The following is a 137,500-nucleotide window of genomic DNA, read 5'->3' on the forward strand; positions in this document are numbered from 1 at the left end:
AAATCGTAAAATCGTGCAAATTTTTGATTTTAAAGGAGCCTTCAGAGATACGTACCATTAAATAGTGTCATACCAAGCTTCGTGGGTTTTATTGTAGTTATATTGAGATAGCATTCTCTGGTATTCCTTTCTTTTCTTTTTTTCCCCTCCATTTTTCCGAAGAAACTTTCGCTTCCCGCCGAAGAAAAAATTTAGCTTAGCGACACCTGGGGCGATCGTTTTCCATACAAGGTCAAACTACGGTATACAGCGTTATATGAGCTGGAAACCGGGATTTAGTGAGTCAATCAGAACGCTAGGATGCATTATCCGGGGCTGAAAATTTAATAATTCTGAATTTTCCACACTTGAAGAAAACATACGATTCTGATGGGCATAAATTGGTTTCATTCTTGCTTTTGCCTGCTTTTTTCTACCTTAAGCATCAGGTTGTTCTTGAATGTCTGTTACAATGTAATTTACAACGTTTCCGAATTATGCCGAGTCAAACCTTGAATAATTTAATAATGTGATATTAGCTTTTGAGCCGATGAAATCCCACATTGTGACCTTTCAAATGAAAACTACTGAATAGTACTTTTCTATGGTCCTGTTTATTAAGCTGTACAATGTGGTTCTATGAAAGTTTAGGATATGTAGACAAAATTCCAAATTGTACCGATTCAAATAAAAGCGATTTTGAAACACTTTTCTTTCGCACTCTTTATTATGCTATATTTGTTCCAAAACCTGTTGGGTCTACGGACATCCTATTAAAATTGTGATCATTCACATGAAACCTATCGAGCAGTACATTCCTGTGCGGGGCGCTGTTTGCTTTGCAGTCTTGGTAGTTCTGTTAAGCTTTTGACTCGATGTAGATGTGGTACTGGACATTTTGCAGTAACGGGACATCCAACTCAGTTTGGGAAGCATCACAACCCTTAATTTCAGAGTAATCGCGAAACAAGCCATAAGGTGTTAACGCCACCTGTGCTTTCGAATATGAAATGAGCTTCAGTTTATAAAGGTGCGAAAAGCAATTTCCTCCATTAGCTAAGCTAGCCTATTTTAAAGTGGTGTGTTTAGCAACCTACAATCAAGGACAAACCTTTAGCGAAATTTACGGTGTTTCCCTCCCTACGAGAGAGAACGATGGTACACGCGAACAAAAAGTCTTCGTTTCCCGTCCCCCCTTACAATGTTCACCCGTATAAAAAAAATGCCTTGTGTGAAGGGGTTAATCCCGTATCTATAGATCTCACTGCAGAATTGGAAACGTGAAAATGATTAGGAAGGGGTGGGGTGAGTAAGATGCGTTTTAAAAGGATAACATGAATGCTCTTGCTAGTTTCGACCTCTGCACGGCTCTTAATTATCCGAGATGAATCTAGTAGAACATCTACTTGGATCACAAGTTTAATAGATTCATAGTAAAATAGAATAAAGGAAGTTACCTAAAGTAGGACGAAGTGGCTTTCGAAATTAAATTTCAAAGTTGACGAAGATTCTTCAGCGTCTACGACCCAGCCTCCAGCAAATTGCTAGGGTTTATTCGATACAGGACGAAGAGTTTTTCCTCATGTACTTTTCTCCGGTGTTTTACTCCACCATATGGGAAATCATTAGAGATTTACTGCGGCGAAAACCATGAAGAGAAGGCAGGAAAACTTCCCTTTACGGAGCAATATTTTGCTGTTCGCAGAAACGGTCACCGGATCAGTCGAAGGTGGGAGAGAGATTTTTGCATATAATTTGCAATGCAGACCAACATTTCATAAAAGTGCGGAAAGGTACAAATGGAAAAATTTTTTATACCACACGATAAATTATATTTGCAGTAAATTAAGCCTGTCTCAACTGCGAGCAGCTGAATAAAATTCCCTGGGTTAAAAACAGTTCAATGTTTAAAATGTCAAATGAAAGGTCTTCTTACTGAGAAAAAGCCATTGTTGCGAATATCATACTCACAAAATTATTCCTGTTTGCTTTCATGTTTCTTGGAACACAACAATGTAGAGTATCAAGGCTTTTTGCTCACGAGCGTCCAGTAAACAGTTTCCGAAACATTGAAGTTCACGAGGCCTTATTTAAATTTCCCGCCGATGTTCTCAAAGCAATGACTGTCAGAATTTGTCAGTCCATGCAGGATATTCGAGAATATAAAAGTACTATTTAATCAGTCCCTCTAATCATCTGTGGGAGACGTCTGAAGGCCTAATTAAAAAAATTTAATTTTAAAACAGTGAGCGTCTTTTAGTATCACAATTAATTTACTGAAACATGCCTTTTCCAATTTGTCAGCAGGAGTTTGTAACGTTAGTTTGCCGCCCACTGGCACTTTAACATCATCTGTTATCTTTACTGTAGTCCACTAAAAATGGCTAAAAAGCAACTTGAGTTCGACATACCTTTAAACTTCCAATTTCTTCTTCTCTTTCCCTTAAAAGAATAGAAGACGCTTCTCTTCTCGATTTATTTAGCAAACTTCTTTCTCTCTTCGGCGAAGCTGGGAATTTTTGTTTCCGAACTGCAGCCTTCCTTTGTGACGTAACAGGGGAGGAGAAACGCTCGCCAGTAAATCAGCCAATCAGATTCTTTTGTAGCCATGTGATGTGAACGCCGCGCTGTCATTTGTGTTTGGGCCCAGGTTTTTTGAACCTGTTTACCACGTTTGCACAACAAATTGTATTTGCGACCAGGCGCTTGCAAACTGGAAGAAGATGTAAAACGGAATGACTTTGATGCAGCATTGTTACATAGCACGCGGTAAACTTTTAACGAAGCAGTTTATTCCGGTAACACATTGCAAGTTTTAACTCGTTGCAGCAATAAAATCTTAAGTGAAAAGTAATCCGCGTGCTATGTTGTGTTTAAAATGTTCTCTGTAACATAACTTTAAGTTTGTTGTGTAATGGCGCGTTAGAGGAACGATCACATTGAAAACCCAAGTTTTTAAACTCGTGTAAAATTATTTTGTTCTACGTGTTAGGAAGCTACTCGAATATAATGTACAAACCGTTGTTGACAGTCAAACCTTTCTGTTTTCGGACAATATTACGTTAAAGGAGTCTGAAATACCTGAGGTCTTTTATCTTTCTATTGTAATTTGAAAGAAATCAAAGTGACTTTCAATTTTTCCCGTAAAACCGCCGCCAAAGCAAGTGATTTTCGATTTCCAACTTTTCTTTGTGACGTAACAAAGGAGGAAAAACGAGCGCGCAAATTTCCAGCCAATTAGATTCGTCTTAGCTCACGCGAAGCAAGCACACGCAGCGGCTTCAAATAAGCGCCGGCGTTGTTCTTTCAAAATAATAAACTCTTTATTGTTCCCCATCATGATCAAAAATTCAAGTTATTGGAACATCTCAAGGCGATCCATTTGGTAAGGTTTTGTCTATACCGCCCTTTTACAAACAGCGAGAGCCCTGGAGATGAGTTTAGGATCGCTGCCGGATGTTGAAATGGATGAAGTCGATCCCAGGGTCTTTGCCAAGTTGGGATGATGTCATCCGCCGCTGGAAAATCTGCTGGGATGTCAGATACGCGTTCCAAGATCCATTCCCTGGTCGATCGACTGTCCCTTACAATACCAATTACCCTAGCTACGTGTCTTTCTGTTTAGTATGTTAGCCAGCTGTCGTTCGAGTCCTCACGCGCGTTTGACGAAGTCGGTAAAAGGAACCCGGCAAACGAGTCATCTCGACGATAAGAATGGGACGACAGAAGGGAAAATTGAGTCTCTTAAATTTTCGTTTTCCCGCCTCAAGTGCTTTGGACCCCATTGTCAACCTACTCGAAGGGCCACGTTTTCACTCTGGCAAACTTAATTCCGCGCAAATAAAATAAAACTAAACAAACTACAACACTGGCATCATCAAACATCGGAGATTCAACTCTTATTGGTAGCACCTCGTTTTTTCTTCTATTCATTCATATTTATCCGCATTTATTCGTAGCTACTGATTTTGGGAGTTTGAGAAAGTAATGTGTTCTGAATTGTAATTTCAAGTTGTGATTTCTTAAACAATCTTTTCTTAATTTCAGAGTGAGTTTCAGCTATCCGAGTTTTCTAAAGAAATGATTTATTTTAATTTAGCAATTTGCGTAAGATAGCAAGCTTCCTAAACAAGCAATTTTCTTTCAATAAAATTCTAACGAACTATTTACTTTTAGCCGCGAAACACTCGCACTCCTCCAGGAAAATACGCATACTAATACATTTTCTGTATACTATTAAAAGCTTAAAAGCTAGCTTTCCTCCAGGTTTTCAACACCTTCAAAATTCGTGAACTCAAGGCCTTACATTGGTGCCTTTCATAATTCAGAACTTAACTGTCTTTCGATTGCAACTTGGGAAAAGTTGACATCTTCTTATAGTTCCGTTTACTTTACTGTCTAAGAATTACTTATTTGAGTTATTTCTTGAAATACAGAATTTTGCACAAATAAACATAACTAGCATTATTTAAGATTCTTTTATTTCTGAGACCACGAACAGCTGAAACTACCTCATAAGATCTAAATTATATTATTTATCTTTGGTGTTAGCCATCGAATTTTATGAATATGCAATGTAAGCATAAATAGAAACGACCTTCGTGAATAAGGAGACTTGAGAATTGTACTCACAGCAGACCCATTAAAAACTTCAAGTCCAGTCGAAAGTTGCGGTGAATTTTACTTTCGTTGCTGATAAATCTGTTTGGTGACATATTTATTGTAAGGTTCTTATATAACAGGTGTCTAAACTCTAAAATGACGAATTTCAGCATGCATGGAGGTTTTTAATCCACTTCAGTGTTCTTTTATGCGTGTGTTCACTGTACTAGCAAACTTAATAAAATGTAATGTTTTTCCTCCATATCACTTTAATTTGGAACCATTAGTGGCCTATTAGGCTAACTAACACCATAGGCGGAGAAGGTAATGATCAGTTTCATGAAGGCAGCTGGTGGCACCTTTTAGTGTGGTTAAAAAATTGGTGAAGCAAAACAGCAGCAGTAGCAAAGGACATTAATAATGGCGAGTAACAAGTCTGCGATGGGGGAGGAGGAAGGAAAGCAAATGTGCAGCCTTAAGAGCTGCCTAAACGGAACAAACCTAAATTATACTTCAGAATGTTGTAGTGATCAACACAAGCCGGCGTTTATAGCGGAGCGGACGAAAATTATCCTTATCAGTATTCATGTGTTTCTGATAATCGTTTCAGTTTTCGGCAACTCTTTGGTGCTTAAAGCTTTACACAAATTTTCAAGCCTGCGAACGGCGTCCAATGTGATTCTGGTGAGTTTGTGTGCCGCGGACAGTTTGATCACGATCACTTACATACCTCGCATTATCCTCATCATCACTCTTCGTGACGAACCTTGGAGTCGGAGTAGTGTTCTTTGCATGGCAAGTGCATGGTTCAGTTTCTTACTCTTATCGGTTATCATTCTTCATCTCGCGTTGATCAGCTTTGAGCGTTTGATCGCCGTCAAGTTTCCCTTGAGGTACAAAAGCATAGTGACTAATCGCCGAGCGCTGATCGCTGCCATTGCCGTGTGGCTGTGGGTTTTGGCCGTAACAATCTTCATGCCACAAGTCTTACGACTGAACAGCAAGGAAACATACACTCTCCTTCGACAATCTTTGCATCCATGTTCCGAAACCAAAGAAGGCCGTCCGGACGAACTACCACCGTCAACCAAAGGATATCTGATCTTCTTGGTCACGTCAATGCTTGTCATCCCTCTGGTGATCATTCTATGTTCATACAGCTACATCTTCATTGTATCCCACAAGCACAGAAAACAGATCAGAGAACAAGGCAACACCCAAGAGATTATCACCGCCATCAAGTATGAAATGAGAGGTGCTCGTACTCTCGCCATTGTGGTAGTAGTGTGTCTTCTCAGTATCTTCCCTTTGATGGTGGTGTGGGGCCTCCGTTTTTCCCACGCGCTTCGTGTAAGTCAACAGCCAGAACTTAAGTATATAAAATACATTGTTTACGACGTTGCGTTTGGCTTGAACGCCATCTGTAATCCCCTCATCTACGCCTGGAGAAATGAGAAATTCAGAAGCTCATTTCGAAAACTACTGAAGTGCGTTTAGCAAGTCAAACGGCATTTTGCAGTTCTGGGTGAGGTCAGCTAAAAGCTGTGTTTTATAAAATCCAGAAAAAATGGTCTGTTAAATATAAGGATAGCCTGCGCGCGTTCTTCCCCACGGATTCTCGAGCAAGGGAAAGACTGCTCACAGTCTAATATAAGGAGGGAAAACGAGCCATTGAATTCTCGCTGTAAAGAAGAAATTTTCGAAGTTTTATATGAGACAACATGGTTAAAACTTGCGCTTTACGCGCAGTAAGCTACAAACACTCTTACGGATCAAAGATGAACTGTTATATTTACCGTCTTGTGCGCAAATGTGCACTTCCGATATTCAAAAGATGAAGGTTTAGTAATGACAGCTTTCGAAACGAACAGTTTATGTAATCATTAGCTCTAAGATTGTGTTTAAGGCAACTGTTTTGCCAAATATCAATTATTTGAGGCTTATTTACGTTTGAAAATATACACCGTAACCGTCTAGTATTCATTTTAGTTATCATGTGTAAGGTTGACTTCCAAAAGAAGTAAGCGATCTTTATTTAATATGTAAATATGAAACCAGTCTCTTAAAAAGGTCGCTTTGTAGTATTACTGAAGAAAATGAGCAGAAGTTATCTTAATGCAACTGTCTTCTGTCTGTCACTATAATTTATATTAAAAAAAGTGAACAAAAGCCAAGGCTTGAAATCCTTATTTCTTAGAGGACTGAAGGGCTCTGAGGTTATTGTCGACCATCCAATGACCGGTTAAAGTTGTGAATAATTTTTTTTTAATATATTGCTGTATTATAAAATGGATTTTGCAACTTTGCAATATATATTTTTTCGATTGAAAGCAATGTCTAGAAGTGTCACTTGAAGGTGCCTATATGAATCGCAGATCTCCTCACGCCTACCAACACTGGTAGATCTTTTGCCTCATCTCTACATAGTCTTGTTATTTCCCTTGTAAGAGCTTTCCTGGTTTCTCTCTCTCTTTTTCATCGAAAGGGGAGTTCGATGTTACTAGTCGGGGAGCTAGGCCCAGAAAAAAATCGTTCAGTTCAACCCACTCCACAGTAGAGGTTTGACAACGGATTCTGATAGATTGAACGCTCCTGATTAACGCTAGGTACGTTGTAGAGTCGGATTGTGGTATCAGTTTTGAGTTAAGAGGGTGTTTTAAAAGATGACCAGAAGTGCGGCATAAAAACGCGGCTGAACGCAAATTTTGAAATAGCCATTGTTTTGGAACTCAAAACCCCTCACAACTTCACAAAATATACTACATTACTTAAATTATATTTAATTGGGCACAACTAGTGTCAATAAAATGTCACGTGACTGATCACATTATTGTTCCAGTGCCATCACTCTGAGGTCTTGTCACTAGCTCTAGAAGAGCCGTTACTCTCATCAGAGGATTGAATCTCGGCAATTTCGATTTTTTTTAAAAACATTATGTACATTAATGCATTTCTTAGACTATCCTGCGTGTTTCTTGTAATTCCTTTTCATAGCGACAGCTCGAAACTCATACTTAAAACTTATTAACTGAAAGTTATTGACCAAACATATATCTATAAACAAGTTTGAAAGATTGAATGGAAAAATATGTTATACTTTTATCGTGTCTAATAATCTAATAATCGACTAGCAGATCATCGTAGTCGTCTGAATAGTAATCACAGGCCTTGTTGGGGTTATGGCAGTTGTCATCAGCTATGCACTTACACGCTTCGGTCCAGGCCAGTCCATTATTACTGCAGGAACATTTCTGCAAGCGCGAACACTTTGAGCACTGGCAATTAACGAGCTCCGAGATACTCTCTGGGGCTGGTTGCTTTTTCATCAATTGAGGGAACAGGGCATTACCTTGGATCGTCCAGCCGTTACCTGCAGGAGTGGGAAGATCCTGTCGTGGCACCAGTGCCTTTCTCCACACGTAGGCTTAATAATTCGCTCTTTTGATGTGCTGCAGAAGACTGTCTGACGTTGGAGGAAGTTGAAGGTTGATCTGTGCTTTTTGACAAAAGAGTAGATAGCGAGCCTCGTCAGCACTAGTTGAGATTCTATTGGAAACGTTGTACAAACTGCAGATGAAGGCTTCGGCTTTGCTTGCTGTTACTGAATCCACATCAGGGGATTGTCCCACACAAACTAAATGCTGCTGATGCACTTTGTTGTTGACAATAATCTTCCATGCCTTCTCCTTTCCTACTCTAGACAGAGCACTTGTCGAATCACACCCAGTTAACGCGTGAAAGGCAGGTAGGACTTTGCACATCAGTGGTCCAACACCAGCTGCAATCTTGTGGGCTGGGACGTAACGTAAGCGATCCTTCACCGCAGTGCGAAACCACAGCTTTTCACATTCGATCTCGTCATTGTGGGTGAAACAGAGCAGTAGCACATCAGTATTAGGGGATTGAATGACAGCCCTCTGTGCATCTCGACTGGCATGTTTGGCGTGCAGTAGCATTCTGGTGTCAGCTTCTTCGTGATTACAATACAATGCTGTAACTTCGGTGCACTCCCCGTTCTTGATCGATAATGCTAGCTGCCCGTCCGTCGCTCCTCCTACGATGACGAGTTCTTTGTGTGCCGGCAGACGTTGTTTCGCTATTTCAATCCAAGCCTCTGTGAGAAAAGTAGATAGGCTGACTTTGTTCGCAGCATTACTATTGTACTTTGGAAACTGCTTGGGGACTGGCGTGGATGCCCCATGGATCCGCACTTCTAACGAGTTTGCCTCGCCTCGTTTTGGCCGTTCACCGGCCTTGATGGAAAGCTGCCAGTAGCGATCAAATACTACATCCAATCCATGGCACCTTTGTTGATAGTGAGCTGTGAAGACTTCAAAGTACTCAGTTGCCATTTCTCTGAAGGTCGTTGCTCCAGCAAATCTTAGGCTTTGCACTAGTGCCATAGCATCTAAGATTTGAACTGTTAGCATGGCCAGCCGTGGTTCTACGGTCACATAAGTTTCCAGAATATGGAGTAGATGGCTTTTGGTGGTCTTCCTGAGAGTACTGTCGGTGTGCACCAGAGAATATGGAACTGTTTAAAGCTCATAACAAAGGATCTCTCTCACGTCGACCTGCCGGAAATTTGCAACGATCAGCACTCTTCCAAATAGATCCCCGTCTTCAGTCAACGTCACAAGTTTCTCGTTGGTTGATTTGATTGTTGTCTTCTTTGTCATGGACGACAATGTGTTGATCTTTAGGTTTGGAATAGCATCCCGGAAACTGACAGTGTTGGCATTGAACCGTTGTTCTATGAAACTATTCATCTGTGCCTTGCCCTTTTCTTCACTTGCCAACCAACAGCCGTTCAGCTTCATCGGCAGGCAAAACAACACCAGTTGCGATGTTACTCACAGAGTCGCTCTCTTCAGCAAACGGGTCTTTCATCAATCCTGACTTGAAACAGGCAACTATCTTCTGAACATCGTTCTCGTCACGCTCCACTCTCTTAAGCACTGCTTCCTTGTGGGTGCCAATTCGGTGCGGATCGTCGGTTCCACACATCCGCCTAACTGCCGAGGTGATTACCGCTCTCTCGTGGCAAGTCACAACCACCTGTGGAGCACATCTGCGTTCAAGCTGATCCCAACAATACCTCCTTTAGATTTCGAATCTAAATTGATTGACTGTTCTAGTGCCATGTCGGTCCATACACTAGAGAAAGGTTGGCTTGAGCGGTTTATGACATGGTCGCCTTCCATGAACCTCTGGTAGACTGTAGGGTGCTTCTGCTGCAGTTGTTCCATGTCTGCTAAGTAAACGGGAAGCCAACGGGAATAGTTATAACGGTCATGTGCGAAGAAATACGGAGTCATTGAAGAGGCTGCTGCGAGATGAAGGCACCAATTTCCTGTTCGTTCTGCCTTTACAAACTGCAGAAGCATCATGTCCATGCGTATGGGCTTGTCCCAAAACGAAAACATCGGCGATCGAGCTCTTTCTTGTTCTCGGAAGGTTTCAAATAGCTCCATCACGGTCTTCAACTCAACTGTGATACTCGTAGATCTCTGAGGGACATCCTCTTTACTCTTTATTGCCAGGTGGAATGATTGCATACTGCTTACAAGGCCCTTCTGCTCCAGATTCGCCTAATGAGGGTGTTGACACTCAGTGTTTAGCCATCGAATGAATTCTGCCACATTAAACGAAATAGCGCCTCCATGGTTAGCTTGTGTTCCCTGACTCCTCGATTGTATGACTTCCCCTTCATCAGGGAGGTCACAGGCATAGGCACCGGACTCAACTAAGGCTTCTTCAATACCCGAGCTCTGATATCGTTTCCCTAAGACCACTAGGAAATTCAGAGCAATGTGAAAACCGCCTAGTCGAATGAGGGTGTCGGGAAATTCGTCTGGATATTTCTGTATGATTTTTGGAGTAGATCGCCAGACCAAAGGAGACAACCACGTCTTTCTGATCAAAACTAGTGCATATGTTCTGTGCTTTCTTCATGACTGTTTTGATAGTGCTGAACTCGGTGGATGACGCATGTATCATTGCGAAGTGCCCGATAACAGTCGGCCGTGTGGTATCTGGAAATACCAAAGAGTTATACCCACTCCAACCTGGTATAGTCTGCTTGGTGGTTTTCTCTTCATCTTCTCGCGCAGGGTCTTCTGCAGAGAACAAATTGGTCGGAGAAAGACGTGTTACTGCCTACGTCAGATCCATCGCGCATGTATTCATCTGTTGTGGTGAAGACTGCCCCTCCTGGTTTTAATTTTCCGACGAAATCTTTTGCGGCGGGTCGTTTGCCATGGGCCCGAACATAGCTTTCGACACCACCCGATTTGCATTTTAGTTTTGCATGTGGAAGTACCTTTCAGATTAAAAATATTTGCCGTAGACCAAAATTTTCCAATTTCAAATACCATAGACGCTAAATAAAATAACATTACACACCGAATGTGAATGTACTGATGAAATAATCATATATGTGAACTGCGGATGAAGGGTCACTGTAAGAAGTTTCTGAGGGAAATGTTTTGAATTTCGCGGATACGTTGTCAGCGTTGTCAGAAATATAATTCATAGTGTACACTAATGCACGTTGTGGTGATACTTAGTTCAAACTGTTTGTATTCGATAGCTCGCTACTTCTTGTATAAAGTTTGTACAGACATAATTTTAGCACTTACCTGTCAAAGCTTTCGAGAAATAGCGAGCCAACACGCAGCCAATTTTGAATCTTGGCTCGGTATGGAAATGAGGCTGACTGATGTGGTCTTGGAAATCGCGCCTCAAAGCAGAAACAAACCTGGCAATATTGCCAAAATAGGTGTAGAAAGCTGCGATAAGGGGTAACAAAACTCCGAAATCGAAAAAAAAATCAATATAGTCTTTTAGAAATACTTTTAAAAAATATTACAAGTAGGTGGTATTTTTTTCACTAACAATTTAAGCAGTAATCTCTAAATGTCTTTCATGAAAAAAAGAACTTAAATAGATAATTAAAAATCCATACTAATTTCTAATGATTATTCTGTGCTTTCTTTTGATTTTTAGCAATTCTCTCTTGTTTGGATTCAGATTAGACCTAAACTTTTAATATTTGCGTTCAGCCTTGTTTTCATGCTGCACCCTTTTAACTCGAAACTGATACCACAATCCGACTCTACAACCTACCAAGCGTTAATCAAGAGGGTTTAATCTATCAGAATCCGTTGTCAAACCTCTACTGTGGAGTGGGTTGAACCAACTCCTTAACTAGAGGCTTTTTGGACCCCCGGCTCCACGACTATACCATCAGCAGGAACCGCAGTGGCTATGATAAGAACTCTGTTTTGTTTTTGTTTTGTTTTTTTTTTCTGGAAAGTGAATATCAGGCATACGGTGATGCATCTCAGCATGTTTGTAAAGTAAAACGCCATGAACATTTCACCTCCTCTCATTACGATGATCATTTCAAAGGGTCATTGGGAGGTGGTCGCTTACGGGAAAGATCAACAAAATAAGCCTAATACTGGATTGATTAGTTAATTACATAAAAATTTTACCTTAGCAGCTAAAATTAGGCAATTAGAAACTAATTTATTTGATTTTTTCACATCTATTCATTCTTCTGAGGAAACTTTGTATAACATTTCGGAACAGATCTGTCCCGTTTACCTACAGATCTAATTATAGCCATCTTCTCTGTCTGTAAACTGTTATTATCTGTCAGCAGTCCGGGGTAGCGTCATTAAAAATTGAACTTTTGTCACTTCTAAGTAATGATTTACTAACGATCATAGGTGATTATGTTGGGTGGTCGTTTACCAGAAACAGAAAACAAAAGAATATGTGTAATTTCTGGCCTAAAAAGTGGTCGCGGTCTCTTAAGAAATTTGAGTGGAGGTCGCTTACGAGAGAGCTCTTGAAACAGTATTTAACTGAGAAACAAAACGGTTGTTTACGAATTAGAAGTGGTCGCTGACGGGAGGTGGTCGCTTACGAGAAGTGGTCGCTACGAGAGAGTTGACTGTTGTTGATTCTATAAGGATGCTATAGCGCTGAATTTTTCTGCTTTGCGTTTGCCATCTCGTTATCTCTTGCTTCCAGACGCTGCAGCAAAATTAGTCTGTGCATGCGTGTCTTAGCCATATTTTCTGTACCAGCCGTACCAAGAATCCTAGCTTCAGAATTCAGCTTCAAGATCAGCTATTACTATTTATAAAACTGAATATATCACAGAATAGCTGCTTCTTTGAAAATTTCGTCGAAGAAGGGATTGGAAATACATAACCAGTGTTCAGCGTCCTTGCGTGAATCAAAAGGAATACGTAACAACGTGTTGAAAGAGACTGGAAATGAAACAGCCGCGCCAAAATGTCTCAGGCTGCAAACGCCATACACTTTATAATGAATACGAGTTGTGATGGGCATTCTTTTTTTCTATAGTCACGTAGGACTGAAAAAAATAAAAACATAATTAGTAGCCCTGCCTGAGCCGAATAAATATTTGAATGAGGAAGACAAACGTTTTGGACAAAAATTGAGACAGCTGCACGAAGAGGGGAGATTAGTTGAGTTTAGATGACAGGAGCGAAGGCGTCTGCTAAGAATATTCGCTTGATAGCTTGTCTGAATAATATATAGCTTGCTAACTTGCAAAACAGGACGGCGAATCCAAACGATCCACATTGGCAACAACAGTTGTATGATTCACACCAAGTCAACGTTCAGTTGTAGTTTTGCATGTAGTAGCAAGATAAAAACTGAACTCACTAAGAAAAACGTGTTTATTATAAAAAATAGAAGGCATTCATCCGATAGCAATCGTTTTCTCCCGGACAATGTTAATGACTGTCCAGTAAAATAAATCCAAAAATGAATAATATTTTTTTTACAGAGTTTTCACCAACCAGGAAGCCTTTTCATCCTTTTTGCTCCCTTAATTTTGCATGAACTAAAAGTCAGAGATGACTTACCCCTTATTGTTTTGGCCGAAAAACGAACGATAGGCAACTTCGCTTGGAAGTATGTATCCCGGAAATTTGTAAATAAAAGATGAAAACACAAGGGTATTTTAAACAAAAGAATGGTTTCTCAGTTCTCTGTTTTCCGCCATAATTTAGCTATTGTTTTTCGTTGTTTTTTTTCTAGACGACAGTATTTTAACAATGTAACTTGTAAATTAAAGACTTGCGTGCCTCAAGCTTATTTTTGTTGACGTAAAACACTAAAACTGTAGCTGGGCCCCCTAAATTTTGCTTAGTCACAAGCTCTAGCATCCAAAGTCATCTTTCAATTTAACTTAGCGGCTATAACAGTTTGCCAGAGATCCAGTCTGTCTTTATAAAATTGCCCCTCGAACACAATACCACAGTCGGTGGAGTTACTCCCTGTTGTTTTGGATGACAAATGAATAAAAAGCATCTTTACTAACATACGAAATGCAAACATGACGAATTTTAAAAAAAAATGCAAAGAAAAGAAAATTGTTCTCAATTCTACATTTTTCATCGTTTTGACGTTTTTGGCCATTTTTTTTGAGGTTTTATTAAAACTTCTACAAATAAAACGTGTCTGTGATGTTTAATCTGTCCATTGCACAAGTAAGCTAACTGAACCAGGCGACAGGTGACTAAGTATAAGTCATCGTTCAGTCGATTCAGACAAACAAGATCGCTAGCCCCCCAGTTTGGGATCTAACGTCGCAAACTTTGACGGCTGATGGCTATGGCATTGTTGATTATATTAAAATTCAGTTCTCAATTCCATTTTTGAACTTGTTCTGCCTTTGCCAGTCATCTTTTAATTGTTATTGAAAAAGAAGGCTTTATTATAACGGCATGATTCATATAACTCCATTTTTTTATGCAAGGGTTAATTGCTTTTTATAAAAAATCAATATTTACTTTTTAAAATGCGAATTATTTTGAATGGATATAAATTGAAAATGGAAGCTAACCAATGAGATGTCACTCTCTCGAAGTGGAGCATTTGTATGACAAAGTTTCACTGTTCACTGGAATCACTCGACAGTAACAACGAACTTCGATATACTGAAATTACAAAGTCGACATATACTAAAAAGTATAAATGGGAAACTTCATCTTTCCTGTGTAATCAAGGGAAGAAAAGCCAAGGCAGCTTTGTTATCCTTTACGACTTCTTTGCTTTCATAAATTTAAAACAACTGTCCCCACGTACTTGATCATTGCCGCGATATCAAGGAAGGAAGCTAGACTGATTCAGCAAACAATTTCAAAGTTTGAAGCTACCTTGACGAGCTTTCCAAAGCAACTCTCCCGTGAAGCATGAATTCAACTGGTCTCTTAGATGGTCGCCTTAAACACGATATTCTGACCGGAATGAAAGTTGGCTTCGTTTTCATGTACGCTGTCCTCATACTTGGCACTTTTTTCGGCAACTGTCTCGTCATAAGAGCGTTCAGCAAATTTAGAAACCTGCGAACGGCGTCTAACAGCATCGTGGTAAGCTTGGCAATGGTGGATCTTTTGATGGTGGTTGTCTTTATTTTGCAGGTCATAAACATCCTTCTCCCGAAGGCTCTTCACAAACCATGCATCCTAAGGTCGACTCTAGCCTTTTCCTTCAATTCCATCATCATTCTTCATCTCGCGTTGATCAGCGTTGAACGTTTCATCGCCGTCAAGTTCGCCTTGAGGTACCGCGCCATAGTGACCAATCGGCGAGCACTGATCGCTTCCATGGCGGTGTGGCTGTGGGGAATTCTTTTTTCGTATGTTTTCCCCGAGCCATTGAAGGAAAGCGGATTTAAAACGTTCGATGAATTTCGTGTAGCCTTGACGCCTTGCTTCTTCCGCCTTTATAATAGAAAAAAACCTTTCATTTTGCATTCAGAAGCCGTCAAAGCCTACCTAATTTTCTTGCTGTTGACATTGTTGGTGTTGCCTATAGGGATCATCGTGATATCGTACAGTTACATCTTTACTGTTGCTCGCAGGCAGCGAAGACAAGTCATGCAAGAAGAGCGCAACTTCCAAGTGGTGACAATGAAGCGTGAGATGAAAGCTGCCCGTACTGTGGCCATTGTTGTGGGCCTGTGTCTCGCTAGTTTCGTACCGTTGTTGGTGATTTTGTGGCTCCATGTCTTCACCTCAGTAACAATTAGCCCACGTCAGTTGCATGTCGCTTACACTGTCGCAAGTATGAACGCTTGTTGGAATCCTCTCATATACTGCTGGAAAAACCAGGATTTCAGGAGAGGTTTTAAGCGGCTTTTAAAATGCAATCCATAATTTTTATGTTGTTTTGCTAGCTGTAGCAGCGTCAATTTTCCTGTGTCCTGCGGGTGAAACAAGCTTCACTGGAAAAGGCGTCTGCTCTTGCAGCCTAATTCTCCTGTGCTTGACGTTTATGTGAAGGTGTCAGTGCGTACATCTTTGAAATAACAACGCAAAACCAGGGATTTTCGCGACTTGCTACACTTTTTGTAACAATCTCTACCGCACAGCTTCCGGCATTGTAAATAAGTGTTAGCTTTATGAATTCTGTGCCTAATAAATTATCTATCTATCTACCATACTTGAAGGTGGTCCTCCATCTGAATAAGCATTCAGATAATCAAGGATCTCTTTCTTTTGTCGAAATTATTATCATTGCTATTTCTTCGTGTTTAAGTTTAAATGTAGTTAAAGTCAAAACGCGCGCAACAATAATTTCGGTATGCAGGAAGTTTGTCTCCTGTAGCTCAGTGGTAGAGCATCCGAACTAGTAATCGGAAGGTTTTAGGTTCGACTCTTGATAGGAGCACTCGGATTTCCTCGGTTTCTCCGAGATGCCTGTGTTATTCATTGAATCATGGCGCATTCTCAATAATTTTAGGTATGTAGTCCTGCTCTCTCTATAAAGCCTTGAAACATTCGTTACCTCAACATATGGCCGCAACTAAAGTTTTTTTCGCAGTCACTCTATATGAACGCGTTTTTGCTCGCAAGTGTTGTGTGTTTGTAATTAAGCCATAAATCTAAACTATGTAGGTAACCGAAGACAATTCTGAATATTCTACACTTGGACAAGAAAACGTCAATTCTGTTGGGCATAAAATGGTTTTGTTCGTTTGATATTGACTGCTTTTCTCGACCTTAAGCATCAGGTTGTTCTTGAATGTCTGTTAAAATGTAACTTACAACACGTTTCCGAATTATGCCGAGTCAAACCTTGAATAATGTAATGATGTGATTTTAGCTGTTGAGCTAAAGCCTCTGAATAGTACTTTTCTATGGTCCTGTTTATTACGCCGTACAATGTGGTTCTAATTTTTGGGTAGGTAGACGAAATTTCCAAATTTTACTGATTCAAATAATAGCAACTACGAAACACTTGTCTTTCGTACTCTTTATTATGCTATATTTGTTCTAAAATCTTTTGAGTCTTGACGTCGACATCCTATTAAAATTGTGACCATTCACATAAAACCTATCGAGCAGTACATTCCTGTGGCGCTGTTTGCTTTCCAGCACTGGGAAGTTCTGTTAAGCTTTTGACTCGATGTGGATGTGGTACTGGACATTTTGCAGTAATAGTACATCCAACTCACTTTGGGAAACATCACAACCCTTAATTTGTGAGTAGTCGTGAAACAAGCCATAAAGGTGTTAACGCCACATGTTCTTTCGAATATAAAACGAGCTTCAGTTTGTCAAGGTGCGAAAACTAATTTCCTGCATGAGCTAAGGTAGCTTATTTTAAAGTGGTGTGCTTAGCAACCAACAATCAAGGACAAAAATTTACGATGTTTCCCTGACTACGGGAGAGAATCACGATACGCGCGAACGAAAAGTCTTCGTTCCCCGTCCCCTACAATGTTGAGCCCGTGTAAGAAAAATGTCTTGTGGACTTCAACATTGTTTTGTGGGAAGGGGTGGGGTCAGTAAGATGTGTTTTATACGGATAACATGCATGGCTTCCTAAGTCAGTCACTTTAAATATAAGCAGTAAATAGCATGCTTTGTAGCAATTGTCCCAAGCCCTTTTTGTCCACCAAAAAAAAAACACACTTAAGCATAGCTTTTCCCGCTAGAATTTGAAGGGATGAAAAACAATTTCGACAAAACATGGAAAGATATCTCGTCGATCAAATAACGGTACCTTTCTAGTAAGAATTTTAATGACTTGGCATCAATTCCAATTTGAGCCAGTGCCAGTAGCGATTACTGTCGGATATACTGAGGGTAGAAGTAGGGTAAATTGAAGAGCTCAGTTAGGAGTACAGAGCCTGCTCGGCAAAGCAAGCGCCGCCTTTGTGATGCTAATGCAGGTCTGAAAGTCAGGTCAATGGGCGGTACGATCACCAAAATTGAGATCAACAAAAATCTATTCAGCGGGTCCGAGTACTGAACGATGACCAAGACATAGACAAGTTATCCAGGTTCCACAAAACTTCCCCACCTACAATTCTTTGTATGTTCTCGCCCAGTACTATTTCAAACGAAGACGTTCTCCAGTTGACAAATCAGGATGGCATGACTACAATTTTCATGGAGCGATGTTGGAGATGGATCGGGCATGCATAGTGCATTCAGTAAGGATGTAATGTCGACCTCCTAAGTTGCAGTGCACTGGACTCCAGAAACTGAAAGAGGGTAAGGAAAGAAGGATCATCCTAAAACACTTCTTGGCGCAAGGCAGTTGAAGAAGAATTCCAGTCCAGCAGTACCATCACAGCTGGAGTTCAGTTGAGAAGACGCCAAAATGGAGCGACTTCGTTGACACCCTGTAGCGCTTGAGAAGCAGAAAGAGGCCTTGTAGAATAAAGGTTCTTAGGTGCCAAACCTGGAAAACCGACTCTCCGATCAAACGCCCATCCGAAGTTGCAATGAGCTAGCCATTACACCACCACGCCTCCACAGAAAATGTTTAGCCTGATAAAGGGCCAGGGTTACAGGTCTGGGCCCCACAAGGACATCCCACACCCGTCCTCGCGTTTGTGTTCTAAAACAGGCATGTAAACATCTCTGACTGTTAAACCCTGAGTTGGACCAGTTTTGTCCACCAGTCTATTCTTATGTTCTTTGAAGTACTCCCTTATATTCTTAATTCCAGAGGTTTGCCTATTGTTTTCAGGATCAAACTTCCTAACCAATTGGTTCCTTCAATCAGCTGCCAAATAATTCTAGAATGACAAGAGGAAAAAATTAACTCAATTCTCGAAAGGAACAACTCCTGGTCTGTTCTAGCGCATTTTGGAAACAAAGATGCGAGAACTTGAAAGAAATTAACCTAACATTTTTCAAGTTTCAATCCATACCGGCCTACTGTCTCTGGCCAGAGGCGCTAATCAACAGCTTTATTGCACTGGGGTGATAATTTATTACAAACTTGACAATTATTTCTTTGTTTCTGCTGACAGAGAAACATTTTTGGGTTTTGAAATGACAGCAAATTTGCGTGATACTTCCCCTTTAACTCAGATTCAGATGGTGCACGCAGTTTTTCCAGCATACTAACGAGGTCGCCTATAGAGGCCCAGTAGTAGCCATGTACTAGGCGATCCTGTTAATATTCTGAACGCGCATGTTTTCAGTGAATGAGATCACTTTACTACTTACCGTGTAGCATGAAAATTTTGCGGGTTCTAATTTTTGCGGATTTTGCGGATTGACCTCGATCCGCAAAAATTAGTTCCCGCAGAAAAAAACACCCGCAAAATAAAACGCCGCGAAAATTAACTCCTTTCAGTCAAATTAAAAACTCCACTTTTAATAGATCTGCGCCACTGAGGCGATACATTGGACTTAAACAGACCAACCATGCTCTAGTGACGCTTCTGCGAAGGCCTGCACAGACGTTATTTCACTGTCTTGAAACTTCAACTGAACAAGAGTGTTATTGTCATCGGCTGAGTCTGCTTCATTGCGTTACAATAGGGCAAAGTTTTGCATTTTAGGAGGCCACTCCCAGTTAGGTCTAAAAGTTGTATACTTGCTACATCTTTCACTCAAAAGCCCCTCTGTATGCCTAGAAAGGTTTCAGCTACGGTAATTCAAACATACATACTGCTTTCATGTAATATAATATAGTGTTTGGTTGTGCATAGTAAGCCAGGTAGGCTTTTTGTTTTGTTTCGTTGTTGTTCAGTCCCTTTACGCAGCAAGGTATTACAGTGATATGTCTCTAATATGTAAGTACAGTAAACTGTGACTCAACAAACCGTATAATAAACTGAAGTTAAAAATATTAAGGTTTCTTCCACGTAAATGTTCTGTTGCTTGAACAGAGCATCGCAAAAATTAGTTCCCAGCGGAAATTTCAGTCATCTCGAGCCGCAAAAATTTGTTCCCGCAAAACACAAAATATCGCCAATCCGCAAAATAAAACTCCCGCAAAATTTTCGTGCTACACGGTAGGTGAGATCATTGCCCATTTTAGACCCATTACTCTTTTTTCAAAACAGACAGAGCTTATGACTAAAGACATTTAACGAGAGATGTGCGCGGGTCTATGACTGGGTCCTGAATGCTAAAATGGCATCCCCATAGACAACACAATGAATAAAATCTAAATGTTATTTATTCAAATGCGGCTCATTACACCTGTTTTAGGTGTATGTATGAGCACAGCTTACAAACATAAACTCCGTTAAAATATGGACACCCCTGGCAACATCTCTTTATTTAATCACGCATCCCGTGTATGCTTCTGAGCAAAACAGCCATGTTCTTTTAAAGTGATTGCAAGTCCCATACTCAGAGCCCTCGATTTTTAACCTTGAGGACTTCCATAAAAGAGATGAGCTCTAATCTATGTTGAGAGATGCCTTCAAAACATCGTGTGTCGTGTCTACATGGCTAAATTTCAGATATCAAGTTAATAAGTAATGCAACTTAGCTAAAATAATGACACAGACCGTGAAAAATACGTCCTGTTTTCAAACGCCCCTTTCTACGAATTCTCAGCCGTAAATCTGCTAGTAATGGACATGGATACTAAGTTAAAAACTAAAAATGAGCTCGCCGACGGTAATTTACTTTCAAGAGAGACTCCCGTTAAATCTAGTAGGATGAGCACGTTTTTAAACTCGCGCTGCTTAAGTCTTCACGGGGTCACACTTGTTTGTGGCCTAACATCAAGTAAAGCGTACTCCGTTCAATGTGTCATCGAGAGAAGAAATCGACGCTATTCCGTGAATTTTGAAAGTGCAATAGATTCTCAAAGTACGCGATTACCTCCTATTTACAGAATACCTATTCTCGGAAACAGTTCCAAAAGAACACCAGTACTGTCTGACTCTTCTTTTTTGAAGGCTATCCCCAAAAATGCGTCCACAGGAAACCATACCGCCCGAGTTAAAGTGTCAATACCCTCATAAAGCTAGTGTGAGACAGTAAATGATACAAGTGAAAGTTCAGGTAGAGGCGGTAAAAAAATTTTCTTTCTCCGCGTCTCGTGCCATTGTTGGGCTACTCCCCTCCTCACTGGACGAACTCCCTTTTGACCCTCGTTCCTTCTTTGCAGCCTCACCGCTCTCGTTTTTGTTAGACAGCGGAGCTTTCCTTTCCTTGCAGCTACACTTTTGGGTTTCCTTGATCAACTTGTTGACTTGCTAATTTTAAAGAAACCAAAACAGCAGTTGTTGTAAGAAACACATAAACGACCACAGAAATTTTGCAATCTTCTTAGTAGACGTGAAGCTTTATCACACAGGCACAGAGATGTCCTTTGTAGGAATTTTGTCGGCGTTTCGTGGGTACAAACAAGGTTCGAAAACATTTTACCATATTACCAAGGCTTTTTTTGGCGGTTAAGAAACTATCCTGATAAAACACATTGTAAAGGTCTTAAAAAGACACCTAAAGTAACTTACCTCCTTTAGGGCATTATTTTCCTTCTTTATCGCCAACAAATGTTGTAGTTTCTGTGCGGGGTTTTGGTGTCCCTTGAGTCTCGCGTTTTCCTCTTCGATCTTTTGCATGGCCTGTGAATAGAAAATTAATACACAGCTCGTGAAAGATAAACAAATGAATTTCACTAACACATGGAGAGAGAGGAAGAGAACTACAGGGGATGGTTGATTTTTCCCAACCGCAATTTATTTTAATTCTAGGCACACCGAATCGAACATTCAGTACTCGAATCAAACGATCAGTTTAACTCCAAGAGATTCGACAAACGAACGTAATTGAACTCAGGAACGAATTTGCAACTACAGCAAGATCAAACGGTCAAGCAGAAGAAAAGAAAATTCCTGTGTTCGACCGTGACGATCGATGGCCAAACAAAATCTTGATCCACACAGGGTGTTGAGTGAAGAAACTTCATACCCGCTCCCGCTACCATCAAGTCTCTCCTCATGCTATGAACAACTAATGAAGACCAGCTATGAGTGATAGAGAAAGATCTTATACCTTGTCTAGTTTGAATTTCTCCTCCATTGCGGTTTCCAGTTTAGATTTCAGCTCTTCTTTTTCGTCAAATACTTGCTTCTCCACCAATCTAGTTCTGAAAATGAGCATTGGCATCAGTAGTGGTATAAATAATGGTAATTGAACTGAGTGGAGTGCAATTTGGTCTGAAATCATACGTGTGATTTCAAAATCGAACGAGCGCGCAGCGCGAGTTCGATTTGAAATCACAAGTATGATTTCAGACCAAAATTGCACGACACGAAGTTCAATTACCACTTTATTACACCCACTTTGAAATATTTATTACACCCATTTTGTCAATATTAATAAATTTTTGGAAAAGGGGAAATTTGGGGAACAGAAATTGCAAAATTTCCCCCAAAATGACCTTTTTGCCCTTTATTTTTATGCAATCTGATTAGCTATAGCAGGTAAGCCATGAAATTTGATTGGTTGTCATTATTTCATATTCATTTTCAAGGGGCTAAAAAAAAGGATGCAATTTAGAGGGAAAATGGTGCGATTCGTGAATAAATCGCACTGTTTAGAACCAATCAGATTGCAAGGATCACCAGTTATTTCAAAATGGGTGTAATAAAGTCGAGTATTACACGTACATAAAATTGATATTGGTTTCGCTTTATTCGAGCACGCTTCTTTCAAGGGACAGTGAGAAACAAAATAAGACTTTTGATGGGGTATCGAACCAAAGGCAGTGTTCATGTGACTGGCGAAGAGTGCTCTAACTCTATGTTTTTTGTTTTTTGGTTTTTTTTTTTCTTGGGGGGGGGGGGGGGAAGGGAGGGGGGTCTGCAGTATAAAGATCTGTTTCATGCTCTAGGACGAAATACCTTTTTTAAAAAAATTACAAGAGTGAAACGCTTTCGAGATCTGCTAAAGGAGCCCCGTTTCGCAGAAGCAGAAGCAACAGCCCGTGTCCTCCGATCATGGGCAAGAAATTTGACAGAAATTACATGATGTACAGTGTTTATGTCCGATTTTTATATTCCTTCTTGCCCAGACCGGTTTTAGATATTTCCTTTACTTATGACGGCCCTGTGTGCCTCTTTCTGCAATGAGTTTATAGTGCGGCTACTGTTACCGGGGTCACTTAAACAAAACTGGCCAATCAGATTGCAGGACAAGAACAATGAATTTCAACCAAAGCCGATTGAACCAATCACGAGTAGACGGAAAACAAGAGTTAAAATCCAAAATGTTGGAATTATTCCCTGTTCGTATCATACTGTGATCTGAATGGTCAGTTTTAAGTGACCCCGGTAATAGTAGTCGCACTGTAAACTGGTTTGAGTCCTTCGAGAGGGCGTTTGCGGATAGCAGTTTAAGAAAAGCGAAGAAGGAAGCTTTTGTGGAATTTCTCACAGGTGAGTTTAGATCGAGATGCAACTTTCTATACCTCTCGAGTTCTTCCGTCATGTATTCAGCGTCTTCTAAGGCTGTCTCCATATTCAACTTGGCTGCAGCCAACCTACAAAAGAGTGAAAAATCTCTTGTTGGAGCGGACGACCATTTAACACAGTAACTCAGCTGGAACACTTGGGGTGTCCTTCTTAAAACCAGGTCAATACTTTAAACAACGGTGAACAACAGTCAAGAAAACTGATCATCGTTTTGTTACTTACTCAGACTCAATGGTTTGCTTCTCCATCAGAAGTTGGTCCTGTCAATAAAACAACGATGCAGTTGATTTTGCATGGGAAATGGCATGACTTCGAGCGCTTTCGGGTAAACTTTGTAGCATTCAACCAGTTTCCTATTCTCAAAGCTTCTCGTCTTTCTTGTCAGAAAATATCTTCTCATAACTGAGCGTTAATCACCCAAAAATTACCGCAGATAACAGAAACCCTGCGGAACGTAGCTCGGTGTATTCCGAAGAATTACGATCTTCAATCAAAATTCTTTCAAATTTCATTGACCGAAAGGCTCAAGTAAGTGAAAATCCCTCCAACAACAAGCCCTCCACTAACAGAAGCCCCCACCCCCACCCCTCTGAAAACAAGCACCAAAAAAGCCCTTTAAACGAACAAGTGTTCGAACTTTGAAGATATTTCTCTAGCCTGTGAGAAGGCTCTCTAATAGGATGCGTTTTAGCCTCGCCCGACTAATAAGTTTTCGTAATAAGTTTTCGTAAGTTTCTCCAGATATGTAGCCACTTTGCTCTTCCCGTGAATAGAAACAAAATTTCGTTGTTGTCACTAACCTTAATTGCTGTGGCAGTCCGTTGTTTCTCATCTGCACTTTCTAATTCCTTTCTTAAATTTTCAGCCTCGTCTTTGAACTTTTCTTCTCTGTAATTGTAAATATACCGAGTATATGAGTAAGAAAGACCAAACTTGTTTGAAAAGAAGATGTTCCGCCGAGGAGGTCTCTATTGTGCTGATGTATACAGAGAACCAAGTTAAGGGCCAGAGGAAAGTACGGCCAAGTAGCCTTCACTTTAATGGTTACGTACCCTAACGGATTTTAGTCACAGCCTCTTAAAGACAGAAAGTACTACACAGTAGCTTTCGTTTGAGTGTTTTCGTTTACAAAATCAAAAGTTTGAGCCTTCTTGTACAACATAATCGACAACACAAGAGGACGGAACTGTTCAACAGCTCTCACTTGAACGGTCACAGTAAAGACATTTTATCCATAGACTCGAAGTTAGAACTTTATCGCAACATCATGGTTCGGTTCTATTCTGGTCTCAGTTATTCAAAGTGCGGATAACTTTATCCAGTGGATAAATCGCTATCCAGCGGACAAAATATATTGTTTGGAGTACATTTTATCCGCCGGATAGCGATTTATACATTGGGTAGTTGCCTTCTCTTTGAACAACCGGGGCCTGGTACTAAAGGAAGGAAAGAATTCCACATTGTTTTAAACCCCGACAGAATCACGAAATTGCGTGTTTGATTCAAATTCCAACATTTTAAATGCCCTTTAAATACGAACATGCACAAAAATGTTAACTTGGCCATATTGCAAACATCATTGTTCTCGCAGTTTACCGTGAGAACCATTTTATACTGAGCCATTATCTTCATTCAAAACCAATCTTTTTACCGCTCTTAAAGTGGGCGAGTTTGTTGTGGGCGAATCAACCGCCATTCCACTAGAAGATAATGATTATCCCGGGTGTTATTCACCTTGTTCTAGCGGCATCCATCTCTGCTTCAAGCTGGCAGCTGAGAGTTTTACAATGTGTTTCCAGCAGGTCGTTGTTCCGTCTTAGTTCATCCATTTCCTCCACCTTACATCTAAGTAACTCCATCTCCTCGTTCTTCTCTTGACGATGTGCCTCCAAGTTGTCAATCACTTTCGTCATGGTAACCTACAGTCAAATAGATATCAATCACATCCATCGTCCTGTCTGATCAAAGGCAGCAGCAATTGAAGCGGGAATGTTAGAGCGCATGCCAGCCACATGGCTGCGTTTTCACAACATTGCATTTTCGTCGAAAACGACGAGTGTTAAGGATTTGATTAAGAGGAACCCAGGGACCACATGGTAGATTTGCTCTCATCCTTTTGTATGCAGCGAAATGTAGCCAGGACGAAGCATATAGTAGGCAATTAATGGACCCTGTGTCCCTGCTCTAACAAAAACCCTGGCCTTGAGCAATTCACATGAGCAGTTTTCTTAAAACATTGCGTTTTCATGATATGCCACTATGCACATTAAAAAAAAAAATAGACTACTCGCGTGAACGAAATATGAAACGGAAAGAAAAGAATAGATTTCAAACGGAAATGAATCAGTGTGGATGAGACCTAAGATAGACGATGACAAAGAGGTATTCCAGCGTGCCCTCGTTATCTCCTCCGTCACTGATTAAGGGGACTGTGTCAGCTCCTTCTTCCGGTAATCAACCCTCCCAAATATATGCTCGTGGGCGGGTTTTACGCTGTTAGCGTAGTGTGCTTTTCACTTGTCAGAATTGACCAAGAGGAACGGTCAGGTTGTAAGGGTTTGTTTTATAACTTTTCCGACATGGCACATTTTGAAAAGAATATGCATCATTTTGAATTAATCTGAAGGTCTGGGCCCAGTTGTTCATAGCCCGATTAAGCTAATCCTGGATTAATGTGAACTTTGCTTCAAGTTAATTACTAATCGGTGAAGATGCTTCCAAAGGATTGTTGACCCTCAGTTTTGACTCAGACTTTTCCTTACCTTTAGCTTGAAATTAGCCTTTAAAACCACTTTTAAAGAGCGAGATGAAAAGCTCGATTAACTTTTAATCGTAGATTAGCGTTAATCGGCTTTCGAACAACCCAGCCCTGGCTTATAAACTCCTACACTTCGTCCTCCAAATTGGTGGTACCGACATTCCGGCTCTGGTCGGCCAGTAAAGCGCCCTTAGTTGTGTTTCAAGCTGTTTTTCTCAAGCCCAACTCATGCTTTTACATTATCTGTCCAAATTCCAGCGCGCTGATTGGCTCGTAGCTACTGTCCATAAGACTACAGACAATAAAAATGACGTCAGATGTAACGCGCTTGCTTTCTTAACGGAAAATAGAGCCAATTCCGCTCGTACTTTTTTCCATGCTGGTGTAAAAAACAAATCGAAGGCAGTTTTCTATGGTCTATACTCTTATATACCATAAAATGACGCCATAAAATGTCCAAAACTTGGCAGTGAAACCACTCGAATGCAGCTCGTGGTTCCACTTGAGTTTTGAACATTCAATGACGTCATATAAGGGTATAGACCATAGAAAATTGCCGTCGATTTGTTAATTGAAACGCGCAATTCACTCTAATAACCAGTAAGCTCCACCCAAAATATGCCCTCCGTGAATACTGATAAGCCCCTAAAAAGTCCTTCAAACGAATATTCGGAATTCAACGGTACACGAGTGGCTACCTGGTTGGTGCGCAGTTTGTCCAGCTCAGCTTCTTGCGATTCAAACATTCCAGACGTGTCATGTGATTCATTCAGCTGTTGCAATTGGCTGAGGCGATTCTCGTACCGAGATTCTAACGCGACCTTGGCCTCTTCCATTTCAGTAAGCTGTCAATCAAATTTCGCATGCGACAACACAATGAAGTATCCCAGTGCCTTTTATTTTCACTTTAAAATCTTACGAAAATTAAAACCCCGAAAATTGTCCTGATGTAAAGGTATTACTCCTTGACTTGGCCATAACAAATTCGGGGGGGGGGGGGGGGGGGCTGTGCTGAACCCTTCCCTACTTTTGCTCATTTCGCTCGATACAGCAAGACATCCGGCGGTAGAAGGCGCCAAAACAGATTTTTTGTGCATACAAGGCAGTTCATCAGGCGCTTGAGAGACCAAACCCCATATAAACTCTCTATCTAACAACGACCCCACCCCCATAATACAGACAAGCAGCTGTCCCCTTGATATCCTAACAAGTTCAGTTGATCTCTTCCTCTATCAGCCACACCCCGCCTACGCAGTATAGAAATGTAAACAGCTTTATTGAATAATAATAATAATAATAAAAATAATAATAATAATAATGATAATGATAATGATAATGATAATGATAATGATAATGATAATGATAATGATAATGATAATGATAATGATAATGATAATGATAATAATAATAATAATAATAATAATAATAATAATAATAATAATAATAATAATGATGATAATAAAAACATCATTTTAACATTTTAACCTTACCTTCTGTTCCAAGGAGCTCACCACAGACGCCTTGTCTTTCAGGTCAGACTGTGTCCAAGGAATGAATAATTTCAGCGATTTGAGAGCAAAAAAACAAGTTTATTTTTTCATGTCGCCCTCCCGCCCTCCCACACCTAGGCTTATCCATAAATTGCTCGGCAACTTTTGACCTTTCGGGCAACTTTTTACTGAGAGATCAGCTTTTCGTGTATTTTTCTACTACTATATCGAGAGATATTTTGTTTTAAAAAAGTTTTTATTTTTCCGAAACTATTGGGGTGGAATTAACTAGGTTTTTTATTCTCTGGCCACAAAGGACTAAGCACCATAACTTGGGTGCTCAGCGGTCGCATAGACCACATTTAAAAATGGCGGAAACAGATGGTAACCTGGTACAGTAGATTTCCCATACATAACGTACCTACAACACGGACCAGTACAAGCGCTGTATTGTGTGGTTATTGAGAAGCTGTTTTTTGACGTTATAGACCTTTTCATGTTTGTACAGTATTAAAATTGCAAATTGTGAGTGGTTTTTATCTTTGAAACCAAAACAACCATACTCTCTCAAAAATACGAGCAACTTCGGGACAACTTTTGGCCTTCTGGGGGGCAACTTTCGAGTTTATTTGGAGCAACTTGAGACTTTCCATAATATCATTACACCAATATGTTACTTCCGGGTGCCATTTAAAAACCTTGTTTTGAGATTTCAGTAACTAAATAACGCGACGCGTTCTTTTCGCAGACTATCACTGAGCTAAAGAAGGGACCGAGCGTGCCTAGTTCCTGTACAACTTTCTTATGCGCCTTGCGCGTACATCAATAGGCAAAAGAACCACGTGAGTTAAAAACACGGTAGCGGCGACAAGACTGAGGCCTACAAATCAGGATTTTTAGCATTTTTAGAGCTTGCATCTTTTACTCTGCCTTATTTTTAACAGTAACTGATAGATTTTTCTTCCGTCAGTCGCACAGACATACTCAGAAAAAGAAAATCCAGGGCCGTACCTAGAAATTGTTCGCCTGGGAGGGGGGGGGGGGGGCAAACTCCGAAACTCCGCACACCCTTATACAGACAGGGTTTCTAGTTGGACGTTTTTGTTTTCACCCTTACACAGAAAGTTGCCTCTAAGACCTTTAAAGAAAACAAACCACACTGAATTCACATCGAAGGAAGATTTTTTAGTCAATTAGTCGATTTTCTTGTGATTTCGGACCAATATAGCCACAAGCAATAGCTCAGCCCACTCAAACACTATGTTAGAAAGAAAAATTCAGTTTTCAGGGGGCATCCCTGCCCCCTCACTATGTACGGCCCTGAAATCCCAGTTCTCCCAACAGTACTCGAACATATGGCCCTTCCGATTTACAATTTCAAAGAAGGTTTGTAAGGGCGGGAACGAGGAGGGCAGGTAATTTTTCATCAGTTTGAAGAACATAAAAGACAACATAAAACACAATCGCATTGTAATGTGATGATCCCCGCATTTATTATATACAAACAAGTACGACTTACAAGACTTATTTTAAAAGCACATTCCTGCGATCTATGACCACGATGGCCGTTCTAAACATGATGCAGTTCAAGTCCTACGGTATGTTTGCAATTAGGCGAGGTTTGTATCGAGCAAAGCTGATAAATGCAACTTCTCCAAGTCAAAACTAGATCGATATTCATGAAAAAGGGTCAACGATTCAAACGCCTTGAAACGCTTTTTTGTTATTCACAGACAAGTAATGACTCAACGCAGATGAAGAATGTTTATTACGTGGTACACAAAAACTTCCAGCTCTGCTCGATTTTCGAAGACTTCAAACGTTGATATGAATGGTTTATTTGAAATGAAATTTAAATGTGTTATTCTTCTATTACAGATGCATTTTCTTGGCCACTATTTTCGGTGAGGCCGACTCTTGACTACAAGCCACACCGTTTGTATTACAGTTCATGTGATCGTCGAGGCAAAATGATGTTTAAAAATTGCTGCTATAAAATATCAGTACACCTGTACTGCACTGCATTTAAAAACGTTATATGTTGTATGCATGCATGCTCGTGACAAAAAGTTTATAAATACTAGCCTGCCGCATAAAAAGCGTGACGACTTTACAGCAGTCACACAAGGTACTTATTACCTTAGCATTTTCAAAGGCAAGCTTATATGTACAATCGAGTAAATATGAAACCACTTGTAAGTTGAAAAACTAACACAGTTGTCACAGTCTAAGTAAAATATTCTTACTTATACATATATACAAGTTGCTCGAATCAATATATTAAATATTGTATAAAAATACCTCCAGTTTTTTGTATAATATTATAACTTTGGCCGACGAATAAGACGGGTGTATAGTTATTGAACAGTGTACGACGCGAAAACGTTGAACTAACAATTTAGCCCTTACTGGTATAGGAAAAGGGAGAACGTATACAGACTAAAATTCACACAAGACTTCACGAGTTTTGATAATTTGTGAAAATGTACAGAAAAAGTAAAATATACTTCTTTCATAGGTTTTCAGGAAGTATACGAGTTTAAGAAACTTAAGTAAGACGAGGTTAAAAACTCGGGCTCAGCTTAATAAGAAAATAAAAGTCTGACAATAAACAGAAATTAAAATAACATTGATACATAAAAACAAGGTAAATAGAAGAGCGTCCATAAACTTAATTGTAGTGGATGAAATTGCACAGTATCTAGCGTGCGCTCGTGGGCTCAATTCTCTCAGTTGCGTTGCGCAGGTGTCATATCCGGGAACTCCAGGGGGCTGAGCCACGTGATGTTCGTTGCATCAATGCGAATGGCGAGTTGGTTGTTGGGTAAAGCATATATCCGGGATATTCGTCAGTTGATGGCCTTGAAGCGAAAGAACAGAGCGGAAAGAAGATTAGAGAAAAAGTTGCTTAAGTGAAGCAAGTATAACGGCCCAACTCAAAGAAGCATTGCAAAGGGCATCCTTTCGGCAAAGCGCCAAAGTAGAACTCTGTCATTTTTTGTTTAATTTGGAAAAATTGAGAAAGTTGAAACGTAGAAACCCGAAAGTTTTGATTTGAACAGTCACACTTGTGGATTTCCTCCACAAACCAAAACTCCGTACACGCCTCAAGGTTTGAAGTGAATTGAAGGGGTTAAAAATGTTTAAAAACTCGTGTTCGCTTATACCGGCAACGAACACGTCGTGTTAAAAAAAATAAAACCAATGTAAAAAACAAGTTTCAAGCGACAATATACAATTGCCAAAAATGATAAAAAAAAGGTTAAAAACCACGAGTAGTGGCGAGAAAATTGATGCCTGCAAAACCAGCGCCTAAAAGCGCTCTCCTTCGAGTTGGGCCATTGATTCACTCACGGCGTCCAGATAGCGCCTATAAACACTCGCCGTGAAAAAGCATGTACACTCTTTAAGAATAAAACGTTCTGACAGTCAGGTTAAAAATACTTCGTCTTCACATTAAAAAATAAAAAGACCTGTAAAATCCTCTAAAGGAGGGAAACAGCCAGAAGAAAGGGAAAATTCCTCGACATGGGGTGACAAATTAGTGCCTAAAAAGCACTCCCTTGCCGGAATCAACTATTATTAAAACAAGATATTATCTGGACTGACTGTTCACTAGGAACAGACACCACAGGTTGGCATATATTTTCAGTGGATAAAATTTGCGAACAGGGTTGGTAAAGTAGCGCTTAAAAGCACTCCCTGTCGCAATCAACAATCACAGGCAAATATTTTCTGTACTGTAAAACAGGGGTTTTACAGTAGCGCTTAAAAAGCGCTTCCCTGTTGGAATCAACTGTCATTAAAACAAGATTTATACTATTTACATTTTATTGCACTGACTATTGAGTGAGAGAAGAACATAGTTTATAATAAATTAAATCGAGCAGGGGTACCACAAAGAGCGCTCAAAAGCACTCCCCTGTCGGAATCAGTAACGTTAAAACAGGTTCAGCTAGTCCAAGGAATGGTGTAGACAAACACAACTAAAACGACGTCTTTCAAGAAAGGGTAAAACGGCGTTTAAGGGCAGTTCGTTCTTTTCCATCAGTATGACAGTATTATTGCACCGCACTTGGACTGCAGGTAATGATGTGACGTCGCTGGCAATCCACACCACACGATCTCTTCGTTCGTCAATGCGTGAATCTTGGCACCAGTTTATCTGAACAACATTGCTCTGGTGTTTTTCTTTAAGGTAGCTCAAACATTTCCAAGAAATTAGTCTCTTCGATTTACTCTTATTAACAGTCGCCACGTTCATGACACGTGACACCTCAAGTTCCTCAGCAAACTCCAACAACTTGAACGTCTCGATGACTCCTCTACTTCACTTATTCCAGTAACTAAAAAAGCCGATAACTTGAACTTCCATAACCTCGACAGTCCATAATTCATTTTCACTATTTTTGAGCGGTCATTTAACAATTATCCTGCGAAATCGCGGGGAATGTCGCCTGATACTCATATTCCCTCGAGTTTTAAGTTCTCTACGAAACTTCACACCTTTGTGAAATTCAGGACTGCGAGTTCATTCATGAACTCGTTTTTCAACAAAATCTATAATTTACAAATGTCGCGCTAACCGCGAATTGTGCTATTGAAACAAATGAACTTTACTTTATCTTGAATCTTACTCACCTGTAAGGATGTCATCTGTTGCTGTTGTTGAGCGAGAGCCTGGTTAAGTTCTCTATACTGCTCTGTAGTGCGACGGAGATCATCTCTTAATTGACCCATCTATAATAACAAAATGAACAAGTGAACAAATATTCCAGCCTGAATTTTTTCACGCTTTCTTTCCGCGCACGTAAACTGCGATGGTCTCTCACTTATTCATTCTTTCATCCACAGTTCAAATATACGAACTTCACGTATTACACTTCTAGAAGTAACAGTGGCTTTCTTATGAGTGCCATAAATACATTGGTAACAGAACCTCATATAGCCAATGATAATCTTCTGAATTACAAATCAAGCAAATATGGACCAGGTGCTAAACGATTAAAATTTATTTACCAGTAGAAGGTAATTAAAAGTTTGGTGCATTCGCCACAACGATTACAATGATAATAAGAGATAATAACAAAATTGAACAAATTAACTAATAGCAAATATAAATCGAAAGTAAGTGGGGGAGGTTGGGGGGAAAGGGTGGCAGGAGAAAGGAACAGAACTTTCGTCGTTCGAAGGATAACTTACTTCAATTTCACGATCCATTCTTTCCTTATTGAATTTCTCCGTTTCACGATCAAGCTTGTCCTTTACTTTTTCGATGGTTCGTTTCTGTTGAAAAAAAAAAAATATCGAAGCTAAAGTTAAGAAATTTCAGGTGGTGACAATATGACAAAGAAGGGAAAGCGCCACGTGGATTTTTGACCATTGTGGTGAAAATGTCCAACAATACCTCCACTTAGTTACAAAATAATTCCAGAACACCAAGAGAAAAAAAATCAGCTGAACTCTTGAAGGAACAACTCGTGATCTGTTCTAGCGCATTTTGACATAAAAATGCGAGAACTTGACAAAAATTAGCATAACTCAGTTTTTTTCAAGTTTCAACACTCAGCGACATTTACAGTACACTGGAGTGGTAATTCAGTTGTAGCAAAACTGGACCATTTTTTTTTTTAGGTTTCTGTTGATAGGAAAACGTTTTTGGCTTTTCAAATCATTTGAAAAGCCAAAAACGTGGGGGATTTCAGTGAAATCTCCGGGATACTTCCCCTTTAAATCGCGTACATAACACCAAGTTGATGAGGGGATTAAATAGGGTATATATATATCATACCATGATGATGTTTATAAAGTCACAAATTTCACTTCTTTTCTAAACGGTGTGCAAACGTCGGTTTTCACATCAGTTTGTTTAAGACTTTGCATCTCACCTTTTCTTCGATGCTATCAGTCAGCTCTTGTTGTTGGATTTTGCTTTCCTCTAGCTGGTTTCTAGCGAACGACAATTCGCTCTGTAAAGAGTGGTAAAAATAGTAACTTGAATAAGCGGTTGTTCTCAAGCTCACCCAGTGGTCATAAATGTTATGACAAACAGTGAACCAAGATAAAATGGCAAGTGAAAAGAATGACACAACTCACATCTTTTTCACCCAGGTTCTTTTTCAAGTCTTTCACGGTTTCCATCATATTGTTTATACAATCCTGAAGAAAAAAAACAAGTAATAAGTCTTTTTTACTACTCAATTAAACAGCAAAAGCATCATCATTAAAATTTAAAATAAGCATTAGCTTTTTAAAGGTTAAAAACGATCGCTTACAAGATCGGATTCCTTTCGCTTGTTCAGCGTTCTTATAGTGGTCTTTGCTTCTTCGAGTTCGTCTGACAAAGAATGTATTTTTTGAGCCTGTTGAACGACAAAAAATAACGTTAGTTTTACCGACCAAATCTATTAAGACTGACAAACCGTCTTTCAGGAAGACACTGTACGGCTTCTTAAATTTCGGGAATCTAAGAAGTAGAGTCGGTTTCTCTTTCTTGAATTAACCCTACACAACTTGCGGTTCCATTAGCCTCCAGGCTCCAATTAACAATTTATTTCTCTCTTTGCTATTTTTTTTTCTTGTCTACTTGTAATGGATATAAATAGTTCTGCTGTAATTTATCAAAAGTGTGAGTCAATAAAGATTACCACTACAAGAGTGACAGCAAAGAATTGCAAACGAAGCGCGCACGCGCAATATTCTCGCTTTTTTTGGTCACGCTCTTGTTTCACGAACTTCCAGGAGAGCAGTTAATGATGTTTGACAGTTAAATTCGACCACACTGACCTGTTGCTCGCATGTTGAGTTACTCTCTTGCAGTTCTGTTCTAAGAGCCACGAGTTGTTCCAGCGCTCGCACCATATCCTGAAACACAATGAAGTCACTCAACATTAACCAATGCTGGAATTCAAACTGCGCTTACATACCGAATACCGCCGGGCACAACTTTCAAACCAGAAAGAGCCGGAGTTCATGCCGGTTCTCTCTTGAAGCTCAGAACCCGGTTGTTCGATAACCGCGGTTTTAACGTCGCTCGTTAAAAACGTTTTTAAATGCCAATTTTTAGCTAATGGTAAAAGAAAGTCTTAATCAAAACTGAGAGACAAAAATCTTTTTGAAGGATCAAATTTACGTTAACTCAGGATTAGCTTAACCGGGCATTGAACAATTCGGCCCTGTATTCATTTATATGATGCCTGTCCCACCCCACGCCCCCCCCCCCCCCCCCCAAAAAAAAAAAAAGAAACAGAAACCGTTTATACTGAAACGCTATATAAAGGTTCATCTGGAACCGGAGAAAAGTCACACCAGTATCATGGAAAAGGCCCTTGATTAAAGAAGTACAATTTGATGCAGAATGTTTCGACGTTCGCTTTGCCGTATAAATCGGTTTGATTCATAAAAGGGTTATCTTTGCTCGTCTTTTTAAACAAAATAGGTAACTTTACGAGACCTGACACTCACCAAAAAAGGACTGCGATTTTTTAAAGGAAGTAAGATTAGCAGAAATGGGAAAAACGCTAGTGGGGAACGAAAAGATTGCGTGACAAGCCAAAAGAGCGTCTGCAAAACCATGAATGTGCAGTTAAGTTTTCCTCACCTGTTGTTTGTCTTGCTGAGCCAGCAACTTGTTATTGGTCTCCGTTTGTATGTCTAATTTCTCCAAGGTTGCCTGAAAACAGGTCAAACAATGACAATAAATACAAGGCAAAGAGAGGCTAAAGAATTCCAAAGAATTCCAAAGGATACTTTGGAAATTCCTCATATAATTCCTTGTAAAGTACCGTCATGGCCGTCCTCACAAAAGTACGTTTGCCTACTGTAACCTTTGTCTTTCTTGTGACATACGTGAACAATCTGCTAGGAGAGGTTCGACTGGATTGAAGTTATCTTATGTTACAAATTCCAGTAAACTGTAGCTTTAATATAACGGTCGAATCCCTCCATTCTCCCTTCCCTCTCCCCTCACCCCCCCCCCCTCCAATTCGCCTGATAAATCCCTTAAGTTTCCTGTCCCTCCCCACCCTCAAACAATGTGCCTCTACCTGTAGTTCTTGTCCCAAGTCCTTCAGGCGCTGTCTTTCAGCCTGCAGCATACTTTCATATTCCTCGATTTTATGGTTCTTGAACTCTAGCTCATCCCGTAGAGTTTCTACGTCCGCCTAAAATGAAACCAACTCATTCGTTCATAGAGTGCAAACCTTGAGGCATGAAACTCGTCACTAAAAACACGAAGGCGCAAATATGGAAACATCGAATAGAAAAATCCTGGGATCAATTCAAAAAAACTTTAATGCACTTGTAGTTTACAAGCTCAGTTCTTGTTTTCACGAGTGCACGAAAAAAGAATTCAATAAACATCGTTTAGTAAAGACTTGTAAACAATGCTTACTGAACTTTAAATTTCACAGGTAATACCAAGGGCCTAGCGTGTAAGTTACAAGTGTAAAAACTTCAATGAACTGGCCCCTAGTGCAATTCCACCATCCCCCATATTTAAAGGAACCGATTTCCAAACGTCTAAGGGTGAGTTCGATTGACCCTATTCCGGAGAAGGAATATATACAACGATGACAAGAAACCTCTAATAAGAGGTTTTGAGGTTACAGGAGTAGACAATTGCTCTTAAATTATCACGTGTCAGCGAACGTTTGCAGGAATGTCTTGCGAAATTTACTTAAAGGGAGAAATCTAACAGCACATTCCGCTTTTTCTTATTCCGGAATACGGTAAATCGAACGCAGCCTAAGATATACAAAGCTTTTTTTAATTAAAACCCGGCCCAGCCCCAATTTTACTTTATTATATTATTCAAGGACAAATATTATCTACGACATTAACAATATTAACCCGAGGAAATGTGAATGAATACCACCTGAACAATAATTGCTACATAAATCAACCGGGCTGATACTGAACTATAAATGAAGCAGATAGAAAGAGGCAACTGATTCTTCTCTCACCTGTAAGTGCTGGTTCATTTCTATAGTGCTTTCCATTTCTGTCTGTTGGTTGTAATTCTCTATTTCAAACCTTGTTAACTGAAAGGAAAAGACGTATGCAACGGTGAATCAAAAAACGCGACACGCGCGAAGTTCTAACGCTAAGGGAAGTATTGTACCGTAAACCTCAATCATACACGCTGCCATTTTGAAGGTGACAATGCGACCGAAATGAGTTTACGAAAAAGCAGTATTAATATTACACGGTTTTCCCGACGAACAAATAGGATTCTTTGGCGCACAAATGAGTTGGTCAAGAAATATGAATGTCATGCATCACAAAAGCAAAATGAGCAAGTCGTGTTCTCATACCTTACTCTCCAAAGACGCGAGCTTCCTGCCGGACTCAATACTCTCCATGTCTCTTTCTTTTTTCAGTGAGTCCACTTGTCTTTCCGCAGCTTGTAACGAGCACTTCAAGTCTTCTACTTCGCTTCGAAGGACTGAGTAGAAAAAAAGTAATATAGTCAAGATTTGGAGAAGAACTTGATATCACCTCAAAATAACATATTACGGATACCTACTAATGACCGTAGTCTGGGATTTAGTGATCACTTCCCCGGCGCTGGCCCTCTTTGGGCGGGCTAACCTAGCACCTGTCTTTCAATCTCCACATAATAGGCGGGGTGAGAAAGAACCCCAAAACGTCTGAATAGGAGGTTAGGATACTTCGAACTTTCAAGGAATTATTCCCTAGGGTATGCGTTTGCCTGGACCCCCCTCTCCCTCCCAGGAGGGGGGTCACTTGACTCATGTTTGAACATAGGGGTGCCGCTGACTGTTTAGAGCAACAAAAAAAAAGATACCTACTCTATGAAGGACAATACCTATGATTTTATGATTAATGCTGAAAACAATATTGTACAAGGACAATCGTGGTAGACCGGATGAAACACTGTCTAAGACAGACTCGCATAAAATTATATACCCTGTTCAGGACAGAGCGGCCAAAAATAAGCAGCACGTCCCCGGGCTGGACGTAGTCAAATTCACTTGAAATCATGGAAAACGTCGACTTCAGTTGTGAGAGCAAAGGCCGCGACATACCTGTTAACTCGCCCCGGGCCTCTTTCAGTTTATCAGCTAGACCCAGGTTTTTCATGTTCAGCTCGGTCTCTGTAGCAGCGTGTTTTTCCCGTTCACTACTTAAAACCTGCAAAATGAAGGACACACATATTCACTTTCTTTTTCGTGAAAAAAAAAAAAAAAGAAAAAAACAACTCTTCAGTTGTGGTAAGAATGGCGTTAGTTTGAGTTTGCCGAGAATCTGGGAAACACTTTCATTTCCCTGGGGGAGGGGGGGGGGGTTGGCCGGGTCATCATAGCTACATGTAAAAGTGAAAACAAAACAGAAGACTGGACGACTAGGAACAGAACTGACCGTTGTTAGGTGCTGCACTTGGTGTTCCAGTTTATTAATGTTTTGATTCATTCGTATTCTGGACGCCTCTTCTGTCTGAAGCTGTGTCAGCTGGACATTGTTCATTTCCTGAGAAATAACAATAAATATATAATAAGTGTCAAGGGCCTGGTCTCAGTAAACTACTGTTAGCTAATTGCAATAAGAATGAAAGCCAACAGTGATTCGATGTAGAGCTGATGATAAAAGCGTTTTTACGGGATCTAGTCTGTCTTCTTGCTCATGCCAGGTGCTGAAATAGAGACGAATGTTTGGTTTATCAGCAGAGTTGATCACGAAAGGTAAATTGGCCACCGTGAAGAGATTCGAGTGCTGACGTTTCAAACGTTAGCCCTTCGTCAGAGCAAATCCTGACGAAGGGCTAACGTTTGAAACGTCAGCACTCGAATCTCTTCACGGTGGCCAATTTACCTTTCGTGATCAACTCTGTGGATAAACCAACCATTCTTTCCTACCCCCCACCGACGCAGCACCACAGTTTCTTTAGAAACGAACCCCCTTATCCAGCTGAAATAGAGAGAGTTCGAATAGCTTGAATGTGTGCTTGTAGCCGGCGATTTTCCAATTTACCTACGGCCGACAATTTGCCTCTTACTTCATTACTTTACCGGGCCCCGGCTGGATTGTTAGAAGTTAATTAAACTCAAAGTGATTCAGCCATCATTATAGCAGAGAGAGCGGAATACGGTTCACCAGGAATAAACCGAATTTTGTTCTTTTAGAAAGTGATTTCGTTTTTTCGCACACTCCGTATTTCCGAAGCAAGAATACGTGTCTTCGTCACTGGATAGTATTTCGGAAATCTTTCGACTGAAATATTGTCTTTGGTCCATCGAAAGTATTAAGGAAATCTTTCCACTGGAATAAAACTCCTCGTCACACCTGTTGTTTCTTAAGTTCCTCTAACAGCGATTCACAGTAAAGCTCCTCGTCGTCCATATCCTCAGAGTCGAAATTGAAGAACGGCTCATCTGTGTCACTGTCCGAACCAAGATCATGGTAGCTATCCCTCCTGATCAGCCCGTTCGGCGGCTTCGGCTTCTCGTCGGGCGTTCCGATGACAGGCGAGGAAGATAGCTTGGATATCCGACTTGTGGCCGGAGTCCGTTTCGGAGTACTAGTTGCAGTGTGAGGGCTGAGTCGATTGGGTTGTATCAACTTGCGAGGTGATGTAAGGCTCTGTAAGAAGAACATACAGTACAATTGTAAAACCAGGGCAACTATCAATCGGCTGACGATCTCAGTTCTAAATTATTCACCAATGGAACCTTGTCCTCAAATCTGAGTATTATGGGCTAATGCCAATTTTTGGTTTTAAGAATTTCTGACCAAAGATGAGGTCGCCGTTTAGCTACTAAAAATGATTACACGATCATTCCGGCTGAGAATTCCTGACACGTTTTGTATTTGCGCTTCCGTGAATCGAAGTCTCTTCAACACATTAGGACCTAAGGAAAGCTCAACGAAAATTTGCTAGTAGATTTTGCTTTGGCTCGCATACGCAAGAAATGTCCCATTTTCGAGGTTGGGAACGTTATATCTAGCCCTGTAATACGAGAAACTACACAATCAATTAGGCATTGAGCCGTCAAAGTTAATAGACTGAAAAAGTGTCCTTGGAGGCATCTTCCACTGGTTCAAACAATTTAAATACAAAGTTTAAGTACACTGCACATTCAGCATGATTTAACAGCCTTACCTTAATCGTTTGCATGTGGATGTCATTTAGCGTCGTCCTTTCCACTGCTGTTTTCAGCTGGTGAGCTTCAAGAGCTCTCTACCAAAAATCAACAAAAAGAAAATTAAAGCCCGGAAAATTTTAGATCTACCATCTTTCTCTATACACACATTTTTTTTTGTAAGAAACCTTTCGATAAGATCGTCGAGGATGAGATTGGCCAAAATTCTGAGAACGTGCCCAAACCGAAATTTAGTATCGTAAAACCAAAACCAAAGTAATTACTCTGACCAATCACAACAGACCCAAACCGCGCAATTCGGAGCAAATACAGGCAACCGACGCCAAGCGCGGGAAAATACGTGCGAGCGAGTCACGATTGGTTTGGGTTTTGCTTCTCATTGGTTGAGAAAGTGGTATGAGTTTTGCTAACCAATCACGGGCGTAGTACACTGTACAGTGTATAGGCGCTCTATCTGTCCACTTGACAGTTTGTTCTGAGTAAATGTATAGTCTAAGAACCCAGAATGCTAGGAAACTGCACATGTACGTACATGTAATTTAACGTACGCGGTAGTAAACGTTGTGGTTTGCTTTTTATCATTTGCAGCGTACACTAAATTCGCCATGTCCACATTGATTTACCGAAATACTGATACAAGCTTAAGAACAGATTTAAGAACATTTTCAGGTTCACACTACAGCCAATTAAATTAGAACCTTCAGTTCAGGCCCAGCATTCGTCAGCCCAAATATTAGTGTTCTTGTAACAAAAAAGAGAATCAAATCATAGTTGTTACCTCAAGTTCAGCGTTGGCTTTCCTGAGCGATAACACTTCAGCGTCAAAGTCGATGCCTTTCTTTCTAAAACTCTCTTCCTGTCCCACCAGTTTTTCTTTCATCTGCTGCAAGCCTTCACGAGTCTCGGTGAGTTCTTCACGAGTCTTTGAGAAGAAAAAAAACACAATAAACTCTGTGAAAGTCTTGAGTCGCTGACAGTCACGCAGTTTTCACTTCGAGTTTGTGGATGAAATCCTAACGTGTAACCGTTCAAGGTTATCAACAGTATTTATGGTTTAAAATGGTCTTCCCGTAGGGAAGGTAATACCAGCACTTACCGACTCAAGTTGGGCCTGCAGCTGCGCTCGTTCGAGCTTGAATTTTTCCAGCTCGGCGTTTGAAGCTTCTAAGTTCAGCAATGAGTTGGATAAACTTCTCTCAAGTTCTGTAGGACAAAGAGTGTCGAAGAATTTTCCTCAATAAATGAACTTCAACATTACTACCACGCTTTAGCTCTCCAAGACGTGTGGGCGTCGCGCGCGAGAATACACGCTTTCACGAGTTCGCGCTTTAGGTGATTCGCGTCTCCTTAAGTGAATTTCAAGAGAAAAATACACGACTGTCTTGCAGCCTACTCACCGCTTCCTTGAGGTGACTGTAGCAGCTCTCGCAGTTGTCTCTCTAACTGTAGCGAGTATCTGTGACTCTTTGCAAGGTCTTGAGCGTAACTCATTCCGTCGTCCTCCTTGGAGCGAATGCACTTCAGCTCAGCTAAATGATTCAAAGAAAAAGGAGATTTCTTAATCATGTCTGTCCGAAATGCTAAACCCAATGTTAAATTAATGGGCAAGGTTTCATGCAACCTGCTCCGCATGAAAGGTCCCAAAAAAGTAGTATGAAAAAAAAAACTGTAAAATACAACATTCTGCAACGGACAAAAGATCGCTTCTTTTCCGTAGCCGCTGTAGAGCTGTAGTTGTGAATAAGAGAACCGAGTTCTATTTCTCGCCACGATTACGGCAAGGGAAACAAACTGCAAAGAAGTCGGTGGTACGCTACCCTCTCCAATTTTTTCTTAGATGTGTCATGACTTTGATGCAAGACAAAGTGGAGAAAACGTTGCTAACTAGCGTAACATTGGCTAAATTAAGTTGGATGTTGCAGTAAAGTTGTCCTTAGTAAAAGTATGTACCGTGAAACAAAGCAAGGACTGGGAGTAACCTCTTCGAAAAGGCTATTTAATAGTTACCTCTAAGCTCCAGATTTTCCATTGCGAACCTTGTGACATCAGGGTGGTGTTCGATTTTGTCTTTCATGACAGTAATTTCCTCTTTAAGAATTTGCTTCAAAGAAAAAGACAAACAGTTATATTGAAGAAGTTTGTTAACACAAACACCTTTTCGATAAAACTTGTAAAGAGCTAAGAAGTACATCGGATTCCCTTTGACTTGGCCATTTGTCCGTCAAGGAACGGTCAGTAAGAAAACTTTATGGCGTGACAATAGTATCGTGATAATGTCAGTGATAATGTCAGTCTGACAGAAGGCAGAAAGATGAAGCAATGTTACAGAACAACGATCAAGTAGCGTAACGTCAGCCTACATTTTCAAGCTATTCGCAGCTAACGATACAAGCCAAAATGTACACCATACACTGGGAAACAAGCACAACCTTTCCTACTTACAATTTCCCTATCTTTTTCGTCTCCTTGAGTATCAGAACCTTCCTTTTCTCGTTGACGTAGTCTCTCTAATCTTGAAATGGTACTTTCTCGAAACTTTAGGATCATCTTCGTCGACTGTTAAAAAAAAAAAAAGAATTAAGAAACCAATTTTCAAATAAAACCGTTCTTAATTGACTCTCAGCCTGGGGCATGTTCTTAAAACTGTACTAAATCTTAGCCTCGACGTTCTTACAAGAAAGGTTCTTATATATAAAAGAGAGTATAAACCATACCAACCTGTAAAAACTTCTCTTTTTTACTGCATAGCTCTTCGAGCTTTTGAACTTTTTCAACCAAGCACTGTAAGAATACAGTTAAGGATAAATGAGTTTAAAGATAGGCACACATACTGCTACCTTCTACAAATAGGAACAAGCAGAATCTGGCTGGTCGCCGGGGAGTATGAAAGCTTTAATACTGTCAACAGAGAGATTTAGAGTTACGTGAACGGCAAACGGCAAAAACGACTACGTGACCATGTTTATCCTATATTTGCCACTCGCTGTTTAAAGTTCCTCAGTAAAATTGAGTAGTTTTGCGTTAGCATCAAAGGCCAGAATTATTTTGCACTAGTCTTATCTATATGTAGGCATTTAAAAAAAAACATAAACACGAATTTCACTTTTGCCGTAACCGCGATTCTAAGGCAGCGTTTACACGAACGCGGTTTCAAATCGTCACGGTTTCATGCCCTTGAAACTGCATCGAAAACGATACCGTTTCAAAGCGTTCACACGGTGCCAATCTTACAGTTTTCAAGTACTTACGTTATGCCGAACTCATTATTGAGGAAGGGGATCTGGGTTCAATTATTACGCCGCCATTTTGTTTTTGACAGCATGGCGAAAAAAAGCGCACAATTTACATGGACTGACGACGAAGTAGAACTCCTGTTGACTTAAGCCAGAAAATAAAGTGGTGATCTTATAAGCCAGCGCTGCACTCCGTGCGAGGTTCACCATTTTGAATCTTCGTGCCCAATTGAAATTTCGCGCCAAAATAGTAACCGTTTTCAAATCGATGCGGTTTCGCCGTTTTCAAAACAGATGAAACCGTATCATTTTGAAAACGCTCCACTCTTGTCAGCGTTTTCAAATCGACCCGGTTTCGGTAACGGTCTTGACCGAAGTCGTGTAAACGGAAGGTGTCACCGCATCGCTTGAAACTGCGTTCGTGTAAACGCTGCCTAAATCTCTTTAATAACGTTTGAAGAAGCCAGTTCCATGGTAAAGACAGCCCTACATGGCTTCGATTTCCGTCGTCTAATATGTTTGACTTGACTCACGCCGGCTCCTGGCATGGAGTCGAATATTGCATCTTTGTACATTTTTTTTCCTGGAGGGCGTTAAGACAGATTAGGTGCATTGTTTTGACAAAATCAACTCTGGAGAAGACTATCAAAAAGATTTTTTAAAAAATTGTCCTCGAAAATGAACAGTATGCAATCTTAAACCAGCCTCAATTTCTCCGTCCCCTTAGCTCTTACACGTACATGCCCATGTCCCAGCAGGTTTGTCCAGTTTGTTACCTGTTTTTCCTGTTCTGCCCGGTCCCTGGCAGCAGTTGCTGCCACCATCATCTCTCTCCACTCACGGTACTGTTGATTGAGGTCCACCCCTGAATTATTATTGTTGTTGTTATCATTGGTACTGTCAGTGCACACTTCGCCATGGGCTGCTGAAGTCTTGCGGACTGCTTCAGTGGATTCTATAACAAATCACACATAACGGAGGTTCAATAAGAGGAGGGTTCACCATCAGCCATCAAAAGGCTTCAAAATATTTTGACAATTACCTTGTCTAGTGACCTGCTTGTGAATACCAGCTGAAAACCAAACACAAAACAAAGTTAACTGAGTAGCAAGGCCTTTGCTGCTGCGTACTGCATTTCTTTATCAATCTACCGATACTTAAATAAATTTGAAAAAATACAGGTCTTTAATACCAGAAATTCTTAACAACTGAATCTATAGTTGTGCACCCAATTATGTGTAAATTTGTTGCCTCACCAACGAAAAATACTATTTATACCAATGGCATTTAACTAATGGCATATAAACCAATGACCGTTCTCAACATAGTTCAAATATTACTACATGTATGCACGTGTGAGTTGTCTCACCTCTGGCTTGTTCCAGTTCCTCTCTGAGTCTTCTTATCTCAGCTTGAAGAGCTGTTATGCTTCCTGTAGCATCCTCATTCACCACCGCCTAGCAATCAGCAAGATTCAATAAGTTTTTCTGAAGTTTGTCAATCTGTTACCTCTTAACTTGTAGACCCAACAGGGAAGAGAATCAAATATAACAACATACAAGTACTATCTGTACTGTACCTTGTTCTTAATCATCTTCGCTCTCTTTGCAAAGTTGAGAGTGGATAATGTTTCACCAAAACACCTGAAATTAATAAATTAAAATAATTTTAAAATTAATAACATGTCACTCAAAACTTAGTCTCCTACGCAGCCGTTATAATGGTCATCGCGCAACACTTCTAACCAGGAGAAGCGTTGCGTGATAACTCTAATAACAGCTGCTTAGGACTACTCAGAACTATGATTTTCAGCACCAAAGGAGCCTTCTAGACTTCCTTGGCAGTTCCTCATCCTGTTCTTGATTCTTCATGTGCAATTCTTTTTGAAAATCAAATTTCTACAGCAATGCACAATATTTAATAACAATGCACATTCAGCAGCTTTGAAACTTACTTTGCAGAAGGATGGACATTAGCAATGAGGTACGTCTTGGCATTGCCACCCAAAGAATCCTGTCACAAATTAACAACAACAGTAAAACGTAATAATTATCCACTGGAAGTCTAGAAACCGACAACATGTACAGAGTGATTTGTAAACACTGTTTAACGAATATGAAGATATTGGTGATAAACACGTTTTACGTAATTATGTTTCTTGGAATTTATCATCAACTACTAACATGTACAAGTACATCCTCTTTACATGGCCTTTTCAAGTTTCATGTACTGTCAAGGCTGCTGCCTAAGAAGTTTTAGAAGGAGCGAGCCAACAATGCCAATTAATTTAAGCCCAGAAGCTAGGAACCCAACCTCTGAAACTGTAGGTATTGCTGCAAAAAATTAAGGTGCCCAGAGCAATTCCTTGGGTGCCCCAGGCTACTTTGCGTCCCCTTGGCAACAGCCTTGACTGTAATTTTATTAATTAAGTTATGTCAGGTTGACTGATGATCCAAATGTTGATAGGAACCAAAAAGAAGTTGAGGAAAATTGTGTTCACATCCTGGCACACACCTTACAATGAAAATTCTGAAAAGAAATAATGAGGAATTCCTTTTGCCACAAGCACTGTACTGAAATGAGAAACGACTTACCCTGAGAAGAAAAGTGAGTTTGGAATCTCTGTAGTGAACATGTCTGGTTTTTCCATGTGTGATGTCAACAAGTGCCATAATCACATTACCAAGAGCAGATAATGACTTGTTTATACTACTCGCTTCCTACAATAGGAATAGCACAAATAAGCAGTTGTCAGTAACCTTTATTACAGAGCATGTACAGGAATCATCGTTACATGGTCCCACAGTGCACTGAGGATTTAAATGCTAAAAATAATCATTATGATAAATTACTTGGAGTTCTATTTTGTTTTGGTTTGACCTGTAGATCCAGAGGCTTCCTTTGAAAATATCAACATCCCTTGGCTACAAAGCAGGGAAACATGTCATCAGCTTCTTCCATTTTTTTACAACATCAAAAATCTGATTGCACCCTGGAAGAGTTTCAGAAATTGCCAGATGTAGTCCTGAGACTACAGACTGGCATTCGGATAATTTCATAATATGGGATATGCTGTGAAAAGAGACTTCAAATCTCTCTTGGTACTGGTAGCACATTTGACAACAACATTTTGTATGACCAACAGTTGGCCATTTCCTCTTACGACAATTGAGTGGAGACTCTATCCCTACAGCAGACCTGGCCCTTTCTGCCTTCTGCTTATGTTATGTAGATTGCCACAAATCATTTTCCGAAGCCTGTATTTGGGTCATCTTTAATAAATAAATCAAAATCGTTGCAAAGAAGTATTACAGTCAAACCTCGATTATCCGGACCTTGATTATCCGGACTATTCGATTATCCGGACTTTTTTCTCTGGTCCTAATTTTTTCATGAATATTAATAAGTTGTGATCTTGAAAACTAAAAGTCAAGAAAAGCCCAATAATCTTTTCAAAAGACTGTTGAAACAGCATATTATCCTGTGTGCTTTTCAAAATTCACAAGTGCGACGAGACAATACCTAAACTAAAAGTTTTTATTTGTAAATATATACAGGCAGTGTAGATTTCACAATTAAAATGATGTTTTCTTTGCTGTAACCTTTTGTTTACTTTTCTATCTCATTAATATTCATATTTTCGATTATCCGGACCCTTGATTATCCGGACTATTTACTGAGGTCCCGACGAGTCTGGATAATCGAGGTTCGACTGTATTGGCATGCTAACCTTTAGTCTGAGGCCCTCTGCGTGAGTATCTTTCTGCCTCTCAGATCCGGCCAGATCCACAAGGTGAAGGCGAGACACCTTGATGCTAGCCATACCAGCTTTACGTTCCTTGGATTCCAATGCCACAGTAAAAACAGCATGGCTTCTGCTACTCTCTCTGTTCATTGATGTAGAAGCCACTCTTCTGTTTAGCCATCCTGAGTTGAGAACCTAAAAGACAAATATACGCAACAACGCAGTGAGAGGCCAAATAAACTTGCAATAAAATCTCACATTCAACGTTTTCAGGTCTGAAGATGTTAAGTAGTTATGTACAGCCCCAGCTATATTTCCTTAAAACACCCAGCTTCCCCATTCAATGTTGATCAAATGTACAATGTCAAGTTGCACAGAAATTGTATCACATGCACACCACACTGAATGGGGGAGTGGGTTAGTAGCGTACTAAATTTGTGGCAAAACTTTCTCAGGGTTTTAGTGAAAGAATTGGTTTTCTGCAATTCCACAGCTCTAGAATAAACCCTACATCATTTGTTTCCTATTCATTATCATAATTAATTTTGATAAAATCCTACCAAGTCCTATAAATAGTATTACATAAGATCCTTTTCCTGGTATGTTTATAAATAATTGTTTAATTAATTAATCAATCAATTAATTAATCAAAACATAATTTATCACTCAGTGTGCGGCTATTGTTATTATTTTAGGATCCTGTACATAGGATTTCACAGGATCATGGGTAAAAATACATTTTAAGTGCATTTTTCCTTTCACAAACTTTTAAAAAGCCTGTTTCAACATTACCAACCCTTGACTTATACATGAATCATTCAAAAGCCTCGTATTTTCAATTGACTATGATGACATACCCTATATGCATCTCTAGCACTGGCAACATCTCTCTCAAGTAGCCCATCCACAAACACGCCTTTCTTGATGTCTTCCCTTAATGAAAGTCCAGTTGATGCAGGATCTAACAGGTCAAATATCTGTTCATTGTAGATCTCAAGGAAGGAGCAGCGGCACAAAAACTCCACACGCTCACCATGCTAAAAACAGAACAGATCATACAAGGATGAAGAACCAAAAAAAAAAATTGTGCAGTTCCAGAAAAAAAACCATACCCACCCCACAGAAGGTCATTGGAAATTCCTAGGGGGAGAGGGGTCTTAAAAGTGAAAGTCTTAGAAGCAAAGTATGAATCTAAACTGGAATTTCCTGGGGGGATAGGGGGTGCAAAACAAAAAACCTTCCAAGGGGGAAGTATGGATATTTTCTGGAACTGCACATTAAATCAAATAAGTGATTGTATTCCTACATAATCAATAATTGGAATAATTTATATTTCACTCAAATTTTTTTTTAAACCCCAAAGAATGGAAACTAAATTAGGGATAATTAAAATAGATTTATACCTATTAACGAGATGCATCTCATAGATCTATACAGTCGACTCCCGATAACTCGAACCTTGAAGGGAAATTGAAAACAGTTCAAGTTATCGGGAGTTCGAGTTATCGAGGGTAAAATTATATAAAAAATGACCTGAAGGGCAAGGAAAATTAGTTCGAGTTAGCGGGAGGTTCGAGTTAGCGAGGGTTCCAGTTATCGGGAGTCGACTGTAGGTAGTGCATAAATCATTCTATGAACACATTATGGAAGCATATGCATCAATAATTATTAATGAACATAACAAATGAAGGACGACTTTTTAAATGTCCCAATTAAGCTCATTACACAACAATCTTGAAGTACCTTTTCTTGTTCTCTGTTTATAAGACTGAATAGGTATTCAAAGGCACGTGGAATGACCCCACGGAGCTGATGAGTAAAGCTCTCTTCCTCCCCCTCGGCAGGCCCTATCACACAGAGGGGAAACAAAACATATTATTGCTACTGCAGGAAATAGACAACAAAAGAGCAAAAATGGCAGTAGAGCTGCACAGAGCTGCATTGTATTCACACACTCAGAGAGAAAGTCATTACCGGTCCGTGGCAAATGAACAACAATGGAGGTTAAATTAAATCAGGCACTACCACACAGACAGGAAAGGTTTTACCATGCAGAACAACACAGCTCACAACAAATTACACTCAAACTAAGTGAGTTGCATGACTGTGCTTTTTTTTTAATCAAAGGCTCCATCTCATGAAGTCACTGAACCCTAACATTTTGTGTCACGAGCTTATAACTTAGGATTCTGTGAATAAAATGCGACAGTTTGACCATTGATTAATAAAAGAAAGCTACTGGGCAGTAATTTTACCAAGTGTTGTTTGTCTGAATTCCACTTTTTCTTTATCTTATTTACTAATAAGGGAAACTATTTCATGACTTACCAAGCATGGTAAAGGTCTTCCCTGAACCTGTCTGCCCACTGAAGAAAAATTGAAAGTAACACAAAAATGTCAGGATTGTATAACTGAAATGTGAATTTACTGCAATAACTGACTGAGAAATGATTGATATAAGTTTTATAAATATGATCACTTCAGGGAGATGGTGATTTTACAGAGGAAGTAAATCACAAATATGGTTAAACAGTAATAATAAAACGAAGCACATCCGTAATTAACATAAACAGTTCTAACAAAGGTGCAGCCATCCAGTTGTAGATCACAAAACTCTGAGCATTTTTTTTTTCTGGCACAGCAGGATCCACTTGTCATGTAGACCTCACAGTTTGGCTTATCTACTGATGCACTGCACAAGTGATCACTAAGGCCCGGTTCAGACGCCGAACTTTTCATGAGCCGAACCTAATACCTCGAATTAAGTACATGAAAAGTTCGGCACCTGAATCAATTGAGAATGGCCATTTCAATTTGGAACGGCTCAGCCGTTCTTCCCGCCTGGCTCAGCGGGGAATTTCGGCTTTGGAACGGCTTTGATTCAGACGCCGAACTTTTCATGAGCCGAACCTAATGCATAAATTATTATAACGTATTTCAAATAAAAAAAATAAAAAACAACGCTGACATTTCGATTGGTTTTGCTTCAAGTAAATTAAGTTCGGCTAATTAAGTTCGGCTTCTGAATCAAAAGGCGGGATTTTCGTGATTTGGGCAGACCTTAATTTGAATTAAGTTCGGCTCATGAAAAGTTCGGCGTCTGAACTGGGCCTAAATTGCCATAATAAATAACTGAAGCACGAATATTGAGTCACAAGACAAACAAAGCACAGCCATACACAGAATGCTCATCATTAATTTTTAAGTCACTGCAAAACTTAAAAGTACAAAAATTAAAGCGATTCGACCTTTCAATGTAACAGCTTCAGTATCATCATTATCAAAGAAACAAAGTCAATTGAAGTTGTGAAGGTCAGAAATAGAGTACAAAATGAATAAAATTAGTATACAGTATAACAAGTGGCAATCCTGTGCACGGAAAGCCATTTAAATACATGTAAATACTTTTGCAAGAATTGAATCACTTTTTGAGTGACGGTTTCAGCTCTTTTATAGACACTGCAAAACTCACTAGGCAAAAATGGTTCCATTGTAACCAGCCACACAACCTTCAACAATCTTCTTCCCAACAGCTCCGAATACCTCCTCCTGTAAAAATAGAGAGAATAGATACATGAACAGGCATTCAACTGTTGTTTTAGTCCAAACAGAATTCTACCAGAGAAATGAAGTGTTGATATTTTTAATTAACTACTGCTACACTAGAGAAGCATGCATTTGTAAACTACATGTATCAAAACTGCTACCTAAGGAACATTAAAGATGCATATCACTATCAGTTTAAGATTAAGACCAAATAAAGTAGCCATTTAATTGTATATGAGGGAACTGTCATTTAACAGCTAGTTTCCAGTCCTTGTAACAAGGGAAAAAAAATTAAAAAGTTGAAATGAATAGCTAACCCTAACAAAATTTATTGATTACTGACATCAGGTTCTAAAATATACAGAAATGTTAAGTTTTTTTGAAATGCAAAATGAAGTGGAAATACAAAGATAAAAAGTGCAGTACCTGAGTAGCATTGATATCAGCTACATGATCAAATGAAAAGTTTTTTGCATCAGGTTTAGAATGCAGTACAACTGTATTCCCTGATGTTACTTCTAAGCATGGAGTGCGGTCAACGTCTGTTTCAAGATGCTTGTCCGGGGGCCTGACACGGACATACACTCTAATATTATCACCTTCCCCACTAGAAAAAGAAAATACATATTTGTTAGACTTAAACAATTTTAATTTACACCTTATTATAACTGTAGGAATGTAAGAAAGACATCCAAAAGTAACATCAATGTAAGTAACTTAAATAAACGCAAACTGGAGGGAATATTAGTTTACTGAAAACGAAATAACTTCAAATTAACATGAAAGAGAAGGCAGAATTTCAAAAAAGAGGAAAATTAACTCAAGTACAGGGTTTTATCCTGCTTATAGGGAAAAAAGGAGGGGGTGCCCAACACAATCATTTCAACAGACTCGAATGGCAGAGTTGAAAGCAAAGGATATGGTTTGGGCAGTGGCAAGAGATAGTTGTTTGAGTACTCTAGTTGTGGACTCATTTTCCGATCCGCAAAGAAACATACATGTAGTTCTAAGCTAAACGATGACGGTGATGATGATGATGACGATGACAATGGTGGTGCTGGTGGTGGTGATGACGACAATTTGAGGGACATGAGCATTATTAAGAAATGTTTTAATTAGTTGAGAAGAATATGTTATTGTGTTATGCGACACATTGTGTTACAGAACTATACATGTACCACAGACACAAACGTACATGTATATGTAATGTTGTTGCATATTAAATTGCCATTTAAATCAAGAAAATTAATTCTAATTTCCAGAATTTTCAATGCAGCTATAGTAAGAATACAAATCAACTTAAAATTGTTTAACAAGTAACATACAGTGTTGTGGTTCAAATTTATCATCGGTTCAAATTTTATTTGTTCTTGGGTATGGTAATGCTATGATAATGAGTAGAACAAAGAAAATTTAAACCAAGGATAAAACTGAACCACAACATTCATGTATGCTTACCCTGTAGCTCTCTCAATCAGGAGATGCAGATACAGATTAGATGACTGAGCATTTCACTTCAGCCTTAAAGCATACATGAAAGTAAAGCTAGCAGAAGCAGCCCAAGCAGTTGTCCTCTCTACATACACTGCACGTATTATTTTATATGATTATGTAGGAACAGTTTGCCATTAAACAGACAAGAAAACTTAATTTTTAACCATCCTAAAAGTTGTATTAATTTGGTAGTATAGTGGATATACATGTATAATTAATAATAATTTACTTTAAAACTTTAGGGAGTGTTGAATTGACCTTATTCCAGAACAAACATCTACATCTCATGATCACAAAAAAAAGCCTTGGTTGGAAATTTAGTGTCATTAAGGTATAAAGTACACCATGGATTTTGTGTATTGGAAAGATTAATCACATATTACGACAGTTGAAACACATAATACACCTTTAGTTAAGACTATTCCATTTTTTGTTGACTATCATGATCAATGAAATGCATCATTAAGTTTGATCATTCAGCAATTCCAAAATACTCAATCAAAATAAAATAGCTTACTTTTACACTGTTTCAAAAAACCTTTACCTTTTTTTCTTAGGAACTCAAACAACACGTCACACCAGCCAGGTGAAAATGCCCAATTAAAGTACATATTAATTAAAGAATGAAATTAACATAGGCAAACTAAAAAAAGTTGAAAAAATAACGTTTTACATGAAAATCACAACATCCTGGAAAATAACATTTGATAGAGTTTTAAATTAAATTGAAAAGAGTTTGCAAACTTTATTGCCCTCCATAGTCAAAACATCATATAGCTAGAGAGTGAAATACAGTCGTGAACGGATAAACAATGCAAGATCTTACTTTGGCTTAAACTGATGATGTACTACATACATGTATGAACATGCAAGTATACTAAGAAACTGCAAGTTACATGAGATGACTAGTAAACAAAAACCTCTGATCATAAAGAAACAATCTTATCTACTAATTGTTTACTTGCACGACAATATGGACATGAGCACTTGCAAGAAACCATAATATGATGCTGTACCTTACACGCTTGTCCAACCTTTTATTAAAGTAATGAAGAGCAGTTAAATTACCTGCGACAGAACTTACAAGTGGACACGCTATGTCGCCGGCAGTAATTCCTTGGAACCTCTCGCAGCATTTCATTAAAGTTTGAAATTCATTTCCTCGCCAAAAGATCTTCAATGTTTCAGACAGCTCTCATGGGTGACATTGACAAGAATGGATGCTTTCAAAACAAACCATGTTTATAAAACCAAATATATTCCGCCTACTCATTCACCGCATGAAACCAAAGATAGCACAATTGTGATATGCATGACAATGCAAACCCCTGCTGTGAACAGTTCTCTTTTTCATGATAATTATTATCATTCTAATTAATATTGTTTTAAATATATATATATATGCATCTATTATTTACATTGAAAGAGAAATCTAAAAGCCCTGCAACAAATTAATTTTAATTTTTTCTTACATATTAATTTACAGTGTTCCTAAGTCTTATTGTTGAAACTCAAATGCTCCTAGAACTCCTAGAAAAAATTGGGATAATTAATTTTGAATGGCTTTTGTAGTTAATTGAATCAAATTTCATTCTCTTGTGGCCTACCTTCAAAGATACCGGTATTAAGAACTTAACATGATTAAAACTGTTATCAGTGGCTTTGTACAATTTATTTAAGGCAAAATTATCAATATTAAATACAGAACTTTGAGAAAAAATACATCGTAGAGTAACAGTTCACTCAAACAAGTGACATTCAAATCATTATCCTCTCTCACAGTCCACTAACCATTTGAATATGGTTAGTCTCTTTGAGACTAATTGAATAATAAAAGAATAAGCCCTGAGGTGGACTGCATAGTTTTTTCAGTTGTACATCTTAGGTCTTTAATCTCCATTTTCAGTTTCTTCAGCAGGAGCCACACAAGTTCTTTCTTTTTTCTTCTTTTCCATATAAAAAATCCTTATTATCATTATTATTATTATAATAATTATTATTATTATTACTTTGAAATCGATAAAGGGCAGAGATCTCTTTTCCTCATGCCCATCAGTTCAGCGAACACAATGGAAAAGAGGCCTCTGCTAGCAGGGAAGTACTTGGTTTTACACTGATATACACTGCAGTTCCCTAGTATATTTACAAATTAAAAGCACCTACACTAACTAATTGCCCTCTCAAAAAGATTGTACATGGTAGGCAGAAAGATATCTAACTCCAAAGGAGTCTTGGGGAAAATTTATGTGAGCGGGCTGGAGGTAGCAGCAAAAACTTAGTTCTTGTCTCACAGCTTTCATCACTAAATTTACCAGTAAGGACACCATCATACTGCCATTATCTATATCATCACCATCACAATAAATAATACAGTACATATATATTAAGCATTGGCAAATTTTAGCAAAACCTTATTTTAATTTCTACAGTATATCTTAAGTTTTCTTTAGTAAAACTTTCTAAACATTCCTATCTTGTGAAGATGTTTTAGGCAAACTCATTGGCAGGAAAATATTGCAATGTATTAATTTCAAACAGTTTTCCCAACATTGCGTGATTTTTTTATGAATTGCTTTGAGGTTTCGTTGTTGTTTCTTAAAAATGGGTAATATGTTTCTCAAAAACGAAAAGTGTCTCTGATATATCTGTTATAGTTCTTTAGAAAAATTTCATAAATTAAAAGAAACACTATAAAATCTACTGTCAATTTTACTGCTTTTGGTCATGCTTATGTCAGAAAAATCAGATCTAGGTTTTTGTATAGTTTCTACAGATTACTACAGCTTGCAGGTCATCAAGGTATACAGGATTACTGAGCCAGATAAAAAAGTATTGTAAAGGCCCGTTTAAACAGTTTCAACATTGCTTCAACATGCGTTCAACACAGCTGTTGAACCAAATGTTGGCCTGAGCATTTGAACAGGTCGTTCAGTTGAAAGTGTAAGAAAATGTTGAAAGCTTGATGAAAATGTGTTGAATCAAATTTAAATTGGTTTAAACATCACTTCAACATTTCCTTTGTTCTTGAAAATGCTGAATGGCATTGAGCCATTTGGACACTCTGTTCATCCAACATTTGCCCAACATCCGTTCAACAGAATGTTGGACAAATGAAAGGTTCCGTTTAAACGGGCCTTTAGGAAAATATAGTCATAGACTATTCCTTGAGCATTAGTGATACCTTCAAAATCCTTTTAAATTCTGATTCTGGTTTACAAAATTAATTAAAACACCTGTTGGATCTTGCAGTAAGTTTTTATTTTGCACACAAGTATATTCTTATGAACAATGTTTGTTTGAAATAAAATGTTCATCAATGTCACCAAATTTTATGCAAATGCTGGATAATAAACACCTGTTGCAAAAAATTCAGTTTTTCAAATATTACAGAAAGCGGATTACATAAAATGTAATTAACTCAAAACAATTTACTGTAAATCAATCACTGTTTGTACAATGATGAATAGAATTTGCACCAACTGCAGAACACGCTTTTGACCTGTCTTGCCCTTTTATATAACAAGTAATTTTTCAGTATACTGATCAGTATATTGAGTGAAAATGATGTTAGTGTACTCGAAGAAGCATTTGTTGATTAAACATTTAAAACGAGAACGAACGCAACTTAATTAAATCTGAAATTGGAATTATTTGATTTGTGCGCTTGGGAAAATATAAACTAATGGGCTTTTGATGAAAATTTTAAATATAGCTGATCTAAATCTTCCCTTGATCCCCGCTTGCAATACTGATCGCGCGAGATATGAGAATATATTGTTAAGTTTCTGACCTGAAAAATCTGACTAGCTCTCGTACTAAAAGTTACCTACTGACTTAGTATAACAAAAAAACCGAACGTTCGTTAGTAAGCGATTTCTTTAACTACGTAAAATGGACGCCTTGAAAATCTAGAACATTGGTATCTCTTCGAAAATCAAATTAAGCTTACTACTGAGAAATAAAAGCAAAGTTATCGAGGATTCTAGATCTTGATTGTAAGTACAAACGGCTAAGTCGTAAGTGTGTCGAAAGCAACATGAATGCTGCTTTCGATTCATGACCGTATCATAAAATTGATAAACAGAACAGAGAAGTACAAATATGCTTAAAATTGAACAGACCGGCAGAAAGAACTTAAACTAAGGCTACAGATAGAAAACTTCACCTTTTGTGTCCAAACGATATGGCCATTAAGCCTGAACTGTTTTCAACATCGTGACCTTTCGCTGGTAAAATCCATTTTCAGTTAGACAAGCTGTAGTTTGAACTGTCACTGCGTTGGCCGCCTCGGAGCATCAGAAATGTTCGTTCGCGTCACCCAACAAAAGAAGCTTTGCTTGTTTGTTTACTTTTGAACGCCTCTTACGCAAGTACCGTGCCGACATACACAACTTACAAGTTAAATATAGACAAAAGAATTGAACTGAAAAGACTTGAATTATATGCGGTCAGTCTAGCTTTACATGGAGTATCTGGATATAAGCGGTCGACTTTAGCTTGTTATTGTTTAGTTGGCATTCCAAATAATCCTAACAAAATTATATGCCTAAATTCAATACTCCATCGCAATTGATCAGTTTAAAATTTGCGCGCTCAATGCAACAATATGAATTTCGCAGAGTAGCTATAAATCTACAAGCTAAGGTTAAATGAAGGCTTACCTTTCATATCCACTACTTGCTAGTTCTGTAAAGAGAAATTGACGAAACGCACGTCAGTACTCAAAGAAAGTTCACTAACTAATTTTATTTCTCGATGAGTAAAACCATCAAGATGAATTTTGAAGGTGAAGGTGAACATTTCTCAAGATTAGAACGTGACTTGAACGCAACAACTTGAAGACGCTTTCTTCGCTTACCTTTCCCTCTACCCGGCAAATTAATCCTCATGGCAAAGTAACGATAGATTTAAGTATATAATTCTAATAAAATTATTCAAGGAAGATCAAAGAAACATGTTTGAAAGCTGAATAAAAAGGAAATGATGTAAAGGCCGTTAATCGCTTCTTCCTTTGCGCGCGGCCGCTTACCAAATCAAATTTCGCGCGAGGCGCATGTCATAAAAATGTGATCACGTGACACTAATGAAAGAATGAAAACTGAAAAGGAGATATTTTTTCCTCCCACGACTAGTTCAGTTCGCAATACTAATAAAAATTTGTTTTCTGGAAGATATATTTCCCCGTTGGCGTGCACACACACAGGTTTAAACTACTTTGGTAAGCATTGCTTTACATCTTGCTTCTCAGAGACAAGACAATTATTTAGAATGAGGTCAAAACAGAGTTGGTTCCCTGATGATAATTTTGTTCCCCAGGTAAACGTTTCCGAGTTAAGACATCTCTGAGGAATTAATTTTCTAGTCATAGGAGTGATTTTGTCCATAATTAGGTGAAATCGAGATTATGCATATACAACTTCCGGTCAGAACGGTACTGCTTTCCGATTCACGCAACGCAAAACTGTTAGCAGTGTGCGATGGAGACGTGTGAAAATTATGTGCGAAGAAGCATTTTGGTACCTACTTTACGCTAAAAATAAAAGAAAAGCGAAAATTTAAACAAATAACACAACTTAAAAAATCCACAGCTTATTAAGAGAATTTTGAGGTGGCAAAAACAAAACGTCATGAAAACAAGTGAACATGAAGACACGAGAGCAAAATTTTCAATGACAGAACCATTGTATTGGACCATGTACAGTAATCTTAAGAAGCGTGGGAGCCTGGCTACAGTGAAAAAATAGCAACTTTTTGTAATCCGAAAGGGACTTTAAGTCCACTTGTATTTGTGCTTTTTTAAAAAGCAAACATCGGAAATCAAAATTCTCATTACATGCTTTTCTGACACAAAATATTGAAAATAAAAGTTAACGATATGTCAAATGTCACGAAATTGTATGGATGTATGTTCGCCATAAACAGACGTAAATATTTCTATGGCAGTTATCTTTAGCTTTTACGCAAACAAGAAATCAAAATCGCAGTTGCTCGGTAAGATAAACATGATTGAGTTCAGTTACCGGTCTAAATTACAATGATCAAACACCCAAATTCGATCAGCATAAAGCATACTTCCATGCAAGTATTTTAGGCAAATTCCCAGTGGTGTTTCATCATTAAGTTGTATGTAAATGAAGTATTGTTTTGATAAATCTCTTTACACATCACTGTGAAAAGGAGTTTGAGGTTGAATTAACCCAAGGCTCCCTAATTGGCCCAGGAAACACACAAACGGAACTCGCTTATGTGTTCTTTGATTGGTGTTTGTTTAACCAATTTTGCTGTCATCGCGAGTTCTCTTTCAAAGACTGATGCCGCAAGGACGCTCACTTCATTTTCGAACACTCGTGAAATGCGGTTGAAATACGTGAAAAACGTGCCGATTTTCAATTAGTTCACCTTTGCTGTGGAATCATGCACACAATGCACCCGTCGCGCTCCGTAAATAAACATGCCTGGCTTTTGTCATCGATTTTGGGTAATTTCTAAGGCGAGAACCACTTGTGCGAGTTCTTGTAATGCGAGCAATAGTCAAAACAATAGAGTTCGCGGAGACCTTGTCTAGATAATACACATAGATTGATTTACAAGGGTCAAAGCGCTGACTACCAGCGCCGGAAAATCCGTCGATGTAGAAGCGAGCAATTGGGATCAAAAGAGGACAATTTTCATTTCTGATTCTCAATCACATATCCTACTTGATCTTTTCAATAACAAGCGGAAAATACCAGCAAAACACACTGCATAAAGCTATCTGATCCCCACGCTCAATTTTCCCGCAATATCACAGCTGATTTCGTAAAGTGAAGAGATTCTAGCGGCTTGCGTGTTCATTTCATTGCCGGCGTTTGAGGAAATAAACAACTGGGCTCGCACTTACTTGATTTACTGACACTGTGCGTTGGGTTTCCTTCATGTACGCCTGCACTATTAGGCAGAGAAGCCGATCCCTCTTGTCGAAGCATTAGAGTATTGTCCCGCGACTCCAAGAGAGCGATACATCAAGTACATAATGCCACTACGTCAGGCGATCTTAGAGTGTTATCCTGCAAGAGGCATCCAGACACATGTTCAAATCAAATTATATTCTCAGCACTCGGTATCATTGCACGCCAAGCCGTCCCGTGTAAGAATCGATCAATTGACGCATGCGCCAATTGCGATTGTGTACACAGCTCTATGGAAATTTCGACCACCACTAATTGAAAGCAATTCCAAAGCCAATTGTGCGCGCTCTTTCAACTAAGTCCCTTAACAGATTCCTCTGTTTTGTAAAGTAATTGTGGGTTCGCTTGACAGAAGAAAGCGATTACTTTAGCAAAGTTTATCAACACACTGGGCTTTAAGTATCGTGTCGTGGCTCGGTCAAGTTCTCGTGATATCCAAAACAAATGTCCCGGGCTGTCATCGACCAATTGTTTATCCTAGTTTTGCAGCTATGCGACTTTCGGTCAGCAAACATTCTGGAGCACTACTTACAAATCCAAAAGAAAAGAAATGTGCCAGAAAAAACGATGGGAATGTCTTTTGAACACAAAAGAACTGCTTAAACCAGTCTTACAATCAGTGGCTTGTATTTTGTCCTGAAAATAACCCACTTACTTTCACTCATTGAATACATCATCAAGATGTTTATGTCCAAGACAACGTAGAGGCTTGCGATTGCTATCACGAAACGTTTTCCTATCAGTGGACGGTATGCTTGTTAGCCGTTTAGGAAAGACGTTATAAAATATACTGTTAAAATGATCACACCGCACCGCTAAAAAAATTGAATTCAATTGTCACGTTCTGGACATAACCTTCACCCGAGATCGCCCAAAGTCCACTTATGTATTTCAGATCACGTTCAAGATTTCTCTAGATTGTGTGAAAAACGTTAACCAAACACACTCCTTAACGAAACTCGGCAAAGTTTTGTAACCCCAGAACTCGGAAATTTTTGACAATACACTTCTTTGTTTTCCTATCAATTGCTATGAAAACAAAGCATTGTAGTGGAGCAAGGGAATAACCTACACCATTTGGGCCAGCTGGTTGCAAAGGAAAAGAAAACGGCCTTTTCGTTGTGTTTTTTTTTTTTTTTTTAATTTGTTTTGTTAACCTATGTATTATTGCAAAAAAATAGGACTGAGCACATTTTATCAATCTCATCCCAACACTGAAGTCTCTATTGTAGATTGATATTTACTGAGAAGAAAAATTGTTGCTAGGATCGTTGCTAACTATATCTGAAGACCTCAAAAGTCAGTAAAAACTGAGGTTAGTTGTTTGACGGTCTTGGGATTGTCGCAGTAATCCAGTTCAGGGCAATCATATGAAAGGAAACCTGGAGCGTATTCACTGAGATAAAACCCACCTGTGAACTCCATTATTACATTATCAAACGGTTCTTTTCATATTTCGTCAGGCGAAGACGGTGCTAAAGCTAGGAACTTTAAATATTCAGTAATTTGTTTTCTTTAGCAGTTGATTTTAAAAATGTAATAAGTTTCAGCGGATATTAATCCAACAAGTGGCTTTTCTCAGTCTATTGGGCTACAGGAGGAACAGAACGAGTTGCAGCTGGTTCAAGGTCATGCGATACTGCAGTGATTGTTGGGGCTCAACTCAATTACTGAAAGGTTCTATTCAACAAATTGAAAACAATAATTAAAAGAGAACCCCCATGCAAGGCAGTCTTTTTGTTCTATGAGTTGTTTGTTTGTTTCCTGTAACCGGACACAAAGTAAACCAAGCTGTTTTAAAGTATCACGATTCCGCTTGTTGTTTACTTTGTCCATTTACGAGGATTAAAGTTTCGTCGGTTTCTCAGTCGCAGAGGGTTGGCCGGGTCATATGGGGCAAGCCTGATGGATCAATCCTTTCAAGAGCTGCCGGAATAAAAAACTTGAGTCATGCATAAACTGATATCGATCAGTGTGAACATTCGCACTTTTCTTTCGCGCAGTTTAGATTGTGTTGTGAAATGGATACACTGTTGAGTCTGTGAACCTGCGAAATCCTTAAATCAGTAAACAATGCCATTTCCTTTGGTATTGTGACAAGATGGCTCAACTAACTTTAAGGTCTTTGGTGGAACATAGAAATTTTTGAAACCTCTTAAGTGAAACACGCAAATAAAACCTACTGAGCAGTACTTCCCGCTACGGTCCAGTTGTTATAATCCGAGTCAGATAACTATACCGACATTATAAGAACTGGTGGTGGTTCCACCTCTTGGATCTAGAGCCTCGCGTGGCCTTCGTTGATCAAATACTCTACTGAATATGCCTCATCTGTATCCAAAGTTCTTTCAGTTTATGGGAGACGATCGAGGTATCTTTATGCACGTGATTTACGCCCATCTTTCAATTCCTTAAATCATGATTTAATTTAACTTCAAGACTCAAACAAAAGCCTGACAGCAGACTAAAACTATTTGAACAAGGGATTATACAATGTAATCCAAAAGAACTGTCGCACATTTGTCTGTGGCTTTGATTGCGTGTCTAGAGCTAACGAGACATACAAAGTATACCTTGTCATGCAGTCTTTTTTGAACTCTCGTGAACCCGCACGCAAAGCGAAGCCATATAAAGGGCCCACTTAATTAAGGAGAGACGTTGTTAAAGAAACATTATATCCACCCGTCGATTTAATTGGTCACGCGAGAAACATGGTTGTCAGTTTAATTGAATCTTTAATCAAAACTTTGTTAACTCCCGAATGCAAATTTGCTTGCGAACTGATATGTTTCCAACTCGTTCACATTAAAACGATCTTTTATAGCTTAGACAGGCCTGAAGTCTTGAAATCTATCACTTACTTTCGAGTTGATTACTCGTTTTAAGTCTTTTTGATACACCTGCAGATTCGTGTTTATTTTGCTGCTAATTGATTTCACGAAATTCCAAGAAAGCATGTCATGTCAGCTCTAATTGGTTAGTGCATTCAGTGCGCAGCGCGGGAAAAGTTAGTAGGCCACTTAATATAGGCTAACTCTTTTTTTTTTTTCTTTCTTTTTTTTTTGCCTTTGATTGCTCCTGAATAACAAATTATTGAACCTAGCTGAGCGGTTCACAAGATTTGCGAGCTAATACGTGCAGATCGGAGCAGAGGAACTGGACTAGGACAAAGAAGAAGTGTTTCCGCCTAAAGCATCATGATCAGGAAAGCAAACTGATGAATTGGCAAGAAATGTTCAGCGCGCACTCTGCCGTATTGGCTGAATTAGGTTGATTCACAGCTCGACCGGCCTTGAATTAATGACGCAAAAAACTCCTCCTTTTTCAAAAATAATGAGAAAAAAAAGATTAATCAATCGAATTTGCTCTCATCAATCGACTTTCTTCAATACCAGTTGTCATCAAACTTAGCTTGCTTTTCTTCAGGGCCTATAGACCAGAAACAACAGAAAGCTTGAATTGCAATTTTTCTACAAACGATGAAAGATAGGTAGAGGGTGGTAATACCGCAGCTGCAGCCGACAGAGCTGCTGCACGTCACGCGAATGTTCATTTCCCAATTCCCCCATGTAAATCGCTAAAAAAAAACGCAGACATCTCTTTTCAGTTGCTAAATATATCTAAAGAACTGAATACTTCAGATAAGTTCACGGTTTGTTTGCCGACAAAAAGTGGTGAGTCAAAAATAAATAAAGGAATTCCGATTTGAATTTGCATTCCCGTCATATTCAAGAACCTGTTCAGCTATTGAAAGGATTTTCACTCCACTGAGAAAACACTCGGAACATCGCGTGCGCGTAATTAGAATTTGTTAACAACTAAAATGTTGTACTGACAAATGGAAAAACAATCAAGTTTCAAAGTTGTAATTAATAGCGTGGTTTGTGTTCAATTATTTGTCGTTTCACGAAACTGGAGAGGTCTTGGCTCCGTATTCCAGCGCTGACCCATTTCAGTGAAGTGTCGCCTGGGGTTGCGTTTCAACTTGCACTACATCTATGAATGTCTAACAAATTGGAACGAATTGCGTGTTTGTTATTATGGTCGAACTAACTATGCAAAGAGTTTCTGACTCCTCTTCATCAATCAGAAACCAGACAAGTTCACTGATTATAGTAAACCGTCGTATAAGCATTAACTCTTGACTCAATTAAATGACTTACGGTCTTTTGGTCCCTTGCCAATGATTGCGGTTTAACTTAGAACCTAAGTCGGGAATGATTATGAACGGTGGGCGTAAGGCAACTTCTCAAAATAAATTTAAAGAAGGAGCCCGACGCCCGCCTGCTGCCTCAGGGTCACTATGCGGTTAAATCATGATCCACTTTCCTGTAACCCTGGTTCTGGAAAATTTTATTTCCGCATCTTTTCATTGAGTCTTCTTCACAAAAAGCATAGTTGTCACAGTTACGAAAACTTGCAAACTAGCAGTTTTACTGAATAAAATGCAAATCTGAAATACACCGAAAAATAATTGGGAAATTAAACGTTATCTTTTTACGAAATTAGGTAATAAACCTAATGTCGTACCAGATTACTCCAGACAGCAAGATCAAGGGCGTTGACGGCATCCTATAAAGCTGTTCCTGGCTCCCTCCGAGAAAACGCTGTCCTTAGCTGAGAGTTTTGAAAAGAGTGCTCGGCCTCTTTACTATGATAGAATTGTTCCACTCCACTGATGCCGCACGTAAAGGTATTATTGACCATAATAACCGCAAGCTATAAACACACCATTTATAGTGAAAGTGCACGCGCACTTAAGAACGAAAGGCAATGACCTTTAAGTTTTCACTCACTGACCACATTCGATTATTGTCGATAATCGTCCAAGGAAGAGCTTCAGAATATCATTGTAGTTAGATAATCTCTCTTCAAAAGGGATTGCTAAGAGTGTTTTAACACTCAACTCTCACAGCCGTGTGTAACTCAGCAAGATACGATAGTAGGCCATACAGTTCCAATTAACATCATCAGTCTTTGCTGCATGGGTGACCATCGTTTTCAGACATCGCCAAAGGACATTACCTCTGCCAGGCCGGAGCAGGCTTTTCCTTTTTTAGCCTAAGTTTATTTTGAGGCTTCAGCCGGTCAAAAATATTTGATAGAAGCAACCGCTTGCAAGTTCCAAATCTGAAGACTGCTTTGTTGCAATTTGGACAATTAAAAATTAGTTCTGTTTACAGAATGACTAAGACTGGATCAACGTTAAGGTAATAATCGTTCCCTGTTTCCTTAATCATAACCTCATGCTACGACAGACCCCGGTTTCTCAGCAGCTTTAGCTAATAAATGAATAATTAGAGTCTCTTCGCTATGGTTTGATGGCTTTAAAGAGTAATAAAGGTCTCATTGTGGATTTTAGAGCCGGTCTTCGTGCTTGCTCTAAAGCCAGAACGAAATCGGAGATCTGAAACTGCATTACGTAATTTCTTGTTTTATGATCTAAAAGTTGTTCTTCACTGATAGCTACCTTTCAACTTATTTTATGAAGTTATCGACAGGATCACTTAACCGTAACGGTTATGGAGTTTGTAATCATTGTCAAATCATAACGAAAATGACGAAAGTTCGAAAGGAAAGATTATTCTTACCGCAAGCGAAATCCTTGGCTGGCGAAAAAGCATATGAAACCAGTTTCCGCAGGACCAAAAGATCAATCAAAGCTTCAGCGTATTCTAGCTTGCTTGTTATCTTTTGATCACAGGTGATGTCACTTCGGGTCAGATTAGATTTGCGTAACTCTCGTTTGAGCACTTAATTATAATCGGACAGGCAAATTAAATGCAAGGTCGATGTATATCCCATCGGGCTTTGTGCGATGTCATTGAAGCGTTTTGGGAACGTGCATACTTGCTGGTTATTCCTTTTAAACGTTCATTTTATCTCTTCTAGTATATCAAGCTACTGAATAAGGCTTTTTACGGTTTCTTGCACAATACCGGAAGACTCGGAGTGATTGAAAAGCTGTTTGAAACCTTCGAGTGCTGATCTAATGGTGCAAATAAATAAACTTGCTTCACGATATGTGTGGTATTTCTTTATAAAATGAATATTACTTTCTTGTGGTTAATCGGTTCATTAGTCAGTCTTGACCAATCAAAGATCGCAGTAGATGAAGATATTTTGTTAAATGTGGAAGTTTAATTTGTCACTAAAACAAAGGCTGCAATTCAAATGACTTGTTTGATACAATTTTTAAGTAAACTAATATTGTACAAAGACGTTTGAATAACTTCCGACGAAAGGCATTCTGGCCAAACTCCAATTTAAAATTTAAAAAAACGAGGTAATTCATGGTCAAAAAGCTAAAGGAAGTCGAGAATTTTCGTGGTTTTAGGTGTTCCCCATTTTTTACAAAAAAAAAATTATGACATCACTTTCCTCTGTTTAAGTTCAACTGAACGCCATTGTCAGTTCCTGTAGTGATTACTCAGGGAAAGAGTGAATTCACAGTAACCTTTATACCTTGTAGCCTCGTTGCTAATGTATTTAAATTCGAATTTGTCAGCTGTAATTAAACTGTCTAACGGACAGTAAAAAAATGCGATTGCATCATAACCAATCAACCAAATCGACTTTAGACGTCAAGCCAAGCTAGACGTATGACGTCATAATTTGGTCAGCCATGACTGAAACATAACGGTTGTTCACGTACTGCAAGATTCTTCACAGTAAATTTGAAATGTCCCGTCAAAAATTCCAAAAATTAGTTTTCAATCTTATGGTTTGGTTGAATGTAAGAAAGTTGGTTCATTTATGATCGTGTCGGGCAGCTACTTTCGGCACAAAGATGATAATCCAACTTGATTAATTCAGAAATCTTTTATGGTTCATAAAATCAGGAAACGGAAATACGCAAATATTTACAAAGGATGATTATATACGGGCATTATAGAAGATACAACCAATCAAAACTGGTATGTTGAAACGAAATGATTTGACTTAACATGGCTGACTGATGCCGTTTTAGGTGATTAAAGAGCTATTTTTAACGATGATAAGGAAACATTTTATTTTCAAAATGGTAATCTTAATGAACCTAGTCTTAGGAGGTGGGTAATATGGTTCCCCTAAAAATGCCGACTGTATGGGACGCTACTCAAGTCCCACCTTATGTTTTGTTTTTGTTTTTGTTTTGTTTTGTTTGTTTTTTTTGTTTTTTTCATTTTGAGTTCGTTTGTTTTGCTCGAGTCAACGTTGTACGAACGGGTATTGGTCTTGAGACAGACGGCAAGGAATTGAGACCGCAAAAAAAAAAGACAGTTTTGCGGGTCTCAAGATATTTCTCTTCTTACTCTCATTTTACTCGTTAGCTGCCATTTCGGAGTTACGCTGACAATTTCGACGTTTAGTTTACAGATTATCAAAGAAAAATTATCAGAAAACCATGATGACGATATTAATTCTGCTTTTACACGCGCTTTCATTCAACGGAAGCTGAATATTCCGCATGTCTTTATATTTATTTATAGACTTGGTTTGAAGAGGCGGAAAACGAGCCTTGAGAGCAGACAGCTTTTGCGGCTTATCAAGTCATCCACAGCGGGGGGAAACAAAACCCGGAAAAAGTGACTGTTCTCGATCTCGATCGTCTACTAAGACGTATCATGACAAAATGTCTAACTAAAGCTGAGACTTTTCTTGAAACTAAACGGATTCGGAAGGCAATTCAAGAAATCATTTCTGCTGTCAATTATAATTCTTGTTCTGCATTCGGCCTTAAACTTGATGCCTATAGCTTATTATGTCAGATTTTACAACAGCGATTACTAGTATCGATTCGTAGACTTAAACTCTAGGTAGGGTTCATCTTGGTATTTCCTCTCCAAAAATAACCGACGTCGTTGGTGGTGGGGATTAGGAACTGGCACAATGTTGAGAACACTCGTGTTCCACCAGTGTGACTCGGGTTTCGAGTCCTGGACTCAGCGTTATATGTGGGTTGAGTTTGTTATTGGTTCTCGTGCTTGCTCCGGGAGGTTTTTCGCCGGGTATCCCGATTTTCTCCTCTCCTCAAAACTCAACATTTCCAAATTCCAAATCGGTCTGTAGAGTGTCCCCAATTAGTGCTCTGCGCTTAATACAGTGACACGTTTAAAAAAAATATCTGAAGTGATTTATTTATTTGCTTATTTAATTATTTGGTTGCTAGGAATTTGCTTTCCTTAAGGAAAGTAGAGCGGAATGTACACTTCCTTAAAGTCTTTCGCTTCTCTTTTCTAGTCTATTATAGGTCTGGTCGAAAGCTCCCCTCTCGCTTGTGCTGCGTGTTCCTCGAGATTTCTCCTTCCTAAAATTAAACGATTCGTGCGGCTCGAGCGCTTGGACAAGTCTGAGCAGAACCAATGCTAATATTTGCCTGTCACCAGACCCACTCAGTCTCTCAGTAACGAGTATTGAGGACCTCGGCTTTATCTTCACGGTGCGTTTGCTGTCATGGACCATGGCCACATTTGAGCCGGAGTGACTTTATCACAAACTGTTCCAGACTGTTCCAGCGGGCCATCTTGGAAGCTGTTTAATTTGGATCACCGGCTTGTATTGTGAGCTAAGATAACCAACTAGCATATCATGATGTTTCTGTCGTGCTCTGTTTGTGCCATTAGCAGGTGGATGTCAACTCTCAGCGATGGGTATCTAGGGTGTGATAATGGCTTGAAGGAAAACATCATTTATAGTCATTTAGCTCACCGAAGTGTCTGGAGATTTTCCAATAGATCAACGGAAGCTCTGAACAAACAACATATTTTTTTCCTTATAAATTTGTCATACCATTTAATAATGCTTTCTGGATAGATGGATTTTTTTTTTCAAAACTCGAGATTTAGCTACAAAGAGAGCGGCTATCAATGAGGCTATGCGTCTGGTCAAGTGTTGTAGCATCGATCATTATAAATTTGAAAATTAAAGTGTACCCTGACGAACAAACCCTAATTATAATTTAACACATCCTCTCTTGTAAATAAAACGCGTTCACATGTGGTGTAGGTTGCAGTGAATCGAACTAAGAAGACCTACAATTCATTTGATAGAATGAAAACATGCTTTCTCTTACCCGTTCAGTTGGAAACGAAGAAGCGTTTGTTGTCCACGATGTGTGTGTGTTTCGGACATTTAACCTGAAAGTTGGTTTGCCGGAAATTGCTGTTAATTTTGACTTTAAGACGCTCTCGATGATCTATTGAGGCTTTCTTTACTCGCGTTAATTGTTCTCTGATCAAAGATATTTCTCAGGCTTATTTCGTTTCCTGGGAGATGATTATTTCCACTCGTCACGTCAGCTAAGCGGAGCGCTTTTCGCATCTGCCGCCGAAAGAGCGTTTATATGGTCGTATTATACATTCATTTGACAGGTTTCACAAGTTTAATGCAGCCACCATCTTGCCAAAGGGCCAGGGCCCGTATTAATGAAGAGTTTCACTTAAAATCCTTGAAAACGCGATAATTCAAAGCCATTACCTGTTTAAAAGCCGAGATTTTGTCGAGGGAAAGAAGCAATGTACACTGAACTGTAAGAAGAAAAGGTTTTGGGGAATCGGCGGTTTCTTGTAAATTGTCCTTTTTGGCTGCTGATCCTTGCATGCAAATTTTTGTTTGGCCGGTGTTCAAAATACATGTATATTAGAACAACCTTGAAGCTTTCTCTTTACTCTCCAAGCTTCCTGTTGCTCTATTATAATACAGAATATGCTAAAAACTTTAACAATACAGGCCATAATGAAATTAAATAATACTACAACTCGAGTTTGCAAACTGAAAGATACCAAGTTTATAAGCCGCCACCTTAGTCCTTGCATCGAAAAATTAAAAACCAAAATTTCTTTATTTTGAATAAACAAGTGTGCATTGTAAAAAGTTCATCTTGTTCCGATCGTTTAATCATCGTTGTTTAATCAGTAGTGGCTATAATGTATGCTAGTTGCTATTTGCGAATGAAATTTGTCGCTTTAATTTTTCACTCTTAAAGACGCGCACTAAAACTTGACGCAGCGCGGAAACGAGAACATCGAGAAGCTTTTTATCGACTACTTCAGGCTAATATCTCGTTTAAATACCGAAAATGAGGTGAAAAGAGGCCTGGCTATTAAACAAAAGTTAACCACGTGTTTCTACTAAATTATAACAAGACAAAACCGAGAAATGTAAATAAAAAACGAGGATTTATGAAATAAGCGGAAGAGTTTCAACACCTCCATGCCGTTTCGATTTTAAATTTAAGCTTGAACGATTTTATTCCCTAGCCAGCCTACCAGCGTCCCTCAAGGGTTTTTGATAAAATAATTTGCTACTATAAATTGTGGTAATCCCCTCCATTTTAAAATTCATCAACTGTAACGATATGATGATGGTTTTGCCCAAAGTATCCCGAACAAGCTTCTCCCTGTGATTTAAACGTAAAATATAAAAATTCTCCCACCTGCTTCAAACTGAAGCGAAGTCGCTACTTTTTCCTGTCCTCGATGAAGTTTCTCTTTTCACCGTATTTACCTTCAGGTCTCTCGACGTCAAACAGGCTGAAATTTCAGCCCGGCGCGAATTCAGAAAAACAGTAATAACATACGCTCCCAGCCTGACCCGATGGAGAATAAAAACAACAAAAATTGCCGCGATTTGATTGGCTGACGCGCTAATTGCCTCAACACCTGCTGTTGACAAACATGCATAATGTATGAGTAATCCATGGGACAAGCCAGACTGAAGATGCACTCTAGAAGCACGTCCTAACAATGACTGAAAATTATGTCTTTAGCTAAGTTATTTGTGGTATACATGCTAAAAAATTTACGTCTAATTTTAGTAGATTATCAATCGAGGGTTTTTAAGTTCAACCTTGGCATCAACCGCACTCGTTAATCTGTTAATTCCCCTTTCATTTGAACCATGTGTAAATTCACTTTCGTGTACTGTTTTATATCGTTCTTAATTAAAGTACGAATTACCGGTCAAAATAAAAAAAAATACGTATTATCTTGTCTAACAACCTACGGTGCACAAAACAAAGAACTAATGAATAGCGCTCGGCAGGTTTAAATATAGAAAAGGAAAGTCTTTAGTGTGTAATGTAAACTGAAGCAGAAAACATGAATCACCAATTGGTATCAAATTGGCCTCATTATAAGAAAATTGGTCACAACAAAAAAAGGAAGCAAAACCTTAACGATCTTAGCCTCCTTATTAAAATACTTATCTGATAAGTCATTTAACTATAGATTCATTTGTCTAGAACTACTAGAATCCTTCAGATTTTTTTGTTTCCTAGTGCTAATTATTGTTATGTGCAGTAAAACTATCTGTATGCAGAGTATCAGAAAGCAACACAGGGCGCATAGCGCAACCTGTGAGCCAAGCGAAACTTAAAATAGCATGTGAATAAATCAATAAAATATATATACATATATAAATTATTATTATTATTATTATTATTATTATTATTATTATTATTATTATTATTATTATTATTATTATTATTATTATTATTATTATTATTACCCGGACCCTACTGTGATTACAAAACCTAAAAAGAAAGGAAAACCAATCAAACCTGGTAGTTGTAGTAAAATGACACCAGCGTCAAAATGGCCTATTAATTCAAGAATTCTAACACTTACGAAGGATGAGTAAATCTCAAGAAAAACATTACGAGCAGTCCAGACGAGGGACAAATGATATGTCGTCCGTAATAGATCCAGTTCCCGCACGACAGGAAATTTTCGAGTACTTGCGTGCTTCACTTCCGGCTTACGATAGTAGCTGGGGCGAAGGAAGGAGAGTGGGGAGGAGTCTCAGGTTTCCACTGCGTTTGCGCGCGCTACAAAACGTTAGACTTGCCACAAGTCGAATTCTTAGCGACGGTGCCCCTTAATGAGGAGGTATTTTTGTACAGTTTTTGACTATAGAAGAAATATCCTCGCAGGAAAAGCAGGTCTTAGCGACGGCTGTTGGAATGAAAACAAACTGATTGCGGGTAACCACGCAATTTTCTTTCCTTGCTAAGATCTGCTTTTCCTGTATAGTTATAAAGGGCGCAAAAGTACCTCAGTCTGTACTTCTAGAAATAAACTAAACTGACTGATTGTCTCTCAACCGTACGTGCTTCTCCGCCCTTGATATTGGTGGTGTCATTTATGCAGTGTCAGATCCAGGTGGTAGGGTTTGGGGAAGTAAAAAAGCGCTGGGGGATCCCGGGGCCGAGCAAGAAGGGTGGTGAGGGTTCAACTTCCACGCAGGAAGCTACTCGACAATAATGAAACGAGGGTCTTCGACAAGTATACCTAGATTAAAACCTGAAATTTACACGGGGTATGTAACAGTTTACATTAAGAGTCTTACTAAACAGTGTCCGCGACAGGGGCATGATCATGAAAGTCGTGCAGGTCTAGCAACCCAATGTTTACAACAGCCATCCGGCGCGGCGATATACTAACTGAAATAAAGATACAAACCGCACTGCTTTTCATATGAAAATCATGTTGCTCTTATGCTAACTCGTTTCTTTTTACATTTGAAAAGCACTGAGGTTTTGTATCAAAAGGCAACTCCAGCCTCGCTTCAACTCAAAGGCCAGGTCACTAAGCACACAACATCGTATTGCATAGTTGCCAGATCGGTACGATACCAAAATCTGAATGAAAAGCACACGTGGTTAATCAGGAAAGCATTGCTCCCTGGGATCAACTGTGTCGGTATGTGTTGCACAAGCGAATGTTCCACCTCAAGGCAGTATCACGTCTCCTTTGAAGTTTCACCTCTTTTACCAAACTTTTTTCGACGTGGCAAAAGCAGATCGCACCTATCTTTGCAAACATTTTCATTTTAAAAGACAGAATATTTGACAATTGCTCCACGATCGAGCGCACGTAGGGTATGAGATGAAGCTAGATGATAGATATAGATAGAGTTGGCTATCATCATTTCATATCAAATAAGGGCGAATGGAATAATTGTTTTATTACAAACAATAAAGAAATTTTGCTAGATCTTGTTGATTTTGCTTTGAAAGAACAACTAGAAGACAATTAATGGTCGTTATCTCTAGGGCATGGTATAATGCCTCATATACCATGGCCGCTAAGCCAATCAAATCCCTGGAATTGCATTATGCAATGATCTACTTTTGAATAAGTCAAAATATTCTAAAATCGAATGGTTCGTGGCCTCGGACCAATCACAGGCCGGAACGGAGTTTTTTAACTTTCATCGAGTCGTTCGTCCCGAAAACGCAGGTCGCACCTTGTTTTAGCCAAGTTTGTAAGTTAATTAATTCAATTCTAACAAAACTCGACAGCATTGTTCCAAATGCGATCCGGGCTTTTGTTGCTAAGAACCGAACGTTTGTTTTAGAAGAATGCTTACACCTTATTTACAGCGAATTTATTACCCTAAGTTAATACAATGCATAGAAAGACGGAAAACTGATTACTAAAACTAAAATCATCGGTGAAAGTCGGAAATTTAACGGCTGTCGACGGTTTCCAAAAAACGTCTGAAATATAACATGGGAATTACTCACGTGTGTTACAATCAAATGAAGCGAAAAAGAGGTCAAATTCTGCTCGCTTTATTTTTCTCACTGGCATTTGCGGTTTGTGTTTATATTTCCACACAAAACCCCAAGAAAACAGTCATATACATCGACAATGTGCATCATGTTCCTGAAGGGATATTAAAGCCTGTGTTATTGGACACAACCACTGCTGAAAATTTAAACTTTGAGGAAAGCAAGAAAGGAGGAACGTATTCCGAGCATGCAGAGGAGATCTTTACTAATGCTGTTGCGGAGAAAAATCAAGCGTCGAGTTCAAGTCACCAAACGCAAAAAGCGCTGAATGGTGACAGTATGTTGGAACAGGAAGAAAACAGGTTCGAAAATAAGAAACATTCCTCGGGCGAGTCATCTTTCTATTCATCTAGCAACGGAAATAAGGAAAGTCAATTTACGAATATCAATGGTTCATTGCGAAGTTTTTTAAACCATCATGTTTGGGAACACGTGTGTAACTATCAAGTAGAGAGTTTGCGAGAGTTCATCTTATACCCGCAAGCTCCTTCAAAACGCAGATTTCTATTAACTTCATCCACTAAACCCGGTGAAAATGGAAACAACTTCGGTGAGCGAATTTTTGGATTTATCGTGCCTCATACGAGCGGCGAGTACCAATTCGTTATTTCCTCGAGTTGGAATTCGGAGTTGTGGCTGAGCTCGGACGAGACATCGGCGAATCTTCGGAAAATCGCTTTTCTTGGTTCTCGGGATAATCCTGGTGGAGGCCAACCAGGTAATTTTTCCACTTCTCCCTCTCAAATTTCCACTACCGTTTTCTTAAATAAAAACGTGAGGTATTTCATTGATATAATCCACAAACACCAATCAGGCAAGTCATATCTGGACATGGCGTGGCGATTCCCTGGTGAAGTTGAATTCAAGGTCATAACTAGCGAATTTCTGTGGGGAAAAATGAACGACAGTCACGTGCCAGATAACGCTGTACGATTGGATGATTACGAGGAACAACCACCACAATCATATGATACAACCCCGCCATATGCTAGTTCTGAAGAGGTTGAAGAAGTACTGCCTACCTGTTCTTATCAACCGAGTTATTTGGTGAAACACAAGTTGATTCGATTTCAGGTAAGGGCCGAAGGGAGGTGGATAGTTAACAATTATCCTGCGATCGCACGAAATATCGCCTAATACTACTTAGCCGACGAGGCCGTAGGTCGAATTGGCTTAAATCAGGGGGTATTCCGCAAGATTGAGCAGGATTTTGCGGCTCTTGACGTCATTCGTGCGTGTGCATTATCAAATTCCCCTAGACCAATCAAATCACGTTTCTTAGTCTTACAATTGTATATATACTAATTTCGTTTGCTGGGATGGAAGCCAGGGCCGGGTTGTTCGAAAGCCGATTAACGCTAATCCACGATTAGAAATTAATCGAGGTTTTCATCACGCTCGCTGATGTCAAGCTAAAGCGGGTAAAGAGAAGTCTAAGTCAATACTGGAGGACAAAAATCTTTAGGAAGAATCTTTATTGATTAGGTATTAAACTCGAATCAAAGTTCACGTTAATCCAGGATTAGCTTAATTGGGCTTCAAACAACTAGGCCCAGAAGTTTTAATCTATTGTTTACCCTTTCCCTCCCAGAATGAAATTTCCCTGCTCCAAACCTCTTGCTGTTTTGCAAACAGAAACTGTTTTATAATTCTGGTTATCCCGAACTCCCGCTTTATCGAACGAGCTCCCTTTGCCTCCTCTGATGAGCGACCGAGGGAACGGGAGTCCACTGAATTTTGTAAACATTATTTGTTGTTTGTGTTTTTCGATCGGGGGAGATTAGTTAACTAGCTATATATATTTGAAAGATTTTTCTTCGACGATTGCTCGAGTATTATGTCTCACTTTGAGATTAATGTATTATTGACAGTGAGTGACACAAGCATTCTCGGTAATGCTCCTATCAGGAGTCGAACCTAAGACCTTTTAATTACTAATTTGGATGCTCTACCACTGAGCTAAAGGAGACTCGTGGGAGCTAAGGCCATTAAACTTGGTTCATAGGACAAACGTCCTGCATGCTGCTAGGATTTGAATGTCAATGTGTGGCATATGCGCAATGGAATAAACGTGATGGTATATATTTTTTTCTCACTTTGTTACTTTTGACCACTGCTGAATTGCAACACGATTACCACTATATTACTTTTCCTTTGCAGGGTGCTCGAAATAAAAGCAACACACATTTTGCTTCAGTATACCCCCCGGACTCCACCAACAATTCTTTGCCGTTACTGCAGAACGAGGATATCTGGTGGCGAGAAAACGCTGTGGGCAATTCACTGACAAACCAAGACATGGCTAAGGGCGTTGTCCATTTATTCATGGAGGCTTTGGAAGCGAAGTTTCCACAGTACGTGCTTAGAAATCTTTTTTTTCTTTTTAAGCAGATTAAAGGCGGTGTTCAACTGAGCTTCCAATGTAATTTAAATTTGCTTTGATTATGTTTTAATACCTTTTGTGAAGAAAAACCGCGCTACCTTCTCAAAGAATAAGAAATAAACTCAAAACGATTCGTCGGTCACGTGAATTTCTTTCGCCCCCCGATTGTCTCATTGCGTTGTTCTCTTCTGTTGTGATTGGCTAGAGCTTTTACTTTGGATTCGCTCCGACGAACGGCAAACGCTCGAAACGTCAGCACTCGAATCTCTTCACGGTGGCCATTTTACCTTTAGTTATCAACTCTGTTGATAAACCAGACATTCGTTTTTACTCCCCACCGACGCAGCACCGCTATTTCTTAAAAACTTACCCTCTTATTGCTTTGGTGTTTTTGTTTAGGACTCTCCATTGAAAACCGATTTAGCCATGTAAGATCTTTTGATCGCTCAATCACTCTTTTTGATCTCCGTTGTTTCTATTTAGTTTGTACGAGCTTCGGGAGATCATTTCCGCGGAGCACGTACCCGACCCTAACAAAGGAGACCGATTCCTCCTGGAATTGATACTGAGTGATAACAGAACCGGGGGGAGCTTGCTCTTATCAGAGTACGTGTACAAACCACTGGAAGATAACAAACTGTGTTATCCCGAAGGATTCCGCTGGAACAAACATGTTACTGTAAATATCATTGTACCTGTGAGGAACGCAGGGCGTTGGGCAATTTACTTCATAAGGAATATTGCAGGTATTCATCAGACTATAGAGCGGTTTTCAATTGAGTGTCGAAAGTAATTTAGCGTTTGCTTTTGTTTCGCATTACTACGCTCTGTGATTGGTTAACAAAACTCGCGCCACTTTCTCAACCAATGGGAATCCAAACCAAAACCAATCGTGTTTTGGCCGCACGCGTTTTCCCGCGCTTGCCACCAGTTACATGTATTTGCTTCGAATTCTGATTGGTTCGTTGTGTTGTTTACATCTGTTGAGATTGGCCAGAGTAATTACTTTGGTTATGGTTTTACGACACTCAATTGGGAACCGCTCTAAAATTACCTTGAGGTACTTTATTCGGTACCGTATTCGTTCGAAAACAGTTCGATTTTCCAGCTATCCTGGCTGCGAGAGATCAGACTTTTCTCGCGTGGTTTCCACATCCGGCCGTGTCCGGCACTCGTTACGTCGCGACCTTTGGCCGATCACAATCACAGTCCACCCACGCTAGAAACACTTCTTGTATACCCAGGGTAGTCAATTGTCAGCCAGTTAGAGTACAGTCAATTTAACAGGTGTGTCTCGGGCGCCTCCACACCAGAAACTAAATAAAGTTTGGATACTCGTATTTGCAAATCAAAGTTAACACGTGTGAACATTATATTGCAATACCGAACATTTGGCAGACATCTTAGCAAACTGTTTGCGACAAATAGATCTAGCCTTAAATCTCACCAACGTTCCCAACAGCCTTTGGTTTACCTTGTGAAAGCGCCCTTAAGGCCTCCGTTAGCTGAGTGCTCGAGATTACAGAGAGCTTGCATTCCGGCTTTCTTGTCATCTAACGGTCTCTGAAGCTGAGGTTGGCTTGGGCAAACGATGGACCTTTGTTCCAGACACGTTCTCACAAAATATTTTTCGCGAAAGCAAATGTCTGTGACTAGACCACTTCCGAGTTGCTTCGAACCTCATTGTGAAGGCGAGGCTAAGTACAAAGCTTTTCATATGAAAATTAGTTTTCATTCATATGCAAACAAAACTAATTTTCATGTGAAAAGCTTTGCACTTAGCCTCGCCATGCTTTAGAGAATAAACTTTCCCCTGCAGCCCGCTCCAAACGATGATTATGCGCACAAACTGGAAAACATTTTGCAAAACAATGAAGATCATAAATGACACAGCAGCACAATCATCCCTTTGATTGCAGAAATAACACGTCAAACCAAGGACTTGGATGTTCATGTGATCATAATTGACTATGAAAGCAGTGACATTGATGTAGAGGCAGTGCTAAAAAGGAGCTCAATTCAGCGGTACACTGTGGTAAAGATCCCTGGAGAGGAGGGCTTTAAGAGAGCAGTGGCCCTTCAGCGCGGAGCAGATGCTGTGACGGACCCTCGCAGCATACTCTTTCTCTGTGACCTACATCTAAAGCTCCCTCCCAATCTAATATCTACTATACGTAAGGTAAGAATTTTATATGCGGTTGACAATTTACCAGAAGAAAAAGAATCCCAGCCGTGAAGCTAGTAACTGACTTTGTAGTGCTTAGGCTTCAAATACTATTCCTTCTTTTCTAACTGGCCTGCGTAGCAGACGTAATCAGGGGAGGGGGAGGGGGATCGAGAAAAAGTAAGAGAAAAAGGGGGACTGCACAGTCCCCCCCCCCTTTTTTTTTCTGGCTCCCACCTTTCACCTCCCCCTCCCCTTCGCCGATTAGGCCATCCTCGGGGACCCAGGGGTAGCAAGTCGGGTGGAAGGGACTAACTGACTAACTGCCCCTGGGTCTCCGGGCATGCGATAAGGCCTGCTTTGCAAGTTAATTTTAACATCATAAGGGTTCAGGAAAAAGTAATACATCAAGACACAAGTTTAGTATCCAATTCAACTTTTTACTCCACAGACCTTTCCCCTGTTAACTAATCACTGTACCTCTCAGATCTCTTAAACATCCGGCAGTCCTCCGCCAAGGCTAAATCTTGAGTCACCGACAATTTACCTTTGCTTGAGTATAGTGAGTGTTTGTATGGACACTGGAATGGTAAATCGACGATTTGCCAAACAATATTTACATCCCACCATCATCGATCGTCTTTCTTTCTTCCAGCACTGTGTCGAGGGAAAGATGGCGTTTGCTCCAGTAGTGAAAAGACTCCGTTGCGGCTATTACCCTGACCTACCGTTCGGCTATTGGGAGACGCTGGGATTCGGTCTGCTGGCGGTTTTCAAGTCTGACTTTGACCGCGTGGGAGGAATGAACATCCGGGAGTTTACAGGATGGGGCGGGGAGGATTGGGAACTATTAGATCGCATTCTGATGTCCGGATTGGAGGTCGAGAGACTCAAGATCCCGGATTTTTATCACTTTTATCATCCTGGAAACAATCAAAGAGTTGGTGCGTGAAGAAAATTTTTGACCTGTCACCTTGAGACGCTGAGAGCGCACTTTACTGGGTGGTGAGCGAGAAACGCCCCTAGTTCTACGGGTATGCCTCTTATTTTTCTCTTCAAAAGCGGAGAGCGGCAAGCAAGAAAAGAAAGCAAAGGGCAGGCGGTGGTTGACTGAAATTCGGCAAAATAACAAGATTTAAGAATTGACTTGAATTTTTAAATAAGCGAAAAATTAAGAATGTTGTGTATTGAAGAATTGGGTTCCGCTAAAATCTTTCCAGGGCCATTTGGGAAACTACTTCTGGGGTGAAGCAAGTTTAAAGGCTTGATTCAGTATCGTTATGTCATGTGTGTTGTTATCTTATAGATGAACTTTCTACTGAAGAATTGTTTAGTTGCTGCCCATATTATTTGATCAAAGGTATCATGTCATAGAAATTTGGAGCTTGTAATGGACCATTTCCAAGTTGCTTTGAACCTCACTACGAAAGCGAGGCTAACTGCAAAGCTTTTCATGTGAAAATTAGTTTTGTTTGCATATGAAAGAAAACTAATTTTCAGAATAAACCCTCGTACAAAACTTCGCTTTCACAATATGATGAAAAGCAACTCGGAAAAGGCCTATTATATTCCGTGTAAACTTTCACCCTATAAAGTCCGGGACGACGGATTAAGTTCCGACAGTCTAACCAATGTAGGTAAGTCACCAAGAAATTCAGGCAATAGTCCCTGTTCCATTCTTTTACTAAACTACTACCAACACTTATTTTACGTTTTCTATCGTCTGACGCTTTGGTTAACTGTCTGTGAAAATAAATTTATAAATAACAATAAAAATAATTTTCGTAATGGTAGATTAATTAAAAATTGTTGGAAAGACATACATTATATTGTATTAAGATTCTTGATATCGTTAAATCGGAGTCTTTGTTTATAACAAATAAAAATCAATAAAACGTTTTATTTCTCACAGAAAAGATAATTTGTAGTTGTTAAGGACCCAGACACACAGTGAGCATTCCGTGACCTGCCACAAATCGATTTCTATAAAAGGCGCGAAAGTTGAGCGACGAGCTACTGACTGCACTCCATGAAAACGGAATTAAAATAATGTCTAACCCCGCGCGATGAAACTTCAAATGCACACAATGTTGAAGACGTAGTACTGAGCTTATTTGCAACATTGCAATCAACAATTTTAGGAATTGAAAAACTAAGAAAGCTGTAGATTGCGTGCGTTCTGATTTCAAGCAATGTCAAAGTGCGCTGTATGTGGAAGATTTTTGTAAATGAACTCTAAATGAGAGTGAGAGAATGAACGCAGTTTGGTCTTCGATGAGATAAATGCAATTAAATTCAACGTTACACGCGACGATACGCATGTGTGTAGCGAAGAGTTTTGGCGCAACTTGTAACATGAGCGCGCGGACGATTTTCAGCGCAATAGGCCATTTCCGAGTTACTGTGAACCTCATAATGAAAGCGAGGCTAAGTGCAAAAGCTTTTCATATGAAAATAAGTTTTGTTTGCATATGAATGAAAACTAATTTTCATAATAAAAACTTTGCACGTAGCCTCACTTTCATAATGAGGTTCACAGCAACTCGGAAATGGCCTATTTCCACGAAGTTGTTGTTGGAGACCCTCATCATCGCGTGTAACGCACTTGTATCACCAACTGAATGGCTTAAAAGGTATCCGAACCATAAAAAAATATATTGCCTCGTGCTTCACAGCTTTTTAAAATCTTTTGATTTCGTTGCAAATTGCTATGCGTCGTTTAGAATCACACAACTAGACCAAGGATACATTTTGGGAGTGAGAACTTCATCATCATCATCATCATCATCATCATCATCATCATCATCATCATCATCATCATCATTGTTGCTGTTGTTGATATTGATGGTGTTTCTTTACAAGCATCATAATTTTAGTTTAGATGTTAATCAAGGAAGCTTACTTATTTTTTGTCTCACTTATCATAGCATACTGTACGACTAACTTATTACCCCCGGAAGAGCATGCAAAATTAAAGATTGAATTATCTCTGCACATAAAACAAAGAAACGTTCTTACGAATTTAAAACCAACGTGGCTTTCGTTGTCGAAATAAGTTCATGTCTTTTATCTTTCAAGTCTTAAAATGCCTCAAGACAAGCGTCTTAAGTTTCTTAAACATCCTCGAATTGAATCTCCAACCAGGATGTCAAACTTCCTTCATTCCAAAGTTCTTTGCTGATTTGTTGCGCGTGCTCAGAGACTGACAGATACGGCAGCAGGATGGAGCCTCCTTTGAGCCATGCTTGGTAAGACTTCCCACTGTTGCGATATCGGGTCAAACGAGTCTAACCGGTTAGAATACGCTTTCATCCACAATTTTTCATTCCCGCCAATCAAAAACATCTGCGAGCTGATTGTGCACGCCCCGCAACCAAATCGTGGGCAAGGCATGTTGGGAAGTTCAATCCACTTTCGGTTGCGCAGATCAAACATCTCGATGGAGTCCAGCGAGTAGTCACCAAGGGTCAGTCCCCCCGCTACCACCAGTTTATCGCCCACGGATACAACAGCACAGCGGCGGCGATGGGTGTTCATGGCGGGAAATGTCTCCCATTTTTCGGTTTTCAAGTTGAAGCACTCGACTATGTTGGTGGGTCGACCAAAAGCGTCCCCACCCGCCTGAAAATCAATTTATTGTGTATTAAGGTAAAGAAAAGAAAGGGACGAAAACTGGCAAGCATGGAATAAAGGGAAAATCGGAATCTTTGACAGAAGTCGAACCATCACCTTCCACACACCGGTGGGATGTAATGACCAGTGAGATGCAGTCTTTGTTAAAGCAAGTTTTATGTCGTCCCTATTTAAGAGTATGTCTCTTCTTGTTTGTTTGTGTTTTTTTTTTTTCAAGGAGACTTTCCATGGAACATCCATAATGTCGCATTGACTATCAAAGACGACAAAAAGTATATTGTAATCGTGGACCAGCCTCCTCTTAACCCTAACATTAATACTGACGCTTGCAAATAAAGGAAACGAAAATGCAGCCACAGGATAATTGAAGAATGTCTTCATTCCTCCCTTTAATGTTAAAGATCTTCACACGCATGTGATCCCGCCTATTATCCAAGCATTCTTGAGGCAGTGGAGAGCGAGGCCGCCAGTGGCGCCATACTCTTCTCTAGCTCTCGTGACAGCGTTACTTCCCTCTGCCTCGACAGCGCCTGGCCATACAGAGTTAGTTCTCTGCTTACGCCAGAGCTCTTCTTTATTAACCCTTTCCTGCCCAAGAGTGCCATATGGCACAAGACGCAATAATGAGCTCAGTATTTGGTCAATTTGTGTGAAATTTGCACATCCAAAAGATCTTTGAAAGATCTATAAATTGAAGGCATAAAATCATGCCCCCCTCCTATATGAGACTTGATTTACCACCCCTCAAACTTTTGGATATTTTTTCCTTTGTACGTTAAGGGTCCAGTAGATATCTTACAACAAGCAATAGACTGAGAGCTGTACATTAAGCTATAGTTTAGGGGGATACCCAGTATGTACAACGAATAAGAAAATTTTCAATGTTTTTCTTTTCTTTCGTTTTGGACTTTTCTCACTAATATGTGACCTCTTCCATCTCTGTTGGTGTGATTTATAGCGCACCCCAGAAAATACCTTTTAAATGATATATCACATGTGGTCTCCCAGTTCATAGTTAGCGATTTAGAAAAATTCGACATGTCCCTCGGGCAGGAAAGGGTTAACCCTTTCCTGCCCAAGAGTGCCATATGGCACAAGACGCAATTATGAGCTCAGTATTTGGTCAATTTGTGTGAAATTTGCACAACCAAAATATCTTGGAAAGATCTATAAATTGAAGGCATAAAATCATGCCCCCCTCCTATATGAGACTTGATTTACCACCCCTCAAACTTTTGGATTTTTTTTCCTTTGTACGTTAAGGGCCCAGTTGATATCTTACAACAAGCAATGCACTAAGAGCTGTACATTAAGCTATAGTTTAGGGGGATACCCAATATGTACAACGAATAGGAAAATTTTCAATGTTTTTCTTCTTTCGTTTTGGACTTTTCTCACTCTAATATGTGACCTCCTCCATCTCTGTTGGTGTGATTTATAGCACACCCCAGAAAATACCTTTTAAATGGTATATCACATGTGGTCTCCCAGTTCATAGTTAACGATTTAGAAAAATTCGACATTTCCCTCGGGCAGGAAAGGGTTAAGCATGACCAAGGATGGGGCATTGCAAACTGAGAAACACAAGGTTCTGGGGTCAGGTTTTAGAAAGAGGAATGGAAAACGTCAACTTACCACAGCGAAGTAATCGTCGACAAGAGCCCCTCCACACTTGGTTCGCGCTGTAGGCATAGCGGGAGCTTTCAACCACTTTCCTGAGTTGATGTCAAAAATTTCCACTGAATTAAGCTCTTTGTTGTTAAACCCTCCTGCCACCACAAAGCGAGCCCGCGATTTATCGGTGGCACCACAAGGGTACGCACGGGCTGTTTCCATTCCAGCCAATTGTTTCCACTCATGTTGATTCCAGTCAAAAAGCGCAGCGTTACCAAGGGGTTTCTTCCTGCAATGGCAAGTTGAATGCTTGTTGAAACTTCGGTAAATGGTTAATATACATGACAATAACAACAGTTAAGCCACATTATGCTCCTGCCAAGTATTGTAAAATTTGTTATTTCAAAGGAAAATTCTACACCCACTAAAACATAAAAACACAATTGGGTGCGGAAAAAGAGTGAGTGAAATAGTATTAGAATAGAACACAGGAGATTAAACAAATAGATGCACGCTTTGCCAAAAAAGAAAAAATATAATAAAAGGGTGAAATCTGGAAACAAAAACTGAAAATTAGCAAGCTTATGACGTCACCTGTTAGATCCCCCGGCTGTGATTACAGAACTCCCATAAGCTCCTGCAGCCAGGCTGTTACATTCAACTGGCATGGAAGGCAGGTCCGCCCAAGTGTTGGTGCTCAGACAGAATGCTTCAACAGTATCCAGCTCATACCGCCCCTCGAACCCGCCACAGCACACTATGACATCACCTCTGAAAGTCGAGAAGTCCGCTTTCTCTGTTCCGTTTATGATCTCGTCAGCCATGTTTCAATTTGCGGTGATCTGAAAGGTAGAAAGGAATAGTCGAGGAAGCTTGTTACTAATTGCTAGATCACTGAAAGTGCGAAGGGGGAAGGGGGATTGGGTGTGACTGGTGGTGAGTTTCCATGACTGGCTGCTCTATAATGGTGATTTATCAGAAATTCTCCGTGGACAAGAGAGGACATCCTCTCTTGCTGTGACATATACATTTTGTCTTCACAGAACTGCCTTCCTTTCAAATCCTGGATTTATTATTTCCATCAGCTTTCGGGTGAATAGCAGGGCCCTGAATTTGTGATTTATTTGACTGGATTAACGAAAGCATTATATTGTTGACTTGCGGTTCCCTCCATTCAGTGTTCCTTCTGATCAAATGATCACTAGTGATTTCTGACCAATCATTGATCGATCAGTAATGACCGGTCGCTAACCCTATCATTGACCGCCGATCGCTTACCGATCACGAATGATCATGATCGCTGACCCTGTCACTGATCGTCGCATACCGATTACTAATAATCACAGACCGATCATGAACCAATCGCTTACCGATCACTCATGATCGCTAACCGACCACTGGCCGATCGCTTACTTACCGATCATTAATGATCGCTGACCCTTTCACTGACAGTCGCTTACCGATCGCTAATGATCGCTGACCGACCATGGACCAGTCGCTTGCAGATCACTCATGATCGCTAGCCGATCATTGACCGGTCGCTTACCGATCATTAACGATCGCAGACCGATCTCTTATTGGTCGCTAAATCGCCATCATTGTGCTCAAAAGTACATGATTTCAATGTGTGTTTTTATACTTTCGCTGTGATCGACGAGCTCTGGTTAGCGATCGAATTACCGCCCTACTCACCACTGAATTTAAAACATTTTACACCCCGTCTTTGAGTAAAATATTTCGAGCGTTGCGGTTTATAGGAGTCAACTTTCCCGATATCTAGACCTTGTAGACTAAACAATAATATCTGTTCAATAAATCTAACCTCATTTCTTGTTGAACGTTTTTAAGAAAACGAGCGGGTTCTGACTTGGTTGAAAACCAGGAAAACAGATCTTTTTATACAATTATTTATATATTTAGTTTTTTTAAATTGAAAATAATCTGTACTTATAACGGTTAAAAGAACACAAAAATTACCCTGCGGGAGATTGATATTTATATCTTTAATATTTCAAAACATCGCTTTTAAATCCGGCGGGAGACACAATGTCGTGGAAAAGGGGTGATTTTTCTTTTAAAGACCACAAAAAACTTAAAATAACCATTCGCAACACGAGTTAATTTACTCCCTTAAAATTATGATCCTTTTCTTCAATTTTACACTCAGTAATTTATGCTTCTATAAACACACAATAGTTTGTCCATGAAGACTGGAGCAATATTAAAATTCTTCACACTTTTTCGCTCTAACGTCATAGGCCTCAATAATTATTAAGTGCTTTCTTTTTCCTGGTCATAATGACATGGCGGATAACAGAATATTTGAAGTTACTTTATGTAAAAGTCGTATTCGTTTTCCTTACTACAAAACGATATCTTGCATACGGGAGTTCATTTTCGTTCAGATCGATACTGCGGAGCGCATTCGCTGTGTCGAACGAAATAATACAAACGGCGCACGTCTGGAAAAACCGGGAGCTTTAAAACTTCGAGGCCGGAGCGACGATCAATATCGCCTAATACAAGCTAACAGTACTACAGTGTACTACACCCACCGAAATGCCAGAGTACAGTGTTTATAGCAGCAAACACACAATCGAAAAAAGGTCATTGGGTCACATTTTATACGAAGAGAACTTAAAACCCGTACCCAAGGTCGGCTCGAATAAATATTTTACGGCGCGGAATCGAGTGGGTTTGTCAGTTTTTTGCTCTGATCAGCCGAACATGACAATTCAAAATCATAAAATACTGACAGCTTCCCAGCTCGATTCTCGTCGTGGCAAATATATTTTACGTTACAACAGAATGTACCGACTCGATCAAGTCAATAGACCGAAGTAATCTTTCACCTTTAGAGTGGAAAACAACAGGAAAATTCATAACGCACTCACCAGTTTAGTCGAGCGGATCCTGAAGTTCAAGCCTGGTTAATTTATGCCACTTATGTCTACACCAAAATTCAATTTCCTACCAGTTGTGGATAGGCTACGGCCTAAATGAAGGTGTAAACAATATTGCCAAATGTCTGTCACTAGCCAGAGGCCTTGAAAGTGAAAAACGTTGGCAAATTTATCGTAAACTGATCAAGGATACTATCGCGCCCAAGGCGCATGAATTTGCCAAGTGGAACTTTAAAATCGCAAACCACATGAAAATCGGCCAAACACGCGGTTTTACAAGGCGCCGTTCGCGTTTCGAAAATTACAGGTATATTTGCATGAAACGCGGGATTAACTGCCTCTTGAAAGAAACTGAATTTGCATAAGCAAGAATACACAGGAGAATGCATAATGACGGCAAGGTTTTGTTTTTGCATTCTTGAGCTAATATGGATACAAGGTGCGTACTATTGTAAAGAATTGTTTGCATTCAATTTGTAGGCCCCGCAAAACAAATTGTCCCCTTAACAAAAACCCGGATGGATTCAATACCACGGGTTAGTTCCATTTCAGTGTTTATGGCAATAGTAAAAAACAAAAAAGGGAGATCGTGTATTGAATGCATCGTGCGTTTTATAAATCCGTTTTGTGGTAAAATGGAGCTGAGTTGGTTTCACTTTGCTATCATTAGCATAGATGAATTGAAAGCTTGCAAACAATTCTTGTTTTGATAATAAACTTTTAATCACGAAATACTTTGAATTTTTAAAATGATAGCGACCTTTCATTTGACTAGGCCCAACTTTATAAACGTTGCAATTCTTTCTTCGTGGATACACTGAGTGATAGTCACCGATCTGCACTTTGTAAGGTTCTTGAAGTTGAAGGTGTGACCAAAACGAGACCATTTCAAACAGCATCGTCAAGTGTTATGTCTGGCAATACAGGGCAGGTTTGTAAAAAGAAAAAATGAATAAATAAAAAAAATCGGCGTGATTGATTGTAAGAATTAAATATTTGGGTTTACCAACCGGCTTGATAACACTATTTGGCCACCGTAAAATTAAAGATTCGAGAGCTCTCGGCCAAATAATTTGATAAAACCAAACATTAGTTTCTACTCCGGCCCACATCGACGCAGCACAACGTGGGTAGTTTCCTTGGAAACTAACATCCATATTCATAAGAAATGCCGGGCTCATTGTCCTGCCTCGCCCAGGCTCCTTTCCCGCGTGACTGGGATATGCAAAGGAAACCAGGAAACAGCTGCCATCTGTAACTCAGGTTTGAGAAAAAAAGAGTCGGTGTTTTACGACTGGTATAAACATCATGATTTGTTAAGAAATTCGAATGCCACATTCATTTGACTTCTGTTTCGACCAATTTTGAAGTTAGCAAATGTTCAAGTTTTTTTTTTTTTTTTTTGCTGTTTTGCCCCTTTTCCGACTGCAAGCTACTGATAGCTCCCTGAACTTGCTTGTAGTTCCGCCTGAAAGTGTGGCAATACACACCCGAAAAACTGTCAGAAGACGAAAGGTGACTTCTCCGTTATAGCGTAGAGTTCGTGTAGCATGGACAGATGTCATGAATTTCCGATGCAAATGGTGTTGAGTTAATTCGTCTGTTCTCTATTCTCATATCGCTTACCTTTCGGTAAAATGTAGCATTAGTGCTAGAGAAAGGGGCAAGGCGGTGAGGCAATGGTAATTTTTTTGTCCCCGAATTTTTTTCGTGGCCAACGGCGTTGCATACTTTTTTCCCAATGAGTTGCAGGGTTCTTTGCGTTGTCACGGTGTGCACGATGTTTTTCTTCTGCAAAAACTTTGTACCAAATTTTTCAATAGCTTGCAAGATATCACTTTCCTTTGATAGGCTGTACATGATTTATTTCCTTCTACACTTAAGTTTTGTAGGAATTAATGATTTTGGTATTTACCCAGGCCCCAACACCCTTCTTAAAAGTAAAACTGATGTTCCGTTCCAGATTGAAGAGCAGACAATGGACGGATTGGCACTGATTTGCGGTGCTATTGTAGCTCAGTTCGAATTGTAGTTATAATTTTCTTCAAAATCTAAACTTATTTGCTATCAATACCTTTTCTACAACTCATAATATAAACATAAAAAGTGTAAGGTTGATCGGCTAGGGAAATACATTGAAAAACTATTCTTCAAAGATACATTCTTTCTTCAAAGGAGAAAGTCATTTGTTCTGCGAAGGGAAAGTTACTTCACGTGATTATAACTCAGTTTGTTTATACAGTTGAACCTCTCCACAACGGCCACGTTGGGGACAGAAGAAAGTGGCCGTTGTGGAGAGGTGGCAGTTATGGGGAGGTGGGGGTGTAATATGACACCTTTTTTTCGGGAAGTACAACGTATTTATTGTGCCAAGTTCATGCTTACTGTAGCCTATAATGACAATCCAATCTTAAACAATATGTATAGATAAAAAACACAATCAAACGTAAATAATGTTTTGAATCAAAATGTTAAGGTGGGGCTCTACCTGAATTTGAGTGAAATTTGAAGGGGTTTTAAGAATGGATAGAAGAAAGAAAATGATTTTTGGAACACTAACAGACAGTCGATAACCACGCAAGAGCACCCCAGGTTGCTAGTGGACTAACTTGGTAACCGTCTATTAATTATTAACTACAAATTCTAATTTTAAAACTTCACTAAATCTTCAACATTTCTTATTTCTTTTAATTTTACCAATCCTTCAAGAAAAATTATTTCTTTCCAAATATACCTAAAAATCACCCAAAAATTCATAAAACACCCCAAATCATCGATTTGTGTTATGAATGGAGGGTTTTTGTGTTGCTTGAAATGCAAACAAGATATTTCCATTTGACCGATTTTAAGCGGCGTGAAAACGGCTTTCAGGTGAACCCCCACCTTAACCGGAAAGACGAAACGAGCAAGGTTCGCAACATTCGCTATATTATTATAGACAATTTATGCTTACTGCAGCATAAAAATGGCACACAATTGAAATACGTATATCATTAAAATGGATACAGAAACGTAATCTTCTGAAGACAAATGTCGAATACCGCATCAGTTTATAGAAAAAGGTTTTTACACATGACAAAGAACTGTATACCGGCCGTTGTCGAGAGGTTATTTTGGCAGTTGGGGACGCGCTTTAGTGGCCGTTGCCGTTGTAGAGAGGTGGCCGTTGTAGAGAGATTTAAACAAGAGCTAATGTATGGACTGTCCGCCGGGACAAAAAAAAGTGGCCGTTATAGAGAGGTGGCCGTTGTGGAGAGGTGGCCGTTAGTGGAGGTTCGACTGTACTTGAATTGTATGTTTCCAGGGTTGCGCAAACAGAGTTCTGTTAAAGAGTATTTATCTAACTTTTTTTTAGAAAAAGAAATCCCTCTTCTGAACGACTGTGTGTAATCACCTTTCTACCCTTGGGCTAAATATTTGACATATTTATTGAAGCTCATTAACAACAGGGAGGCAATGATTGAAAGGATATGAGGTCAATAAAATCAGTGCAGTTTTGAATACTATAGTCCAATAAAATCTCAATTTTAGATGTAATGAAGAAAAAATAGAGATGAACTTGGGAGATATGTTGAATTCGTCCTTGTATTGTTACAACTGCAAACTACAGAACAGAAGAAACCCCCCCCCGGGGGGTACTCCAAAAAAAAAATTGGGTAGGGGTGTGCGGCCCGCTTCCCAAAACCCTTACCCTATTTATGAACAAAATCTGCGATTTCCCCTACCCTATTTATGACTTGAAGTAGCTTCTTCTAAAAAAAATCAGGACTAGAGAGCAAAAATCTGTACCCTATTTATTACCAAAATAGCGGCAAAATGGCTAAAAGCGATACCCTATTTATGACCAAAACAGCCCGGGGGGGGGGGGGGGGGGAGGGGTACTCCCCGGAATTCTTGGTGGGGGTGTGCCGCCCGGGTCTTCAAATCCCGACCCTATTTCAGACCTAAACATGCCATTTTCCACACCCGTTTTCAGACCTGACCTCTAAAATTCATACCTGTTTTCAGACCTGATAATTATGCATCAGTGCTGAACGGAAGTTGACGCAAGGAGTAAAAGTAAGCTAGAATGACATAGTTTATCTATTTCTTTTTCTCGCTATCAGTTAGTCGTTCCAGTTACGTACTGAGAAGAAAAATATGTTTGTAAGCTTTCGTAAATGTTCCCCGCCCCAAAAACCCGACCCGATTTCAGACCGTAATTGTCAAAATCTATACCCGTTTTCAGACCAAAACGGCTCAAAAACCATACCCTTTGGGGCGGCACATACCTATATACCTTATATAGGGGAGTACCCCCCAGGCAAAACAGCCGAAAAACCATACCCTTTGGCGCCGCACATACCTATATAGCCCATAAAAGGGAGTACCCCCCCCCCCGGAAGAAAAAGTACTCAATATGGGCCTGCATTCTATAATAGCCCCGCCTCGTCAGTTTAACGCAACATGTAGTCTGTGTGTCCCATTGGAATCGAGCTACAATATTTCATTCTTCTATTCGATTTCGTAGGCTAAATGGATTCTCTTTCCTCAGGCGTTAACACATTTGATGTACACAGCCCGGCAGTAAAGGATTTTCTAATAATCTAATAAATCTCACATACGTACGTGACCAGACAGTCTGTTCGAGCGTTACACGTCTAGTTTTTTTTCTAGAAGCATACCCGCCCAACATAAACAGCACGCATTATATGAACGGAAGTATTGATTTTAGAACGCACATAAGAGTAAAGATTGGATACGCAGATTAAATATTAAAGGAAGCCTTTTGGTATAATAAAGGTTAGATCAGAGCCCAAATGCAACAAAGCCCATTTCATGATGGTCATTTAAGTTTTCAATTTTGAACGTACGATATGCTAGGCTTGGCTCACTTACCAGTTGTCGCTCACGGCTCTATTGTGAAATCCGCTTCCAAATTACAAGCGTTTGCAATTAACGCAAACCCTAATCCGCTTCAGGTTTGACTATCAGAAGTGTGTGAATGATTTCCTACTTCACTCAGCCGAACCTGATTATCTCAGAGTTCCAAGTCGTCTAGAAACGCCGTGGCAATGAAGACTCTGCAAATCGGTTACGCATTGTGTTACAGATTGAAAATCCCAAGGGACTCGGCGATAACAGGTCAGTTTCCTGACACTCTACCGGACATTAATGACCTCTGGACCTCTGCTAACCGCCTCACCGCAAGCCCCCCCCCCCTCCTTCCTCCCCACCCCACCACCCACCGGTTTTATCTCGACTCTGATAAAAATGATAAGCTGTAATCGGAAAGGGTGAGGGATACAAATTTTCTCTCATTTTTTCTCGTTTCCCACTCCCCCTTCCCGATTACGCCTTATCAGAGTCGAATGAAACCCGGGCAATGGCAGAAGGGGTGGGGTGTGGAGAGGGAACGCGAAAATAAAATACGGAGAATAAGTAATTAATTAGACTGCGAACGCAGACGTATTTCCGGCTGTCCTTCTCCGTCGGCGGAGCCGGAGAGAAGCGACAGCCGGAAATACGTCTGTGTTCGCAGGCTAGTCACGGTACCCTCTTGTCCAGTATGAACTGGGACGGACCTGCTGCATGCTGGGGAGAGGTCCTAAACTAAAACTACTTATCCTGTATCCCGAAAAGAAGTCAATTCAGTTCAAGTGGACTACAATCTCGAGCCGAGTCACTGAATAAAAGAAACTGATATATACATGGGATTATTAAAAAGGAAGCCAGCGCCTCCACAACTTCAGAGACCAAAGGGCGATGGGAAAAAAAAAGGCGGGAAAAATTCGATGTTCGACGGTCGAAAAGGTTGGGGAGTTCTTGGGGAGTAGGAATGGCACGAGCGCTCTTTCCTCCCGGTGCCTCGAGAGCTCCAGAGTCCAAAATGAACCCTTTTGCATTTTGCATAGCCCTGTGCTGTAAGACAGACGAATAATTATTCTTCTTCATCATCCCTTGCGTCTTTTGTACATATTACCAATCGAAAATCCGGAAAATTGTTCACAAACTTGGAGTTTCCTGGGTCTGTCCCATCAAGCGACAATCCCGCCTGCACGCGCAGATCTGAGCGGATTTATAAGAACATAGCAACAGAAATCCTGGCTTTTCATTGAGGTCTTTTTTTATGGGATGAGTCAGTTTTGTTGCGCTGATAAACCTTTTCATGCTGATTACGTTTCATAATATTCAATTCTTCGATTTGCAATAGTTTTCATATTAAAAAAAAACCGGAGTGATATAAGCAAGGCACTGGTGGTTCAGTGGTAGAATTCTCGCCTGCCACGCGGGAGGCCCGGGTTCGATTCCCGGCCAGTGCACGCGAATTTTTTTTTCTCCTTTTTTGGTTTTCATAAATCCACCTCAGTGCTCTTTTGTCTTTTTTTTTTCTTAGTAAAAGTAAAAATTTATCCTATCTCGGATACGAAAAAAAATTGATAACAATGAGACTCCGACGCAGTTCATACAATCTCGTACCCAGAGGACTCAGGACCGCTTGCATGCCATTGGTCAAAAGATATTAAAGGCATGTGTTATACGAAACGAACAAAGTACGTATATGTACAAAAGCAAGATATAAATATGACCGTAAAACATGGTTCTAATAATGTCACCTTCCAAAATGGGCTCAAAATACTGTCACGGCACTTTGGTCAATGTTTCCTTCCTCACAAACTGCTATTTCCTGGCTTTAAATGCCCCTTTTGGAATCACGAACATTACGTCAGATTAGTGGTTTAATATGCGTGGTTATTAATTAAAGACAACGTTCTTGTGGTCTGAGATGAAGATGCCAGTGCCTAGAGTTAATCACTATGTTTCTGGTTTTGCCGGCCCGGTTTTATGACGGGAAAGCAGATCTTAGCAAAGGCTATTTTCAGAGATAATTAAAAAAATAATAAATATTACAAAAAGCTTCAAAACATCAAATTATGACATTTTTTCAGACTGAAGCTAAATTATAAGTTGTCTGCAAAATAGCTGAGAATGCAAGGAAAACAAAGTCTGTCACGCCTTGTCACGCTCTCTTCTAACTCATCACTGCAAGCAAATCTCACCGGAAGTTGCATTATTATAAACAATTTAAACACTGGTGGTGATCACTTTCATCCTATGATGTAAAATGTTATAAAAAATAAAGTGAGTAGCTAGTGTAAAAGTAAGTCATTTTTAGTAGGATCCACAAACCGCCAGTGTATATCATATACATATATATGTATGTATACATATAATAAGATAATGAATTGAAGACTTCATCAGCTATTAAAGTGCTCAATAGATAAACTAGAACAATATGTAGATTTTCAGAGTTGGATTATTTGGTCGAAGACATTTATTGCTACTCAGAGTTTCATGCTTCTTACGAAGCAATCATCAGGCAACTGTCAAAAATAACGGATACATGTGAAGATAGGCAAAATTTGAAAATACAGAACAATGCCTAGTGGCATGACATGGAGATGGATATGATTGTTTAATCTAAGTGAGCACAGTCTTTAACAGGAATTTTCTGGAATGTCTGCACGTAGATATCAGTTCACTTCTATTGTTCAGTGTTGACATTTTGGGCCGACATATAATAAAATATTTCTCCCATAGACACAAATTACATCTCTTCCAAAAAATTCCTGTTAAAGACCATGCTCGCTTAGATTAACCAATCATATCTGTCTCCATGTCATGCCACTAGGCATTGTTCTGTATTTTCAAATTTTGTATATCTTCATATGTATCCGTTATTTTTAACAGTTACCTGATGATTGCTTCGTAAGAAGCATGAAACTCTGAGAAGCAATAAATGTCTTCAACCAAATAATCCAACTCTGAAAATCTACATATGTATGTATGCATGTATTTATTTAGTTATTTATTTATTATTTATTTATTTATTTCATAAAGCAATCACTTCATTCTCTTAGTATATTCTTCTCCCTTATTTCTTTTAGTGTCTCTTTAATATATTGTATATCTTCTTGTCTTAGCTTTGATTAGCTTTTGCTACCCGCGGTCCAGTTTATTTAGTAAAAGAAGTTGCATTTCTCTGTATTTATACATTTAATGTATTTATAAATTTAATTTACACTTAATGATGAATAATAAATAATTATAAAGCTGAGTTCCACAGTCTGATGTTTCCTCTTGGTGACACCTGTTCACAGTCAAATTTGCTCCTGTCACCAGCAAGGGCTTGAACCTTGGTCTGCTACATTCAAGGAAGACAGCGTAAAATAACTGTGCTATTTCACCCGCTTCTACTGTAGGTTCACCTGCGGTGTAGTGGTTAACATGTCTGATCCTCACTTAGTTTCATCTCAAAATAAACTGAAGCCCCTCTTATCCTCTGCAACCCACCCCGCTCAAGGGTATAAATAATGACAATAATAAATCCAAAAGTACTAATGTTTACAGGTTCATATTACTAAAATCAATTTACAAAGAAGAATAAATATATACTTATTTAGAGACTGTGCTAGGAGAAATCTAGATGTTTGTGAAATCTAACAGTCCACAATTTTTTTTTTAAATTTATCAGAAGTAACTACTTAAAAGTAGTTATTTCTATGTATTTCTATGTATATTTTAACCTTAACACCCAGTAATGTTTATTACAAGCCACTGAATTTAATATTTTAACAAATCGGGTTGGGAAAGTTCCTTTTTTCAGATCTACAGTTTATCGTCAGGAGCATAGTGTCAAGACAAATGAATTAAGGGTGTAGTCTGAAATGTCAGCCGTCTCCTCCCCCTAACCCACCTGGTTAGACTATTAAGGGTGGAGTGCATTTTTTAACGGCCAAATTTTAAAATGCACCCAATGTGAACAAAAATGGAAAAAGTTATCTATTTTTATGCACTTAATAAGAATTTACCACTTAATGACACCTGTAAGCCAATCTCATCATTCATGTGACAATTGGCTTTCTTCTAGAGCTGATATATTCAGAACCTGAAAAAACTTTTCTCAAGTAAAATTGCTACATGAACCTAGTTCAATTGCCTTGGCTCCCACGAGTCTATGGTAGCTCAGTGGTAGAGCAATCACACCCAAATAAAAAATCAATTTAAAGGTTTTGAAAATTGATTGCTTTTTAGGTATCTTTTTTCCTAACTAACGTAAGGATAGTTAGCTCTGAAGTGGATCCAATTCGAAGAGGAACACCATAAAAATATGTTCCGGAAGAAACATAAACATAGGTTTCCTTTTGTTTGTAAAGACCAGCAAAGAAAGGGTAATTGTACAAGTATATGGGTATGTGCATGGGAAAGAACTGGCCTCCATGCGTGTGACCAGACAATATTAAGTCAATATCTGCAAACTGGTTCAACGCTTGTTGGGCTGCCTGTGGTTGATGAGCTAGTAGGATTGTGGGATATTTGGTACTTTTTCCACTCAGAGCCTTTGAAAGCTTCATACCATGGTCTTCATAGCTGTTGGAAAAAAATATATATATTTGAAGAAAAATTATATTAAGTCTACAGAAAAATATACCAAGGCTGTTTTTTGTGTGTGTGGGGGCTAGGGTGGATTGGTGAACTGGAATGTTGAAGGATTGAGGTCACATTCAACTGACCACATTCTAGGATAAGAAGAAAGGAACAATCTCTCTATTTCTTGTTTGAGGAATACTAGAGAAATTTACCCATTTTTAGAGATAAATTTTGTATTTCTGTAACTCAAAATAGCCCATAAAAGCAAATTATAATTGATAAGTTTTTGTCATTCAGAGTAGGGCCGATCCAGCACATCCTTATAATTAAGCATAAGAAACAGGGTTTTTTTAAGGAACTATAAACTTTTGCTAAGGCAACTCATTGGGTCATAAATGACTTCAGATTATTACTGACATCAATTTTCACTTTCCACTTCAACTTACAGTAGCACCCTGCCAAATCAAACTCCCAAGAGAAAAGAAGAAGTTAGCGGAGTTGGTGTTGAATTTCAAGCATCCTAGTAATAATATAAAAAATATGGTGGTTTTTTCATTCTTTCAAAATCATGAGTCACTTTGGTGTGGGGAGTTTGAGTCAACCAAGTTTGAGTTAGCTGATAGTAAATGACTGAAAAAATGGCATCAAATATAGGGGAGTTTGGATTTTGTTTGACTTCCTGCAGGGAGTTCAAGTTAACTGAGTTCTAGATACTGGGGCTCTATTGTTAATTTGTAGTTTCTTCTTTCCCCAGATGGTAAACTGCGAGCAGTCTCTCTTTCACTTGAGAATCTGCGGGGAAGAAATATGCAAAAAATCGAATAAGCATGACATTCAGGGAACGAGTTACAAGCGTGAGCAGCCACTTGCGTGAGCGACTTGCATTTCGACACAATGTCTTGCATTCTTCTTCTTGCATATTCTCAAGCAAAAGAGAGAAAGTTCACAGTCTATTCAGATGGGGAAACATATGGGATGGGAATCACTTTACTTAAAATAATACAGAATTTATATTAGCAATTTACCTCAGGCTACCAGCTACTATATCGTCCACCCCAGCAAGATAGATCTTGTCTTCAGGATTGTCTTTGCTTGAAATGAGGACGTGGGAATTATGAAGAGGTTGAATTCCAAGCTTTTTCAGTTCTTGCAACCATGCTTCTGCATCTCCAGTCATATATTCATGGTTACCTTAGCAATGGAGAAAAATGTTCTAAATCAATAAAAAGCAACATAAAGCTCTTGCATAATAAAATCATGTTTTAGCCATCAGGATGTCCTCATGAAAAGGGGGTTAGTTTCTAAAGAAACTGTTTGGCTGCATTGGTTGGGGAGTGGAAACAAAATAATGTTTGGATTCGTCAGCTGAGTTGATAAGGTAATTTGTACAGTATACAGTCAAACCTCCCGTAAGCGACCACCCATAATGTCAAGGATATGTGGTCGCTTACGGGAGGTGGTCGCTTACCAGAGGTCAGACCACAGGGGGTCTAAATTTCAAGTAATTTACATATAGTAATTGCCAGTGCTTACCGAAACCCAAAATAACAACTTTTCTTTAGACAGGGCTTCTGAAATTATGCGATGTTGCGATTTCGCATAATTGACCTAAAATGGCAACAAATCGCATAATTCATGAAAAATTGCAGAATTTGTTCAAAATCGCACAATTTAAGAAAAAAAGAGCAAAAATCTCGCTTAATGTTAAGTTCTCCGATAATTTATACGTTATCTCAAGGAGTTTTTTCTTTCAAAAGACGTCAAAAATCATCCGGAAGCATTCGTTCGTTCGTTGAACAAGCGAACAAACAGGCGTTCTGTGCTTCATTTTACATGTTGGGGACCTGGTGCTGGTGATCATTGGCACGGAATAAACAATCCTTAATAACATGTTCGCCAATCACAATCATTGTCTAAATAATTTGATATATTTTTAAGATGTCATAATTTGATCCCTTCAAACTTGCGATGTAGGTAGTGGCGCGAAAACTGCTCGATAGTCGCTTGCAATATGTGGTTATTTTGTTTTAATGAAACAAACATCCTCATTATGGATAAGTTTGTTGTTAAAATGCTGAGTGCTTCTTTGCAGGAGAAAAAAAATCGCACCTTCCGCATAATAGACCTTTCTTGCCTCATAATGAGACTTAAAAGTGCCGCATAATTTCCAAATTTTTTTCCCACCCTATCAGAAGCCTTGTTTAGACTGCCCGATTTAGGAGCGAACAATAAACGGCATTTTTGCAATGTTACATTTTAAGCGTAAAACATCACTTTCGTGTTTGTTTGTTTGTTTGTTTGTTTGTTACATAATCCAGTTGACGTTTTCTATCGCCACAGTTTTTCTGTTGAGTAACACAAGGTTGAGAGAGTCATCACCGGTCGTGCATGTACATACATGCTATTTACAAGATAAGAGAGTTTCTTTCCTACAAGGGATTCAACCTGATTTAAAAAGTTTATTTCAGTGTTACTGTACATTATAGTGCATGTGTACGTTATCAATAGACCTATTCGGCTAACCCAATGTTGTACCCAATTCAGATCCCCCGGGGTTAAAATTCTTTGTTCATTGCATTTGCATTATAATGCAGGGCTGCAAATAACTAACGGGCAGGCACCGGTCACGTTGTCCGGTCAAACATGTTTTTGCTCGGACACTACCCGTTTTTGGCCGGTCAAATTTTGACAGTCGTAACTCTTGCGATAGTGAAACCAAATTGCACAGTAATCCTTTTATAACTAAAAAACAACTGAATCCAAGTCGGTTTGGCAATAAAAATTACAAGTTGATAGTTTTACTACTCTTTACTGCACAAGCAGCCTCGCATTCAGTGCGTGGAACGGTTACGCAAGATACATGTACAACCGCAATTGCCCGTTTTGCTTTGCATCTGGCAAAATCACTTACAATTAAATATAACACTTTGGCAATTGACACATCATTTCTACAACTGAACTTTAAGTAAAATGTGCAGAACATATTAAAGCTGAAGGGTTCAATCGATCTCTTAATTAATTTGAAAAAAGAAGTTAACTGAAATGTAAACTTAAACAAGAAACACTTAACTTTAATTCATATCGTCTAAGGGTTTCGAAATTCGGCAGCACTGCATGTAATTGTATTAAATGCATGGCGTCTTATTCCAAGTACAACTGTTGCGCTCGCTGACTTTCTTCCATTTAGAATCCCTTTAAGACAACTTTATTCTTCCACTTTTTGTGTTATACGCTCCATTTTAGAGTTGCATCGAGTGATGAACTCACCAGAAAGCTTAGTAACCAAGCATGTTTTGCAGGGTGTACCGGAAGTAACGTATAGTTTGTTTTCTTTTCGCACTTTGCAACAAATGCTACGTGGAGTATTCTCGGTGCAGCGAGACTATTCTTCATGAGGGTGCTTTCCGATCATTCAATCAATCAAATAATCAATCACTTTATTTAAGAGTCAATCATGCTATCTAGCCAAAGGCAAAACCCTCTACTAATTGGGAACACTTAAAGTAAATAAAATAACGGTCGCGTTGCGGTCGCGACAGGACTTGATGACATCGTGGAAATTTGCGACTACCGAGAATTTCTCGACCACTAATTTGTCTATAGTTTTATCATAGTTAATTCGTTTTGTTTTCTTTCGGAAACATGAATGTTGTCCCTCGTGATTATCAAATCGTCGAAAATTAAAATTTTTCTGAACGAGTCGGTAAAGGACCGGACAAGATGTCCGGCAATCCAAGGATTTGTCCAGTCAATACCTAATTTTGACCGGACATTGTCCGTTGACCGGCCGTTATTTGCAGCCCTGTAATGTAGCATTCACATTTAAATATTTATATGGAAATACTTAGAACAAAACATTTTATGCCCAAAGGATTTAAATTGGGTACAACATTGCGTTAGCCGAATAGGTCTATTGTTTCAATGCTAAGCTATTTCATGTATTTCGGGATACACTTCCGTTAGCTTCGGCTGCGAGATTTTAATACGGCGTCAGATGTAATGATGTGGGCAAACACTGAGAGAAACAGCAGATTGTGTGTCAAGTGGTCGCCTACGGGAGGTTAAAAACAATTGAAAGTTTTTAACAATCATCTCTAAAAGTGGTCGCTTACAAGAGGTGGTGGCCTACGAGAGGTTCCATTTATAGTGGTTTGACTTGAAAACTTTTGGTATTTTGGAAAAGTGGTTGCTAATGAGAGGTGGTCGCTTACGAGAGGTGGTCGCAAAGGGAGGTTCGACTGTACTCTAAAGAGATTTAAGAGCTGATGATTTGAGCATTAGAACCCTTTGTCAGTGCAAATCAAAATGACAGCCCTTGAATCTATTTATGGTGCCCAAATTCTCTTATCAACTCAGTTGATTTAAATTATATACCCAGTCAGCATGTCCACCCAGGAGGGATACTCGGGTATAAACCTGACGAGGGGGTCTGACGTATTTTTTTGGGTGCAAAATATTAGGCTCCGTCGGACCCCCTGTCACGTTTATACCCAAGTACCCCCCCTGGGCATGTCCGCAGTCTCCATTTTATACTAACCATCCCCAAACACATCCAAGCCTTGTCCTATAGATATATGTACTTTTTACTCAAATATTGTGACATGAGATATGTATTTTTTATCTTGTGAGGAAATAAAGACTTTTATATTATATTTTATTTATAGTTTATTCCTTAGATTAGTGTAAGGACTGCAGTCGGGGAGATGCAAACATCACTCAAAGCTCAATTTGCAATATTATTTTTAGAATGACAAACATGGAAAATGAGATCACCTGTTACAAAGAAAGTCCCATATTTTGATCTCAGCTTCTTGAGGGGTAGAACAGTTTGTTTCAGCTTTTCCACAGTGGAATCAACCAGATCTCCAGTAATTACAATAATGTCTGGTTTAATGATAGACACCATACTAACCACTCTTGATAGGTCTGTAACACCCACCATTGGCCCGAGATGAATATCTGACAACTGTACAATTGTGGTGCCATCTAAAGACTGTGGTAGCTTCGCCAGAGGAATTGTCACTCCTGTTACCATTGGGCCACTGGATGCATTGGTTAAACCTTTAATACACAAGAACACAGACACAGAGGTGGAGATGACACTCCTCCACTCGTCTGCGTGGGGTAAACGTACGTTGCAAAGTCGTCGTAAGATAGCAAAAACAGCGCTCAGAACACAGAGGTTGAAGAATATCAAAACAAGAAGCCCTAGACAAGTAAACGACAGCTTGACGATGAAATGCGGTTCGGAACCGACGAAAAACCTTCCAATGGGAAGACTGAAAAATGCCATGGCCATAAAGGAAACGAGTAAGACGTACGAAAGCCAGTGAACCACAAGTAAAGTTTTACGCTCTGTTCGTCGAAAGGGAAGTAGAACTATTAGGTTGACCCAAACAAATCGTGTTAGAGCGCACATGACCAGGAAAAATAAAAGGGTTATTTGAATCCTGAACAGTATCATTTTCCTTCGTGGTTTCAGATCAAGAACTACAGTTCCTGCTAGTGTTGTTGCCAGAACTGCTCCGATACCCCCAAACACGCGGAACATCTTCAAATCTGCCGTACAAACACTAGGCTACCCGCACATGCCAGCAGATGCCATTTTGAATAATTTAGTTTCGGTCGTAAATAAAGATTCGGAATTCCTCGGAAAATTCCGACCAAACTTTCCGACAAAACTCGATAACTGAGGTTGAGCTGGGGACTGGGTCGAGTGCCACTACATGTACCACGTAAAAGATCGATATCGTCATCGATATCACGTTAAGACGAACATTTTCAAGAAATCTTTGATGTAATCGACAGTGTAATCGACATCAACCTAAAAGATGTCAGGAAATCCACGAGTACAAGACTTCTGCCAGAGTTGGGATAATTTTTCTTGAAGGATTGGTAAAATTAAGAGAAATAAGAATATTAAAGATTTAGTGAAGTTTTAAAATTAGAATTTTAAGTTAATACCCACAGTTGAAACCCACGCAAGAGCACCGTACCCTAGGTTGCTAGTGGACTAACTTGGTGTCCGTCTATAAATTATTAACTAAAAATTCTAATTTTAAAACTTCACTAAATCTTCTATATTTATTTCTCTTAATTTTACCAATCCTTCAAGAAAAATTATTTCCTCTCAAATATACCCAAAAATTACCTAAAAATTCACAAAACACCCCACAGTACAGATTCACGGGATGAGCGTAGAGTTTTTGGATTGCTTGAAACGTGAACGAGATATTTCCATTTAAGCCATGTCAAGCGGGGGAAAAATGGCGTATAGGTAAAATCCCCCCTTAAAATATAAATATACTGATTAGTCACTTTACCAAGTTTGGTGTTGTTGGTAAGAAAAAAAAAATCAAGTAATGGACCTTGACATACTTCTAATTCCAAATCCATACAAGTCTCTAATTTTGAGAGGACGTCGATGTCCTCGACCCCCAAAATCATACAATGCAAGATCGTGAAAAGTTGCTCGTTTTTGTTACCCCTGTAAAATCTTGTCAGATAGCTACCATTTCAAAAGAAACTGAGTTCAAAATTACGTTTTACAATAACTGTCCAAATTCCCGCGCGCTGATTGGCTCGTAGCTATTGTCTATAAGAGTGCAGACAATAAAAATGACGTCAGATGTAACGCGCGCGTTTTCTCAACGAAAAAATAGCCAATTCCGCTCGTACTTTTTCCATGTTATTGAAAAAAACAAATCGACAGCAGTTTTCTGTGGTCTATACTCTTATAAAATGTCCAAAACTCGGCAGTGAAACCACTCGCCTGCGGCTCGTGGTTCCACTTGAGTTTTGAACATTTTTTGACGTCATTTTATGGTCTATAAGAGTATAGACCATAGAAAACTGCTGTCGATTTGTTAATTATTAAAAACTGCATCATTGTATAATGCAATTCGAGGGATTTGATTGGCTTAGCGGCCATGGTATATGAGCAATTATACCATGGCCGAGAAATGGCGACCATTAAATTGCCTTCTGGTCGTTAATGCACAGCGAAATCAGTAAGATCTAGCAATATTTCTCGGTTGTTTTTAATAAAACAATTATTCCACTTGCGCTTGTTGGATATGAGATGATTATAGCCAACTCGGCGCTACGCGCCTCGTTGGCTATCTATCATCTCATATCCAACGCGCGCTCGTGGAATAATTGTTAAATAGACCATAGAAAACTGCCGTCGATTTGTTAAATGTTTATCATTTTTTACAGTCAACCCAGGTCACGCGTGAACGATATTTTTGAAATTTGAACGAAGTTTTGAAATTTACATGTCAGTTTTGAAAATCGCCAACGAGATTTCAGAGTTCCCGTATAAATTTCCCTAGCTTTAATATTGACGGTATAAAGCTATGAATTTTTTCTTTACACTGCAAAATGAATATTTCAAGAATAACAATTGTTTCCCAAGTATTTTGAATCTTTTTTTTTTTTTTTCAGTTAATGCGTCTTTTTCGGAACGATTTCCAGAGAAATGTCCTACGTTCCATTCACACGTCGGACATTACAAAGAGAAATTCCAATGTTCATTTCATTCTTGGAAATACTGTTCACGCGTGACCTGGGTTGACTGTAAGTATATCACAGAATTAAGAAAAATTTTGCGAGTTTGTATGGTGTTGGAGGAAGCCGTCTCATAATTTTATAGAGACATTTATGGATTTGGAACTATGTTTTAAGGTCCATAACTCGGTTGTTATTGTCCAAAACAGTACCAAACTCGGTCAAATAACTAATCTTAACGTGGTCTTTCATATAGTGGTGTCAATTTGTAAACTGGATAAAATTAGAAACTAGACCCAGTCCCCTACTCAACCTCAGAGTAGTCAATCAGCCCCCCTCCCTCCCCCCATGGTTATAGGCCCATCTACCTGTAAGCCAAAAAAATACATCCGATTATAAGCCCCCCTCTAGTTTCGTTCATGTTGTTAGTTTTAACTTTGTTCCAAATATTGATGCCAGTAATTGCAAAACGACTATATAGTTCATTTTGAAACTTTTTTTTTCAGTTACAAACCCCCTCATGTATCTAGCACCAGGGCCCGGTTGTTCGAAAGCCGATTAACGCTAATCCACGATTAAAAGTTAACCGAGGTTTTCATCTCGTTTATTAAAGATGATTTTAAAGGCTCATTTTTAAGCTAATGGTAAAGAAATTTCTAAGGCAAAACTAAGGGTCAAATATCTTTTGGACGAATTCTTACGGATTAGTAAATATACTCAAATCAAAGTTCACATTAACCCAGGATTAGCTTAATCGGGCTTTGAACAACTAGGCCCTGATCGGTAGAGTAATACAGTAAAAAAAAAAAAAAAAAAAACCTCGACCCGAAGCATTCTCCAGTTGGGAACTTTATTCACTCCAAAAACATACATACCTTACCAAAAATTATGACACTCGAAATAACTTATTAATAAATTAGATTACAAAATATTTTATGGAGCAAGAAATGCCACAAAAAATTAATCCTTTAACATCTCTTAAAATGTGTTGTAACTACCAATATACTATTTCACTAGCCTCTAATAAGACTTATAAAACGTAATAATGCTGTTTACTTGACAGTGGACCCCTCCCCAGACTAGGGGGGCCAGCTCTTGCTACCTACGTTTCTTGTTATGCTGCCCCCTATTATCTAAATATCATATTTACTTGAAGTTCTGCTGCCCTTATTGAATGTTCAGGGGATTCACTGACAAAAAAAACTCATTAAAAATAACATTTTGAATTGAACATAAATACTGTTTTATTCCCTAAGATACAGTAATAAAAACATCATCATCAACAACACATGGTTTAAAATGTCACTGTCACTACAGTTGGTATCATTTCCTCAAATAAACACTGCTGTGCAGGTTTAGCCCTTTGAAAAAGTGTCCCTCTGCTACTGGGAGATGAGGCAATTACGAAGGGGAGGTGCATACACCTTATTAGATGTTTTGGTGTATGGTATCGCTGTATATTTTAACAAGTTGTGTTGTATGTGAATGAGCCTGCAATAAAAATTTACAGCGATGCCATACACCAAAACATCTTATAAAAGATTCAATATGTTTTTTTGATTAGTAGCAGAGAAAACTATGATGAAAATCTGAAACAAGTTAAGCATGTGCATGTTATTATTATTATTTTTTTTACTGTAATAAACATCACTTGCTTTTTTACAGTACAGGTACCTGTTCTAAGATTGCATGATGTTTGTACTTGGTTCACACATTATTTGACTAGTATAAAGTGCAGTTGGATAACAATAATAGTCATGATAAGTGCTTTTCTTCAGGGGCTGCAACTAATTTTTTTTTTGGAGAAGGGAGTGCTTTTTCGAGCAAATCTAGTTAACATACCCTACAGATTTCCACATTAACCTTATTTTGTCATAGCCTTCACATGTGCAAAAAGGAAAAGGGATAGGGGAGGGGAGGGGAGGGAGAGGAGAGGACAGATTTGCAAATGCAGCTTGATTTCATTCCCCTTTATGTAACTGTACACTACATTAATTTTGTCATGTACTTGTTGTATTACTGTCCCTGAAATTCCCTGTGGGGAGAAGTCAGAAAGTTATGTATTGTATTGTTGTTATGTATTATTATAATAATTTCTACATTGTTCACATGAAAAGTGTTGAAATCAATCTTTTTTTTTGCAATTCCATTAATATTTTGCTAATATGTCATGTGACACAACTTAGTGCATCCCCAGGGGAAAAAAATTTAACTACCTTCATTTAACCTTCAATTCTAAACTTTAATTCTTCAAATTTTCTTACCCATGCCAGTTTTTTACCTGCTCAGGTTCCTATTCTTAGTTCTTCTTTATACATGTAGTCTATATTCAAATCTCTTTGAGGGAAAACATAGCCATGACCACACAAAAATACACTGCCACTAACAAAGCCCAGGATCATCACTGTCTTGCACTCTACATTCCATGAAAGAATGCATCACCTGCTAAGAAATAATTTAAATTACATATGCCATGTCCAAGTACTTTCTGTGAGTCACATTTGTAGGGTTTGAAGCCAACTTTTAGCCTATAGATTACCCTGATCAACCTTACAGCCCATGTCCAAGAAAATTGCTCACTGGCCAGATTTTACAAAATTTTGTCCAAATCAAACCATTTCTGTCAACTTCAACTTTCAACATCTAATAAAAGCACTAAAACACAAGCCTGATGATTATGACTTCTCAGCTTCTCTCTCGGTACTTGAGATGTTACAAGAGTTTTTTTACCCGTAGTCTTTCTTCAGCTTGGCACCATGAACTTGTTCCTGATGGTTGTAAGCTATGGTAATACATGTATCTTTATATACTCTTATACCAAGCAAAATGTTGTGTACATAATACCCGTTCAAACAGTAGCACCATACAGCTTGTGGTCTGCACCAATAGAATCCTTCTTGGCTGGTTGGGCCAAATGCTCATCCGATCCAGCTTGGTGAAGTTCTTTACGCAGCAACTTTTCGATCATTTTGCGTGGAAAGTTGATGAATGCTGTTCTAGCAGCTGCAGGTGTTGGAAGAGGCATCACCATTGACCAGGCATCTGTAGCCACGTCGTAACATTCCACTGAGGCAGTGGCAAGTCCATTGCCACTCCAGCCGCCACAAACATAGATCTTGCGGTTCAAAACCGCAACCCCAGCTTGATAACGAGGAGAGCTTAATGATGCCTTAAAATTCCACTCATTCTTGTCAAGGTCTAAGGCTTCACATGTGGGCATGAATGTGTTGCCATGGTAACCACCTATGACGTAAATCTTGTTCTCAACAACAGCTGCCATGGCATCTTCACGTCGTTCAATGATCGGAGCAACAGCTGAACAGAAAAAAGAGAGACATTGTTGAGATAAAACAAAAGTAAAGTGTATGAAATGTTTACATGTGGAATCTGATGAAACTTGTTATACCACTCACCCCCAAAATAAAAACAGATATCACGGTCTTACTATTTTGTTCATTTTGTTTTTATTGTTGTCCTTAATTTTTTGCCGACAATTGAATAAAGGCCTGAAGTGATTTTCAGTAAAGACTACTGCCACTCCTGCTTGCCCAACAAATTGCAGAAGAATGCAGCATCATTAGGAAAACAATATTGAAACAAAACAAAAAATATGGCTCAGTGATGCTGATAGTCTTGTGGTGCGCCATGTTACTTGTTGTGAGAGCATTAAGGCCCATTTAAATGGTTTCAACATTTGACCAACATTCGTTCAACAAAAGTTGAACAGATGATGGACAAATGTTGAACAGAGTGTTCAAACGGTTTCAGCGCTATTCAGCATGCTTTCGACAACACAACACTTTCCACAAAGGTGAACGACCTATTTAGACACCCCCAACATTTAATTCAACAAAGTGTTGAAGACATGTTGAAGCAAATGTTGAACGTGTATATGGGGTCTTTATTTGTCATCCCAGGCCAAGTTGTCTCCCCCCACTCAGGCTGTTGTACCGTTAGGGATCTTACCTCCCAACGCCCATGCATCAGTACTTGGATCATACATCTCCACAGAACTCAAATAACTGTGACCATCATATCCACTGATCACATAAATGTAGCGACCTTCTGTCACGACACATGCACCATCACGCTGGTTGTTCATGGACGCTACAAACTTCCACTCATCTTTTTTGGGATCATAGCATTCCACAGTGCTGTTCATAAAAATATATCAAATTTTCATGAGTCAGAGTACAACCGTTCTTAAACTGAAAAATATACACTATAAGTGCTTGGGTAAAAGTGAAGAACAATTCACCTCCACCAACTGTCGGCTGACAGTTGGCCGACAGTTGGTCAACAGTCGACCGACAGTCGCTGTAGGTGAACTGGTCTTCACTTTTACCAGTGCTTTCAAGAGTGATACCACCTCCGCTATCCTATGGGTAAACGATTAGATCATATCTACTATACATCAGGAACTTGTTCTAATAAAATTATATTATTAATACACGTACATGCAGTTTAACTGGTAACTTGGAAAAACCATAGTCCCAGCTTCAAGTAATATATTAAACACGAGTGTTTTGGACAATTCGTTCGTTTTTGCTGACATTGACATTTCTGTCTCTTTATTGTTGTATTTTTACATGTTAGCCGCGCGCGCTCTTAGCCTTGCGCCGCGCGAGGACTGGACATTAATTAATTTAAGTCGCGCGTTCCGCGCGCAAGATGGCGTGTGGAGTGGCGTAGACAGGTTTTGAGTTTTTTTGGTTTTCGCCTCAAAGACAGTGTTTTCTTGTCGCTGGAAAAACAGTGTTTTGTACTTACAGTCTTGTCGGAAGCGATTGCCATTAAAGCCAAGAAATGGTCAAAAACAGTTTGGTCCTTCGTGCCGGATTTTAGCCAGTTGCCGCCGCATTTTAGCCGAATTGACGCCGGACATTAGTCGAGTTGCAGCCAGATATCAGCCGAATTACAGACGGATAGTTAGCCGAGTTGCCGCCGGATTTTAGCCACACTACAGCCGAATAACGGGGTCAGATTCAACGTCTAAAAGATGCCAGAGGTGAGCGAAGTTGAAAAATGCCGATCAAAGAGGTCTGTTGTCGAGTCAACTGTGACGAAAAGTGCAAATCGTATCAAGGAGTTGATCGCTGAGAAGGGCAGCGTTTCAAAGGTATGTCAATTTGCTAAAAGTATCGAAGAAGCGAGAGATAAGGCCCGGGATCTGACAGGAAGACTAGAAGAAATTGCCCCGGAGTCCATTGAAACTGATGGTATGTGGCTGGAAGATTTAGAACATAATGTTAATGAAGTTCTGGGCGAAGTGTCAGATTACCTCGCTGAAACAAGGAAAACTGAGACCCAGACTCTCGAAGCACATTCCAGCAATGTAAATAAAGCCGAAAGTTCTCCAGTCCTGTCGGGGGAGTTCCAGTTTAATAAGGGAAGTGGACTCAAAGGTGTTAAAGTCCCGACCTTCGAGGGGGACCCTGATAAGTGGCCATATTTCTGGGGTATTTTTAGCTCGCTCGTTCATCAAAACAGAGCTCTATCGGGTCCGATCAAGCTGGCTCACTTGAACAACTCCCTCAGCGATAAAGTCCGAAGTGTAATTGCCTGTTTGACTGGGGAGCCAGGGGACTATGAGAAAGCCGTAAAATTGTTAACTGAGAGGTATGGGGACCCCCGTGAAGTCGTAGATGCACACCTGCGTCGCATAACCAATTGGCCAGACATTAAGGAAAAGGATCGTGAAGGATTTGAACGCTTTGCCGACGCATTACAAGCAGCTGTGTTTGCCTTAGACCGTCCCGATTATAGACACGAGTTACTTAGCATCCCTCTCTGCACGCAGTTAGTTCGCAAGTTGCCGGCAAGGGAGAAGGATGAATGGGTGCGACAAATTGAGCGCGAACAGGTCTCTGAGGATGTCAGTGGTTTAGCCGAATGGGCGCAGGCGCGTGCCAAAACGATGCGAAAGCGCGAACGGTACAACGAACAACCAGCCAGTCCCGCAAAGAGCAGTTTTAGTAGAGGCCCAGTGCAGACACAGTCAAGGCCGCAAAGATATCAAACTATGATCACGACCACTAGATCCGCTTCGTTGCCAGTAAAATGTTCGCTGTGTGAAAGAGATCATTCTGAGGTCAAATGCCCGACGTTCCTTGCGGCCACCATAGACAAACGCTGGGACATTGTCAAAGCCAGAAAGGTCTGCTTCGGCTGCCTGAAACGTGGTCACCAGCGTCGCCAGTGTCGCCTGTCCTCAAGATGTGGTGTTGATTCATGTGGAAAGGGACATCACTATTTGCTACATGCCAAGGAGCCTAAGGAGGGGCTGAAACTGCAAGAACCGCAGATCGTAGAGTTGCCGACAGAGAATAAAGGAGTCCGTTGCGGTAAAGCACAGGGAAACGTGACCGGTACCAGTAAAATCGCATTGAAAACTGTGACCGTCCCTTTCGTAAGTGACTCGGGGCAGATTATTATGGGCCTAGTACTCCTGGATACAGGCAGTGAAACAACACTGATAAGAACCGGGTTTGCCGCACAGCTGGGCATTCAAGGTCCCAAGCAGAACCTTACTGTGGATGCCGTTGGAGGAGTAACTACAACCGTCAAGTCGCAGCGAGTGCGCCTGCCCTTTGCGCCATCTGTGACAAAGGCAAATGTGAATGCCTGGACCATGAAGAACATATGTGCGCCTGTGGACGCTATTAACTGGCCGGAAGTGAAGCAACACTATGTGCATTTGTGTGATGTCCCAGTTGAGTCGTTTGGTGACCGGACAGTGGATGTGTTACTAGGCTTAGATGCTGCAGCCTTAATGGCACCGGTGGAAGTCAGACGTGGGGAGCATTCAGAGCCATATGCCAAGTTAACGCCACTAGGTTGGGTGATCGCCGGTCCAGTCTCAACAACTGCCAGTGGCCCGGGAAAGCGTATCCTGCGCGTGCAAGTGATTGAGCCTGAGGATGATGTCAACTATCAACTGCGAAAGTTCTGGGACATAGACGTCTTTGGTGTTCGAGTGGAGACAGCTCCGCCTCACACACGCACGGAACAGCGAGTGATGGACATGCTAAACAAGACATGCCGCCGAGTGGGGTCTGGGTACGAATTAGGACTCCTGTGGAAAGCCAATAGACCGCCGTTGCCCGACAACTACGATACTGCGCTAAAAAGGTTAGAATCTGTTGAGCATCGTTTACAGCGAGAGCCAAAGTTAGCGGAAGGCTACCGAAAAGCAATTGACGCATACATAGGAAAGGGTTTCGCGCGCAGATTGTCTGAGCAGGAACGTCTGATGGACGGCGAACGCTGGTTTCTACCCCATCACCCAGTGATCTCGCCTCACAAGCCATTACCACGAGTTGTGTTCGACTCCGCCTCGAAGCATGAAGGAATCTGCCTCAATGACTGCCTTGAGACGGGACCTAGCATGCACAACGACTTGCCGGGTATCCTGCTTAGATTCGGTGAGAAATATGTCGCACTCTCCGGAGACGTTTCTGACATGTTCTGCCACGTGCGCTTGAGACAAGAGGACTGCAAGTATAACCAATATCTATGGCGTGACATGGACACGAAACGACCCCCTGACGTCTACGAGATGAACTGCCTAGTGTTCGGAGACAAGTCATCACCTTGTGAAGCAAACTTCGCTGTGAGACGAACCACAGAAGACAACCAGGAAGAATGGCCTACCGCAGCCGCCGTGGTTAGGCGTGACATTTTTGTGGATGACTTGTACACATCTTGTGGGAGTGAAACAGAAGCAGTGACCTTACGCGAGGACGTCACAGCTCTCATGGCCAAGGGAGGGTTTCCTATGCGCAAGTGGATCTCTTCTTCACCAGACGTTTTAGCTACAGTACCGGAAGCAGAACGAGCCGTTCCTAATAACTGCCTAGAGTCGGGAGAGCTACCGTCTGGCAGAGCTCTAGGTATCAGGTGGGATCCGAAGTCAGACAGCCTGGGGCTCGCACTACCTCACATTGATCGTCCACCAGCACAAAATACGAAGCGTGGTATTCTCAAGAAATTGGCTGGATTGTACGACCCCTTGGGATGGGCAAGTCCGTTCGTCATTCGAGCGAAAGTCATGCTGCAACACACTTGGTCTCGTGGTTTAGGTTGGGACGACCCGCTGCCAGCGGATATGACTGCTGAATGGGCAAAGTGGGAGGAGGAGATAACAGCCCTGAAGTCCTTCACCGTCCCGCATTACATCTACCGTCAGCCAGGGAAGATATGGAAAAAGCAGTTAGTTCTCTTCTGCGATGCCTCGGAAGTCGCGTGTGCCGCAGCCGCCTACATGCGCGCCACATCGACTGATGGAGAGACTGTGTGTCATCTGCTTATGGCAAAGACTCGTCTCATGCCTCTGAAGACGATTTCTATCCCGCGAGGAGAGTTGATGGGTTGTCAGTTAGCTGTGCGCCTTGCAAAGACCGTTTGTGAGCAGCTGGATTTGAGCATGCGCGATGTCAAGTATATGTCAGACTCTACCACAGCACTCTGGTGGATTTATGGAGAGCCCAGAAACTTCAGTCCGTTTGTTGCCAACCGAGTAGCCGAGGTACTGACTGAGAGTAATCCTACACAGTGGCATCATGTGCGCACAAAACTGAATGTTGCAGACCTTGCAACAAGAGGAGCTTCTGCAAGCGACATTCAGGCAGAATCAACATGGATCCAAGGTCCAGAATTCTTAAAGTCTGACGAATCAGAATGGCCGATTGATGACGTGCCGATGTCTGCACCGCCGCTAGCCGAAGCTGAACTGAAGAGGAAAGTGCTTAGGGTTGAGCAGGTGTCAGTCCCACCACTTGTTGATCTTACCGCCTACTCTACTTGGATAAAGCTTCTCCGCGTGACAGCCTGGATCTTACGCTTCCGTTATAACCTGCGAAACAAAGAGCAACGTGAGTCAGGAGCCTTAACTGTTGAAGAACTGAAAGGAGCCGAGTTGTACTGGATCAAGTGGGCGCAGAGAAACCGCTTCCCAGCTGAAATAGAATCGTTGTCCAAAGGACGCCCTGTTCCCCGCACAAGTCGGGTCGTAAGTCTTGATCCACAGTTGGTAGACGGAATCCTCCGTGTTGGTGGAAGAATTGACCAGGCGGAACTACCCTGGGAAGCCAAGCACCCAATCATCCTAGATCATGGACACGATGTTACACGCATGATTGTCATCCACTATCATCAAAAGCTCATCCATGCGGGAGTAGAACATGTGTTCAATCATTTACGAGAGAGAAGTTTTGGATCTTACATGAACGTGCGGAGGTGAAGAATTGTACCGTGAAATGCCCGCTCTGTCATCGGCGTCGCGTGCGACCGCTGACCCAGAAGATGAGTAACTTGCCTGAAATACGACTCGGTGGAGTAAGCACACCATTTCAGCATGTGGGATTAGACTATGCCGGTCCATTCAAAGTTCGCGTTGGTCGCAACAGAGTAGAGAAGCGATATGTTTGTCTCTTTACATGCCTGCACATGCGTGCCGTTCATCTTGAAGTCACTCACAGCCTTAACACGGACTCGTGCATCATGGCACTCCGACGTTTCAAAGCCCGCCGAGGAAACCCAGTACGTATCCTGAGTGATAATGGCACGAATTTTGTGGGTGCTGAACGTGAGCTACGTGAGTTTGACCAAGAGCAAATCCAGGATGAACTCAGTGCCCGCGGAGTCCAATGGAGTTTCAACCCACCTGCCGCGCCATGGTTTGGAGGAGCGTGGGAGTCTCTGATCAAGTCCGCCAAGCGAGCGATGAAAGTGATGCTAGGGAACGTGCTTACGGTAGATGAAACCTTTCTCACCGTAGTCGCTGAAGTTGAATCTCTCCTCAATTCCCGTCCGCTTGTGTATGGTGGTAGCAGTATGTCGCCGTCTGATGTCAGTGCTCTAACGCCAAACCACTTCCTGCACGGTCGCGCAAGCGTGAATACTTCACCGGGTGAATTTGTCCAGCGGGACATGTCGTTACGTCGGAGATGGAGGCACAGTCAATTCCTGGCGGATCAATTTTGGTGTCGTTGGAGACGAGAATATGTGCCTCACCTCATTGAGCGCAGTAAGTGGCCTAACATACAACGGAACCTTCGCCGGGGAGATCTCGTTCTTGTCGTCGATGACAATGTACCCAGAGGGCAGTGGCGCTTGGGGCGAGTCATGGCACCACTCGCCAGTGCGGATGGCCTTATCAGATCAGCAGAAGTCCTCACGAAGTCAGGAACGTGTGTCCATCCTGTTGGAAAGCTGGCCCTGCTAGAAGCGCACCATGAGGAGGACAAAGAGTGACGTTACCCCCAGGTTCACGTCACGGGCGGGGGTGTTTTGGACAATTCGTTCGTTTTTGCTGACATTGACATTTCTGTCTCTTTATTGTTGTATTTTTACATGTTAGCCGCGCGCGCTCTTAGCCTTGCGCCGCGCGAGGACTGGACATTAATTTATTTAAGTCGCGCGTTCCGCGCGCAAGATGGCGTGTGGAGTGGCATAGACAGGTTTTGAGTTTTTTTGCTTTTCGCCTCAAAGACAGTGTTTTCTTGTCGCTGGAAAAACAGTGTTTTGTACTTACAGTCTTGTCGGAAGCGATTGCCATTAAAGCCAAGAAATCGTCAAAAACAACGAGGAAGTGCAAGAAAGGAACTGCAACCAACTTTGAGGTGTTTCAAAATCAGATGAAATACAGCTCTTTCGAGTGTTTGATATACGTTCCCAAACCATAAATAATTCTTGGAGAAATTCAGAGCAAAAGTTCACCAAATTTTATAATTAAGTTCACACCTCCAAACGTCCTTCACGGTAGTGATTTCCTTTTGCTTTTGCTCCGTTGAATAATCAATGAGTTTGAGATTGGTTTGCCCAGGAATTAAGGTTTATTCTAGAAATTACCATTCAAGCCCAGTAGGCCTCCTTTGCTTATTTCAAGGAGTTTATGTACAAGATGTACAAACGTAGCTTTGTAAACTTTTTCATGTGAAAATTGTGTTGATCACAAGATCATATGAAACACCATTTTAAAAAGATTACCAAGCATGATCTTAGTCATTCAGTGGTCATACAACAGGTAGGTTAGAAGGCATATAAAAAGTAGGGCAATATTTGAATATAACACCCAAAGGTCTACACTTAATTTATTGTCTGCCTAGGGATGACACTAAAAGCTGGCTACTGGCAGATTTCACCATCTGAAAGAGATATTATCACTGGCTGAAATTTCAACAGAATAAAAATAGCCATATTATTCTAAAGGGATGCATATTGACATTAAGGTAGTCTGTTTTGTAAAGGGGTTGTTAATTACATTAAGTCCCCTTTGTATTTTCTGCCCTTTATCTTAATGTTATTTTACATCTTTAGCAAGTTAAGGACGGTGCCTACTATTGTTACTGCGCATACGTTCTGCGCATCTCGAGATACTCGGGTTTCCTATGGGTGGTGCCTACTAGTACAGGAATATTTTTTCGCCGTTTAAAACTATACGGAGAAAGCAGAACTTAGCAAATGCTTTTGGTATCTCAAAAGAAAATAGGGGGTAACCATGCATTTTTCAGAGATAATTAAGCTTCAATTTAGGAAAAAAATCCCATACATTGCTTTATATTTTGGCACTTTTTAGAGATATCATTGCTTAGTTATCTCTGAAAAATGCATGGTTACCCTTAATTTTCTTTTTGGATTCCAATAGCCCTTGCTAAGATCTGCTTTTCCCGCATAGTCATAAACCGCACAAAAATACTTCGGTATTAGTAGGTACCGTCCTTAAGTATAGTTTGTATGTCGTACTGGTTATTGAACAGGTTCCTATACGGGCTATCTGTCATCTCATATCCAATGTGCACTCATGGAATAATTCTTAAATAATTATTTTCTTGTGTTAGAAAATCTCATTATTCTGTTCACCCCATTAACACAACCAAATTTTTATGTGCCAAAAGTGGTTATATTAACAGGGTTCCACTGCAGTTTAAAATGAAAGATGGCTTACCGTATGGGTGACCTTCCATCGTAGCCCCCCACAGCATACAGCAATCCATCAAGCGCCACCAAGCCAATGTTGCTGCGTGGCACGTTCATTGGTTTCATAATATTCCACTGATTATAATCTGGGTCATAGCGTTCACAAGTGTTCATTCTCTTCCACTCCTTGCTTCCACCAACCACATAAGCAAATTTTCCCAGGGTCTCTATGCCTGGACAGTGTCGGGTACTTAACTTCGAGATGTTGTGCCACACCTCAGTTTCCAGGTCAAATATTGCACACGATGGTCCAGCAATGGTCAGTAAAACACTCACAGTTCTCAGGCACCGTCTGGGGGTTTGCCACTTAAAAGGCTCAGTCTCTGCCATCATTTCTTCTAAATCCATCATGGAATAGATGTGTTTCCTGGCATTGGAGACAACTTCATGTACTTCCGGGTTTTCGGTCACCAAGTCATCTGTGGCAATGACCTCTTCAAAATACTCAGCGTTGATTTGCGGAAGGCGAATCTTTTGCAGCAGAGATGGGAAATGCTTGACTCTTTCTTCGCGATCGTGTTCCACCCATTTGAGAAGGAGCTCATATAGGTCCTCTTCGCGTGGAATAACAATTTCATCATCCGTCAAAAGATCTCCCAGATGCGAAGGAGGCAGCATTAAAAATTCATCAGAATTTGCGGCTTCCATGAAATTCTCCTCGATGAATGTATTCGCTCGGTGCAGTAAGTCGTTGCAGTTATATTTATCAGAGAGAGCGCGGATGCCCCAGCAATTCGACAATGTAAGCCGTTCTTGAATAAATTTGCAGCACGCTTGCGTCACGGATTCAAGCAACAACAGACAGGAACCACAGAACACATCTTCGACGTTTTCTTCGTTGATCAAGATTTCGCCTTTGTAAATGAAATCTAGCAAAAGCTCCATTGCCGACGCGTTAATTTCTTTTACCTCAACTTTATTACTCGTGGTGGCCATATGCCCGCCAAACATAGCCATGAAATAATCCGAGTTTGCTGCGAGCACGTTTCGATGTGCAGGAAACTCTTGGTCTTCCACCACAAGAATTACATCTGTTAACACGGAGTGCACTCGCATCCGAGAGATTCGTTTCAGGATATATGTGTTGTGAAAGTCGTCTGTAAATTGCAGTGAATCCGCTGGTTTGAAAACATCTTCGAGAGCCGCCATCGAGCAAGCGCACAATTTATAACGAGGTCAAGTGAAGTGCTTCCCTTTTCATTAAAAAAATCGTCTGCCAAAAGTGGTTCCCAGGTGTCAAAGCACAAAGTTCCACGTAATTTGTTGCGAGTAAAATACTGTATTGAACAACTATTTAAATATTCTTTCCGGGAAGAAGACACGTGAGTTTGCAAATCCGACCTGATCACGTTTTCAAAGGGGCCCAACAGGGCCACTGCAGGGTAGTGCTCGTTTGGACACGTGTCACTACACCTACCCAACGTGACCAACGCGACCTGGACGGCGCGAAACATTTAGATGGTCTGTGGCTCTTCACTTTAGAAATCCCGTAATAAAAAGTAAACTTAACTTACTTTGTTTTACTTTGTTTTTATAACCAGTTTAATCCTTGGGAGGTAGAGCTTGAGGCCTCTTTCGCGCTTCGTGCGGAGCCAATAAGGAAAGTGAAATAATGAGTAGCGCGGGAGTCGCTCTTCCCATCTCCCCCCACGCCATTTTTACTCCTTTACCGTTTTTCTTCCCATTTCCGATTTTTCGCTCCGTTTTTTCTTGATCAAAACGAGCCTCTGCGGAGGAGAGAGGGGTGGAGAGGGCAACGAGAGGTGTTTAGGAGAGTACCTAAGGTGAAGGGGGGGGGGGGGGGGGGTGTGGGGTGGAAGGCGATCGATAGTCCCGGCGAGAAAGGAATAAAAAGTATAAGACTCAAGTACCCGATATCCTTTAGAGAATATTGATGATCTTCAACTCAGACTAAAGCCTGATACTCAGGTCAGTCACTAATCCAGACAAAAGGCAGCCGAAACAAAAAGCTGTCACTAAGGCTACAGTAGTAAAATGTGCAAGGCTTGCGTGGCGTTTCAGAGTTTTCTTACGGCGCTATCCTAGCTGGCCGTCCAGGAGTTGAAAGCTGGTACAGTAATGAGTAATTTATATACCGAGAAAACTATTGCGGAAGTGTGCGTGACCGTGGAAATGGGCGAAATGGAAATGCATGTTGTAGTATCTAAAACGACAACTAAGTATACAGTTATTTTCTCCTCGGAGATGACAGGGAAAGAATCAGGTTGAACCAACCACGCTTCCGACACACGGCTGCGGACTAAAATTTTCCGATATGAATTTGGCATCATCCAATCGGATGAGATTTCTGCGGAATAGACTGCACAATAATCTGTAGTCGTTTCAGCCGTTAATTTTATTTTATTATTATTATTATTTTTTTTTTACTGATTTTTCAGATTTTTGCGTCGATCTTCCCGGGATACGAAAACACGAAGTCTTCCAACAAAAAGGTCTGAAGTAAGCGAAAAACAACAACAACAACAACAACAAAACCGCTATACGGTTTACTATTACCGATTCTATGACCGATGCCACATGTTCACTCTGGACCCATGACCCTTCAGGGGCGATTTTCATTTATTTAGCACAAACGTTTTTTTGGAAAATTTCGGAAACTTTCCATGTCAAATGGAAAGGCTTTTTTCCATCGGACGAAAAACCTCGTTTTCAGTTCCAAAGTTATTTGTTGGCGCAATGATGGCGCGAGAGGCCAACGAACTGGAAATGGAAATTTTGTGCAAATGGGACGACAATGTCTGTTCCAGCCGATTGAAATGGAAAAACTGGGGCACCTCCAAAGGTCACCAGTTTGCGCCGCAAAATTTTCTTTTTATCCACGTATTCCACTTGCATTTCAACTGATTCAACCGAAAGTTTAGACTAAATGAAAATGTTAAATGACTTGACTGCCGTGCGCGAGTCGCTGTGAGACATGTGCAAAAGAGAATACTTTGCTGTCGAGAATGGGACCTCTTGGAGCGACGTCGATCGCGACTCACGGATTTGAAAACTTTGGAGGTAAAAATAGACAATTAAATATAGAGTTGATATATGTCAGTTTAATACCGGGTTTTGATAAGTTTGGCCATATTTGAATAATACTGAAGTGAAATTGCACCCTGTGTGAGGAAGATTTGCGTCCGTTGAATTTAACTAGTTTAGCGTGTATTTATTTATTTATTTATTTATTTATTTATTTATTTATTTATTTTTAACATTGCCAGGTCAAAGGAAATGTATGTAGTTTAAAACCATGTATGAAAATTAAAACTTCCAATTTTAATGTAATTTTTGTTTTTCCAAACTGTATTGCTGGGTAGCGCGCGCGTTGAATGACGTGTGTTTGCACGCGCAAAGCGCGACCGACGAAACAGTGAAAAAGAATCTCGTCACAAACGAACTAAAGGAGCAAATCTGATCAGAAAGTCCAACACGAATTTATTTCAAGATGGAAAGCATAGCGTGGTTCCTACGCAATCTGATCTTTATTATCACTTTGTTTATTTGTATCGTGGTTGAAATGAAAGCGTTGATATGGATGGCGCGGAAACTTTGTGCTTATGTTCAGTACATTCAGCGCGTATCCGAAGTGTTTGATGCAAACACAGCAGCACTGCAGCGTTTGGAGCCTGCAGTTATCCCTGGCATCAAAGATGGTATCAGATCTGAGAATAACGAAAGACACCAAGTCAAAACAACAGGCCAGAGCAAGAAGAGCAAGAAACCATTCAAAGAGAAGGAAGAGATTGTCGCTAACGAGTCAGCAAACAGAGGTAGGCTTCCAGTTTGCACCAGTCTTCTGAGGATGAAACAGAGCGGAGCTGAAGGACGAGATTCAAGCATTTGCAGTTTTCGTAGGCGCGACATGATTACCCCAAAGTTAAGGCCCAGTCTCTGGCCGAAGGATTCTACTGTTAAGAACAAGAGAGGAATCTGGGGTTTTCAGGAGAGAAACAGTGGGAGGATTTTAAATTGTTTTGGCATGGCGCCCCGGCCAGCTAACGACAGTTTTGGTAAAATGTGCAAGGCTTCTCCGATCTGGAATTTGACACGCCGCCCTTCGTCACTGTATCAGTCAGGTGGTAAGAATCAGGAAGGGAGTACTTTCAATCAGGTACAAGACAATGGTGTGGTTAGCAAGCCTATAAGGATGGAATCATCCCCGGATGAAGACGTCATTATTATAAGAGATGACAGATTTTCCAAAACGGAGAAATCCACTGCTGCTCCAATTCCAACATTCTGTCCTGTGCGACTGTGGTCTGTCGACACAGATTGGAAAACAACTAAGGAGGAGCCGTCAACTGATAACGATGTCATTTGTGCCTCAAAAACCGAGAACAGCAAGTTGAATCCAGGAACCGAAAACACGAAGACCAGTCCTGGGGACACAAGCAATGAGATCAGTTTAGGAAGCAACAAAGTGATCTTCATGATAACGTTTGCTGTTTTGGGTGTGGTGATTTATGTAGCACACCCCTTTTGCGCTTATGTTGACAGAAAGTGGGATCTGTTCACCGACGCTGTAAAACATACGAACCGAGAATTGCTAGCCTCGTGGCTCAGGATCCTTTGGAGTAAAGCTTGCGTCTTGTATCAGGGTACTATCAGATCAGCAATTCGAACAACTTATGGTTCTATTAGAATCACATTTGCCGCAGTTAGGTCGGAAATGGCAGGTATTGCTTTGCGAATTCATTCAGTTTTAGTCTGGCCTCAGCCAGAGGCAAGTCAAGAATTACGGGGTTCGTCTTCCGTAAAAGACCAGGAAAGAGCAGAAAAGGCCAGAGCTAGAGAGAAACAGGAAATGAACATTTGCAGTCCGGTACAAAGTCATAGTGGGGCTTGCGACAGAGTTTCCACAACGGTGAAAACCACTCCAGTTGTGCGTTCAGCGCCCTTCCCTGTTCACTTATGGTCTGTCGATATAAATGAAGAAAGAGTTAAGAAGCATTCATCAAACAGCGACAACATTTGTTCTTCGAGAACCGTGAACAACGATATCAATCCAAAGACGTCTTTGAGGAAGGAAACGCTCCAGCATGACTCAAGCACTCGGAGGAGAAAGGAACAGTCAAAATCGTTACCAAATGCGGTTGACCACACCCCTGTGTCAATACTTTGTAAGGAGGGAGAAGTGAAATTATCGACCAAACGCAAGGTGAAAAAGAAAGTATCTTTCAAAGTAGACGAGCCTGTGAAGACTTCGCAAGAGAAGACGAAGACACCAGCCCAAGTAGATTTGTCAGCAAGATCAACATATGAGACAAAAGAGAAGGTCATGCCACGCTTAATCCCGCCTTCAGAAGTGAACGCAGTCGTTCGAGCTAAAGCACGTGTTCAAGGAAAGAGTTCACCACAAGTTGGTATCTCGACCCTGAGAATGCCTGTTAAAACCAGAGATGAATCAGAAGTATCCGGTTCCCACACCAGTGACAAAAGATCTTCAGCAGTGGAGCAGGATGTTCTCGAGGATACAGGCCGTCGTGCGAAGCGGCGACACATCGAAAAGGAGGTGACGTACTCTGACAAGCAAGATTCTATAAACCTTACTTCACAATGCGGAATAAATGCAGCAGTCCCGAGCACCACGCTTGGCGGGTCAACGGCAAGGCCTAGGGCAAGTATGAAGAGGAAGGCTGATGAGGACCCAACGGAACCTGAAAACTATGAACCAACGTTTCTGCATTCAGCCGTACAAACAGGCCAAGCAGCCACACAAATGTCACTGAAAGCTGCTGAAAGTTTGGAGGATCCAGACGGTGACGTGGAAATGCGGGAAATTAAGCAAGAGCAAGTTTCCTCTTTGAATCCCTTCTTATTTGCTCTGCCTTCATTTCTTACAGCGCCTTTCACGTCACAACCAGACAATGAGATGGACATTGATCCTGAGCAGTTTTCAACATGCAAAGTCTTCTCGTTTGTTCCTCCTTCATTCATTACAGCGCCTTTTACGTCACAACCAGACAATGGGATGGACATTGACCCTGAGCAGTTTTCAACATGGAAAGTCTTCTTTTTTGTTTTACCTTCATTTCTTATAGCGCCTCTTACGTCACAACCAGACAATGAGATGGACATTGACCCTGAACAGTTTTCAACATGGAAAGTCTTCTCGTTTGTTCCTCCTTCATTTCTTACATCGCCTTTTACGTCAGAACCAACCGATGAGATGGACATTGACCCTGAGCCGTTGTCAACACGGAAAGTCTTCTCACTTTCCCTACCTTCATTTTTGAAGATGCCCTGTACTTCACAGCCACCTGAAGAGGAAATGGAAGTGGTTGAACTGCCAATACTGGTCCCACCCTCCAACGCACAGCCAAAGGCAATGACCATCAATCAACCAGCAGTTGATACGACACCATCTAAACAACCTGAATATGCTAAAGGGCCTGCGGAAGCGGCTGGAATTGAAAGACCAGAGGGAGAGGCACCCTGCTTATTATCGCAACAGGAAACAGCTCAAGCCAGTCATCAGCCATTCGACGGGTGCAGGCAACCAGCAAGTCCATTTGGGGAGATGATGGATACCAAGAGGCCATTAGCATCTACAATAGGATTGTTGAAAGAGGCAGCTGTGCCATCGAAGATACCATTTGCTAAACAAGCAATCAGACAATCAGCTGTGCAACAACCAGAGATAAAACAACTAGTTGCAGACGCAGTGAAACGGCAAGACAATAAGCCAATATTCAGACCATTCGCACACCTTGGTGCTTTAATTCATTCACAACTTAGCTCTGCTGTGGAATCATGTTCTAATAATTCGAACTCTGATGGACAACGTGGCGTCGGAGAAATTTCAACGGCTGAAAACACATTAGAAACTTCTGAGGAGAAAGAGCAAGACGCAGCACCTAAATCAGGGAGTCAGCTTACCACGGAGCAATTCCAGCTTGAGCCACCAGCAGACGATCCGGCTTCTCATTTGGCTGATGTATCTGATTCTGAATCTTATGATGGCTCCGACGAGGAATACGAGCTGGACTTGGAATCCATTGAGAAGTTCTCAGAGCTAGAAAGCTCACCAGATCACGCCCAACTGATAACTAAATTACTGATTGAACGGGAATCTACTCAGTGGCACAGTATCTCAGATTCGGATTCAGATAGTGACTGTGGTGTTAAGTATGAGCTGTCTGAGCTGCTGGATCCAGAGACCATTGAGAATCACTCAGCAGTGGAAGACGTATTGGAAATTTCCCCAGAGCAAGCGGAACGCATAGCGAAATCACTGGCAGAAAAGGAGACTCGCGACTGGCACAATGTTTCTGGTTCAGACTTTGATGATGAGTCTAACGACGACCTCGATCTTATTGAAGATCTGGGTAGTGAGACGATTACTCAGTTTCCAGATTTGGAAGACGTCCTAGAAAATTCCCCTCAGGACATTACATTTATGTTAAAATTACTGGAAGAGAAGAAATCGTCCGGTCTGCATTGTAACATGTGACTTATTATTGCATAACTGAAGAGGTTGAAAAATTCTGCGACTAAGTAAAACATTCTTGAGAACTTCAAAAAAAATTATTTCTCGTGGAACTATTACACAAAGAAAAGGGAGATAGTGACTCTTACCATAATACTTTTTAAAACAGCATGTGATCAGAACATGCTTATGAATTAAGTGCACAAAGCACCTAGCAAAGCAGAAGAATTTCTCTGATTTTATTACATTTGAAGCCAATTCAAGGCTAGTTATCTTTTGAGATTGTTTTATTAAATGTATTTGTTATTTCGAAATCTCGCATCTTTTGTGTTTCAGTACCCCCAGCCCACCAACCAATTTCGTCCACAGAGTCTTCGCAATATTGAAAATAGCGGCCGCCACCGTCGGCCATGTTCAAATTGCGAAGCCCTGGAGACGAGATTGGACCATGGGGATAATCGAGGAAAGCAAACAAAATGAGCTAAGAAAAGTTTGCAACCGAAAATGAAGGAGATATCATCTCAAAACATATCCTTACTCAGGGCACTGTTTAACTGATGCTTACATCTAGCTATCGCTTATTCCCAACGCGTCATAAGTGCCTCAGGCCCCTGGGTCAAGCGCGGTGTGCTGTGTCTCACCTACATGTCATAGAACTTGAGAACGAGGTACCACCAGTACCCCTTTGGGAACATCCTTATGGCTGCTGGTCATTCCGACTACATCCTGATCGCGGCCATTGCCCAGCCAAGCTAAGTTTCAACTTGACCGATAAAATGACCTAATATCTATCTTCGGAACAGCCATCCTTTGTCTCAGGAAACATCTAATGGTGGATAATTATGACCGCGGGTAACACTGAAAGTTTCAAAGCTCATCATGTACCCACTGAGATAAAAAATCGTGAAGTGGTTGTAACGCCTTCGCCAGATCACTGCCAGTGTTCTATTGAAAACCGCCATTTAATTATTACAACAAGAACCTGTATAGAAATCCGAGTTTTTTATTCAAACCACCACGAAAGGTATTTATACCTAAATACGAAGATGCGACATACGAATATATTTTCATATCCTACCTACATGACTCACCTACAGGAAAATTACAATAACAACAAATAACGCGTTTTTTGTTCAAATATTAATTACAAAACCTTGAAACGAAAGCAACTTGAATCTATGTTTACCAACGGCCTGCTTCGTTGGATTTGGCTTGTTTTGTTTTAACCCTTCCATTGCCAAGATTAACGGCGACATTATTGATTTTGTGGATACGATCCTTAAGTGTGACCTACCATTTAAAAAGAAAGCTCTCAAGCAGTTGTTTAATGTGGTGCAGTGAAAACCCCTTGAGATTTCAGACGGCCTTTTGCAGTTTTATTCTAGAGAGTGGAATTGTTGGATTACCGGCGTTACTATATTAGCGGATGAAATTTGCAGAAGTCCGAGAAACTCTGAGCTCAGCCAAGGAAGGCTATGTTCCTATCACAAAGAGATTTGACAAATTGAATACGTTTGCAAACATAGTTATATCATTTTGAAATTATTCTCCACCGACACACCTAAAAACGCTACACCTCAAATTTAATCGACTTTTCTCAAAACAACTTACAACAATTTCCTGATCCCATCTCAAATCGTCGATTCTCACGTTCTTTATTGGAAGCTGAAAGATCTTGTGCCCTGTTAAAATCTCAGAAGGGGAACTACCGGGTCATCAGAAGCCAATTCCTAGAATAAACTCTGCTAACCTTGTTCCCAGGGTCGCTCCTCTTCACATTCCCTGGGATCCAAGGTATTTGAACTTCTAATGAACGGTTAGGAGAACATCGGTGAGGTAAAAATGACCATTATTTTGTGAACGGATATAACTCTTTCTGATTTGCTTCAATGGCAGTTTGAATTTCTAATGTCATCTTCTCAGGTGTTTCGTGAAACTGCGCGAAATAGCTATTCAACTGTTAAACCTCTTTGTTACAAGATGAAAAGATTCTCTGGTGTAAAAAGTGTCCGCGATGGCGCACGTTTTATGGTCCAATTTATGTTATTTGTGGTAATTCCGCAATGCCACAGCTAATTAGCTACAGCTCTAGAATAAGCCCTGCTGGAAAAGGAAAAAAGTACTGATACCAGCTTAAGCCAAACTCGTTTTAAACGTCGAAAAATTCCCGATTACCTGCGGGTAAATTTGAGCTCGATCAAATGACAGATTATCCCGTTCAGTTAATACGTGTTTTGAAAAAAACCACTAAAAAGTGATTACGGTTCGTCCTTCCTCCGAGAAATTTCTTAATATTCTTGTCGATACTCCAAGAACAATTTTGTTTGAGCAAAAATGATCTGTTAAAAATTTGGTGCAGTTTTGACCGAAACACAGCAAAATCCCTGTGACAATGCCCCTTTGAGTGCAATCATTCAACTGAAAACTGCTGAGCAGAACTTTGCTGTTGTGCTGTGTATAACGCTCTACAAGATGGTTCCAACTTTTAACTCTGTCGATGATCATTCAAATGAACGCTACAGGGCAGAACTTGCCTGTGTTGTTGTTTATTACTGATGCTGTGCAAGGTGGTTCTGACTTTGTGTCTGCGAATGAAATCCAAAAGCGCCTCATTCTTCAAAAGGTGACTTGGAATAAGAACCCTGGACAGTGGAAGGGTAACTAACATGGTGCATGTACATGTACACTGCAGATAAATACGTTATCGACACGTTTAAAAATTGGTACGAACTAAACTCATTGGCATGGGGTGTCTCCTTTGAGGAAGTGTTCCCACAGGCTTGTATTAAACAATTTCTGCGTACTGGCGCACATGAAGTTTCCTGAGTTCTTAGCTTCCGTTATTTGGTTTGTTGACTGTCACGCAAACCTTTTCGTCAACGAAGCGTTGCGCGACAAACAATGTGATTCCCAGGAACCGTGACTGTGAAGCGATAATGCGTAGCGTGACGAGGCTGTGATACGGCGGGTTATTTTAGCAGCGCCTTGTATAATAATACGGATTTTGTTGTTTCTTTTTCTTGCTCCATAACAAATATAAGATCTTTGAGAAGCACCCGTCGCATTCTTTGGCGAGGAACCTGCGTAATAAGCAAACAAAACAGTACATAGTATGAGAAAATGATAAATTTGCCCAGCATAAGAATGAACAATCCTTCCTCTAACGAGGAAAAACCAAAACAGTAGCAATGTCTCAATACGGACAGGGGGGTAGCCAAGTGGTTAGGGCATCAAACTTGCAATCCACAGGTCCCAGGCTCAAGTCTGGAAACTAGGGACTGTCGCGCGGTAATTCTGCGCTCAAATGCTAGGTCACTCATGTAAATCAGTGCAATTAGGTCTGCCTCCTACCAGTTAAGATTTTCAAGAATGCTCATGTTCCATTCATCATTATCATCATGATCACCAATATTATTATTACGGAGCTAAAACTACAATTTCCGTTCTATTTAGAAGACAAACCAAGCTTAGATTGCAATCCGAATCCAGTTTCTTAAATTTTGATCTTGTCCTCTGCAGTGTGTCCTTATTGCAGTTTTTTGTTCCAGCTCGCATACCCCCACCCCCTCCCTTTCAAGGGGAGTATTCCCCCATTATAACCTCTACAGGTATGTGCGGCGCCAAGGGTATGATGTTTGAGCCATTTTGGTCTGAAATGGGGTGCAGGTGTTAACCACTTTGATCTAAAAGCCTTAAGGTGACTCGACCCAGTTATTTTTTGGCGGTACCACCCTACTTTGAAGCTCTCTGGTATCCGCGCCTTTACTTTTATCGTAAGTGTAACACATAGAATGGATAACATATAGATCAATCTACAATAAAGCAAAAAAAAATTTGGCGATCGGAGTAAATGTCACGTGGTTATAGTGCCACGCCCCTTTGAGGTCTGAGTCGAACTTCTGCTGTTGCCGGCTTTTTTTCGTAAAAATCTCTCGGCTACACATAGTGCGCATTAGTGCCTTGCGCTGAACAGAGTTTCAACAAAATCGCAAAGACCCAATTCGAGAAATTTAGGGCTTTCCAAATTTAGGCCATAATTTATGTAAAAATGATAAGCAAACTTTACACGATTATATCTAATAAACTATGAGATTTATTCCTTTATTTTGGGGATCTTTATTGCAGATGGGTCCTTGCAAGTCAGCAAAAAGCTTTAGGGCCCTGTAAATGCGCGCGATTCCGAGCAATGCAAACATATAGAAATGATAGTTTTAGCTATTTGCTGACGCTTGTCAGCGTTTCAGAGTCATTCTCACAAAAAAAGCATTTTCTTTAAAATTCGTAGTTTTTTTTCCTTCAAATTTTTTCAGGGCCACAATTGATTAACTTACTACTGGGATTCTGAATTTCATGGCCATTGAAAAACTGTGACATTATCTTCTATAAGCCCAAACTTGAGTAAACATTGAAGATTTTTAGCGTTTTGGCTGAGTTTGTGCTTTGGGAGTTTTCTATTGTTTCGAGTTTGTCATGATACAGCATTCTTGTTCAGCACGCGTGCAATGACCACGCTTGCCTGACTTCCGAATGCATTCATTGGACATTGTAAACTCTGTTCAGCGCAAGGCACTAATGCGCACTATGTGTAGCCGAGAGATTTTTACGAAAAAAAGCCGGCAACAGCAGAAGTTCGACTCAGACCTCGGGGCGTGGCACTATAACCACGTGACATTTACTCCGATCGCCAAATTTTGTTTGCTATATATTGTAGATTGATCTATATGTTATCCATTCTATGTGTTACACTTACGATAAAAGTAAAGGCGGGGATACCAGAGAGCTTCAAAGTAGGGTGGTACCGCCAAAAAATAACTGGGTCGATTCACCTTAAAAAGGCCATGCCGGAAAAGGGGGACCGAAAAAATGCATATTTTGGTCTAAAATAGGGCCAGGGTTTGGAGAACCGAGCTGCACACTCACACCAAAAATTCTTAAGACAAACCCCCTCCTGGAAAAAATCCCTAAAATTGGATTAAGCAAGCTGACAGTGCAATGACTAAGGGAAACGCAACATGGGGTGCGGTCTATCTGGATACCCCACCTAATCCATGACCAGACAAACATAATACCAAGGAACTACCCACAGCACCTTCAAATCAGAAAGGTAACCTTCAATTAGAGTATTATATTAATGCTCCTCGTTTACCTGTTGTCGAACGTCTTTTTGATTTGCTTGTACAGTAGAGGAAGATTGCGAAGAAGTGGGAGAGGAGGTACCCTGAGTAACAACAAGAAACACGGTTAAAGTGACGGTAACATGGTAAGTAACAAAGCCAACTTGACGGCGAGATACAAAACATCAAAAACAAAAGATGTTTTACTCTTTGTTAATCATTTTGCTAACTATGGTCAAGACGCTGATGGTGGACACTGTTACAGTACATCTACTAGTGAACTATCACAATCATGGAAGAAAGAGCTGTCTGGCATATATACCCCCACCCCCAACCCCCCTTCCCCCTACAGGACCCGCCTCAAGCAGGCGAAAATGAAGGGATAGATAGCATATTATCGTTTTTAAGCAACCTGTGAGTAAACTTGAGATGAAGCCCTAAACGTTTTTACATTCTTCATACAGTAGTTAAGGGAGGGAGGGACGGGGAAGGACTTGATTTGACATAGTAGAATTACAAAACTAAACATCCAAATATCAAGAAAAATTTTGTAAGTTGAATATTGTTCATTACTTACACGTACACAAAGAAATTGCAACATGCTAGTTGCAAGGTAAGCCATTGAAATTTCTCATTTTCTGGACGTTCACAAATTTAAAAATACCAAATAGGGAAAGCGTTGATGTTTTGGGTTGACATGAACAAGGCTGTTTCCTAACAATAGTCCAGTAGCCTGAATATTTTGCTGAAGCACCTAACATGTCACAGGTTGGGCTCCTAACTGCTCGGCTTTTGGCCTTGTGGCCTCCTTCAAAGTTTTCTTAGGGAACAGCCTGATGAATGGTAATACATATTTGCTAGATTTCACATGCAACTGGTGCAGTTTGATTAAAACTCAAAGCCAAATACTATTATTTTTTTAAATGCTTACTGGTTTTGAAACAGATGACCCTCCTTCGAGAGCTTCATCTAACTTTCTCTTTTTTCTTGGTCCAATGGCGGCCAGCGCCGTTGAGTTAGCTGCTCTCTTTCGAATTAATTCCTCTTCCTCTTGTTGTAGCTGGGGAAAAAAGTATTTTAGTTGCAACACTTGTTAAAAAAAGAAAAAAAAAACTTTAGTTTACAATTACTGGTTTTGTTTCACTTCTTCAAGAAAATTGACATTAATTTTTACAGAATTTCTACCACTAAGGGAGTGCAAGTGTGGAGGTTCTTCTCCTGCATGGACCAACAATCAGGGTCTTAAAATAAACAAGGAAGAATGTGCTGTCTTTGCTCATCTGCAAGTTGCCAGACCCCCATGCGCCTTGAATAAACAGACAGAAAGAGAGGGAGGAGCAAGCCTTAAATATGAACACCCTCTGTGAAATTTGATTACCAGGTATGGGTTGGGTGAGATAACAGGAGCCTGCATGAGTTGATGTTACTTTGTCAATAGAGAGATTAAGAATCGCGTTTACGGTTCACGGCAGACGTGAGATTCGCGTTTATGTTTTCTTGAAATAAAGAGTACAAAGATGAGAATGGTGCAAACTAATTCTGGCCTTTGATGCTAACGCAAAACTACTCTATTTGACAGAGAAACTGAAAACAGCAAGTGGCAAATATAGGATAAACATAGTCGCATGTTCATATCTCACGTTTGCTGTTACGGTCATTCTAATATTGTCCATAAAGCAAAGTCAGATGTAAGTGACATGTGTTCTATCTAATAAAGCACTTATACTGTACTGGTCACCATATTTTTTACCTGTTTTGCTTTCTCTTTGAGTCTTGCTTGCTCAGGATCCTCTTGTCTTGACCGGCTCTGTTAAACATGCAATAAAATTAACATCACAGGAAATGCTTTCACTATAACTTGGCGTGGTGGTCACTGCACTGGATTTGAAAAATAGATTCCCCCTTCCATCCAATAAATTGGTGTAACACAAAATGTCCAGGGTTTTGAGTTGAAGTCCTGCTGTTTCACAGAATTTCCGCCACATTTAACTCTCCTGTCACATGAGCATACTATAACATGTTCCGGAGGGTAAGCAAAGGGTGTTCCATTTTGTATTCTCATGCCAAATAACGAAAATTTGATTGGTAAATACTGTATGTGTAAAATATAGATAGTCGCTCACTTTAGCAGCTCGCATTAGAATATCTCTTTCTCTAGCATCTCGTTTTTTCCTTTCTACTTCATCTATCTGCTCAAAGACTCTCAGCTGAGACCTGATATCCAGGCCTACTTCATACATTGGATCATCCTAAAAACAAATAAATAAATAAATAAATAAATAAATAAATAAATGAGTGAGTGAGTGAGTAAATAAATAAATAAAGAAGGAAACCAGTTAAAGTGCCCCTGGGACGAAAATTTCATTTTCCATCTTTTTGCATTTTCGTGTAGAATATGGCCTTCTTACTCACGTTACCAAATTTCAATCCTTTACAGCGATTGGAAGTATTTTTTTTTTTGGCTTTTTATTCGAGATTTCACGGCCGCCATTACTTGGCCTTGTTCTGGAAGTCAAGGCTCAAATTACAGGAAGTGACGTCATTGGCTCAACACAAAAAATTCCACATGGCTAATTTTCATATGGATTCTACTTCATAAACTGTATTCTGCTGTTGCGAAGTAAATAACAGCAGAATACAGTTTATGAAGTAGAATCCATATGAAAATTAGCCATGTGGAACAATATCATGCACTTAATGTTTGATAAATTGCATCAGGAAAAAAATGTGTTTTTGCTCTGTTACCAATGTTTACAGTTTTAATGTTCAATCTTAATGTTTTATCTGTTAAAAAAATTTTTAACGCACACTTGTTTAATAGGCCCTCATTATGAGGCAAGGCCAAGTGCAAAGCTACTCATAAGAAAATTAGTTTTGTTCCCATATTCAAGGCATTTTTTTCAATATTGATATTGACACCGATATTATGACATCATCATCCAAGACTTTTCAGTGATGTTAACACTTACACTCTAAAAACACTCCTTATGACCTCCATAGACATTAAACAAAAACACAGAGCCCTAGCAACAGTGTTTAAACTTTAATGTATATCCAAAGGGATCAAAACAGCCAATATTTCTCGCAAGTATCAATATTTTTCAAGGAAACCTCTGTATTGATGATATTGAGTATTTGGTATATCGGTGCACCCATACTGAGCAGTGCCTTCCTCTAGTGCTCTTCACTATACTGTACAAGATGGCTCACTCTTTTTGAGGCTGATCTAAGCCTTATGTCCAATCTTAAGTGTGACCACTAAGCAGTGCTTCCTTATTTTGTTTTTGTTCATTCTTTCAAGTCCAAAAAATTGCCAAATCTGCACTTCCGTGTATCCAGTGTTAACACATATTTTTTTTACAAGGGGGGATACAAAATGTGTGGGCCAATCATCTGCGTCATTAGTAATTAATTTAAAGAACTTTATTTGTGAATGTAATAAATTGTTATAAGCAGTTTTACATACCCTATAAACTTCAAGTCGATGCAAACTTATTGTGGATATTTTTTCTAAAATGTTCCGTAGTCTTTCCTGTGTTGCATGGGATACTAAACTAAGCACTTCTTGAGACACGTCTGATAAGCCACGTTTCCTTGCTGCAAGACAAAGCACAAAACGTCACAGAGATGTCATTTGCTGGCTGGGAAATGATATGCCTAGGGATTTGTCAATTAAAAATCACGGCATAATTTTGCCAGGTGGTTAGGGCGCTGGAGGCCCTGAGTTCAAAGTCCACTCTGATCACTGATTTTTTTCATGATAACCCCATTTTGAAATTTAAGGTCATGCTTTGTAAATAGCAAACTGGTTTGCCTTCCACCAGTTGGGATTTTTAACAATAATGTAATGTTCAGTTTGTATATTTGTTTGACTGTTATATAGTGTCCCTAATTAGCAATACAGTGCTAAATAATCAGGCACTAAAATAAAGTCATTTTTTCCCCTCTGAATTGATGACAGAAGCTACAGCATAGTAATATTAAGATGTTATTCTGCTTCAAACCTTAATTGGCAATATACACAGTAAGATATTATTACATACTTTAGACATAATTAAACTGACCTAATGCCTCTATTCTTTTCTGAAGGGGTGACGCATTTAAAAAAGGTTCATCCTTACAGCTTCTTGTCTGAGAGCTTAGTAGGTCTGAGTTGATAGCCAAAATTCTCTGGCTTTCTTCCTGTGAAGAAAATATGAACAAAGTACATGTACATTAAAAATTATTTTCACAAAAATGCCCCTAAATGGCCTGACTAACAAAACACTGAAATTGAAGTGTTGAGAGCATAACCAACCTTTGTTGAATTTTAGGTTGATCTTTACTCTTCATGAAAGATTAGCCCCAAACTCGAGGAAACAAGTGGTTTTTTGTGTCTCAAATATTTTTCACTGATTGGCCTGCAAATTTTTGTGCAATTTTAACCCCTCCCCCCCCCCAAAAAAAAAAACAAACAAACATTTTTTGTAACAATGAAATCGACATATATGGGTCAAATCAAAGGCTCATGCTCCTTCAATTTCAACTGTAGTAATAGTATTCAATATTATTCATGATTGAGAACTTACCATTAAATTAACGCCAGCCATGGATGTGACATCATTTATATCATCATCTCCACTACTACAAGAAATAGATAAAGAAAAAACAAAGAAGTGTTCTTAAATTTAAGCAACAATACTGAATCCCAATTAGAATAATATTTCAGCATTTGGCTAAAGATCAGAATACAGCTATGTACAACTGGACATGTCATGTCCAGCTCTCCTCACCCTCACTGCCATTGAACCAAGCAGTTTATTCTGTTGCAAGTCAATGGTATCAGCTTTGGTGAAAATGATAGAATGACAGTGAAAAGTCCTCCAAAAAAGGTGACAAGACTTGTAGGAACAACCACCTCTAAAATTAGTTGGTGACTTGGTTTGAACACTGTCCAATGACCAGATCATGTCAAAGAATTTCTTGGCCAGGAGCGAAAGGCAATTTTCAAGAACTGTCAAAGTTTATATAATAAATTCTGTTTAGATCATCTCTGATTCCTTACCTGCTAATTCCAGTAAAACCCTTGGGCTTTAGTTTATCGGCAGTTGTAGCAGATGCTGCAGTTGTCCCTGCCTGAGATTTCAGAGCACCTACAACCATTTTATTCCCCATAGTTCCCGGTGGAGCATGTACCATGACAACATTCCGTGAACTAGTAACAGCCTGAGAACCAGACACTGCTCCCGTGGACGTCGTCAATACTACCCGTTGCGTGGCATTAAGTTGGTGTTGTCGTCTTAGAAGTTGTTGTTGCTGTGCCGGCGTGAGAATGACTTGCTTCACCATTTGCTGGCCTGGTTGTTGTGGTACTATGTGGATTTTTTGCACCTGTGCATTTGGTTTTTGTCCTGGTTGAGAGACAGCATACACTGGGGTTCCAGGCTTTTGTTGTACTGGTTGCTGAGGAATGATCTTCTGAGGGGTGTTTGATTGAGGTAATCTTGATTGTGCTCGTAACAAAGGTAGTGTTTTCTGATGTTTGAGGAAAAATGAAGGAACTCAGTAAGATTTTATTGATTTGAATGGGAGTCACATGAAATGAGAAAACATTTTCATCATTCATGGTCATGGCTATGCTTGGACTGCACGACATAAATAAGAGCCAACACAAGTCATTAGATACACGTAAGTATTTTAGTTCATTATTATTCAACTAAACTTAGTGCTGTTTGAATAGCGTGAGGAACAAGTAAGAACATGCGACGATATTCACGCACTTAGAATACCTCACTTGTGTGTAATAAAAAAAAAAAAACAAATAAAAAAAAAATAACCACCAAACAAACAGTTTGGTGGTTATTTTCCAGTAACACTCAAAGAATTTTTCCTATTACCTATAATTTCATAATTACTTAAATTTCTTCATAAAATATGACAATCAACAATCTTTAACTATTACCTACCTTTAAAAATCCCACAAGATTTGGCTGGGGTGGCGAATTGAGTGTTGTTTGTAGACTTGCTGCAAATTGCTCTTCAGTGAGTTTTCCTTCCTGTAAGAAAGCAAAGCACATTCAGTTACAGTACCCTGCCACTATGCACAAATATCACTATAGGTTTGCACATGAGGAAACAAGTCCACAAAACTACAATCGTCGTCAAAACTCTTGGAAAGATTGCTAAGTTTATGTTGCCTTCATGTTCCTCCCCTCCCCTATATCAATGTTGAGTTTTAACTGTGAATTTGTTGCACTTATGTTTGTGAGGAATCCAACATTGAACAGGGGGTGGGTGGGGGAAAGCTAGAAACAATAGAGTAAACATGTACACAAGTAATAAAAATTGCTACACCGTCAAAAAGACTTATTTACTAGGGGCTTGTTTTCTACCCTTCCCAACAGAAATTGTTAAGGATTGTAGTTGCCAGGACAAGTCCCTTGTATTGTTTACTCAACTGGATTGGATTGGATGCAGGCACTTGTCCCAAGAGCAGTTCACATGAAGAGACAAGCATAATTTTGGGGGAACAAACCCTGGGAACTTGTTCCTCAAATTCAAACCTGATTAAATTCATGAGAAAATTCCCTGGGACTAGTCTCTGTAATTCAACACATCTTGGAAATTTGTTGCACATCATGCACGCTGACCTATCGTATTCAATTCAAGATCGTGATGATTACTTTTAAGGTGATTCATGGCATGGCTCCTAGTTATTTAGTAACCTGATCTGTATTAGATCATCGTCTAGGTATTCATTACGCAATAATGATACAATATTTTGAGAACGTCCAAAAGGGGTTATGCGCACGACTTTAGGTGCCCACTCGTTTCATGCCTCTGCGCCTGCGCTGTGGAACAGCTTGCCTGCACACATCCGCACGATTGATTCGCTAGCGCTATTTAAGAAATCTCTTCATACTTATCTTTTTAAGCTAGCGTTTTAGTTTCACATTACGATGTTATAGGAGTTTTGTATTTTATTTCTTTACTTTATATTCATTCATTTTCAGTAGCCTCGCTCCAACTGTGGAATTCTCTGCCACTTGAAATAAGATCTTGTGACGACTTGAATTTTTTTAAGAAAAAAGTTAAGACTCGTCTTTTTAGGAAAGTTTTTCTATAGAATTAAATACCAAATTTAGACATTTTGTACATTAGAAATATTAGACCTAAATATGTCAATGCAATTTTCTTTTTCTATGTTCAGTACTGATGTAATGACATTTATTTGCTGTAATTGTAAAGGGCGATTGGACATGGCTGGAAATCGTGCTACATAAATAAAGTATTATTATTATTATTATTATTATTATTATTATTATTATTATTATTATTATTATAAGAGTCTAAATGTTTTTGTTTGGTTTGGGCAATCTATGATCGTCCTGACTCAAACGTCAGTGAAAGATGAAAAACATAAACAGCCTCTTGTACAGTAGGTCAGGTCCTCATTCCTCCTCACAAACCCAAAGATAATCAAGAGCTTTGCAAATGAGGCAGGATCTGCTCTTATAATTTTTCCTTGCACATCAAGACTTTTAATCGTAGAAAAATTACAAACTAATGTTATTTGACATTTAATTTTCCACTGACGTTTTTCAGTGAACCCTTAATCATGTGATATTAACTGTAAACAAAAAAATATTTCCGGAACGTTAGATGCGAGACCTTTTAATTGGTCATTCCCAACTAATTCTCTGTTTACCACTACTGTAGTTTTGAAACTGATTGGCTGGTAGGAGTAAAAAAATTGATGAAACGGAGTAATGGAAATGACAATATTGCGGTCACAAAATCAAGATAGAAAGTTTATTTTTAATGAGAAAGAGAGTCAAAGTATATAGCAAACACTAAAAACCAAGCTGACTGATCCTAATGCATCAAGAAAATATATTAATTTTGTATATAATAATAAAAAATACTTATTTCCTCTAAATTTAAAAACAGGTAAACAGGCAGTTGACAAATTATTTTCTTGAGCAATAAAACTTTCCCTTTAAATTAATCTTACGGTAAATGCAGCAATGCCTTGAAGGACTGGATTTAAATTGGCTTACATATATAATTTTCATCAAGAACACAATCTCAAACAAACAATGCATGGAACAAATCCAACTTTCAAAGACAAAATTAATAAATTTAAATGCAAGAGTAAATGGAAAAAGAAATACCCAGATTTCTCTGACTCCATTACTAGTGAAAACCAGCCTTTAGAAGCTATGTTTAACATAAAATGTTTTCTTGGGATCCTTGTTTGCATAATAGAGAATGTAATGATCTTCATTTGTTAATCCTTGCTCCTCAATTCTTGTAGCTATCTTAAGTAGCCAGCACCTAGCTATTATGGTGAAGCTATACAGTGAAGATAGCAGAGCTACTCAAGAGTTTCGAAATCACTAAAAGCCAACAAGAATGAGTATTTCTTTGGTTTATGACTAGCTGCTTTATGTGTGAAGCCAGTTTAAACCCCAGTATCATTATACAAATTCTCCTTACTGGTCTCCATACATGTCATTGAGTACTAATTGAGAGAACTTGTTTAAATATCAAGACAATTCATCTCAGGTGATCAATTGCTAAATTCTCATGGCCTACATGCATTATGAAACACTGATATGATGAGGAGATATTTGATGATGATCACTTTTGTAGCACCACCTTAAAGCAAAGCTTTGATCTACCATGCTGAACAGGAGAATTAGTTGGCAGGCAGTGATCACTTTAAGCAAGCTTGGGCTCATGCATCCAAATTGCAGTTTACACATCTGACACAATCATGCAAGCATATAGATTTAAGATCTCTTTTCAAGTACTTGTGTTTTCACTTGCGGTCATGCCTGCATCATATCAGTTTACAAGTACATTTCTTGTACCTATGCTTGTGTTGGATGTGTAAACCAGCCTTTAGGCCCCCTCCCTTCCAGCTCCCCTACCTCACCCCCTCCCTCCAATATGTTACTTGTCTGGCTTCAAAGCACCATAACAAAAAAACAACAACAACAACAACAACAACTCACCATAACACCTTGAACCAGTTCCTTTACAGTCTTGCCAACATCAGGAGATTTTTGGTCAGATGCAAGCCTAATTAAGTTGCTGAAGAAATTTTTTAATTTAAGAGCTTGCTCTTTTACTTGTTCAAGCTGAACCACATTCATTTGAGGTTGAGAATGCGTGACTGTTGGCGGTGTAGTAGACGATTGTGGAGGTTTAGTCTGATTGCTAGCTATGCTGACATTATTAACACTCTGTGGCTGAGGTGTTGCTGTAGCAGGTTTAGCAACACGCATAGCTACATTTGAAGTGCTCGAATTTTGGGTCACAGTACCCACGGTGGATGTAATCTCAGTTTTCGGAGTTGCAACAGCAACTTGGTTCAGAGGCATTCTGTAGGTGATCGTGTTCGGTATTGTACTTATTTGCGGCCGAATTGGGGTAAGCGTAGTTCTAATAGGAACATTCTGCGACACGCTAACACTCGCCGGAACAGGGCGAATCTGAGTTTGTAAGATGTTGATCTTCTTGTCCTGTTGAATCGGCGAGCTAGTCGCCGCTTGTTGTAACACAACTTGAGGGTTTACCGGCCTCACCGTCATGTTCCCAACCCGAGGTTGAATTTGCTGAATAATTCGCGGCGCTGCAATGGTTTGAGGATTTCCTGAAACCGTAACATTCCCCGTCACAACTCTTGGAGCTAACGCGATTTGCTGTGGACTGATCAAATTAATGTTCCGGTTAACCAAGTCCGCGTTGATCATGGTCGTAACGAAGCGAGATGCTCCCGCAAAACCAGAGTTCGGAGCGAGAACAGCCATGGTAGCCGGTCGTGGAGCTAACGGAACTGCTGTGGTGACCGTTGGACGTGGTGCGATGTTGATAACAGTAGTAATCGCGCTGTTGCCACCCGCGCTTAGCACTGGCGATGAAGAAATCCCCGGACGAACTGCAGTCACGGTTTGGTTTTGATTCGGGCTCGTTTGGTTTGGCGTCTTGCTAGGCATGTTGCTTAGTTTAGGGCTGGCTTTGGATGCTGCCGCCGAAGGTTTGACTTCATTGTGATGGGATCTAGGGATCGCTGTCGATGCCAATTGGCTTTCCAGCGATCCCACCATAGCACTGACCTCCTTCTCATCTACTTCTTTCTCGAATAGGTCTTCTAGAAAGGAAGACGCCATTTGGCTACCATTCTTTTGATGCAGTGGTTTAAAAAGTAAAACAGTATTATGGGATGGAACGGCGTGTGCGCATTTCAAACTTGCGAAAAACCGCTAGCAGACCGTAAATTAATCACGGGCTCTTACATTGCGCGCATACTTTTACCATAATCAGAGCTGACCATTTCTAGTATTCAACGAGGGCTCATCGACAATAAACGGTGGTTTGTTTACCGAAGGAAACTTGGGTTTCAAAATGTTGTGATGGTGATTTTCCACGAGTGTTTTTGCCATTCTTTATGTGCAGTTGAATTTAGCCAAGTCATATATGGGAGTTTGTTGTTGTAAGACCCACGAAGCACTGCGACAGAACAGCTACGATTCCGACTATGGAAGAAGTGTTCCTCCTTCGACAGCCAACAGGATTGCTGATCACACCGATCGCCTTGTGTTGGATGCGCTTCGCGCTGTACGCAGACTTGTGGGAAAGTAAGACAACGATTTGCTTTTTGTTTTTTAACTGGTTAAGCTTAAACGCATCCTCACGGAAAGACTTTATTATATCCTTGATCTTGTATATTTACATTTTAATTTTTCTAATTGGGCCTTTATAAATTGTTTGTGCTTAAGCTTATCAAGCTGTCAGAAAAGTATCGGCTTTGATAAGCTTACAATAAAAGAAAATTACCTGAGATCGCTCTACAATCTGCCTTTCACAGTACTGTAAAATTAAGAGTAACACCAATACGCCGTTGGTGCTGTTAATTTTACAAAACAGTTCCCTCTGTTTGTTGTTACTGTCAATGGGACGTTCATTATTTTGTTATCCACACCCCCCGCCATATCCCAACCACCCTCGGTTTGTGTTGTTGGCACATTAGAAGATTGCATCCGAGGGGGCCAAAATTTTGTCGCCTTCTTTGAAAAAAATATTCTGATTTTTAGAAAGCGCCCAACCATTTTATACCACTTTTGAATTATTCCCTTGTTTACATTCTAAACAAGA

At 39.9% G+C, this 137,500-nt stretch overlaps 9 protein-coding genes, 1 long non-coding RNA gene and 1 other non-coding gene across 16 annotated transcripts in view; 6 read left to right on the forward strand and 5 right to left on the reverse strand.

Moving 5' to 3' along the window:
- Positions 1-53: 53 nt before the first annotated feature.
- Positions 54-2,483, forward strand: LOC146463403 (uncharacterized). Its single transcript, XR_014856911.1, has 2 exons — positions 54-1,689; positions 2,381-2,483. It is a non-coding gene; the product is annotated as an uncharacterized LOC146463403 (long non-coding RNA).
- A 2,518-nt stretch (positions 2,484-5,001) lies between these two features.
- LOC146463404 (adenosine receptor A2b-like) lies at positions 5,002-6,078 on the forward strand. The gene has a single exon (XM_085084445.1). The coding sequence runs from the start codon at positions 5,002-5,004 to the stop codon at positions 6,076-6,078; it is 1,077 nt and encodes a 358-aa protein (XP_084940571.1).
- Positions 6,079-14,568: 8,490 nt separating this feature from the next.
- On the forward strand, positions 14,569-16,073 carry LOC146463405 (octopamine receptor beta-1R-like). The gene has a single exon (XM_085084454.1). It carries the CDS (start codon positions 14,826-14,828, stop codon positions 15,789-15,791), a length of 966 nt encoding a protein of 321 aa, XP_084940580.1. The 5' UTR covers positions 14,569-14,825; the 3' UTR covers positions 15,792-16,073.
- Positions 16,074-20,046: 3,973 nt separating this feature from the next.
- LOC146463406 (kinesin-like protein KIF15) lies at positions 20,047-69,219 on the reverse strand. 5 transcript variants are annotated; one of them, XM_085084450.1, is made up of 44 exons: positions 69,073-69,219; positions 58,589-58,754; positions 56,370-56,394; positions 50,641-50,821; positions 50,141-50,217; positions 48,997-49,034; positions 48,412-48,515; positions 47,526-47,705; positions 46,654-46,863; positions 45,518-45,643; positions 44,878-44,936; positions 44,503-44,566; positions 44,293-44,380; positions 43,966-43,995; positions 43,700-43,878; positions 42,409-42,471; positions 42,133-42,246; positions 41,698-41,791; positions 41,088-41,219; positions 40,787-40,893; positions 40,469-40,612; positions 39,690-39,767; positions 38,873-39,169; positions 37,952-38,059; positions 37,618-37,723; positions 36,883-37,013; positions 36,532-36,609; positions 35,614-35,730; positions 35,169-35,240; positions 34,355-34,432; positions 33,844-33,930; positions 33,665-33,727; positions 33,457-33,537; positions 32,771-32,854; positions 32,210-32,308; positions 27,569-27,616; positions 26,777-26,923; positions 25,055-25,239; positions 24,121-24,208; positions 23,543-23,580; positions 23,317-23,388; positions 21,900-21,993; positions 21,359-21,469; positions 20,047-21,097 (listed from the first exon to the last, which is right to left on the reverse strand). In XM_085084450.1, the coding sequence occupies exons 2-44, from the start codon at positions 58,671-58,673 to the stop codon at positions 20,900-20,902; spliced, it is 4,560 nt and encodes a 1,519-aa protein (XP_084940576.1). In that variant the 5' UTR covers positions 58,674-58,754; positions 69,073-69,219; the 3' UTR covers positions 20,047-20,899. The 5 variants fall into 5 exon arrangements, with proteins under 5 accessions (XP_084940576.1, XP_084940577.1, XP_084940575.1 ...); XM_085084451.1 differs by lacking the exon at positions 69,073-69,219 and adding an exon at positions 64,247-64,390; XM_085084449.1 differs by lacking the exon at positions 69,073-69,219 and adding an exon at positions 59,311-59,469.
- A 2,842-nt stretch (positions 69,220-72,061) lies between these two features.
- Positions 72,062-78,286, forward strand: LOC146463407 (beta-1,4-N-acetylgalactosaminyltransferase 3-like). Its single transcript, XM_085084398.1, has 5 exons — positions 72,062-73,287; positions 74,374-74,567; positions 75,080-75,342; positions 76,516-76,775; positions 77,416-78,286. The coding sequence occupies exons 1-5, from the start codon at positions 72,151-72,153 to the stop codon at positions 77,710-77,712; spliced, it is 2,151 nt and encodes a 716-aa protein (XP_084940524.1). The 5' UTR covers positions 72,062-72,150; the 3' UTR covers positions 77,713-78,286.
- Positions 78,287-78,425: 139 nt separating this feature from the next.
- Positions 78,426-90,005, reverse strand: LOC146463408 (uncharacterized). 2 transcript variants are annotated; one of them, XM_085084400.1, is made up of 4 exons: positions 89,789-90,005; positions 82,602-82,849; positions 82,029-82,296; positions 78,426-80,381 (listed from the first exon to the last, which is right to left on the reverse strand). In XM_085084400.1, the coding sequence occupies exons 2-4, from the start codon at positions 82,829-82,831 to the stop codon at positions 79,956-79,958; spliced, it is 924 nt and encodes a 307-aa protein (XP_084940526.1). In that variant the 5' UTR covers positions 82,832-82,849; positions 89,789-90,005; the 3' UTR covers positions 78,426-79,955. The 2 variants fall into 2 exon arrangements, with proteins under 2 accessions (XP_084940526.1, XP_084940527.1); XM_085084401.1 differs by lacking the exon at positions 89,789-90,005 and adding an exon at positions 84,902-85,216.
- A 1,136-nt stretch (positions 90,006-91,141) lies between these two features.
- Trnag-gcc (transfer RNA glycine (anticodon GCC)) lies at positions 91,142-91,212 on the forward strand. The gene has a single exon. It is a non-coding gene; the product is annotated as a tRNA-Gly (tRNA).
- A 2,077-nt stretch (positions 91,213-93,289) lies between these two features.
- Positions 93,290-99,910, reverse strand: LOC146463410 (transmembrane protein with metallophosphoesterase domain-like). The gene is made up of 3 exons (XM_085084437.1): positions 99,095-99,910; positions 95,347-95,512; positions 93,290-94,321 (listed from the first exon to the last, which is right to left on the reverse strand). Exons 1-3 carry the CDS (start codon positions 99,870-99,872, stop codon positions 93,982-93,984), a joined length of 1,284 nt encoding a protein of 427 aa, XP_084940563.1. The 5' UTR covers positions 99,873-99,910; the 3' UTR covers positions 93,290-93,981.
- Positions 99,911-102,663: 2,753 nt separating this feature from the next.
- LOC146463411 (kelch-like protein 12) lies at positions 102,664-115,175 on the reverse strand. The gene is made up of 3 exons (XM_085084429.1): positions 113,778-115,175; positions 105,797-105,984; positions 102,664-105,145 (listed from the first exon to the last, which is right to left on the reverse strand). Exons 1-3 carry the CDS (start codon positions 114,956-114,958, stop codon positions 104,679-104,681), a joined length of 1,836 nt encoding a protein of 611 aa, XP_084940555.1. The 5' UTR covers positions 114,959-115,175; the 3' UTR covers positions 102,664-104,678.
- An 8,902-nt stretch (positions 115,176-124,077) lies between these two features.
- LOC146463412 (transcription initiation factor TFIID subunit 4-like) lies at positions 124,078-136,574 on the reverse strand. Its single transcript, XM_085084438.1, has 11 exons — positions 135,358-136,574; positions 132,304-132,393; positions 131,403-131,872; positions 130,927-130,981; positions 130,423-130,540; positions 129,825-129,955; positions 128,482-128,607; positions 128,109-128,165; positions 127,290-127,418; positions 126,391-126,462; positions 124,078-124,324 (listed from the first exon to the last, which is right to left on the reverse strand). The coding sequence occupies exons 1-11, from the start codon at positions 136,513-136,515 to the stop codon at positions 124,214-124,216; spliced, it is 2,517 nt and encodes an 838-aa protein (XP_084940564.1). The 5' UTR covers positions 136,516-136,574; the 3' UTR covers positions 124,078-124,213.
- A 114-nt stretch (positions 136,575-136,688) lies between these two features.
- The window catches only part of LOC146463413 (RING finger and SPRY domain-containing protein 1-like), a 19,709-nt gene continuing 18,897 nt past the window's right edge, over positions 136,689-137,500 (forward strand). Inside the window, exon 1 of the mRNA XM_085084446.1 lies at positions 136,689-136,983. Within this exon, the coding sequence (XP_084940572.1) occupies positions 136,823-136,983 (161 nt within the window). The 5' untranslated portion in view covers positions 136,689-136,822. The remainder of the gene's footprint in view (positions 136,984-137,500) is intronic.

The sequence above is a fragment of the Pavona decussata genome, unplaced genomic scaffold, assembly GCF_977016875.1.
Source record: "Pavona decussata unplaced genomic scaffold, jaPavDecu1.1 SCAFFOLD_176, whole genome shotgun sequence".
Taxonomy (NCBI): domain Eukaryota; kingdom Metazoa; phylum Cnidaria; class Anthozoa; order Scleractinia; family Agariciidae; genus Pavona; species Pavona decussata.

Excerpts from the sequence above, each read along its gene's own strand:
- LOC146463404 (XM_085084445.1), top strand. The coding sequence starts at position 5,002 with ATGGCGAGTAACAAGTCTGCGATGGGGGAGGAGGAAGGAAAGCAAATG.
- LOC146463405 (XM_085084454.1), top strand. The coding sequence starts at position 14,826 with ATGAATTCAACTGGTCTCTTAGATGGTCGCCTTAAACACGATATTCTG.
- LOC146463406 (XM_085084450.1), bottom strand. The coding sequence starts at position 58,673 with ATGCTTCGACAAGAGGGATCGGCTTCTCTGCCTAATAGTGCAGGCGTA. Across the intron at positions 50,218-50,640 it reads CTGATATCAATGCTACTCAG|GAGGAGGTATTCGGAGCTGT; the intron begins GTACTGCACTTT and ends CTATTTTTACAG. Across the intron at positions 49,035-50,140 it reads AATGGAACCATTTTTGCCTA|TGGGCAGACAGGTTCAGGGA; the intron begins GTGAGTTTTGCA and ends ATTTTTCTTCAG.
- LOC146463407 (XM_085084398.1), top strand. The coding sequence starts at position 72,151 with ATGGGAATTACTCACGTGTGTTACAATCAAATGAAGCGAAAAAGAGGT. Across the intron at positions 75,343-76,515 it reads CTTCATAAGGAATATTGCAG|AAATAACACGTCAAACCAAG; the intron begins GTATTCATCAGA and ends CTTTGATTGCAG. Across the intron at positions 76,776-77,415 it reads TAATATCTACTATACGTAAG|CACTGTGTCGAGGGAAAGAT; the intron begins GTAAGAATTTTA and ends TCTTTCTTCCAG.
- LOC146463408 (XM_085084400.1), bottom strand. The coding sequence starts at position 82,831 with ATGGCTGACGAGATCATAAACGGAACAGAGAAAGCGGACTTCTCGACT. Across the intron at positions 82,297-82,601 it reads ACAGCCGGGGGATCTAACAG|GAAGAAACCCCTTGGTAACG; the intron begins GTGACGTCATAA and ends TTGCCATTGCAG. Across the intron at positions 80,382-82,028 it reads TCGACGATTACTTCGCTGTG|GCGGGTGGGGACGCTTTTGG; the intron begins GTAAGTTGACGT and ends ATTGATTTTCAG.
- LOC146463410 (XM_085084437.1), bottom strand. The coding sequence starts at position 99,872 with ATGTTCCGCGTGTTTGGGGGTATCGGAGCAGTTCTGGCAACAACACTA. Across the intron at positions 95,513-99,094 it reads TGGGACTTTCTTTGTAACAG|GTAACCATGAATATATGACT; the intron begins GTGATCTCATTT and ends TCCATTGCTAAG. Across the intron at positions 94,322-95,346 it reads ATAGTAGCTGGTAGCCTGAG|CTATGAAGACCATGGTATGA; the intron begins GTAAATTGCTAA and ends TTTTTCCAACAG.
- LOC146463411 (XM_085084429.1), bottom strand. The coding sequence starts at position 114,958 with ATGGCGGCTCTCGAAGATGTTTTCAAACCAGCGGATTCACTGCAATTT. Across the intron at positions 105,985-113,777 it reads GATGGAAGGTCACCCATACG|CACTGTGGAATGCTATGATC; the intron begins GTAAGCCATCTT and ends TTTTATGAACAG. Across the intron at positions 105,146-105,796 it reads TGATGCATGGGCGTTGGGAG|CTGTTGCTCCGATCATTGAA; the intron begins GTAAGATCCCTA and ends TTTTCTGTTCAG.
- LOC146463412 (XM_085084438.1), bottom strand. The coding sequence starts at position 136,515 with ATGGCGTCTTCCTTTCTAGAAGACCTATTCGAGAAAGAAGTAGATGAG. Across the intron at positions 128,608-129,824 it reads ATCGACTTGAAGTTTATAGG|GATGATCCAATGTATGAAGT; the intron begins GTATGTAAAACT and ends ATTTGTTTTTAG. Across the intron at positions 128,166-128,481 it reads TTCTAATGCGAGCTGCTAAA|AGCCGGTCAAGACAAGAGGA; the intron begins GTGAGCGACTAT and ends CATGTTTAACAG.